This window comes from Oenanthe melanoleuca, chromosome 2 (assembly GCF_029582105.1).
Source record: "Oenanthe melanoleuca isolate GR-GAL-2019-014 chromosome 2, OMel1.0, whole genome shotgun sequence".
Lineage (NCBI taxonomy): Eukaryota > Metazoa > Chordata > Aves > Passeriformes > Muscicapidae > Oenanthe > Oenanthe melanoleuca.
The window spans coordinates 22,700,595-22,844,146 of record NC_079335.1 but is presented as its reverse complement, the minus strand read 5'-3'; the positions used below and the strand labels follow the sequence as shown (position 1 = coordinate 22,844,146).

Sequence of the window (143,552 nt, the reverse complement as noted above, 5' to 3'; positions counted from 1 at the left end):
GTTTTGCCTGTGGAAATAACCCTGGGACACACCATCAAGGTCTTTAGGAAAGAGATGTTTTGGATATTCAGCTGATGAACTTTGCTCTAATGATACCCACTGAAGTCAGTGGGACAGTATCTGAATTACTGCAACAAGGAGATGGCATCTTGCCCCAAGGGTTGCAGACTAATGGAGGAGATGGGATTGGTGTCCAAGCTATGTAATATAAAAAAGAGGATGGAGAGAAGAGGGGTCATTATGCTTCCCAGGTATAACAAGCAAACTCATCCTCTGGCAGCAGTGGGGTGAGAGCAGGGTGGCAGGAAAACAGCAGGGACTGGTCATCTCAGTGACCATCCAGCTCAGTGACCATCCAGCTCAGGGACCAGCCATCTCAGTGACCATCCAGCTCAGGGACCATCCATCTCAGGGACCATCCATCTCAGGGACCATCCATCTCAGGGACCATCCAGCTCAGGGACCAGCCATCTCAGGGACCATCCATCTCAGGGACCATCCAGCTCAGGGACCAGCCATCTCAGGGACCATCCAGCTCAGGGACCAGCCATCTCAGGGACCATCCATCTCAGGGACCATCCATCTCAGGGACCAGCCATCTCAGGGACCATCCAGCTCAGGGACCATCCAGCTCAGGGACCATCCATCTCAGGGACCATCCAGCTCAGGGACTATCCATCTCAGGGACCAGCCATCTCAGGGACCATCCAGCTCAGGGACCAGCCATCTCAGGGACCAGCCATCTCAGTGACCATCCAGCTCAGGGACCATCCATTTCAAGGACCAGCCATCTCAGTGACCATCCAGCTCAGGGACCAGCCATCTCAGGGACCATCCAGCTCAGGGACCATCCAGCTCAGGGACCAGCCATCTCAGGGACCATCAAGCTCAGGGACCATCAAGCTCAGGGACCAGCCATCTCAGGGACCATCCAGCTCAGGGACCATCCAGCTCAGGGACCAGCCATCTCAGGGACCATCCATCTCACAGGAATCACCTTGGTGGAGATCCCCACCTGAACAGTGCAACTGAAAAGGACAAGAACAGTGCAACTGAAAAGGACAAGAAGGGTGAATCAGCAGCAACAGCTGAAAAGTGCAGGATTTAACTACTGGTCTCTGCAGGAAGGGTGAAGAGGGTGGCTGTGGTTATGGCCTGATGGTCCTGTAACAGCCTGCTGCTGTTTTTTCACATAACAGGGAGTGTGCTCCGTCAGGCAGGAGCCACCGAGCACCTGCTCCCCTGTGCCTGCATCGGGAGCCTTGGCCCAACATAAACACGCAGGTGAAGAGGTTGAGATGATGAAAGACAATAGACCATTACCAGGGACTTAATGGTGTTGTAAAGGAGATAAATGTCTTTGAAGTAACACCCTTAAAACATGTGACCTTTGGGCTGACCTTTCCTTTCAGATTATGGTATGCAGATTGTTTTATACTGGCTAGTGCAAACAAAGCAAGCAGAGCTAGCATCTCAGCCCCTGGGATGAGAAAGTACTTGGACACCATATCCATTTAGACAGCCTGTTGTTTACTTTTGCTTGCCAAAAGTAAAACTCTGCCACAATTACTGCCTTTCAAGACACGTATCTCAAACTCCGAATAAAGCAAGTGTATTACTTTCAACAGAATTTCATTAATAAGAATGAATCCTGAAGACAGAGATCATAGGCTTTCTCTATTCTAGAAAAGCACTGTTATGATTGTCTGTCACAGGAGCAGTACAGTCTGGAGGACTGAGGTGGACCTGAAGGGGTCACCACTGGAAAGAACAGAGATACTGGAAAGACAGTTTGTGAGGCTCTGATTGAGACTGAGAAAATAAGCAGAACTTACCCATTCCTCTTTTGCCAGCATGAATTAGCAGGTTTCCTTCTATGTATAATCACAGCACTGATTTATGTGATTAAGAATGCAAGCTCTTCCAGTCACCAGCAGCTTTCCTGCTCTGTGTTTGCAGGGTGCTTGGTATAACAATGCTGCAAGCCACAGCTGGTGCCAAACACATCATAAATAAGGGTAAGAAGAAAGCTGCAAATGTTATTTGAAAGATTGCATGCACTCAGTCTTTGCTCCTCTATAAATTCCGAGAAAAAACAGAAAACTGGAGTTTTTTCTGAATCCAGATGCAGGGACCTATTTCAGATCTGCAGAGGTGAAGATGGGCACTGCTGAGTGAGGGAAAGAGAACAAATACAGGCAAGAGAGGTTCCTCACCCCTTTCAGCACCCTTGTAAAACAACTGAGTCAACTTCAAAGACCAGGTCTGAAGATCCAAGCCAGCCTAGAGCTATGTGCTAGGACAGATGGGACACTGAATGTGCAAGAAATTGCTGGAGCTTAGAGAAACTGGGCTGATCTGTGCTTCCCCATGCACAGCTGGAGGGGCAGCAGAGGGAATGGTGCCAGGGCAGGGATGGAAATGGGGCAATGGTGGGCTGGGCACATGGTGGTGCACATTCAGCAGCCACAAAACAGACACCCATGGGACTTGTTGTAAGCCTCAGAATTGTGGGGGAGCAGAATGGGTCTCGCAGACCTGGGCACAAAGCCTGACCTGTTGCTTTGCCTCTTGCCCTAGCTGTTGTCAGGTGTCCTACATGCAGCTCCTGGCCACCCAGAGCCCTCTCCTGGAGCTGTGTGAGGAGGCACGAGCTGCTGCACCTATTTGCAGCCACATGAATGCACAGCTCGAGAACGTGCCCTGTGAGCGCTGCCCGAGCCTGGGAGCAGGATTGTTCCTGAAATAATCCTCTGCATTGCTGTCCCACCTTCCTCTCTGGGGCTGGGGACATGTCACAGCCCGCCGTGTCCAGCTGCCCTGGGTCATGCCCAGGGGCAGGGCAGCCCAGCAGGGCACACTGGGTGTCCCTGTGCTTTTGCCTGGTTTCATTTGCCCTGATTTCTTGGTGACCCAATAGGATACAGAAGAGGCTCAGCACCAGGGCAGTTCTGGTTACCCCTTTCAGAAAAGTGCCCGTGTGGATTGTGATGGGTAGGACCAACACATGGATCCAGCCTTAAAATCTTTTGAAGGGAGTAGAAAAGCAACTCTAATTACAAATGGTGCTAAATTGGGCCCTGGTCTAAGTAGAGAAAATCTACCAGCTTTCTAAGAAACAAATAAAGCTGCTATATGGATTTGTATGTCCCAAGGACTCGATCCATAATTATTATATGCCTGGCATGGTTTTTTCTAACCTAGATTTTGTTTTCTCAAGCCTTGTAATTTAAATGTCTGTCAGCTGCAAATGGTCAGAGGTTAGGAGAGGACTTGGAAGATGGCACTGTGTCTGCTTACTCATATTTGTGCTGTCCCCTAAACTGCTCCTTTGGGATATTGAGTTAGATGGATCTTTGCCTAATGAACTTGGCTGCTCTTGAGTGCTTATAAAATGCATCCTATGTTTGCATGTCATGGATTTCAAAGGGTTTGGGTGGGATTTTGGTTTTGTTTGTGCTTTAATTAGCTGCAAACTTCAGTTAGCAGCAAAGCCAGTGGTATTTGCACATAATGCAAAATCCACCCTCAGACAGAGCTTGCTGCTGCTTTAACCTTCCCTGCTGCCAGAAAAGCTGCTGTGTTTGTGCCATAGCTGGAATCAGAGGCATGGTGAGGGTGGGAGTGGGTGGGGGGCAGACAGGCATCCCTCGAGGAGGGCACCTGGGCTGGGGGATTTTCTCCTCTAGAACCAAAACAGAACTTGACACTGGCATGTTTTTGACTCCGTGCCACAAACATTTGCACTCCACAGAGCTTTCTTAATTTGGCTAGATGGTATTTATCCACTCCTTGGGAGAGATGGCTGAGACTCCAGGCAGTTTGATTTATGCCAGTTGTTCAATTTGTGACAAATGCTGTCAACAGTTGTTCATTTTAATTACTGTTCTTGGGCCCAGATGTCTCAAAGATGAGCTCAGCACCACATAAATATAATAAATACAGATAATATTAGCAACTCAGCTTCCTTCCTAGGGAAGCAGTGTGGAGCAAACTACTGCCCCTTTTCCCAACATGTCTCTGCCCTGCCTGCCTGTGTTCAGTGTGGCACTGGAAGCAGCAGTAGGAAGGGGAGGTGGATTACCTTTCCTTCCTGTTTGCTGGTGGGCTGCTCATGCTCCCACACTAAAATCACACCTTGCTTTGTTCATCATGTGGGTACACACCACTTTTTCCAGACCACAGCAGAGCAAGCTCTCTGGCCTCCACAGCAGAGCTCTTCCTGCTCCTCTGGGCTTTTGGCACAAATGAGAGAAATGGTGGAAACAGTGGAGCTCTCTGCCCATCTCTGTTCTCTCCAGTATTACTAGAGACCGTTGTACCAAAAGGGAAACTGTAATCCTAAAAAACATCTTAGCAAGACTACTTTCTCAAGGCCTTTGATCCCCCACTAAATATACAACTCACTCTATGGAGAGCTTTTTTCCTGAGAGGTTGAGTGCCTTCCTCATCCCAGCTGGAGCTGGGCTCAGAGAACTGGCCTTAAGGTGATTATTAGTCCCAGGTCATGCATCCCCCTCTCACCTGTGCTGGATACCCCATCACTCCCACAGGCTGTTCAACACTTTTTGGGAAAGGTCACGGGGATAGGGACTTTGGTAAAACTCAGGAGGGATGAATATAACCCTATATCCTACCCCAGCTGTGGAAAGGCTTGTTCTCCTCTGCTTCCTCCAGGGTAGTGGATGTTGTTCACTAAAACTTGTTTTAAAATGTATCCAAAGCCACAACTGAGATTCCAGTGCCTGTACATAATTAATAAGCAATATGGGCAATTTAATGTCTTTATTCTAACTATCAGCTCAGAGTAGGAATCCTTTCAAGAGCATTAAGCCATGTAGGCAACATTAGAACCTAAGCAAATTATCAGCCAAGTTGTTTACCTTGTGAAACCTCTCATATGTTAATTGTGTTCCTTGGCACTTTCTTAATTTTTTACCCCTGACTCACGCTAAAGAATTTTCCAGTGTAATTGCAGAAGGCACTTCAGACAGCTCTTGCCTCCTGTCTCCACTTGCACAAGGAGGCAAATACTGTCCTCTGCCTGGCAGGGGTGGGGTTTTACATGCTTGGCCTCCAGTGGGGTCAGGGTCAGTGCCAGGGAAGTGAAGTCCGTGATCACCTGGAGGAATACGGATGCACTGGGAGCCCGAGCCCGTTTGACTCCGGGTGCTTTTCAGCAGGGCTGGTGATGTTTCCCATCACGGGTGTCTGTGGCTGGGCTCATGCCTCTGCCCGTGGGTGACAGCCACCCAGAGCCCTCCAGTGTCCCGTGCCAGCAGCACACACGCTCAGAGGATAAGCTGGAATGTGACACCCTGGGGTGTGGGGCCAGCTGGAGAGCAGGGCAGAGCCGGCAGCGCGGTCCCGCCGGACACATACGGATATATTTAAGGGCTGGATGTCTGCTGGCTGGGGAGGCCGAGGCAAGACTGGACTTGATTAGACATAATGACAAAAATGGACCAACTGTTGCTGAGAAAGCCTCTGCAGCAAAGCATCAGCTCTTTGTTATTGAGATATTACTGTCTGAGGCTTCCCTGCTTTCAACTCCCCATCGTTATCTTTACAGACTTCCACTGACTTTAAATAGGTTCCCAAGTTCAGCTCTTTGCCCTCGGCCATAAATTTAACGCACTAAATATTTTCATCTGCTGTAGAACACACCACACCGTGGAACTTGTTACTTCATGGCAAATAAATACAGCTTGAAAACAGGACATGCTTTTGAAAATAGTTTTTTTTAAAGTATAACCCTTCTCACCCTGAAAATGTTAGAAATCAACATTTTTGTTTCCCAGTGAGTTAATGTATATATTTTCTTTTATTATACAAGCAGTACTGAGTGTACTTCTCTGTATCTAAATATAATGGATTAAAAAATAACAAGTTTAAATCAATATTTAAATCTTTATTTGTTTATTTGCCTCTAAAAGATACAATAAATGTATTTATTTTTCAAGCTTCATTTAATATAATGACTTTGTGTATGATTACATTTATCTGCCTGTGTTCATACCCAACAAATACATCAATGTATCTTTTGTTGTGATTAAATGCTCTTTTATATCATCTCTAATATGCTGGGGTTATTTCTACTTGTTCAAGACTACCAGCAGAAAAGTGGGTTTCTATGCAAAATTTTATGCAGAACTAAATAACCCTCAGTTATACAAATCATTGAAATAAATAATTTAGTTCTTTGATCAAATTAGTGGAGATTTTACTTAAGTAAGAATGACCCTGAGAGTCTTGCCTGTACTGACAACTGCAGTAGCTATTAATTTTTTGCATTATACAAAAACCTGCTGAAGACTCTGTACCTCCACAGCTGAGCTTCCTTAGATTTATGGAGGCAGAGGTAGAAGAGGCAAGAAGCAACATGCCTGTACCTAATGGCTAGGGGACTTCACTGAGGGATTTTACATGAAACAGTAGCTGGATAAAAAACAGTGGTAGACATAGAATCACAGGATAATTTAGCTTTGAAGATACCTCTGAAGGTCATCTAGTCCATCCCCCACTCAGAGCAGGGTAAACTTCAAAGTGAAATACAGCCTCAAGTTAGATCAGGTAGCACAGGGTCATAACCAGCTGAGGTATGAGCATCTCCATGGACAAGCTCTTGGGTGTAGACACCAGGGCAGCCCTGCCCAGATAACCACCCTACAAAAGTCATGCTCGCTGCTCAGCTTCCTCCCAGCCCTGTGATTCCTGGCAGTGCTGCAGTTTCCACACAGACCTACAGGCCAGAGAGAGATGAGGGTACTCGCCTGAAATGTGGGAATGTGGTTTAAAATCCCCTCAGGCAGAGGAAGCCTCAAACCCTCCCTTGAATGGTGGTCCATCTGCTGTGGCCAGAAAAGCCGCCGACCACAGGCTTCCTTGTGTGATTGATTCAATCCTGTGTCTGCTCTAAAAGCATTTGGATGCTGCTCCATCCCCTCCCAGCAGCTGCACTCACCCAGGGAGTGCCCCAAGCCCAGCCCCAGCCCTGTGCCTGCCTGGGGCTCCTGCAGCCAGGGCTGCTTCCCCCGTGGGCAGCTTTGTGCTGCATCTCTGCAGCCGAGGGGCTTGGGCTGGGGCAGCAAGGCTAAAGGCTCCCACTCAGAGGGGGCTGCTCCCCTCCCTCTGTTTCTGAGTCAGAAAGATGTGCCCCTGGTTTTAATCACTGAGGAATACAACTCAGCCAGCAGTGGGGTGCTTTGGGACAAATGGGTTTTATCTTCCGTGTTTGGGGATGGGCTCCCTTGGTCATGATACCCACTGGAGAGAGTGCTACAGCTCAACAGCAGAGACACAGGCTCCTGTTGGGGCCCTGGGGCAGTTCTGGGGGGACACCAGTGGTGTGGGCATCTCACAAACCCCCTATTGCCACCTGCTAGAGCTGGTCCTGCTCTGGGGGTAGAGAACAGGCAGCAGCTTTCCTCCCTGCTCCAGACATTGATCACAGACAGATCCTCAGCCCAGCAGACACTGCAGCAGCAGGACTTCAATCAGAGAGGATGATGCCAAAGTGAGTTTAGTCCTCTCAGCCACACTCCTGATATATCCTCCAATGGCTGTCTTAAAATACCCATTTATACCTTTCCCATGTTGCTCGGGATCTCAGAGTCACACTTTTTGTGTAAATACTGTGTAGAAACTGATTATGCATTTTAATTAATAATTAGATAACAGTCACTAGAAAAAAAAATGGGCTCACAAGCAACTTATAGAATGGGCATCAAGCAAAATAATTATAATGCATAACTTTGAACTGAGAATCACAGAATCATAGAATCATAGTAGGGAAAGTCCTTTAAAGGTCATCTATTCCCACTGTTAACCACCACCATGTTCATCATTAAACCATGTCTCAAGTGTTATATTCACTTGGTTTTTGAACACTTCTGGGGATGGAGAGTACATCACTTCCATGGGCAGTCTGTTCCAATTCTTTACATCCCTTTCCTAATATCCAGTCTAAACCTGCTCTGGTGCAGCTGGCAGCATTTCCTCTAATCCTGTCACTTTTTACCTGGGAGAAGAGGCTGACCCCCACCTCTCTACAACCTTATTTCAGGTACTTGTAGAGAGTGATAAGGCCTTCCTGGAGTCTCCTTTTTTCACAGGCTAAACCACCTCATCTCTCAGCCACTCCTCATAGGATTTGTGCTCCAGACCCTTCACCAGCTCTGTTGCCTTTCTCTGGATCTGCTCCAGCACCTCAATGTCCTTCCTGAATTGAGGAGCCCAGAACTGGACACAGCACTCCAGGCGAGGTTTCAGCAGGGCCATCACATAATCTTGTGCCTTACCCAGATCCCTGATGCTAGCAGTGGTGTTTTCTGGACTTACCTTCCCTTTAGAGACCCTCACAGAAGCCAAGGCTGGAGCACCAACACAAATATTTCTTCCCCCTACATTTTTCCCACATTTTTGGTAAGGAGTAGTGGGACCACAGCTGTCCCCATAATGACTTGTACATGCCCAGTTAAATATGAATATTCCAACCTTCTGTAGCTACAGCCTACATCCCTTACCTCAGTCTGCACCCCTACCACTGCATGAAGCTGAAATCAGGTCTTAGCTTGGCCAGCTCGACACCATTCCCTGCCTTTGATTTGTCCTGTGCATGTAAAAGTACTCAAGCACAGAACTCTGCAAAGGATCTCCTGGGGCTAGGTCCATGTCCTCCTCCTGTGCAGGTACCTGCTCTGGATATCAGCACCAGTGGTAGTGCAGACCAAGACTCCAGGCAGGGAGAGACAAAGTGGGTGACTCCCACATCTGCCCCCAGATTCAGCAAGCATGACTGAACAGGCAGGGTGCTCCCTCTGGAGAAAGGGTCCCACAGAGAAAATGTTATGGAGGTGTTTTGCAGGGATTAGGTCCTATTATACAGGTATACAGCATACTATATAATAGAATTATAATTTGATATCTTATTTATATGTAAATACATATTTTACTAATATATGCCTGTGTGCATATAAACTATTACTGTTAAATAGCTAATATTATGTAGATATTATTATTGCATATATTATTCTGGTGGTGACAGGAACTGAGGTGTTTCTGAACCTGGGACATACTCTGCTCATCATGTTTCAGTGCCACAGAGCTGCTTTGGCCATGATTCTTCTGCTGGGAGTTGATCTACAGGGTTCACTCAGAAGAGAAAGCAGAGCCTTTCCAGAAAGAAGCATTCTCCTGGAGGATTGTGAGATTGTAGCATAAAGGATGGGGATTTTGTGCCTGGATGCAGGGTGATTTTGCTGTGGGATATTTCAGAAGGCACTTTTGTTCATCAGCTAGTAAGATATGCTCCTTGCCTCCTTGGGCATGAGGAAATCCCAACCTTTTTCTTCCATCTTCTTGAGCAGAGATTGGATTTCCCACAGGGAAGAAATCAGTGATTCAGAAGGAGGGGTTCTCTGTGTATAGTGTGTTTCATTTATTCTTTATCTTCAAAAGGTGAAGGGTGAAATGGCATGGGACAGTCCCCATTTGGGAGTTAGGGCCAACAAAGCAATGATCAGCCTAGGAGAGCTCAGCCCCAAGGTCTGCACTGGACCAGGAGGGAGGAAGGCAGAGAGCAAACCACCCCAAACCACCCCAGAGCCCTCATGCTACAGAGAAACCCCTCAAGGTCCCTCCAAAGCACAGGCCATGGTCACACACACACAAATAGTGTGCACAATAGCACCATCTGGTGCCTTTGGCCCCAGATTGTATTTCCATGGCACCATATTACCCCGGGACAATTCCCTCTCCAGTGCCTGGGCTGCTGCTCTCCATGCTCTTTTCATAGAATCAGTGGTTTCAGTCCTCCTGCAGAATGAAAAATGGGAGACATGGCAGAGTCTTTGAAAACCACTCCTGCCAATCTCCATATTGTTGCCAGTGTGACCTGGAATTTTAACATTCTTATGGTTTTTTATGCTTTATTTTATGCTTTGGTTTATTTCTTCTTTTTTTTTTTTTTTTTTTTTTTTTTTTTTTTTTTTTTGTGTGTGTGTTTGTTAGGTATTTGGCACATATAGCACTACCTACCAGATGCAAGGAGAACTGTCACAGGTCAGCTATGAAATGAAGCACTTTTCTGGCTTTCTTGATGGTTTGTTTGCTGTTCCTTGGAAGCAATGTGTCACTGCACTAACAACACACTTTTCTTCAGGTCAACAATCCCACCCTGATCATGCTCCACTGCTTCTTCCACTGCCACTAACACAATATTCCAAAGAAAATCCCCCACTCAAGAGTAAGCTTTGTGGGAAGCTAACCACGTTGTCACCCTTTTTGGCTGGCACATATAAAAATCTTGAAGTAAGCAGTAAGAAGAAACACAGCCCAGCATTCCCATGAAGGATAAGTGCACAAAGCATGTCCTGTTTCCTCTGCCTCACCTTTTTTTTTTTATTCCTTGTTGCAATATAAAACAAGCAGTGACAGAAGTTTTTTCATACTCCAGAGTGGATTCTGAAGGTCTCGGTTGGTTTGAGGCAGCACTGAAGTAAAACATGAACATGTGAGCCAAGAAAACCTCCCTTACTCCATTCATCCAAAGCAGAAGGAATTCTATTTATGGATTTCTCTTCTCCAGCAGCTGAGAGTGGTGCTTGCTGGTGTCTCTCCATGACACTGCCTCTCCCTGGCTGCCTGCCAGTGCCTGCAATCACACTGCAGTCATGCTGGTGGCTAAGGTGTCCCACTAACCCTTCCCCTGTGTCTCCAAACACCTCCTGATTCCTGTCCTGACACATCCAGCACATGGAGTTCTGTCAAGATCCTTTCCCAGAGCAGCTCAAGGGAAGGTCAGCTCCAGACTTTACACAGCCTCATGAGCTTTGGCCAACTCTTTATGTGGTTGGTCTGTGCTGTACCAACAAATTAATGGACACCTGCCCTGTGATGTATTCACTCTGTACTACAAACTCACCTTACAAGGATTTCTAGCATTACAAAGTCATCATTACCACTAAATATATTACTGACTACTTGTTAGGTTATTTTGACACATTCTGTTTTAATAGGACAAGAGGTAATGATTTTAAACTAAAAGAAGGTTGATTTAGATTAGATCTAAGGAAGAAGTTTTTTCAGAGTGGGGATGGTTAAACACTGTTACAGGTTGTCTCAAGAGGCAGTAGATGACCCATCCCTGGAAACATTCAAGGTCAGACTGGACAGTGACTCTGATCTAGTTGAAGATGTCCTTGCTCACTGTAGGGGGGTTGGATAAGATCATCTACAGGTTCCTTCCACCCAAACTATTCTATGATTATCAGACACAGCTGAAATGGCACTCACCTTTCCTTTGCAGATGAACAAAACATATTTTGAGACCAGTCTTATCTGCTGTTTTGATCATGCACTTGCTTAGAGTTTGATACCCAGAGGAGAAATAGTTGCAAGGAATCATCCAGAAATTAATACCAAGAGGCAGAGTTTCCCATCTAATTACACATGATGGATGTGGTCAGGAGCTGGGACATTCTTCATGACCAGTTTATTGTCCCTGTGGTTTTGGAATGTCCTGATCCCCTGAAGGTCTAACTCTCTGCACATCTACTGCAGACCAGTGCCACCAATTCAAGGACACTCTGGCTTCTTGCAGAGAGAAATGCTCAGACAGAAATCTGTGGCTTCTTCCCCCAGCTGTCATTTTGTCCTGGGCTGAACCATCCCTGAGCACTCAGTTTGCATCCATTCAAAGCAAACACAGCCAAGGCAGAGCTACAGCACTGGCACACAGTGGTGCAGACATTGTCAGCACAGGGCTGGCTGGAGCCCTCACCCTGCCCCAGGCCTGGCAGCTTTTCCCTCCTCTGCCTGTACTGGGAACAAGGCACAATGTCTAAAGGGTGTTTTTAAATTACAGTGATTTGAATTTTGTGAACTTTAATTTTGAAGCACTAAGATCTCCACTAAGATTTCTTACGGGTGAGTCCCAAAATGCCTCCCAGTTGTGTATTTTATTCAATAATTTGTCATTGTTAGTGCTTCTGTAAGTTAAGATACAAGATCAAGTGTGCATCCTTTCTGGCTAGAGCAGGGGCAAATCTCTCCTGGAGAAACAATCAGTTGGGTGTCAGTTTTTCTCAACTTCTTTTTCTTGTATAATATTTTAAAATTAGATCATCAATTTTTTTTAATCCCCATTCTTCTCCTCACACAGGCATCATGTCCCATGCACCTTACCATCATCCTTTCCTGTGCTGAGGGGCTGCTGAAAGGGCCAATAAGGAAAACCTGCCTGTGAAATATTACCTTAGGCATAATTTGTTTCCCCATATTTCCTAAGTGTGTGCTTTGTTTCAAAACTTGAGGAAAAGCCAGCTTTTCACTCAGGGAAAAAAGCCTGAGAAGGTGCTCTTAGTGAAGGTGGTCAACAGGTAGATCAAAGATAATATCTCCCAAATTTTGCTGGCTCAGCTGCCTGCAAGGGCCCATACCACAGCATTTCCAGAGAGGAAAGAGAAGCAATATCAACCCCTCTTGCAGAAACAGCTTCACTTGGCAAGGAGCTGTGAAAGATCACCAGGACCACAGGGAGAGAGCAAGCAAGAGTGCTCTCAGCCTCAGTCATCTGCCCAGGGAGGGACTTTGAGAGTCTCATTATTGCTCTAACATCTCTTGTTACAGTTCCTGCAGTGACTATTTAACACACAACAATTAACAGGTTATCAGAGCACGACTGTCACCCTCCCCTGGCCAAACTCCCACAGAGCACAGCAGGTGCAGACAGCACTGGCTCAAGCCCCTGGACCACATGGCTGCAACAACATCCAGCCCAGGAAAAATGCCAAGCTCTGGTAGGCTGCCAGGTGGAGGTGAGGTGCTCTTCAACAGGCTGGTGCTGAGTTTTAGGTGGCTCAGGGCTTGGCAGGTGCCAGAAAGAAGAGCCATGGTTTTGGACTTAGGTCAAGAGGTCCTTACACAGCATTTACAACCCTCTGAGCTCCTCAGTACCAGGATCTTAAGTCCCAGCAGTGGCTTTGGGGGGCAGCAGGGCTCTCCTGGCATGTCCAGCACCACTGGTCTCAGGTGTGTGAGCAGGTCTGTGGAGCCACAGCAGTGACAAGGGACAACAAAGTGGTGACACCAGGACAGAGCCCATCCCTGTGCCCACAGAGAGCTCACTTTGCCCAGTTCCTGGTCCCCACACACCAGCCTGCCTCTCCAGCCTCCTTTATACCTGATGCCTTCCTTCCTTCACAGCCAGCCCTGACTCTGCTCTCAGGCACCAAACAGAGACTCAGCTGCTGAACATGAATCAATGAAACCTCTGTTCCAGCTCTTCTCACCATCTTGTCATCCCTTGTTATCTGCCTCACCTCCTGGTCCTTTCACACAGGGCTTGCAGAGCTTCTGTGCTCCTTACTCAAAAGAAATAGGGTTTTTTCACATTTTTTGCTAAAGCATAATTGGTAGCATGGCTGCTTGGGAGGAAAAGGTGCAGAGGATTCTGTATTTGGCTATGTGCTCTCCAATGTGTTTTGTGGGTCTGAGAGAAAGAATATCTAAAAAAGACAGCAGAAACCAAGCATAAGGAGTGAAAGAAGATTCCAGGATGCAAGCAGAACCTGTCTGAGACATGCTAGAAGAAAATGGTAGAGGTAGATACCAAGGGGAGGATTTTTGGTGCTAGAAATATGGTCCCTGTTGCAGAAACACTGATGAACATTACAACAGATTCAGTGTGAAACAACACCCTGGAAGCACATATTTCTTTGACCTCCTTCAAGGATTTTGAAAGATGATAATTTTCTCCCCATCTCCCTGTGGCTCAACTCTCAAACCCAATCTTGTCTTTACAATTTGTTCTTAAACAAATGGATAAACACAATGTTGTTTCACAACAGGAAGCAGTTTTCTTGTATCCAGGGCTGAAGCTCCAGTCTAATTGCAGCTTCTCCTCACCATGGAGGTCTCACATGGCTGCTGCTCCCAGCACAACCAGCCCAGACAGAGCCCAGGTGGAACCTAACAGAAAGAGCTGCTGTCAGGAGACTCTTGGTGCAGTTCTCAGCTTACTTGAATGTGGATGCCTGCCTCCTCAGGAGCCAAAGCAGGCAGACAGATAGTCCTTAAAGGTGAGCAACAAGGCCCACTCTTCCTGGGGACTTGGGCAGTGAGGACCTGCTGTGGGATGGTGACCCAGAGAAGTGTGACCTGTGTGTGACCTGGACCAGAGCAAGCAATTGCATCCTACTGTTCAGGGTTTATTCTGGGTGGGGGAGAGCCCATGGGTCTGCTACTGATGGTTCTTCATGGCTGCAATTTTTTTTTTTTTTTTTTTTTTTTTTTTTTTTTTTTTTTTTTTTTTTAATGTGCCAAGCATCCTTGCAAAGCTCTGCTCTCTTTTTTGTTATTTGGGTTTTTTCTAGTTTGGTTTGGTTTTATTTGATTTGGTTTGTGGAGGTGGGGTTTCAGGGGTTTTTTCCCCTTTCCCTTTTTCCCTTTCCCCTTTCCCATTTCCCCTTCTCCTTTCACCTTTACTCTTTCCCCTTCCCTTTTCCCCTTTTCCTCTTCGCCCTTTCCCCTTTCCCTTTTCCTTTTCCCCTTTCCCTTTCCTCCTCCCTTTCCCCTTCTCTCTCCCCCTTCTCTCTCCCCTTCTCTCTCCTGTTCCATTTTTTCTTCTTTGTGTCTTTCTAAGGATTTGTCTTTCAAAATAAGCTGAAAACTGAATCAAGGAAATTATGAAAAGGAAAAAGTCCAAAGAAAATATTGGGGCAATAATGAAGACCTGGTTGAGGGAGAAGCCATAAAAGAGTAAAGGATTTTATACCTGAGTTACAGGTGAGTTCCATGCCTGAGTTACTTAGTTGGTTTCCCCAGTGAGAAGGCAGCAGCAGGGTGGCTGGGGTGGTTCCCCACTGCTGGGCTTGCAGCAGGGCCAGGGTCACCTCTCCTGTCCCTGGTTGTCCTGAGCCTGTCCCCCAGCAGCACCTCAGGGAGGGCAGTGAGGGTGAGAGTTGCCTTTCTCAAAAGCAGAAATACCAGACATCCTCCCCCTCACAGGGGGACAAAGGGGCAGAGGAGAAAGGCTTGTCCATGAGAAGATAGAAACAGGTCAGCTTTCTTCATCTTTCTGCTCCTGCAGGATTATTTAGTGAAAAATACTGGGCTACACTAAACACCCAACTCTTCTGTAACTATAACAATAGAAAAAGCAAATTCTTGTGATTTGCTTGTAAACCAAAGTGAGTTCTTTTACAGGGCACCTTTTTGACAAGTCAGGAAAATGTAGCTTTTATCTAATGAGCAGCCTCTGCTCCCCTCACCCCGTGCACCATACATACTTTCTGAATCCCAGACAACTCACAGATATCAGTACAAAGATGAAGGTAAAACAGTCATTACTTGCATGGCTAGGGGGCATCTGATGTAAAGTGCATTCCCTGGGTTTTGGGTTATGGTCTGTAAAGAAGCGCAGAACACTTTCATCTCCCCTTTCAGCCCATCTGTGGCTTCAGTTGACAGGACAAAATGTGGCACAACAGAGCCAGACAATAAACTATTGTACAGTGGAGCAGGAAGCAACAGGTAGTGTTTAGAGGAATTAAATTATTTTTGGATCTGATACTGATAATCAGTTTAGACGAGGGGTATCCAGTGCAAATTTATACAACATTTTTAAAAGACTGGGAGCACTCAAGAAACAGATAAGTTAAAGTGCAGTATAAATGAACCATTCATGAACTTTGAGACTTCCTTGCCTGCATACAAAGCACATGAGAACAGACCTTGTTGCCTGTCATCCTGGACTTTTTTTAATTAACAGTTGTGAGACATTCTTGTGCAGTGTGTCTGATACTGGTGAGACAGCTTTGTGCCTTTTGCAGAGGAACAGAGAACATATTAATATGACATTCCTGGAAATAAAATTTTAAAAAATACTGGATATGATTCTATCTTCAAAAATCTGTATTTCATCCAAATGATAATGTGAAGCCTTCATATGACATCCATCTATTAAAAACAGAGGCACTGGAAGTCAGTCTAATGTGCAACTATTTAAAACAACTGCCAGAGCAATGCTTATTTAATTAATCTAAACTTTGTGACATCCTAGCTGTCTGTGGAATGGTTCCCATCCAAAGCCATGCCACTTTTGAAATTAGCCACCATTGATGGGCCAGAGGTCCCCTCACCTGTTCTAGCAAAAAAATGCTGGAATCACAGCAGCTGGAATAAAGTTCTCTGCTCTCATGGTGATTACTCATACACAGAAATTCCTGGGTCTGCAGCCCTGCTCCAGGTCTGCCTGGCAGGACCCCTGCCCTGCAGGGCTGTGCTGGGCACTGTCACTGGCCAGGCAGCTGAAGGGGAACCAGCACTGACACTTCCCCTACAGGAAGGCAGGGGATAAGAAAGAAAGCAGGCTCCTCCTGGTTATCTGGGAAAAGCAATAAAGGGCTTTCTACAGCTGTCAGGATGACCCAGGGAAATCTACCAGGCAGCATCGACTCAACCCTGTTTTCTGTCCCAAAGCCAAAGCCTTGACACGTCAAAACCTTGCTGTCAATTCCTGCCTCAGCCCAGATCTCTGTGGGGGCTGATGCTGCAAGGTGCTGTGCACCTCTGGGAACACTTTTGTCCTGACAGCAAAATACATGAGAAAGTATTATTTGCAGTCAGTGGGGCCCAAACTGGACTGTTGTTCCCATTGTGCCCGTTTTTGCTGTCAATCTGCAGTGTTTGCACTTCATACAGTTCATTTTCTATGGGGTGTGTCCATCTGAGGTGCCCTGTCACCTGCTCAAGGCAAAGCATTCACCTGGAACTACATAAACAGACTGAAGGCAAGTGAAGAGCAGCTCCAGCATCTATTCCACACAGCTCCTAACAGCTGTACCATGAGTACATGTCTGTGGAGGAAGTTTGTCAGAACTGAGCTCATGCTGTTGGGGATCCTCAGAAAAGAAGGGAAATCAAGGACAGATGTAAAAAAATAGTGGTTTTTTTTTTTAAGAACACACACAAAAAAACCAAATCTTTTCTGAGGATCTGTTGTACCATGTCTGGAGACCTCCAAGGGTAAATCAAGAAATTTAAATTCTACTCCAAGTGAAAATACTAACTCAAACTTTAACATGGAGCTGCTACCAACATCTTCATTTTATGTCATGTAAGCACATATGCCACCACAGAGCTATTAATTTCCATGCACAGAAACTTTTGAAGGCACAGCACCAGCTGCTTAAATATGTCTATAATTATTCACGCATTAACACCTACTGAATTAGCAGCATTAGCACCTACTGAATCATCTTGTATGCTTTTAAATAAATTCAGGCTGGGATTCAGTAGCCCTGGCCTGGGAGGCTGTAGCTGCTGGAGTTATGGATGCAGTGCTGCTTGACCTGCAGAGCAGGTGAAAGGTGCTGCAAATGCCTTTTTGAAGGAGCCTGTCCTCTAACTGGCAGCAGTGCAACCCATCAGGTGGCAGGCTGGCACAGAAATATATTTCCTCTGATTCTTTGTTTTTGTTTCAATTGAGGAAGATTCTTATAACCCCCTTCTCCTTTTTTTTCTTTTTCATTCCTGCACTCTTCTTACTAGGCCCCATTAGGAAACTCACATTTCTCCATCCGTCTCAGAGCTTATTTTATGTGGAAATATTTCAAAACTCACACAGCTCTTGTTCAGCCCCATACAATTGAAAGAAGTTCAAAGTTGGGCAGGGCACCAAGTCAGCAGACATTAATAACATTACTTGCAACCATTCAAAACCTGTCATTTGTTAAGTCTGTCCCTCTCATTCCAACAGGCATAAATCATGTGTATAAATGAGCTCCTACCCACAAAGGAGAGCTGATTTTAACATCTAAGCTTGCGCTGTCACCATCAGGATTTTTTTGTCTCCACTATTTTATTTTTGAGTCCAAGACCAGGAAAGAGGTGACTCAGTGCAAATATACATCAGGAACGTTTTGGGAAAGAAGTCAAACAACTTCTGCATGAAAACTTCATCTCTTCACACTGAGATCCCCCCCACACATCCAGCATAGCAGAAGCATCCTACCCATCCCACTGTCAGCATCAGTCAGGTGGGGAGAGGGGCTGCCCAAGGGGAGGGCAGTGGGTGTCCCTGCTGCCTGGGCAATGACTGGGCTCTGGAGGGTGTCTTGACTTGCAATGCAAGATGTGGCCAGGAATGTGTATTCTACCACCATCTGTTGAAGCTGGGTGGGGCAGTGATTCCTTATCTCCCTGGCACATATTATCTGCTAATGGGCCATCTTTAAAACCAGCTGGGGCAATCATCTTTATCTTTCCACAACCCATCCACCCTCCAGGAAGATATCCTCTGCTGCTGGGCCATTCAGTCCCACTGTGTGACTGATAAAATTACATCATCCCACTGGGAGATGCTCCAGCCAGGGGGAGGAGGCATTTCTTACCTAGATAAAAACTGAGATTTTGGACAGCAAGATACCTTCTTTCCACTGGATTCCAGAGGAAAACTGGACCTTTCCACATCATCCCTGGACCTTCAGAGGAAAACTGCACCTTCTACAGGAGCACTGCTTCAGCTGAACCACATCTGCCACTGCAGGAGGATGCAGCCACCATTTAATGGGACTGCTACCAACACCCTGACTGACTGACAGGGTGTCAGCTTGGATTCTGACTCTGTCAGTGTTTTGGGATTGTTCTTTGTAATACTGTATTTCTATTTTAATTTTCCTAGTAATGAACTGTTATTCCTATTTCCCATATCTTTGCCTGAGAGTCCCTTAATTTCAAAATTATAATAATTTGGAGGGAGGGGGTTTACACTCTTCATTTCAAAGGGAAGCTTCTGCCTTTATTGGCAAACACCTGTCCTTCAAACCAAGACAAAGGACCATCCTCTCACAACCCATCTCACTCTTGCCACCTGCTCTTCAAGCACTGAAAATTCTGTGTCCAGTGGTGTCCTTCTGCAAAACACTTGTCAAATCTGAAGAGAAAGTAAATCTTGACACCACCACACCAAATTGCTGTGGGGCTGAGGGTTATAGAATATCCCACTCATCAGGGTTGCCCTCATCCCTGCCTTCACCCTTCTCCTGCAGGCACCAGCTATGAGAGACCCTCCCAGGCACTGGGCACTGAGCTCACAAATTGAAACAAGAAATTTCATTTAAAACATAGAAAAAACACATTTATGTGGAGGGCAGTAAAGCACTGGTACAGGCTGACCAGGGAGATGGCAAAGTCTCCATCCTGGGAGATATTCAAAGTCTGACAGGGCACAGCCTTATCAACCCTCTGCAGCTGATGGTGTTGGAGCAGGGGTTGGACCAGACAACCTCCAGAGGTGCCTGTCAGCCTCAGATATTCTTCCATACTGTGACTCTGTGACTTTGCCTCCCTCAGACACCGTAGTTCTGCTGTGTGTCTCCCAGTTCTAACACATCTTTAGTCCAAACCACCTTGCTGTGGCCAGAAAATGTCCTCTGTTGTACTGTGAGGCAGCAGCCTTGAGAGCACATTGCCCTGGGCAGGAGTGCCTGCTACTCTGCAGGAAGAGAGGAGGCATCCTTCCCTTTCCACGCATTTCTGTGCATTCCTTGCTCATGTCTGGTGCCCACAGGCAGGGCTGGGAGGCCAGGCTGTGGAAGGACGTGGTGCCCAGGCTGTGCACAGCTGCAGCCCTGTCATCCTCCCACACACAGTGCCTGAGCAGCACATGTGGCTGCAGATGATCCTGGCAAGTGTGGCCCCAACCACAGCCTTCCTGCCATCAGAAACCATGGTGACTGGGAAATGCAGCTTTCTGGGACAAGCCATTACAAAGAAGCTCCTTAGAACCTACTCAAGTGTTTTGTGCTCAAGTAAATCCCAAATCACTCCAGCTGGCAGTTTTATTCATACTCCCACTCATGATGAACTCGGGGACTTGGATTTTATTTCATCTGCAAAATCATCTAAGGATGATTTTTGCTTCAGCAAGAGTTATGGAATATCACTCCCTAGAGATATTTTTTTATATCTCTGGAGCTAGGTGAGATGACTCCTCAGGCTTCTAGGTTAAGAGCAAACTAAGAAAGCACTAAACCAAATCCTATTTGTCACAATAAAATCCAGGGACTGTATGACCACTGTGACCTCCAGCATCCTTCTCAGAGTCGTAGTGCATCCTCTGGAATCCTCACAGCAGTCTGTTTCTGCTGACAGGTCTTAAACCAGTCAGAAGTTTCATTCAGTCACAAGTTGCTTGGGCTCCTTCCCTCTAGTGAATAATCTCATGTGGAATACAGCAATCAGGCTATCAAGAACCTCAGCAAAGCCTTTGCTGATTTAAAATGCTGAACCTGGGTGGTTTCCCAAGATGTGGAAATGCTTTGTAGATGTTGTCTTCAACAGTTTTCAATCTAAGGCTTGTTCCTTTGCCTTTTTGGGAAACTTCCAGACATTGCTCTCATTTTTTTGCAAAGCCTTCGGCTCATATTTTATACCCTCTTTTAATTCCTTCTCTGACATCTCCAGCTGCTTCAAGTCTTAATTCCAACTGCAAAGTCTGTGGATCTTGTTTTAGACCTTGTCTGTGATTTTTTTCTTTCCCTAATTCCAGACAAGTAATTTTGATATCTCCACCACTTGGTTCTTCTCAGTTCAATGACCATCATGAGCTCAAAACCCTTTTGCCATGATTGCTTTTCTGCCTGGCTCTTGGTTGTGCTGCCCAACCCAGGCATTACAAGGAATTCTCCTGCTCATTTCAGTTATGAAAAGTAGATTGCAGAATCAGGGATTTCACTGATGTGATCCCACTCAATTACAAAAATAAAAAAGAGAAAACATGTTCTGCAATCACGTTTGGACTCAAAATAGCCAGATACAATTTCTTTGTTATTTCTATTCCCCATTCCCAGGCAGTACTCTACTCCAGGATTACATTACAAACACTTCCCTCTGGCCATCTTTAGCTGAACACTGTCATTTTTGCCTACTTTTCTGCTGGCTTCATTTTTCATGTCATAGTTCTACAACAAGTAACAGTCAGTCAGTGGCTACCTGCCCCAGTGAAACCTCTCTGCCCACACAGCTTCCCTCCCACCAGCCCTCCCTGCTGCTGTTTCATTGATGGATATTTTGTTTTGCTTGTCATCTACTTGCAATAAGTGTCCCCACTTCCTTCATGAAAAGGATGATTCATGTTAGTTTGTTTTGTGATTAAGCCTGGGAAATGTTCCTGGATGAGCAGCACTCTCTTCCCCCAAGGTTCCTCCCACCAAGGTGTGACCCCAAATCCATGTCCTACACCTGTGCCCCTCACTACCTGCAAAATGCAGGAGCACATCTCATGCCATCCTCACCACTCACCTCCTGACTACTTACTGCACTTTTTGCTTTAGCTTCTGAACTCAACTTATCTTGCTCCTGATAGAGAGATAGATAGATAGATAGATAGATAGATAGATAGATAGATAGATAGATAGATAGATAGACAGGCAGACCTGCAAAAGCCAAGGCAGCAGCACCTGTCAGTGCACCAGCTTTCCCTGGAGATAAAGGACACCTGCCCAACAGCATCTGTAGGAGCCTGCATCAGAGCTAGCAGCATCCATTATCCCTAGCTTTAGATGCATTGCTTGGAAGTGCTTTGGGGTCTGTTAGGGACAAGTTTGGGACATTCTACTTTCAAGCAAGCCAAGCTTTAAGTTTTTCAATGATAAAGATACCCCCAGAGCCAGATGCAAGTAGCTTTTACAATATCTGCATTTTTGCTTTACTCTATAACCCGTTCCTACTATCTCAAAATATTCAAATTTGATTGCTACTTTGTTGGGAAACCAGAAACTGGCTGTAGACCAGTTGGTTTTTTTCAAAATAGCATTGAGCTTTGCATGGTTGCAAGGGTACCAGAAAGAGTATCAGATGTATACACAGCTCAAACACCCCCCTTCCACCCTCACAGGCACACACACACAGAGCAGAGACCAAGAGGAACACTAAAAAGCTCTGTAGAAGTATTTATTTTAAAAATAGAAGCTACAGCTCAGCTCCACCCTGACCTGTGTGACAGTTGCCTGTGCTGGCTCTTTGCAGGGTCTGTGAAGTGCTGCCTGCAGCAGCCAAACAGGCTGATAAACCCCTGACAGATCCTGCAGGGTTGGAAGGACTCAGCACAGTGATTCTCACAGCCAGCCAGCACCACCACTCTGTGTTGACATTGGCAGGGCTGCATGGGTCTGTCAGAGGGAAACTGGTGACATCATGCAGCCTTCATCCTTGCACAGTGACCCACATCAAAGGCAATTTAATGGCTGCCCAGAGGAATGGACGTTCTGTAATACACAATGAATCACGTTTTGAAGTCCTAGGAGGTCATGCACACCTCCTGGCAAGTCCAGTGGAGGAAGGTGATGTGGATGACAACCCTTCACAGCAGGTCCCAGAGAGGTTGTAAGTGATGATGAACCAGCCCCCTCAAAGGCTTAGCCCTGCATGCTGTAATGCCTGGACATGGACTGATCAGGAGTTCTCTAGGGACACTACACACCATGGTTATCCCAATACAGCTCGAGAAAGAAAACCCTATTATAAATGTTTTTGGTCAGAAGTTACTAGGATGGTTAAATCAGCTGAATATCCGTGTTGTCAGGCCTTGCTGCACACAGCCTGGTGCCCCAGTGATGCTCTAGGCTGCCTTTCCAGTCCTGTGACTCCAGGTCTGCTGGGCAAAAAGCACGGTCCTTTAGCCATGTCCTCCACCAGCAGCCAGCTCCCTTTGCTCTCTTGCTTCAGCAGCACTTCTGCACCAGCAAGGGCATAATGAAGGACCATTAATTACCTCCTTAGCCCTATCCCTGCTCTTGAAGAACTGTGTAATGTTTAATTGTATCTCAAAGCTAACTTGAAGCTATGCATTGAGATTTAAATAGTGCTCTTCCTTGACCACTGTTACACATATCAGTTCTTACTTACACTGTTACACACAGATGCACACTCATATACCCATAAAAATAATGTGTTCTTCATTACTGGATATAGAAAAAAAGTAAATAAAAATGTCTGTGAGACTCCCTTGCATGCCTAAGTCTGCAAAACATGGATTTAACAATTGCAAAGTCCAGAATATGCAAGGGGATGTAGTATCTCTAAAGTTCAGTCTTATTACTCACTGCTAGCCAGGCCTATGCAGAAAGCCAGGACTCTATTTCATGTGAAACATGAAGGTCAATATATTATTTTTCTCTGTAGAATGAAATCAAAACACAATATTCTCCATGGATGCTACCATGAGAAAACAGACTCAGAAGACATCTGGTGGCCCTACAAGTGACCTAGATTCTCTAGTTTAGCTGAGGGGGTTGAATCTCAGTCTCTGATTTTCCAGGTTCTCTCCAAGGAAAGGTAAAATTCTTTCTGGATGTGAGAAACTTACTCAGCAGCTTCATTTAGGTACTGCTGTGTTTTAGCAAAATGTTCTACAATTTTTGGATGAATCTGTGATTCTGTGAAGCATTTCCCACTTAAAGCCTTATTCAGCTGGATAACAAATATTTTATTCTGGTTATTCCTCCAGAGGAACTCACAGGAGTCACACCTTGTCTGTCCATGAGTACCAGCTCCTCCTCTGCTTTCATCTCAGGGAGGAAAGGTCATAAACACAGAAGAGACACAAAGGGAGTTTCTGGATATCTGAAATCAGTTGAACATGTGTGAGAGACTCTTGGGACACAAGTGGATCTGGCTGCTGGTGCAGCTTCCCCTCTGAAGCCCAGCCCATGCCAGGCTGGCCAGGCACAGCCTCCTCCTGCCAGCTGAAGGAACTCTGGGTCCAGCATCTGACAGCACATCAGTACTTCAACAGACTGAGAACAGCAGAGAGCAGGGCGTTTGTGAACAGCTGCCTGGGAGACAGAGGTGAGTGGAGACCTTTGCCTCTTTTTATGAGCATACTGCAGCTGCTGGCAGGTCTCTGCTCACAGTTGACAAAACAGAGGAAAACAGAGGAGGAGAGGAGGTCTGTGTCTGCATCTGCAAGGGATTGGGAATCCAGAGATTATTCACTGCAGCTGCAGGCTTCATCATGGACAACTTCAGCAGGAAGAGTATTCCTACTTGCCAAAAAGATCACCTCAAAGTGTTTAGCTGTCCCGAGCTGTGCTGAGCAAAGTAGAAATGTCATTATTTCTTTGATCAGTAGTTCAAAGTGGGACTTGAAATGCTGAAGCTGTTTGCAAACTTATTTTCAGCTGAACCTAAAAAAGCTAAGGGCAGAGCCTGTTCAGAACTGATAGTTACCATGTGGTGATTCACTCTCCCAACCAGGTTCCAAACAGAAAAGTGGGGATTTTCTCTAAAAACCTGGCAAGTCACAGATTTCCTGAGTCAAGTGAGAGACCTGCTATTTGCACAAACCTTTCTCAAAGTCCTTGTATGAGAGAAGAGTTTTTTCTGCTCTGAATACGATCAAATCAGAGCATGGAAGTGCTCAGCAGACCCACTCAGATCCTCTGGCAATCTCAAAGGCAAAGCTGATGGTTTGAGAGGAGCTAGGGACAGATTTCCCACTGACATCACTTTCCCAGCCATGACAGGAAACCACGACATCTTTATTGTTCACGTGTTTAATGCAGTCAGAGCAGTCAGTAATAAAAAATAATGGCTCTGTGTGTGTAACAGGGACCAAAATCCAGTGATTTGCAATTCTGTGCACTCCTTAGGCTCCCTCCATATGTTGCTGTCAGTTGTGTTCCTCTGCTGTGCAATTCCGTAATTTTTCCTGTGAAATGTAATTGCCTGTGTCTTTTCCTGAGAATGGCAAGATCTCTCCTATGTACTGCAGGGTTCTCTCTGTAAGGACCTGCACAGAAAGTGAACACTGGAAACCAAGCATCCAGGATTATGCTGCTCCAGGCACTCCAAATCACACCTACCAGCTGCCACTGAAACACCTTCTCAGAGCCCATGCTTTCTACTACTGCTGCTAGTGGAAATCCTCCTACCCTTTCTTCTTTCCTGTGTGATTTAGTCAACTCTTTTAGAAAAGCAGGTTTGCAGGAAGATCTGCTTCTGAGACCATGCTTGCATTCCTGCTTAGACCTTAGATCCAGTCCTAAGGTTTACAGACAGTACTACCCATACTGCAAGTTTGGGTCTAGCACACAGCACTAAATCCTGGGGGGATTAGTGTTTAATCTGTCACTAAACCCTGGGGTCATGCCCTAGACAACGACCAACACTGTGCCAGGAACCCTTCTGCAGTCCTGGAAAACAACCTCATCTCCCTTTTGGAGATACGCTGGATAGGATGTATGTTCATGTTTGACACAGTAAGTAGGATTTAATTGCCTCAACACTGGACTTTTGGACTATTTGAGATGTCCCAGCTGGTGTCACCTGGCCCCAAGCAGCTGGAGAGTGGAGTTTCCCATAAACCCTCTCCCCTCCAGCCACCAGAGGATGTCTTGGTGAGGCAGGTCCTCTCAAATGTCACTGTCCCCTACAGCTGGGAAACTGCACTGGGCTGGTTGGTGCCTCCACTAGGAAACTCCCAAGGAGAGGTTAGAACACAAGTAGAAATACTTAAATAGAGACTCATGGTTTACAGCTGAGCTACTTATTTTCTAAAATGGTTTGGAAGTGATTTTGTTGTCTGACTTAATTTGTAAGCATCAGTGCATCAGCTCACATATGTGAATGTGTATTTTGTTCTCTGCCAGTGAGTGTGTGTGTACCAGCTCCAGGACACAGATAACACTCAAAGAGCACCTAAAAGAGGTGGATGTAATGTAAGTCTGGCTTGGCTCTAGATGTACATCTTAATTCCTTCAAAGTCAGGAGGTATTGGGATCTAAGGTTTTGCAGCAGACAGAGCCCTGCAAACCTCAGCTTCACTTGCTCCCTCCTTCTGTCTCCCACCGTGGAATGACAGAGAAAAGCAGGCAAAGCTGATTTCCAAGTGGGCACAACCTGAGGGGGAAATTCCTCCCAGTCTCTGCAGGGGAGTTCATGTCTATGCTGGTGCAAAAGGCTGACTTACCTCAATCTCTGCTTGTCCAGCTCCAAGTGTAATTAATTGACATAAAATTATCCAGCCATTTTTCAAATCCTAACCCATTGTTTGAATCAGTGACCTCCTGCAGTACCAAATTCCACAGGTTGACTACATAGTGTGTGAAGTAATATGTCTATCCATTTACTAGCCATTAATTTCTGACCTTAGGGAAATCTGAAATATGTATGATCATGTGAAGGATCTTGAGCCATTCATAGTTGTGTGTTGTGCAAAACACATTTGTTCATTTAACCAAGTCCTGAGCTCATTTGGCCCCAACTTGAGCACCAGGCAAGACAAATTAGCCCAGAAAGCAAGAGAAATAGCAAGAAGCAAGCTGCCAGCTGTTAGATGAGCAAACAGGGAGCTGCAGAGATTCCCAGAGCCAAATTGTTATCTTATTTATGCTAGCATAAATCTAAAGTAACTGCACTGAATTACCCTGGATTTATCCTTCTGTAAAAGAGATCAGAATCTGACACTCACTTTGGACATTTCCTTGCTCCAATTTCCATTCTTCCTAGAAAGAGAATGAGACACCGTTGTGCCACAGCTTTGTCAAATATTTCTTTATAGAAATGTATCAAATAACCAATGGTTCTGAGGAAAAACAAAATCCCTTGCAAAACTTTCAATAATCATAAGAAATCTCAGAGTTTTACAAATCCAGAGGTCACAATACCAAAAGAACTAGACAGAATTAACTTTTAAAGTGTCCTGTGTCTCTTTGGTCCCTACAACCATCTGCTTCTGTGAAGTCCAGTTTTGGGTCTCAGTCAATCCTAGCTGTGGAACTGAGTTTGATCAGTGAAAAACACAGAGAGAGAGCAGGAATGGAGGTGTTGTAGATGAAAGAGAAAGAGATGCAAGCAGGTTTGTATCTCTACAAATTCAAGTGTCCTCTTGTTCTTTGCTTTATTTCCTCTTCTCATTGTCCCTTACAATTTTATCACAAGACTGCTGAAAGAGAGAAGCAAAACAAAATATTGAAAAAGAAATACAGAACAGGCTAAGTGATACAATAACATGCTATTACAAACCAGCCTGTCCTGAAAAAAAAATTACTACTTCCCTCACTTCTAGTAAAGGCCTCAGCATATTTTTTCTCACACGTACAATTTTATTGCCAGGGTATTTTATGTGAGATGTGCTCAATTTGCAAAAGGAGTTCTGAAGAGTTTCTTAAATTATTACCTTGCAAAACATTCTAGGGTGTTCAATTGAAATGGCATCACTCTGTTTTAAAACATTGTAGTGTTAAATAAACTTGACCTGTAGCACCAAAGCACTCATTTTTCTCCTGCTGCGTCATACCCTTGAAGTGCTTGTGTATGTGTACAACACCCTGACTTGTCCAGCTGAAAACAACTGCAAGCCCCCATGGACAAATAATGACACTGCCACCTTCCCTCTTGTCACTGAGACTAGCAGAGCAAGAGGCTTTAAGAAAGAAGTGTCCTCATCTGAACTACCAATGGAAAATGAGATTGAACAAGACAGGTATTTTAAATATACAGTTGTGCTCTGTCTATCCTCAAGCACTGATTTTTTGGGGTCAGAATTAAAGAAGAGGAAGGCACAGCTTAGTGAAGTTACCCAAATTGCATAATTGTGCTGTATGTGTGAACACCAATAAAAGTATTAGCTGCTGGCATCAAGCCAAGAATCCATTAATGACAAACTTGCATCTCTCCAGGAATGTAAAATGTTTTACTGAATAAACATTAAAACCAGGAATTTCAACTTCTGTCACTCTGTAAAACTCCTTTGTGACTCTGTTGGAAAGAGGAATAGCCAAGAGGTGGGCAAGGAAAGTTTGTTATTGATAAAAAACTATTTAGTACCAAGAAGAGCTGGTGTGCTGTGTTTTTACAGAGGCTTGCAAAGCATGATGAATGAAGATCAATGCTTTCATGAGATCAACACACTGACTAGATGGAAAGGAAAGAAGGCAGTGGTATGTGCAGCCAGAAGGTTCCATCATGCAGGATGACATTCAGAAATCAGCTCACTGAATTTTGTACCTTTTTCTGTGTGGCAGCACAGTGCTGTTATTTACAGTTTTCCATTGAAAGAGACCTGCAAATACAGATATTTAAGTTCCACAAATCACAGGAGGCCAGGGAAGTGGTCACAGCAGCAGCCTGACAGAGTTCAAGAAATATTTGACAATGTCCTCAGGCACATGGAGTGACTCTTGGGGTGCTGTGTGCAGGAGCTGGACTTGGTGATCCTGATGGATCCCTTCCATCTCTGCATATTCTATAATTCTATGATAGCTGAGATACAGAAGGGATTCATCTCTTGGAATTCACAAAGAAAAAAGAAAGCATTGTTATACAGCTATTTCCAGGTCATGCCATTGAAAGGATTATGGTGTATCAAAGGTGGGATGCAGGATAGATATTAATAAGGCTAAGGGGCAACTTAAATAATGGGCAGCTAAAGACAAAAACACATGACAGGAAATTTTGAAGGCTTTCAGGGGCAAGATTCCTGTAAGAAATCCTGTGACTTTTCTAAACTCATGCACAGTCAAAGTCATTGCAGAGAAGCAGTGAAAATGTATATGCTGCCAGGTAGAGCATTGTATAGAGATAAGATAAATGAAAATGTATTGTGAGGGTCAGTGTAAGCTGGTGTCACCCTTCTGGGAAAGATCCCCAAGAATCTGAAATCTGACTGTACTGGGTGCAGCCTCACTGGTGCACCCAGCCCCAGGCATCCCACCAGGTGTCTCAGACTCTGCTCATTTTTGTCTGCAGAGAGCCCATGGAGCTTCTCTTGCCCTGCAGCCCAGAAGTCAGCATGCTTGGCAATGGTGCCCAAATACTCACAAATTCTCCCACTCAGGTCTTCCCCAAAGAAGAGACCTCTATGGTGAGTTCAGAGCACTCAAAATTTTAGATTGTCAGTCCAGATCTGAAACTGTTCCTGCAGCCTTCAAAAATCTTCTCACGTCTGTTGCTCCTATCCTTTGTAGAAGAAAATCAGTCTGAGACTGAAACAGGTGGATGTGGTCTCAGCTGCAGGCTGTGCATGAAAGGCACCCATGGCACACTTCCATCCGGCTTCCAAGGCCAGCACAAGAGTCTGAGAATGGTATTCAAGATACAGGAAGGCAGAAGGAGCAAGTCTGCCAGAGAGAATGCAGCTTGCCATCCCCTAAGGCAATGTGCTTCTGCCAGGGAAAGGGCAGGAGCTTCTGCTGGAACAGAAGTTGAGGCAGAGGCTTGTAGGGCTTGGGGGTATCTGCAAGGGGTAGCAGGGAGAAGACTCAGAGAGTAGAGCACAGCCTAGACCAAGCCCTGTGGTGACTGAAACCCTGAACCACAGGATGCAGATCATTTGGGAGCACTTTGGGCTAGAGGCAGGGGTCAGCTGAACACTTCCATGCTGTCCTTGAAATTTTACTCCTCCATTTGGTCTCTGTTGATTTTTACACAGGATGCTCATCTGCACAGACATGTACCAACTGGCTTGACTGCAGCTACATCTATGAGGAAGAAAATGGTTCAGAGCCAGATCCTCAGCTGGAGTAAATCAAGCAGATGTGGACTCAGGCCAATTGAGACCATGCATGAGATCTCCCAGTTTCTCCTCTCAAATTGTTATTAAACTAAACATAAGATACAGTAGCTCCCTATCTTTGCCTTGTTTTTGCACACTGATGTTTTGTCCAACGTCACATGCCAGGGTAAATACAAGGAAGGTGATCACATGAAAATTGTATCCAAATTGCCAATGACACACCCTCTCAGACACTTGGAAGGAAATGTGGAGATAGTTGTCACCACTCACTGTTTTAGGAAAGGAGAAGCATAATCCATGAGATCCTGCATAGATATCAGATCTAAAAGGTTTTTATAACTACACCCAGTGTACAGGATCCAAGAGCCAGCCCTGCAGGTACAAGAGGGTCTGGGCAGCCCTGCCACCTCTTGAAGCTCCGTGGAGAAGAGATGCTGCTACCCCACCTGATGCTGAAATGAGAAAGAAAAGACCCAGCAGTTCCCCCTTTCTGGGGCTTCTGCAGGATGCCACCATGTCACTCTCCATGTCATGCTGAGCCATCTGTCACTGGTTTGGTAATATTTGCAGAGCTTGGTGGGCTCTGTGAGGTGTTGGTAGGACGTGCCCTGCCACTGCCTTTTCCATTAGCACACTAATGTGAAAGGGACCATTACACAGCTCATTTCAGAAATACAAAATAATCCCTCAGCACCTTGGGCCCTCCACTGGTCAGGCAAACCAACCAGAAAGGTGCTTTCACAAGCAGACAAAAGCTTAAAGTAGCCTTTGCATCACTGTGGGTCTCATACCTGGAAATCCAAGAGGAGCCATGAGTGCTCCAGCACACCATGCCCTGGGACAGATCATCTGCAGCACCCAGGAGGGCAGCCCACACCCAGCCCCTTCCTCTGGCACTGGTTAAATTGGCTTTTATGCCATTTTGACAACTCAGGTGTGATGCATGCAAAACAGCAGCTCTATATAAGGCATAAAGCCAGCATCAGGCCCTTGGCTCAGATTCCTTTGGAACAGCATTTCAGTGAGGAAAAGGTTGTAGATAAAAAAGATGCTGGGTTTTTTCCCCTCCAACAGCTTGCAAATAGTACAGAAGTATTCACTGGCCTGGACTTCCTAACTCCATAGAGATTGTTCCTGTGTACAGCCCATCTAATAAACTGATGAACAATGATTGTGGCATCCAAAGGTGGCCAGTGACTTGCTGGTCTGCAGCACTCAGGGGAGGCTCTTTGGTTTTCACATCTGGCCAAACTCTAACATTTGTGTGACCTTTCAAAATCAGGGGAACTTTCCATGAGATACACAAGCAGCCAAATATTTAGGTCTGCAGAGTTAGTGTGGGACATTACTTACTTATCACAAACACAAAACTCAGGAGAGACAGAGCTGTCCAAAATTTGGATAGCATATCAACTCTTCACATTAATGCACTTTCTCTACTATTAAACAGAAACATTCTATTTCTTCAAGAGCTTAGTCAGAACCTGAGTTTGATAGGAATAGATATCCAGCTCCATCATCCCAAGGTATTGATCAGGACTTTCCTACAGTATCTATGTGCCCTAATTACAGATGGTCCTCTCCCTATAAAAGCAGCTCTTCAGTCACAACAATGCTGAGCACTATTCTTCCATAGAGGTCATGGAAATCAAAGTTTGTGTTTCCTTCCTGAGTCAATAACAACGTGCACCACACTTACTGTCCCACCAGCACAGGGGGTGTGACCCTCCACCACCACCCACAGTGGGCACAGCAAGACCTGCCACCATCTGCTGTGGGGTAGCCTTTGGACAGCCTCCAGCAGCCACTTTATTCCCAGGGTCACTGGGACATGAGGCATACACCACATGTTCCAGCTGGGATTGCTTTCCTCACTTCTGAACTGTGCTGTTTGCAGAGCTCTGACCTGCTTTGTAGCTCTGGCACACAAATCATCATCTTCTCATGCATGGAGCATCTGCTGCCTCAGAGAAGGGACATGCTTACCTCCTTCAGCTTCTCCCCATCCTAAATGGGCAGCAGAGATATCCTTTGCAAGATCCAGGAACTGAGAAGGGCAGGAAATGGAGCTGGCAATGGGCTCTTTGAACTCCCTCTTCTGAAGTAAGAGCCTCTCACAGTGACTAGACACACTGGAAAGCCATGACCACCTCCATCAGCTACCCCAGGGTCCCCATGAATGCCTCAGGGGTGCATATGAGCCAAAACCCAGAGCAGAGTGTTCACTACACTTAATAGCAGCTGCTGTGGCTTTTTTTCTCACTTGACATTTATGAGCAGCTCCAACCCTCACACACCACTGGGCATCATCACTGTTGATTTTGGTTTGATTACAAATATCCAGAACTGGGGCTGTGCTATTGAGCTGTTGCTGCTCATGTAAGTAACATGACCTCCTGTTCCTTTCCAGCACAAATAAGAATAATAAGAACCCTGCAACTTATTTTCTACCTCCTCTTTTATTTTTTTTTTATTTTATATTGTTAATGAAACTAACATTTTAAAATACAATTATTTTCTTTTTGCCCATGGAACCCATACTTTGCCATGTTTGTGCACAAAGGGGACAATATGCACGAAATATGTTGAAAATTGCAATGTATAAAGGCAGAAAATGTCTTGCAATTTCCACACCCTTCATGCAGGAAAACATAACAATGTCTGTCTTTTTTTTTTTTTTTTTGGTGGTTTCCAGTCCTTAATCTAACATGAAAAATCTTCTATAAACAGTCAGTATAATCACAGAATTTTCTTCATCAAGATACATTGCAGGCTATCTGCAAAAAGGAAATGTTGAGCTGCTCCAGAGCCTCCACCATGGGAGCTACCTATACCTGCCCTAGGTCACATACATGTTTCTCTGCTTCCCACTGCCTTCTAGGAAGAATCTCTTTGAATTTCTGGAAACAAAGGGATGGGTTGCACCATGCCAGTCATGTCACTTTAGGTGAATTAGGAGCCATCAGCAGTCTGGGGAAAAGCCAGTGCAGCTGAGCATGGTGTCTGGGTTTATGGCTCAGCCATGCCAGGGAGGTGTGCTTGGCAGAGGAAGGCACAGTCCCAGCTCCAGGTGTCAGTGTCACATCCCAGGGATCCCCATGGCACACCAGGAACCAACACATCCACCTGGACCTGGTTCCTGCAGCTGAACCTGCCAGATCTCAAAGCATCCCAGCTGCTCCAGCCACTCCTGCTGTGCAGAAATGCAGGAACAGCTGCTGATTTTTTAAAAAAACCCAAAAAACAGAATACTGGGGTGAGAAGGGACATTGAAGAACTAAGCCTGTAATGAAATGAAAATGTTCATCTTTTTTATGAAAAAATTAAGTCTTTAGGATTTTGTATTTTCCTATTTTGCACATGGTATTGAAAAAATGGAGAAGGCAGAGATGAAAACAAAAAGTGATATTTTACCTGAATCCTTGTAGAACCTTCTTTAGTATCAACAGTGAAATTTCTTTCAGTGATATTTTTCCCACATAAAAATCTTTTTTATTCATCTTAGGAATATGAATGTTCCAGTGAGGGGGCAGAGCTTTGCATCATAAAAATTGTAGCCATTTTTAATGTAAAAATAAGAAAGCAAAAGAAAAGTGTCTGTGGAAAGCTTTTTTTTTTTTTTTTTTTTTTTTTTTGCATACCAGTCAGCCTCCCCTTTTGCTATCAGGATTTTGCCAGACTAGTCTTTGGGGGGCTGGCATGGTGTGAATTGAACAAGCAGAATAGCAAGGGTACAGTGCACCTGAAGATAATGAAATTTGTGTAGCTATGGCAGTGATGCTAGGCTTTAAATCTGGGAGTAGGAAGGGGTGACTAACATAGAAAAAAACACAAGTGGAAGAGGGAGAGGAAGGAGGAAGTAGCAGATGCCATCATCTCCAAGAGGACAGAGAAACAACATTCAGAGTCGTTATTAGCTGCACAAGGTTTTGAAAATAAAACTAAGTGCAAGAGGAGTAGAAACTGCAAAAGAAAAAGCAGAGTCTGATCACAGGAGAGAAATGGTGATTTACTCACCATGCTTGGCTGGGATGGAGCAGAGCAGTGCCGGAGCCTGGATGGGTGCAAGGGAGCAGAGAGGGTGATCAGCAGGCAGGGAACAGCAGCACTGAAAAGGATAGATCACTCCAGGGCAATGGTTTGTACTTGCTTCATTATTTTAAGTAGGTTGAGGCAGGTAATTACTCATGAGCCTGACCATGAGGTATTTAACAGTTGAACCACAGAAGAAGCTGCATGCACAGCCTACCTCTGCCTGGCAGAAGGCAGAAGTTGATGATTAATACAGCTTAAGTCACATCTCACTTCTCCCAATGGCCATTGGCCAAAATTAGCCCATTTTCCTTGAGGAATAGGTCTGTCATGTACAACTCAGCTCCTGCCTGCTTGGGGATGCTGTGAAATTTTGCCAGACCATGCAGGACCCAGGCAGAGCTGCAGCTTCTCTGTCCAAAGACACCAGTGCTCCCATCCAGATGCTCACTGCAGCACAGCAAGACTGAGCAACACATGGGCTGTAGGCTGGTGCTGCACCCAGGGGGATCTCCAGGTTCAGGGGATGCCTGGAGACATGGGAAGCAGCCCCAGAGTCAGGGGCTGGTGTCTGGAAGAAATGCCATGCCCTGAGGCAGCTCGGGCTCTGCTTTCCCTGGGGACAGGAAAGGGCAGAGGCATGGTCACCCAGCCCAAAAGCAGCCCAGCCCTTTTGCATGTGTTCACTTGTCCACATTACCTGTGGGTGCAGAGCTCAGCAATAGCTTTTTTTTTCCAGTTGCACTATGCTCATTGTGATAACAGGAGGCTTAATTGTGAACAGCACTATGAAACCAGTGAAATAGATGTAAGTATTAGCTGATACTCAATACCAGGAATGACCTGTCTTTTATGTCCTCTCACTGTTCTGGTGGAAGCCTACCAGAATGCAGGACACATGTTTTCCAACACAATAGCAGGTATCCAGCTGGAGAAATGTGTTTCCCTGAATTATAGCCATATGCTATATATCCCACTTCAACATATCATATCATATCATGTTCCATCTGCACAGAATTTGACACTGCATAAAACAATCTGCTTTGAATTCAGATGCATATACTTCCTCATACAAAACAAAACCCTAGCTAGGCTATGAGTCTAAATGCCTCAGAGCTTCTGGCAAAGCTTGTGCCACAAACAAAAAAAAGACCAGAGCCAAAGCTGTAGGGAGGAGAAGGCATTATCTCTGTGCTGTTGCATCTGAAACAAATTCTACCTTCACATCAAGGAATTTGTCCTGGTGGTTGCTGATAGAGAACAGAGCAGAACCCAGAGCAAGAAATATTCATAAACCCACTAGGACTACCAAGCTGTACAAAACATAATGCCCAGGAGTACATCATCCTGGCTTTCTCTTAGCTGCTCTGAACCTCTCACATCTCTAACAGTGTGGTACTTAAGGGGCAGCTAGTAAGTTGATGCCTCAGCAATTTCTAATACCATAGCTCTCATAATTAGAGAAAAAAAATTGGGTTTTGTTGTTTTCCAAGCAAATGTGACTGCTTTCCAATTTTTTGCCACACTTCTAATGGCCCCAGGTCGATCCCATCTTCCTTGTCATTTTAGGCATTTATCTTAATGTAAAGAGTACACTTCTTCCTGAGATAAAATGTGGAGTCAGAAATACTTGAGAAGTCCTTAAATGATGAACACTTCTTAATTTCCTCTTTCTCTCTCAAACTTTTCAGCCATACCTACAGTAGATGTCTAATGTTTCATGGCTCTGCTGCCTGTTTTGTCAGTCATTAATTTGTTTGCATTGTCTCCCTGCAAAACAGCCTTTGGCAGAGATACTTCCCAATTTAAATAGGTTTTTAGACTCTAAAAGAACAAAAAGAAAGAGCAACTGAATGATAGAGAAGAGTCAGTACTTCAACTTCAGCACTGTTAGTGAAAATATTCTGCTTGCATTGACAAAAAGGGATAAGATTATGGTTTTAGAATTCCAGCTCTAGATGATCATAGTCATTTACTTCCCTCTAAAACAATAAAGCAAAAAACATTTGGGAGCTTGTGTCATGCTGGATGTCCATCTTCACTAATCGAAGATGTATGTTGATTAGGAGGTGTGCTGTACTCAGCTCACAGCTCTGCCAAGGGCCTGCAGACACACATCCAAGAACTGATTCCCATGTCTGCAGGATTTCTGGTTCAAGATGGACCAGATATTTCATTGCTTTTATTTGCCTGGTCACAGCAATATCCAAAACTCCTCTCTAGAGTTCCACATTTGAACCAATATGAAATGACAAACAGAACAGCAATGTTAGATTAAAACTCCTGAGGACACAAAACCTAGTTTCTGAAAAGCATTTCAGAGTCAGCTGTAGGACACAGCTGGCTGCAAAACATCTGCTGGAAAGTGCAGATAACTGGTTTTAGGCTGATTGAGGTTTGGGAGTTTTTTGACCAGAATTGGCATCAACAGCAAATTGTGCCTGGTGAATTCACAGAAGCACATTTTTGTCATGCTATGACCCATTGTCTGGTTTATGATGGCAACAAGAAACTCTCATCAATTGCAGGACCCCATCTGAGTGGAAGTGAACAAAGGGACTCCCTCATAGTGAAGCATTCATCTGATTGCATTAAACAGAATGCCTTATATAAAGTTATGAGAGACATTTATTCCACTCTGCTCAGTACTAATGACATCCCAGAAGGAGTACAGTCCAGTTTAGGTGCCACAATAGGCATCACAATAAATCCCCTTTTTCCCATTTCAAGAGGAAAATTCAGATCTATGTCTCAAGGGAGATAATTGCAGACGAATGCTTAACAGTTTTTAGTTCTCCTCAGTGTCAGGCAGTTTATGATGAAAAGATCTCAGGCACTGTGGCACTGCAGAGTTCTCCATGCAAAAGCACCTTGGGAGCTCTACTCCCTCCTCCTCCTCTGGCAAGGTACTGAGCAAGGCCCACCCTGGTAAACATATCTGAAAATATTTTTCAGAACACAGAGAGAAAGAGCTGGCCCTGAGGGAGTCCCAGGTCATGTTAGTCTGTGGTCAGCAGACTACCAGTGATCCAGCAGATGCCAGAAAATGATCTGTTATATCATGATCCCTAAAACTGGGCACAGCATTTTACCTGGGCCCTCATTAGTCTAGATGTCAGAATATTTCTGACACCTAATATTCCTGTTGTTATTCTCTGGGCAACTACATTAATCATTAATTCCCTTGTATTTAGAACTCAGTTCACCATACAGTCCAGATTCTCTCTTGTATAAGCATCATTAGCTAGCTTTTTTTATGTTTTGCTTTATGTTATCCTTTCTTAAGGATAATTGTAATTAATGATAATGTAAATAATTACATGTTATTTATGTGATATTTTGCATAAAGTGCTTACATGTATTTTGTTGGTATTACATTTCACTGTACTTATAGCAAACTGTCCTTTTAATGTAGCAAAATCATTTTGCAAACTTTTGTGGTTGAGTAGCATGTCACTCTTACCAAGAAGAACATAAGACTAATTAGATATGATTTGTTCTGGATAAATTCACACTGGATATTTTTATCACATTATCATTCTGCAGTTGCCATTTTATGAAACACTTGAATCTTTGGCAGTAATTCTCACAGTATTGGAGGTATCTGAGACAGGTTGTCTGGTCTGTAATTCTTGGTACATTTTAAATCTTCTCTGTGTTCCTAAATACACTTGTTAATATTTCAAAAATTCCTGTGGTTAGTTCTTTAATTATACCACAGTAAACTTTCCCAGGACTTCCTGCTCTGAGTATATGCCTTTTATTCAAAGGTTCCTTCACTTCTCTTCTGTGAGCTGCATTTCAATTCCCTTGCTAGTTCTAAGTGTGTTCAGCCTCTCATATCAAGTGTCTCCTTGCAAAGGTGGTGTTTCACACTTCAGCCCACTCTCTCATTTGTCCCTTAGTTTAACATCCCCGTGAAGTGAAAATCATTTTCCCTTTTTCTATCTCTGATCCCCTTTGCACTCTTTATACTTCAGTCCTTCTCTTTTACTTATCCTAGAAGTGTCTTTGCTCACTTTCTGTATGATGGGTTTTTGTCAAGATAACCACACACTTCTGACTCAGACCTCCTGATTTTCTCCAATGCTGTCCTCCTTGCCAGCAGGATAGGCTCCTATCAGACCTTTAACTAAGGATTTCTTCCAAATTGTTTGTTTTCTTAAGATTTTTTTCCTTTTTCTTCCTCCCTTCAGAACTTTCCCTATCAATTGCCCAAAGTGAGGAAAGCTGCCATACAGGAGTCATTTGGTCTCTCTCTCTTCCTCAACAGGCACATGAGCTCAAATTGCTTTCTAGCAAGTTTCTCTTTATTAATCATATCTACCACATCTTATCTGGCCATGTCTTCCATAACTGCCTTAATACTTTGAAACAAAGAGTTGTCCAAACACATTCCAAAAACTTGGGGAACATTTTGTGCTGTGCTGTGCTGTGCTGTGCTGTTGGTTAAAATTTTCTGACAGCAGATAACCTGGTTAAGTCCTTGATTACCACTACCTCATATCCTCAGGACACTCCCAGAAGTTGCTGAAAAATGTGACAGCAACCTCCTCCCCATTCAGTAATCTTTAGAAGGGTTTTACTGTTCCTCTGTTTCATCTCCAACCACTCTGTCTTTCCCCTCTCTCTGGCCTTCTATACATTCCTAATATATCAGATAATACTCTTCCCTTTTTTACTGACTCTACTTCCTACACAGATTATACTCTCTCTGCTAATATAGAAGTGCCACAATTTATTTCACTGAGCCTGTGTGATGCTGATTAAACTGCAGCCTTTGTTGTGCCCCAAGACTTCTTGTTCTTCCTGTTTATTCTCCATACTCTTACTCTTAGAGTGAAAACATCTCAGATGTTTGGCAGGCTGCCCTTATATTATCCCTTTTGTTCTTCTATGGCCCTCCTGCAATTTCCCATTTCCACCAAAGCAATGAGTTGTCAACCAGACCTCCACTTTTCTTACTCACCTGAGGTCTCTCCTACCTACTCACTCGAACCCTGCTGTCCTAGGAGCATTTTCACTCATTTTTCTCTAGTAATAAAATTCTCACATTCTGGAAAGCAGTGGTTTTTTCACTGACTTAACAATGCTCTGTAGGACTGAGATTTTCCCTAAGGTCTTCCTAAAAAATGGTGCAGAAAGTTGTGAGTAGGAAAGCAGTCTTATTGCATAAAGGTCCACAGTCCAATTTCAGATTTCTCAGTTCCAGGGAGGGGGGTGACAGCACTCATAGTTTAAACAAATTCTACTTTTGTCAAAATGCTAGCACATGGGCAAATATAAAGTCCCATACTCTGCATCAGGCTGATGTTGTGCAAAATTAGGTCTGGATAAAACCTTGGGAGAACAGCATCTAATTCCCAACAGCATAATACACTAAATAGTAATGTATATTAACTAAGACAGTGGTACTTTTCAAGGCTGCAGTCATCAAGCAATAGGCATATGATGAGTGTAGCAGGAACAATATGTTGATTCTCCTCCCTCACGATTATGAACAGCTGGAACATCCTCAGTTTACAATGGGTCTGACACTGCAAAGAAACAAGAACAAATATTTGGAAATCTAATCACATAATATAGCTGAATGCTGACAAGAGGACCCTGCTCTGGGGGAATATACTCCTTTATAGCACATGGCTGCTCTATGAGAGAACAAATGACATGCTATTGATATGTGCTGTCCTGCTGTACTGCTGCCCAGCCTATGAATGATTGACAAGGGTGAAGTTCAGTCACTCAACTTCCTCAAAGCTTCAGATGTGCTTCTGAAGCAAAGAGTTTATGAAGGAAGAGGTTTCATACAGTGTGATCAGCTCAAATAATATTTGAGGTTAAACACTGAGCTGTTAAAAATCAACATGCTTATTTTATAAATGCAATAAACAGACCAACCTCTCATCTACATGGAGATAAAAAGGAGGAAGACTGGATCTGCTCTTCTTTCTCCACAAAAAAAAAAAAAACATTTTCAAAAATACATCCCTCTGACAAATAAATGTAAGAGGGAGTCTGTGGTCCAAAAAGGAGCTTGCTTATAAAAGTAAGGGCTTAAGTCCCAGGCTGTTTTTTTCATTCATGCACTCAGAATTCGTTCCAATGCCTATCTACACTTCAAAGATGAGTCAGTGATTTTCTTGTGCTTAAGCAGCATAGCCAGTGTGATGGATGAATTGTGTAACGTCTGCTGATAAGTATCACACCATCAGCCAGACCAACTTCAGCTGTCTTTTGTCCCTCTGTCTATTCCCACTACTTCATAGATTCTGCTCCCTCTTCTGGTCAGCAACATAATAAAAGAAATAATTTCCCCTTTTTAAATGTGATTTTGAGCATGGGGAGTTGAGAAATGGAAAAGAAACTTCATATTACTTTGGCAGGACAAAGAGATCTGAGCTGTGTATCCACTGCATTCCCATATTTGGATTTCTCTGTAACAAAGGCTTGCAGTATTTGTAGTAAAAAAGCTGAAAAAATAATTGCAGGTATTTTTTGTTACATTTTCAATTTACTGGGTACCTCTTGGGGGGAGGGGAGGGTAGGACAGAGGATGGGAAATGCAAGGGAAGAAAGACCATTGATCAGCTTTACTGTATCTATTCACTTCTCCCTCTCAGCACGGTATTGCTACTTTACAGATGTGTGCAAAAACAATTCTGCAGACCTAAAAAGGGAAGTGAACAGAGATCCCATCTTTAGGAATAGCAGACTTGCCAAAATGGATTCAGATAACGTTATATTAGCTATAGTGTGCAGAACACATGCTCAAAAAGGCCAGTGTTTTCTCTGCTTCAGTAAGCAAAATCCAAAAGGTGTGCCTCTAAAGCAGATACTGCAGTTTCTATTTTTGCCTTTTTTCTGGTTCTCCACTCTTCTTGGAGGTTACCAACCACAGACATTTGGGACAAAAGGCTTTCAAACATTTTTTGGCCATTAAAGACATCACCAAAATTCAGCTAATGTAGAAGAAGGTACAAACTGCACTACACTCTACACCCAGGACAGAAAAACGTTGCCTCTTTAACAATTTCCTTTGATGGAAGTTTTCCGAGGCCTCCCACAGTTGAACTTTGTCTGATGAAGCTCCCCAAAGCCATGTCTGAGGCAGAGCAGAAAGGACAACTCGGTGACAGCACAGCTTGCCACCACGCGTGTGATGAATGGGCTTGCAACAGAAGCGATATTGGTTTTTACATGGAAAGGAAATTGCATTGAAACTCTCAGTGCATGGTTTTAGCCAAAGCATTGTCTGTACACACAATAATTCATCTGCTCAATAGACAGCAAAATAAAGAGATGATTCATTCAGCCTCCTCTAGCTGACAATTTTGTAAAACTTCGGATTTTATATCATGTTCATTTCCAGTTGACAATGGGTTACATATATCGATTCCCTTTCCTCAGAGAGTATATTGCAGCTTGTTGGACATCAGTTGCCCACTCTTTCCCTCATAAAGAGAGCAGAGTCTTGATCCACAGAAGACTGAACTGGTATGGTCAGAACAGCAACCAAAGTACACCCCAGTCAGAACCGAACATGGTGAACCTGGCTTTAAAATCAAGGCCCTTTTAAAGCTATAATTTCTAAACCTACTATTAGTAACAAACTTGAAACACTATTAAGTACTAGAACTCAATATTCCTCTGGCAGGTGTACCAAGTCTAAGGCTGGAGTCTTCTACAGGTCTCTCAGCTGCTGCTATTCAAACACTCGGGCCCGATCCTGCACTCCTTTGTTTAAGCACCAGTCCAAGGGAGTGAAAGCTGGTCAGAGAAAAACGTGTGGGATCAGATCTTGTGATATGGCAAAAAAATTCCACTTTCCATGAAAGGAACCTTGTTTTCAAACACATTCCACAAGGTGAGCAGCTCTTTCAGCCCTCCTGCATATAAGATGAGGCTTTTATTTTTTCCCTGAGAGTGGGGCTCACAGCCCCCAAGCTGCCTGTACCACCTCTGCATGTAACACTGATAGAGGATCCTTCTCTTACTGAAACAGCTACTCATTGAATAGTTCTTCATTATCTAAGAGATAGCCAGGAAATATTTAATAAATATATTACCCATTGCATCAAAATAAATATCATTTATAAAACATTCATTGTCTTTTGCTCATCATCATCATACAGTGTATATTAATGTCCCCAGTACAGATGAGATTTACAAACGTTTGCCTGAATTTTTTCCCCTTAATGCATTCTCCCACTTACAATAATCATTGCATAAAATGCATAAAAATACAATGCAGCTTCATACTGCTGGCATATACCAAAGACGAATCTAAAGATCTTGTGAGAGTACAAAAAGTCTTCAGACAGGAGGAATGGCTTTAGGTGCGCCTTCAAGTGGCACTTGATCCAACTCAACTCTGCAGCATTTTAGAATTAGAGCCAATATTTACTTGAGAACTCAGAATTACTTAATCAAATAATAGAACATATAAAAAGCAAGCTGACTTTTTGGAAAAAAAAATGTTTAATAATACAATAATAGTTGTAGTATCGTCCAGTAAAGGTGTATTGTAAAAATGATCTGAATATTAATTTACCTCAGATAACTTTAGAGTTGTAAATACTTGCATTATATTGAGGTAGACAGTAAAAAAAATAGTTTCTCCATTATTAGCACAGAATTTAAATCTTGTAATAATATCTTAAGGAAATGATAATGTTAAGTAAGGATGAAATATTTGATTAATGCTTAATTCTGTACAACTCAAATATAAACTTTTAAAAATATTAGAAATTATAACATTTCGAGTGCATATCATGTTTTGTACATTAAAAAAGAAATGCATGTTGTTCATCTCCATTTTGCACTTTTCAGTCTGTTTAAATAAACAAATATTTACAACTTATATATGAACAACATTGCATCCAAAGCAAAATGTGCATTTTAAGTTAATGCTCCTGGTCGAGTCTTTTTATTAGCATTTTATATTATTATTCTCTTCTCTTTTTAATTTTTTTTCCACAAGTTTGTAGCTCTGCAATACCAGAAAAGCCAACAATTCTAGAAATCGGTGGGGAAAAGTCTGAAACTATGAACATAATAATTACATTAAGAAAGGGCTAGGCATAGCTTCGAAGTGCACTTTCCTCAGGTGAAGCCACAGCTGAGACCAAAGGTGGGAAGGAAACAGAAATCTTACATGAAACGCCTTTTCCAGCACAACATTTGCGTGTAATACTGCTGCAAGTTGCGAGGGCTGCCGAGACACAGCTACCCAGAGAGCTGGCAAGGGCATCCTTGCACTCTTCGCGGGACCCGAAGGACTTTCCTTTCCAATCCACCCCGGCTGTGCTTTCTGTAACACTTCGCTCTTCACAGTTTTTCTTTGCTGTCTTAAAATAAAACCTAGCTGATAATTACAATCTTAAGCAACTCTTGGTTGGGGTTTTTTTTTTTTTTGTCTCCTTTTCTCTTTTTTTTTCCCCTTGGGGGTGAGAGAGGGGAAGGGGGGGCCGTAGGCTATTTCTGGCTGGTAAGTTTGCAGGAATGTGAAAGAGAGAGGGCAGAAATGAAACAGCCCTCTTCAGAGCAACTTCAGAGAGAGGGATCAGTCTGCTCCCTCTCCCTCCCCCGACTCTTTTTGTACTTGGTAAATTGCCTTCACCTCTGGAGGGAGGAGGATAGATCGCCAGATAAACCCCGGGGGAGGAGAGGGGAGCGGGGAAGGGACTGGGCGGGGGCCGCGCCGCCTGCCCGGCCCGCTCGCCCTTCCCCGCCGGCAGCCGCGGCCCGACGCTGCCGCAGCTCCCGCGAACCCCGGCGCCGCTCATTCCCCCGCTCATCCCGCGGGTCATCCCGCCGCTCGTTCCCCCGCTCATCCCGCGGGTCATCCCGCCGCTCGTTCCCCCGCTCATCCCGCGGGTCATCCCGCCGCTCGTCCCGCCGGTGCCCCCGCCCCAGCCGCGGCACTGGGCCCCGCTCGCCGCTGCCGCCGCACCTCCGCCAGACGCAGACCCGGCTCCGCCGAGGGCCGTCCCGCCCGCTACCTGCAGCCGCACGACTCCACCACCATGTCCTCGTACTGCTTGTACACAACGTTGTTGCCCGCGTCGATGTAGAGGATGCTGATGGGGGTCAGTTTGGTGGGCACGCAGCAGCTGGGCGGCGTGGAGCCGGGGTCCATGGAGTTCATGAGGGTCTGGATGATGGCGTGGTTCGTGGGCTCCAGGTGCGAGCGCAGCGGGAAGTCGCAGACCCCCTCGCAGTGGTGGGCCTCGTATTCCAGCGGGGCGATGATCCAGTCGTCCCAGCCCAGCTCCTTGAAGTTGACGTGCAGCGGCTTCTTGCTGCAGCGCAGCCGGGCCTTCTTGCCGTGCCGCTTGCCGTGCCGGCTGGCGAAGGCGGTGCGGCGCTGGCGCCGGGCCGGCGGGCGGCGGGCGGCGGGCGGCGGCGGCGGGGCCGCGCCCAGCTCGGCGCGCAGCTCCCCGAGGAGGCTCCGCCGCCGGGCCCGGGTGAAGACCACCAGCAGCGCCCGCTCCTGAGGCGGCCGCGGCCGCCGCGCGAAGCCCAGGCCGCGCAGGTCGAGCCAGCGCCGCGGGCCGCGGGCCGCCGAGGCGCGCAGCTCCAGGCACAGCCGCTGCCGGGGCCGCTGCTCCCGCAGGGCCTGCCGCACGTCGAACACCTCCCAGCCGGCGGACGGGGCCAGGGCGCGGGAGTCCAGCGGGCGCGGCGAGAGGCAGGCGGAGAGCTGGGCGTGCGGCGGCGCGGCGGGCGGCGGGCGGCCGCGGGGGGCCCGGCGGAACAGCCGCAGCTCGGCCCCCACCAGCTCCTCCGTCTCCGAGAGGGTCGACACATCAAACACATACTGCTGCCGCCTCAAGGGAGCGGGCGAGAGATCGTCTGCGAGATAAAAATAATTACAGTCAGTTGCGCTCGGGGGGATCTGCCGAGAGGTCTCTGAGGCGGGAAAGGGAGGGAGCACCGGGGCTTGTCCTGCCTCACCCCCACCCCCAGCCGGACCGGGACCGGAGGACCGCAGGGAGAGGAGAAAGAAGGAGAAGGGAAGAATATGAAAAGGAAAGGGGATATGGAAGAGCCCGCACCAGGCAGGAGACAGCTCTCCAGCACTGGAGGAAGACCCTGTTCCACGCACATCCTCTGCCTATCAGCCCCATATACACGTATCTGTTCTCCTCTGAGGAAAACCTGGACTTCTTTTTTGACACATCGGTGTACAAAGTGCAGCACAGCAAGCAAACCAGATTCCCCTGAGCTGCTTTCCAATAAAATGTTTACAACCCAGCAAATACAAAAATTCCCAAAGCCCCTGTGTTTCCCCAGAAGCTAGTAAAGCTTGTGTAGATTTCTATAGTAAAAGTGTCACTGGTGCCTCTGTTCGGCAGCCCCTCGCCGCTTTTCCAAAATCAGCCCGCCCCAGGGGTAGAAACAGAGACTAAGAGAAATATACGCTGGTATTTATCGATATCAAAGGTCATTGCGATTCCTAATCAGTATGTTTCACAAACTCGGCTCTACCTGACAGGTCTCCGGGAACGTCCTGAGGGGCAAGGAGAGACAAGAGGATGATTTATGCAAACCAAAACCTTCAGACGCGCCAGGGATATGTAAAAATCAATGCGGATTAACGTGCAGTTAATCAGTGCGGATTAGCACACTCGACAGTCGCCCCGCGTCGCTGCGTGTTCCCCTAGACGTCAGCAGGGAGATGGAGCGTGGAGTGCAGCAGGGACAGCGGGAACTGCTGGGAAAAAGACCTGCCCCGCAGCCGGGCCACGGGATCGCACGGCGGAGCCTGGCTGCCCGCCCAGCGCGTCCCCTCGGCCCGCAGGAGCCGCCCGCCCGGCATCCCCGGTTGGGATGGGCTCGCCGGGCCCCACACACCCGCCCTGCTCCGGAGCACGGCTCGGTCCCAGCACACCCGCCCTGCTCCGGAGCACGGCTCGGTACCCGCACACCCGCCCTGCTCCGGAGCACGGCTCGGTCCCCGCACACCCGCCCTGCTCCAGAGCACGGCTCGGTCCCCGCACACCCGCCCTGCTCCGGAGCAAGGCTCGGTCCCCGCACACCCGCCCTGCTCCGGAGCACGGCTCGGTCCCCGCACACCCGCCCTGCTCCGGAGCACGGCTCGGTCCCCGCACACCCGCCCTGCTCCAGAGCACGGCTCGGTCCCCGCACACCCGCCCTGCTCCCGGAGCACGGCTCGGTCCCCGCACACCCGCCCTGCTCCGGAGCACGGCTCGGTCCCCGCACACCCGCCCTGCTCCAGAGCACGGCTCGGTCCCCGCACACCCGCCCTGCTCCCGGAGCACGGCTCGGTCCCCGCACACCCGCCCTGCTCCGGAGCACGGCTCGGTCCCCGCACACCCGCCCTGCTCCGGAGCACGGCTCGGTCCCCGCACACCCGCCCTGCTCCCGGAGCACTCCCGCGGTCCCGCCCGCCCGGTGTGGCATGAGGAGTCAGCAAGGAGAGGGAGTTCCCGAAGCGGAGCTTTCCCGCCTCCCCAGGGCTGCGCCCCGGCGGGAGCGATGCGGAATCGGGCAGGCCCTTCAGGCAATCCCGGAGAAATTGAACCCATCCCTGCCTCTGCCTCTCACTTCAGGCTTGTCTGTGTCCTCGCGGTGGGGCTGCTCCTTCCCAGCGAGGGGCGAGAGGCAGCCTGGTCGTGCATCCCGCTCGGGGAGTGCGGGAAGAGACTGAAAAATAACACGAGCAGAGACCGAAAAATGTCGTCACAATCCAGGTGACGACAACAGGTGCTTTATCGAGCTGTGAAAATAAAAGTGAAACCCATCGGGAGCTGGCTAGAGGTGCTGGGCAGTTTCATCAGCACTGCAAGGACAGACTCATGCGGTCCATGAGTCTCCTGTGGGTTTTGGGGGCGCGTGGGGGTGTTCCTGCCCTTCACAGGGCCATGGAGACCCGGGGCTGAGGTGCACGTGGTTGCGGGAGGAGGGTCCAACAGTTCAGGAGATCTCTGGTATCATTGCCTCCTCCTTCAAGGGGATTCTGGGAACCTCAGACAAAAGGGGATGAGCATCCCTCGACTAAGAAAGCGCAGGTACTCCTTCTCCTCTTTCTCGTCGTCTTGGGTTTGTTTTTTTTCCTGCATCCAACATCTGTCAGATACTCGGACATCCGACAGGGCGCAGACGGATCTCCTGGCCCTGCCGAGATGCTCAGACCTTCGTTCAAGGGCTCCAGTGACCGTCGAGGAAACTAGATCAGCATCTTCCCCTGCCGCTATCCCCAGCTTCGGGATGTGGGCAGAGCCAGGCCTGGGCACGGATTCGCTTTCAATCGCTCTCGTTGTTTAGGGGACGGAGGGGCGGGTGTCACGCTTGGTTTCAGAGAGAGATGCTCGCTCTCTTTGATACTCGCAGTCGCTATGGGGTGGGGGTGAGGAGAGTGCTACCTCCAGGCCACTGTCCCTCCGGAGCAGACACCTCACACCCACACTCCTCCCTGTCCTATTCTTGGCCAGCGCCACGGTCCTGGGGTCCCCCATATCTCTGCCGGGGTGCAGGAGCAAGGCAGCAGTGCCTGGCAGTCTTAGCTTTCAGGGAAAGGGCAGCCCATTCCCGAGGGATGAGGGGACTCGAAGGTGACAGCGCCTCTCCCCTTCTCGAGAAACCGTCCCGCAGGTGGCCTGTCGCGGCGCAGGAAATAATCCCATTCGGGGGTAACATCCAGGCGTGAGGTTTAGACGGCAGTGAAGCAGCGAGAAGCTGAATTCCTCGCATATCCCCGCTGCTGCAAATGGGCTTTAAAGGGTCTGCAGACCCTTGTCACCCGGCGGTGCGGGAGGAAACCAGCTCCGGCACTGTGGATGCCGAAAGGGATGCTTCCCAAGCAGCATCTTTTGAGACTCCAGTTTGGCGAGGGTTTGGGGCGGCACGGCTGGTCCGGGTTGCTCGGTGGCATGGCACGCTGGGGACACGGCCGATTTGCAGAGAAATGTGCCCCCCGGTCAAGCGGATCTCTGAGACGGGTTTCAGCAGCACCGAAACTCTTGTGCTGGAAAAGTTCCACTGGCTCAGGCAGCTGCCGGCTCCCGTGCCTCTCTCGGGAGGGCAGGGAAAGGGGCAGGGCTGCCGGTTGTTTCAAATAAGCAGCTTTGAATCCGATCAGATAAACGCTATTTATTCACTCTTGTAACCTAATAATTCCAGATGAATACATAATCCTAAACCAGTACTGGCTCGCTCCCAGCGCAGTCGAGAGGGTGGGAAAAGCAGCGGAGGGCGGGGAGGGAAAGCAGGACCTCCGGAACCTCCACAAAACGGGGAGAGACGGGTCTAGGTTGGGGACCCTTTGTTCCAGCGAAGCTGCTGCCTTCCCAGCACACAAAGAGCGCCAGCAGAGACGGCGTGGAGACACCCTGACTGTCCCTCTCTCTCCCTGAGAGCAGTGCACAACGGATTGGGGCTTGTCCTCTTCAGTCTTCCTTTAAACCCAAGGAGCGACTGGGGTGAAACCCGGTGTTTCTAACAGCCAGCTCGAGATCTGCCTTTTTCTCAGGCCAGCGGAAGCTGTTCTTACAGATATTCCCGTTACCGAAATACTTGGTGCGAAGAGCAAAGTCATCCCAGCTGGGCTGGGGAAAGCCACATTGCACAAAATGCACCGAGGAGGTGTGTTTATATTTGTAGCGTTAATGTAGATTAATGTTAGTTCCGCAGTAAGTGTTAGTTCTATTTCTACTCTCCGCAGTTTATACTTTTTTCGGGCGAAAATAAAATATTAGGAGCGGGAAGGAGGAACAGAAGGAGGGAGTAGGTCTATCTGAAATTTAAGGATGTGTCAGTGGCGGATGGGAGAGAGCAGCCCTACTCCGCTCTGCCCCTCGCGAGGCGCTCGGGCAGCGGCGTGCCCGGTGCTCCCGCGGCCGGGCCGGGCCGGGCCCCCGCCCCTTTCCCCCGCGGTGCGGTGGCTGCGGTTTCAGCATCTCCGAAGCGAAATGAATGACTGGGTTGGGACGTTTCCCTCAATTCCCTGTGTGAAGCCTCTCCCGTTCCCCGGGTCTCTTTCTCGCCGCAGTCTGGGCTTTGAGGAGAGACGGGGGTTAACGAAGGCTACACAAAGTTTCCCTTTTCATGGCAGATCAGGTACTGGGCTCCCAGCCAATTCATCAGGCTCAGATCTTAACTTTACATCACTGCAAATTATACCCAAACCACATTCAAGAAGAATTTTCCCATTCCCAAATTCTCTCTCAAGCCATATTTAAACTCGCAAACCAAAAGCACATTTTCAGTTTAAAGACACTTCGCAGACACTCGCAGAACAATAATCTGGAAATTAAAACATATATTGTCCCTAATTGTGAAGGTCTACCCACTCCTTGTCTGCAGAGTCGCAAGGCTGACAGGTATTTCTTTCGGAGCGTTACCCAAGCTGTGGAAACAAGGGGCTGACTCTCCATGTGTGGTATTTCTCCGGGTTTCAATTCCACATCTCCCAGCGCCTGCCTCGCGCGGTTTTTTATTACAGAGAGTGATTAGATTTAAATGTATCGTTCGCTTCGCTATCGAGTAACCGAGAAAGACCACACCTTCCTCGGACGAATTCCCAATCCTGCCAAAAACACTAACTAGTTGTTGGAAGGCTGCTTCTTTTTTTTTTTTTTTTTTTTTTCCTCTCGGAGCGGGGAGGCACCTGGCTGTGATGTACCTTTGATCACCGCTGTGCCGTACCTGCTCCGGGAAGGCTGCCTGCCCTTGCCCCACTCCCCGCTTCCCACGAGCGACTCCCGGCCCTCGGGCGCAGAGGGATCGCTGCAACACCCGCGGGACGTCTCACAAGGCTCCGGGCCCTCCGCTGTCGGCATCGTCCCAGGAGACGCGCCGAGGCGGACAGGAGCTTCCTTGGAGGGTTTCTACCTGCTGTAACAGACCTTAATCTAGTATCTTTCCCTTTCCCCATTTGCGGAGGTTACGCTACCCGAAATACTTCGATAGAGGAGAAATAATAATTATTCGTGTTGAGAAAATCGGCCTGAAAATTCCCAGCGCTTGGAGCTAAGAAATGAAGCAAGGAGCTAAGAAATGAAGCAATTTCTGAGCGATAAATGTGGAACTGCTAGGATACAGAAACGAGTATATACAGATCTGGCCGTAAGTAGCAAAGACTGAAACATCCCCTTTCGCTCATAAATTAGACTTCAGGCACGAGAGGACTCCTGCCCTCAGTTTCAGTCTGCCCCGAAATACTAAGGAAAAGAGGGTTTTCTCCGATCGATCGTTTTAGGTTTTTTTTCTACTGTGAAGGGAAGAGGTAAATGAGGAGGGCGAGGCGCCCCGCTGCCGTGCCCAGCACCTGGCCTGCCCCGGATTTTTTCCCCGCGGGCAACTCGGCTGCCGGTCGGGCCCAGCCCAGCTGCGGCACAGCATCTCCCCGCAGGCGGCGGAAACTCCACAGCTCCGAGGCGGAGAGCTCGGACCTCCGTCCCGGCCTTGTCGCCCCCCACCTTCCCCCCCCCTCCAAAAAAAAAAAAAATCAAATGCAGCCTTTCAGCAGGGCTCGCAGAAGGGTTTCTAGATTAAAAATAATAATAATAATAGTAATAAAAACAACAAAAACGAAAAAACTCAGGACCAGGTCCGAAAGGAGCCACCGGAGTGGTTTGATAGGCGTTAATTACTGTCCTGTTAGCAGAGCGGCTCCGCGGCAGCGCACCGCCCCGCCGAGCTGCCTGATCTGCGGAGCTCCCGGCGCTGCTTCCCCGCACCGCCCTCCCGTCCCCGCTCCTTCTCCAGGGACAGCAAACAAACGAAAGATAGAGTAAAAAATACTCTCCCCGCCGACAGCCCCCATTTTCACCGGGAAGAGGCGAGAGGTGCAGCTGCAGCCGCCGAGGGGACGCTGCGCTCCGCTCCCCTCCGCGGCTCCCGCGGGGCGGGGGGTAAAACATCAACCCCGAAACAACAACCCCGAAAGAGCAACCCCCGAAACAGCAACCGCCGAAACGCGTCCCGGCACAGGCAGCGCGGAGCCGCCGCCCGCGCCCCGCCCGGCTCCGCGGGCGCGGAGGCCCCGCCGGTTCGGGCCGGTTCGGGCCGGGCCGGGCTATCCGGGCCGCTCGCTCCTTTCCCGGGTGCACGGCGGGGATGAGGAGCGGCAGCTCGCTGCTGCGCTCCGGCCGTCTGGTCTGCATTAATGTTTTTATAAGGGGCTCAAACAAATCGAATACAAGGTCACCAAATAATTAACAGTTGTGAATTCCCTCCTTTCCCATTAAAATACTTCCCTGTTTATATTTCATTTTCCTTCTGCCAACGACAACACTGCTTGGGCAAAGGCGCTGCACAGATTACGCTACATTGCAGCTTTCGGTCCACCCAGAAACCCGCTGCTTTGCATAAATATGTTGTAGTAGATGAACTTCAAGTGGGATTTACACTCTATTCTTCTACCACATGCACAGCAGGGCCATTTTCAGTTTCTGCACACGGGATCCCGCTTTCGTCCTAGCCCTCTATTCACCACCCTCACGACCCTCATGGCAAGAGCAAAATAACGATGTTCAGATCCCTATCCATCCGAATCAGCTGCCTCCCGACTGGAACGCGAAACCGCACAAAAAAAAGGGAAAAAGGAGGCGATCTCGACCTATTTCGATTTCTTCGTCCCTTAGGCACGGACCACAGCATTTCGTGTGCGGGAGCCCTGCCATGGTGCCGGTGCTGCGGGCAGCTCTGCAGATACAAAAGGGTGAGGCGAGGGGCACTGGCAGCGGCCGGCCCTCGTGGCAATCCCTTCCCACAGAGATCCTTTCGAAAATCGTGCTCCCTCGCACTCCGGCTATTTCTTTTTTGTTTTCGGTTTGTTCCCAGTCATACCGCGTTTCTTGCTAGCTGTGGGATTGCTTGTTTATAGCTCCCTTCTCCAGCTCCCTCCCGCTCTCTCTTTTTTTTTTTTTTTTTCACTTTTTTTTTTTTTTTTTTTTTTTTTTTTTTTTACCCTGCCTGGTGGAGTCCTTGTAGCTCCTAATTGTCCTTCCTTACTGTGGAGCTCCAATGCTGGGGGTCCTGAGGCCAGTGAGAGCACCATCTGCGTTTTAATGAGTTACTTCATGTGCCAACAGTAATTTTCCTACATTCAGCTAGGTCCTGTCTGATCTTGCGACCGTAACAAGGGGGAGCGAGTGGGGGGCGGGAGGGGGTGGAGAAGAGGGAATCGCAAACCCTTTCCCCCTTTCTCCTCTCTTTTTCTACCGACGGGAGAAAAAAAAAAGTATATGAATTAAGCAGTAGTGTGGCTTCACTCCCTCTCCAGCTACCCTGAAAACGATCTCATTAGCTTCAAGCGGGAAGGGAAGAAGCGAAGCGAGGGGAAGCGGCTGTCGGTGTCTGCACAGCCGCCCTCGGGACTGCTGCGGCCGGGAGCTGCTGCCGCTCAGAGCCGAGCAGCCCCCGGACCTCTCACGGACACGCAGGCACAGCAGCCCGCCTCGTACGGGAAGACTGTTTCTCTGACTAAAAGCTGCTTCGCGCTCCTCCGCGGGCTGCTGTCCTCCCGAAATGCTGCCATGCAGGATGGCGTGCGGCAGGTGGGACGGCCACCGCCATATTCCCCCCGGAGCTGCCGCTTAGGTAAAGAGCAGCCCATCTAATTGGGTCAATTTGGGCGGCTATATTGTCTGCAAATGAATTGACAGAAAATCTGGCCCCCCTTCCCTGCTTTCCCTGAGCAAAGACTGTTCATCATCAGCACAACTCCAGCTCGCCAATTAACTAGGAGCTAGGAGCCCACGGGGAGGTGGGCAGTAAAATAGCTACCACTTCAGAGGAACGGAAGCTCTCTTGAAGTTTTTTGGTGATGTGCCATCGGCTGGTCCACTTCATTATGGGAGACTAGACAATATTTGATATGTTATGACATGAACACTCAATTAGATCACTGAGTTGAAATACTCCAATCAGTGGCTTGATGCTAAGCAACCCTCAGAAGGTCCAGCAGAAGGTCACAGCCTGTGACACATCAAATCAAAATCAATGGGGAAAAGTGAGGCTTTTCCTTAATCAAACCAGGACTTCTGTTAGCAAATCGCTTCCCCCGGAGTAGAATCTCACATACAGCGAGATGAGCTAAATTTGTTAAATTAACTGTCTTTCTTCTGGTTATCAAGAATAAGATGATATCGAGCGCGGCTCCATTTCCTGCGGCTCGCAGAATTAGCACCCCGTTTCCTCTCCGTCAGGGGGAGCGGTCCACCTCCTTTCTGACGGCTGAATTTTAGAAACCGTGTTTCTAGAAAGAGAGTCCTCTTCCCCCCCACCCCCGCTTTTAAGAGCGATGAAGAAAACAACCCCATAAGGGGAAGGCGGAGAGCAAAACCCCTTGTCCCTTTTCCCCTCGAAAACCTCTGCGGGCTTCCGACAGCGAGGGGAAAAACTGTGGGCGCTTCCACGCATCCTCCCGAGCCCAGAGAGGCGCGGCGGGCACCGAGGTGGGAGGCGAAGAACCCCCCGAGCCAGGGGTAGCGATGGGGCAAGGGGCTGAGCCTTGGGTGCCGTGGGCGGGGAGAGGCTTCCGGCTCGGGGAGGCGGTGAAGGGGTCGGTTTGGTTCGGTTCGGTTTGCTGTGGGGCGATCGGCCTCCAGGGAGCCGTGTGATTTTCCCTGCGCCGTGTTTTTCCCTAAAACGGCCAGGACACGGCGGAAGGGCGGCGAGCTGCCCCGGCTCCCGGCGCTGCCAGCCTCCGGCAGGTACACCAGTGCCCGAGGAGGCGCGGAAGGAGAGGAGGGTCTTCAGAGGAGGCAGAGGGAGAGGAACGAACGCGCAACCTTCATTAAGAACCTGTTAATTAGTCTGTTCTTAATGGTTCACCACCAGGGTAACGAAAAAGTGAGGGGGAATAAAAGGGGCAGGGAGGCGTTTTTATGGAAGGGAAGTTTTGCTCTGGACCGACGATAAACGTGCACCCGCGGCCCCCGGGTGCGAGCGATACGACGATGAGAGAAAAGCACAGGAGGGCCCCGGCCGGGGCTGCAGGTCACGGGATGCTGCCCGGGGAGCTCTGCCCGGGCCCCGCTGCCAATCCCGGCCCGGGGGTGCTGATACAACCGCGCATACAGCTCTAAGGATGCGGCCCCGGAGCGGACGTCAAGTCCGGCCGCCCCTCGCTGAGTCCCGGTACCGGGCGGTGCGCCACGCAAGCGGAGCCGAGGGGTCCCGGCCCCAGCGCTCTCAGACGGGGCCGGACTCTTGCAGGTAACCCCGATAACGCTGAGGCGAGAGCAGCCTCAGGCAGATGCTTGCTCTCGGTCAGTTTAAACTTTCTTTTTGCCGTGCAGCCGCGTCGATAAGAGCCACCCTTTCTCCGGCCGGGTGGAAAGAAACCAGAAGAGCAATACTCAATTCTTTTTTTCAAGGTTGAATTTACACCCAAATTCCGCCTTCAAAGCTGGGGCGTGTTTTCCACCACCCCGTGACGATTCGGGGAGGAACACTCGTGTTTCTCGCACGCAGCACTTAGGGCTGCCTCGGCTCGGGTTTAGTGCCTCGGGGCCGTTTGCTTTAAAATAAAACAACGCGACTCCCAATTTACCGAGAGATCCGTACTTTCCTGCAATACCGGGGCGGGGAACAGCGCCGGTGACCACTGCAGCGCTCCCCACCTCCCAGCACCAGGCTCCCGGGACGGCAGCCTCGCACCGTGCAGCGCAGCGGGAAGGGGCACCCGCAGCCCCGGGGGGACCGTGAGAGGCGTGGGGGGCACAACTTACCTCGTCCCCTGTCTACAAAACTAGTGATGGTGTTGGCGGATTTGGACGACTGAAAAAAGCTGGCGTTGATGCCCAGTTTCTCCGCGATAGAGTAAGTCCTGAACAGAGACAGCATGTACTCGTGGGGTTCCGCCCGTGGGAGCGCCCGGTCCATGGCGTGTCCCCCTTGCCGCGGGCGGTTCTCCCGTGGGGACCGCGGCACTCTGCGGCTGCGACCACCTCTGGAGGAGGCGGCGAGCTCCGAGGAGGCAGGGAGAGAAGCCGGGAGGCAGCAAGGTAAATCCCAGAGGAGGCTGGCGAGCAAGGCGGCGGAGAGCAGGGCCCGGCGTGCATTCATAGCGAGAGGCGGCGGTGGGGAGGAGGAGGAGGGCGGCCCGACGTGCGGCTCCGGCGGCCCACGGAGCGGCGCGGGGACTGCGCGGCGGCGCGGCGCGGAGCGGCGACTGCACCCGGGCGGGCTCGGCCCGCAGCCCCCGCCCCGCCCCGCGGGTACCGCCCCGCCGGTACCGCCCCGTGGGGGCACCCAGCCCGCCCCGCGGGGCGGGACCCACGGGCGGGACACCCCTGCGAGGGCTCGGGGTCCCTGTGCTCCCGGCTCGCCGTGCGCTCCACGCGGGAATGGATCCGGGGGCCGGAGAGAGATGCCGCGCGTCCTGCTGCCACCTCCCGGGTATCGCTTCTCATCGCCCAGCGGTGCTGTCATCTGTTCGGGCGGCTCACGGGTTCTCCGGGCTTGATGTGGGCAGATTCGTGCGATGCTCATGTTTTTACTTGGGGCTCTCTGTATTCCCGTGGCTATGCGCCCGAAAACTTGGCACGAAGCAGGGATCTTAGAAGGAGAATTTGGTGCGAAGTGAAGGTCTCACCTTGGCATGTGCCAGGAGCCATCTAGCTAGCAGCCCTGACACCCATTAGAGAAGGAAAGGAAAGCACAGGAAGAGCCAGGGACCATTCTCCCTGACTCAAAATCTGCAAATTTGCCACCAAGAGGGGACCAGCCCAAGTGGAGCACAGTACCAGGCAAAAGGCAGTGCTAGGCACTACTGGGCAGGCAGCACTGTGAAGATAAACAGGGTAGCCTGGGGCAGGAAAGACTCCTCAAAGCAGGATACGCATTTGCCTTGTCCTGGTCATGCAAAAGACAGCAGTGGAGCAGAAGTACAAGGATTCAGAAATTCACCCTCCCCTTTTCATTTGGCTTTTCAGAGGTGCGTCCTTCAGCATAAAACTGGTGTCAGTTCTCCAATGGTTTCATCCAGCCACCTGTCTAGGGTTCACAGCCAGGGACAAAGCATAGTAACCTGCTTGCATTACTCTACCTGTCCTGATCACTACTTGCTTCTCCTTCACGTTCTCATCTCCTGTCTGAACCATGGCACTGCTGCTGCAGGCAGCTACAAACCACCGTCTTCCACTTCCCCATGTGGCTTTTCTCTGTCCTGTGCTGAGCGTTCCCCCTTTCCTGTCCTGATCTCCCGTTGCCCACTTCTTCCTACTTCTTCTGTCTGCACCAGCTCTGCCACTGCTGGATTTTCCTCTCATTCCAGTAAGAGGCCACGTGTGTTTAGCTGTGAAAGCCTGGTCCATGGTAAATAAAGGGAATCTGGCATTCATCCCATATTGAATCTGTGATCTCTGACCATTGCCTGCAGGGTGCTTAGTCCCACTGTGTTCCCCATCTCCTAAGGAGAGACACTAGGGACTATGAGGAAGACAAGGGGAGCATTCAAAGCAAGTGACAGCCTCAGGTTCCAAGTGAAGCAGGCTGCATCTCTACTAGAAAAAAAGGTAATTCCAAGACAGGAGCTCACACTATCCTGCAGCCCTCCATACATGACTTAGAGGGCTCCCTGGTGTGGTTTTGGTCCATGCCAACTAGCACTTTCCCAGCCAATACCCAGGCCTTTTACAAGTTATGGCTTGTGCCAGGGGCTGTCTTAGATGGCCATTTGGATGTGCCCATGTGGATGTGGGACACAGCTGGGATTAAAGAATGGGGCCCATCATTGCCTTGGCTTCTTTTTAGCAGGATAGATGTACTGCGAGGTGCCGGCAGATGAACTGTGAGGAGACAGGGCTACAAAAAAGTATCAGTGACAGTGCAGAAATGAAGCAAGTGTTCTGCAAAACCAATTCCCACTTCATTCTGTCCCATTTCTTCACCCTCTTTTATTTATTGTGCTTTCACTCCTCCTGTCTATCCTCTGGCTTCACAGACACCATCCTGACCACTGCCCTCCCTTTTTGTCAGCTGCTTTCTGCACTGCGAGGGTCCCCCCTCCTCCTGTCCCTTTGGCTTCTCTTTTCTGATGCCTCACTTTTGTTGCTTCTGCTCCTCTTTGCCACTTCCATTCTTTCTGCTCTGTACTTAGCATTTTGGCTATATTTTTTTTTTTTTTTTTTTTTTTTACCATGATCCAGTTCCTTCCAGAGCCTTATCATCACTTTTTTGTTTCCTTCTGCTCCTTTTGTGTCCTATTCACTTATTCCATGCTCCTGCCGGCTATCTCCAATCAGCTGCCCAGCTCCAGTTTCTCCTCTGTCAACTTCTGCCCAACCCTAGCCCCCCAGGCTCTTTCTTTTCTCTCCTGCTGTATTTCATTGTCCTGTTTTTCTTTTCTGATATTGTTCCCACTTCCCACATCCCCTCCTTGTGGTCCCAAATGCTGCTGCTGCATGGCTGCCCTTTCCCACTCTCACTCTGCTGGTTTCCAGGGTCCCCTCTGGTGCTCCCGGGGTGTCTGTTCCCTTCCTGTCTTTGTCTCTTGGTCTGTCTCTCTCTTCCCTCTTTGTTCTCAGCTTTTTCCTCCCTTGGCCTCGTCCTCTCCCAAGGGGAGGTGGTTTCATACTAATGCAAAGCTGCAAGGTCTCAAGAGCAACTTCCATCAGCCTGATTTAATTTCTACCTGCTGTCTTTGCATGTTTGAACGCATTCTCTAAAATTGACTTGGATGGCTGTTTTGCACTGTCACTTCTATATCAGGGGCCTGACTTGAAGCCCTCTGCAGCTCACAGGGCCTCTCCTCTGGCTGCTGTGACCTTTCAGGCAGTGTGTGGGCTGAGGCCCTGCTAAGGCAGACGCCCCCAGTAGCACCCCAAGGCTGTTGCTTAGCGGGTGAGGGTGCACACAGGTAGCAGGAACAGCCATAAGTAGGCAATGCTGCTTTCCAGCCTGCTTCTCAAAGCTTTAGGTTGCTCAGGGTTGTCCCTGTGCCATTTTGGAAGACAATGCCATTATTCAATACAGCTTATTGGCAAGACAGTCACTTAGGGGAATGATGGAGAATGGAACTGTGGGGATATAACAATTGTGGCGCCTCGTGCAGCAGCACAGTCAGGTCGCTGAGAGGGACTTGAATACATTGAGCCATCTTAAGAAGCTTTGGTTTTGGTTATCCCTGAGAAAAACTCTGTGGAACTCACCTGGGAACTGCAGGCAGGAATGGGCGCTTTGTGGGGCAGCATGAGAATGATTCAGTGCCTGTGAGACACTTGGGCTCCCCACTTCAGTGCGTGGCAAAGAGTGAAATAATGGCAGCAACAATAAAAAGAATAAAATAATAGCAGCCACCAGAAAAGAAGAATAGTATTTTAAAAACTTGTTTCCTTTCTGGTTTTCTCAACAATAAAAGTTGGCCAGATTTCAGTTCATAATTGCATTATACATATTTTGTAACGATTTTTAAAAATTTCAAATATGTTTCTCAGAACGAAAGCAATTTGGAGACTGCAAAAATGCGGTTTTAAAACTAGTTTCATTAATTTGCTTGCACTAGCACACATACTTTTCATATCATTCACATTTTTTCTTTCTGTGAATTTGCTATTCTGGGAAAATGTATAAATGAATGGAGGCAAATTTGAAAGTCAGGAAGCAGCCCAAATTAAATGCTATTTCTTTCATTTGGAAGTTTAATGGAAATTTCTCTTGCTAAAAACATAACACAAGCAGCCATGTCGAGGAAGAATGTTAAAATTCATCCCTGCAAAGTGGTCAAGCCAAGACATAAGCATCAGTCATTTCACCTCTGGTTTGTGGTCATTTGTAAGACTTACTGTGGTACCTAAGGGATATGAGTTTGATCAGTTTGTAGACATTTCTCCTTAGTATTTTTTTTCTTTTTTTACATCTAGATTGATGCTTGTTTTAACATGAACGATCTATTGTAGGATTTTTGTTTCTTTGAACCAAAATCGTCCTTTATTGAGATGATGAGAAAATGTACCCTCTCAAACTATGGGCTTTTTCCCACTTTAGCACAATAGACTCCAAAAAGGCTGTGGTTACACCACATAATCAGGGGGCAGGGATTCCTACCAGCACAGCAGTTAGCACATTTTCCAAAATGCCCATGTAGTCCATATGTCTGGTTTTCAGCAAACACCAGCCTCCACAAGCCTTGGCTTTGTAAATGCAAATTTTTTTTCAAAGGCCCTGGTTTTGAGGATTAAATTTTTACCCTTTTAGCCTCAGTATTTTTAGCACTTCTATTTTTTTTCTGCAGTGCTCCTGAAACGGTTGGTTTTCAGTGCTTCACACTGGAAGGAATATTTATTTTTCAGTAGCTATATTTTGGCCCAGGAGTTGTTTCCTCTTCCCCAGATGGGTCTTTCCTTATGGATGGTGGGCCAGCTCCTCTCCCTGCCTCCCTCCTGGCCGGGCTGCCCTGCTCTTGGCAGAGAGGCTCCATCTTCTGAGATGGAGCACCAAGCTCCTCTGCTGCCTGCATTCTGGACCATCACATTCATCAATTTTTTTTTCCTTAACACAGAAAACCATCCTTTTTTCCTAAACATATTTATTTCAGCATGCCTCGACGAAACCACCGACATAAACCTCAAAGGTCTAAACAGATCAAGATTTTTAATTGCCAAAACTATGGTGTGTGAACTAACAGAAGACAAAGGAGCATACCTGAGTAGATAGGGCTGCTTTAGGAGAGTCTGAAGTACCTCCTGCATTGTGGTTCTCCAAATAAAGTTCTGTTTCTTTCCAAGCATCCTGCAAGGGATCTGCACCTCTCCCAGAGCCTCACAGCCCACAGAGCTCTTCCAGATGAGTCCCCGTGTTCCAGCTCAGTGGAGGCTTGTGCAGACCCACAGGCTTTCCCATTTCTCTTCCTCTTGCTCCTGTTTTTGGCGGTTTGTCTTTTCACAAGAAAAGTCGGGACAAGGAGCAGGGCTAACCATGTGCATCACTGTTGCTTTTTGCAATGTTTTATTTTGCCACAAACCAGTGGCAACTTTGCTTCTCCGCAAGCTCTCTGCATTTTTGTCACTGCCTTAGATTAGAACCACATTGTCTCTCACTCACAGTTAAAAACTTAATATATGGGCATGAAGAGTGAAGCCACTCCTGCACTCTTGGTGCATCAAAACACAGCCTGACATCAGGAGGACAAATTGCAGCTATAGATCAGGAGAAAGGGAAGAAGTTTGCAACAGTGATTCTGCTTTCATTTGCTCTGGTGTAGAAAATTAAAACGATGTAGGATATTGTTTTTCCTGTTTAGGATAGATTTGATTTTGAAAAATTACTGCTAGCTTTGTAAACATTAAAATAGACGCAATAAAGATGTGAAATTTCACACAGGGGATCCACAATGTTTGTGTAATTATAAGCATATGGTTACTTTACACGAAGTCTCTGTTATACTTTTATTTACTAGTGCTTGGGGAAAACAGAGGTTCTCAAATTCAGTGTTTATTTACATGTATAGGGAATGTCACAGGCTCCATTAACCTGTCATAATCTGCATTTCTGTCTTGGAACTCCAGCTATATAAACCAAACCCCCACTCACACCATCATTTCTAATTTGTTCAGCTACTCCATTAGATCAGACAATTTCTGTCATTTCTAAGGAATGTGGATCCTGCTGCTGGTGGCAGGATGAGAACTGCTTACCACCTCAGTGCCTGCTTATTTCAGCTCTTGAGGGGGCAAAAGTGAAAGCTGTTGCTTCGATGCAGTTTTCTTTTTTTTTCTGAGGAATTTTGTGGGACTTTAATTTGTTGTTTTCTTTTCAGTCTGACTTTCTGCAAGGCAATGAACCAGCCCTGGAGGATATTCAGCATTTTTTCTTCGATAGCCACAATTTCTAATTTTATAGGACACAAAAGAAACTTGGATCCAGCAGGATTCAGCCCTCAATTTGTGGGCTGAATTACATTATTTTTTGTCTTTAATACTGAGTGGCTATATGTCTCTGGGGCTTTTCTTTTCCTCAGGAAGTGTGGGAGTTCATATATGCACAGTAACTTCACATTTTAGAAAAAAAGGTGAAATAATTTGCAGATTTTTTTTGCACCTTTTCCTTCTATGTAAGAATACTTACAGTGTTGATTAGCTAGATTTAACTGTGCATTTGGGTTTTTTGGGGGGTGAATACCTCAGCTCAGACTTCCATCTTTGGCTTCACGCAGGCTGGTGCTATTAAATGATGCTTGCTGTTATGAATGATCACAACCACACAAAATGACTGCAGAGGGACAGAGACATAGAGCAAATTCCTTTCAAAAGAAGATGAAGGAGTCTGTACAAAGTGTTGCATCACTGCAGTCTGGCCTAACAGCACAAAGAAATTCGTTTGCATCCTTTTATTTTACAATTCCTTTCTCATCCGTCTCCTTTTCCTTTGTTTCCCTCTTGTCACTTCAGCACTGCATGGCCACCTGGAGCATGGCAGCTGGATTTTCTGAGATGACCTCAAGATGTCTTGGTTACCAGTTCTAGAGAAAATGAGCACTTATCTGACACCTCAAAGATGTGGCTACCAAACTCATCCCTACTCACACTACCTCAAGAGTGTTCCCATGTCTCTCCTTGTTGTTTCTGCCTCAGTCCTTGTTTCAGCTACAAACTCTTCAGCACAGGATCTGCTTCCCACCCTATCACTGTTATTTAATTATTTTCTTGGTAGGGAAAATTTAATTTTTCCTTACACTATTTCAAAGTAATCTGCCAGTGCTAGCTCTGCCAAGCCCACTGGGTGTTGCTTGCTGCCTTCCCAGACCAGGACCTGGAGCAATTTGCCCCAGAGAAACCCTCCAGGACCAATGAAGGACAGTCACTGCATACAGATCCAAACCAGGGAGGTGCCAATGGAATAGCCTCTGGCAAACTCAACAAACTCCTGGGAAGTATAAAATTCATTTTGACCCTTGGCAATGCTTTGCAATCAGAAGGACCTGGGCTGCAGCAGTCCTCAGGCTGGGAATATTCCCCTGTCTGGAGAAGTTTTGCCTGAGGATGGTGGCAGGGGAAGAATAGGCACAGGCTGAACTCTCTGATAGTGAGAGCTGTTAGTGGTAATTCCACTCTTTTCCCCTTTCTTTTTGTTTGGTTTACTAGGGAGGGAGTGAAGGGCATTGAAGGGAGAAGGAAGGAATCAAGGAAAGACAGGAAAAGGCAAACTGATAGTGGTTTTATATCAAAAGGTTAGCTGTCAGCTGGATCTTCCCCACTAAATAAAGGGACTTGATGTGAATTCTACTCCATCTCAGAAAACTTTCCCATGTGCTGCAAGTGTTCCTTTCCCTTTACATTTCTTTTTTCTGCATTTTAAAATCTCTGTAATTTTGAAAAGCCCTGTCACACGAGAGGCAGGCACAGCAAATGGAAGCTGATGACTTGCCCTGGAGAAACAGCTGAAATATTCTCCAAGGGGCAGTGCTTCAGCACAGTCCTGTGGCTGCCAGCAGCCACCAGGAGCCTCCAGGCTCCCACCCCAGCCAGCCATGGTGTCCCTCCTTCATGGCTCCTGAATTAACTCAGCTATTTTGTTCAGATGATTAAACAACCAGTAAGATGTTATCATTAGAGCCTTCCTACTAAATTATTACTATAAATACTGGCATAGGAAGGATAAAGCTTCCTCAAGATGAGCATGTCAGAAGATAATATTTCCTTTAACATTGTCCACAAAATGTAATGGTTGGCCAAAGTGTTAACCAGTGCTACCTCCTAGGATATCAACAAGTTCATTTTCAGTTCCTCTGACTGCTTTATATTTAATGCAGTAATGTGGTTACCTATTACACAAAACTGCATCATTAAATAGATTCCTCAAACCATTTTCAACACCACAAAGGCAAAAAACTTAGACAAAAGAATGCCAAGGCTCAAAAAGAAGCATTCACCAGCTAGAGCACAGCAAAACCCTCTTGCCTGTAGCATATTTTGTTTCCTTTGTAGCTTAATCATAATTCTGAATTCCCTTATTTAAAACACTTGTTCTGGGATTAATTAAATCAGCTGGTCTGATCCTTGAGCTGCTGATGTGTACATTTATTCTTTCTTAAAGTATGGTGGGTTTTTTTCTATATACAGGAGCAGTGGCAGCAAGCCAGAGCAATGCCAGTGTGCTGTACCAAACACAGAGCTCCAAAGCAGAAGTGTTTGTTGGAGTATTCTTCTTCTCCACTGATGCCAATGCTGCCCTGGCATGGGGAATCACTTCCACACCTCCTATATGTGCATGGCTGCTGGTGAGAGCAGACACCAGTGAGTCAGGAGGGAACTGGGAGCGATGGCAGGATAAGAATATTAGTGCATCTACAAGTAAAATTATGGGCATAGCCTTTATCCTGGGTATTTTATCTGTGCCAATCAAGCAGCAAAAGAGTCCTTTATAAAAGCCAAGCTGAAACTGTGCAAACAGTGTAGATAACAACCCCCATGCTCCCTGTGGATCAAACAGAATAAAGTGAGAAGGTTTGGGAGGTGCTGGTGGCCTCTGAATGTCTGAAGTTTGAGAGATTTGCTCCCTTTGGGCCCAGAGCCATGTGCAGGCAAGGGGAGTCAGCTGGGGCAGAGAGCTGACCTTCTTATTGCAGGGCTGGTCCACGGTCACCAGGAGAAACTGCTGCTGATCAGCCACAGCACCTTTGCACCAGTGCTGCTCTCACTGACAGCAATGGGAATTATGGCTGCAGTTTAACTTTCTCATGTGCCAAGGCACAGCCGCACACAGTTCTCCTCTTTATAAAAGAGGACCAGGCACTCTATAACTGCTAAGAACAGGCTGTCTGAGAGGTGTTTTATTAACTAAAGTTGGGGAAGAAAATGAAACTGAAAAGAATACGACTGCATATTAAACTACATGAAGTGGTCATGACAACTGGGGATCTCAGTATCATAAAATTTTAACAGCTGGATGCAATCAGTGGGGATTTTCTATTTTCCTTTTTTGTTAAGCTTAAGAAAGAGAAAGAGGAAGAAGAAAAAAATAAAAAGAAAAGCTTCGTTTTACTCAAGCAAGCTTTTTATCCAGCTCTGCTTTCTTTGCTTAACATCAGAAGTTGTCTTTACGTCTCTATAAATCTCAGCACTGCCTGTGCTCAGTTGACATCGTCCTTTTCCCGGGGCAGGGATTCCACAACTGGAGGTGTTCAATATCCCCAACAGCAGCACAACAAGGAATGGAAACCAGAGAAATGCATGTTATAGGGAGACTTCCCCTGTGTGTATGCAATTTTCAGAACTTACCAAATAATTAATCAAAATCAAATTTTGCTTCACAATTCATCAAGACTCAACTGTGCCTCAAATCCCACAGTAGTTCTTCAGCAAAAGGACAAAGTCCCACGGTAAGTCAGCAGAAACACTTCAATGTTTGTCTGGGCATCTCCCATTTCATCTCATGTAGTCTCAGCCCAGGTTTTCACTATGTACATTTCTTTCTTTAGCACTCCCTGCTTCCTGGTAATGTCAGCACTTGCCTTGAGGTAGCTGAAGAAACATTTCCAGACTGAGCTTTATCAGAACCTATAGAAACAGAGGGCATTACTGAAAATAATGTAATGGATTTCCTATCCCCACAAAAAGCATGTTTAAAAAACAAGTTCAGAATTGTATATAACTTATGGAATGGCATTCCTTGATAGCTCCAACGGGGACTGGCTTATTTGTCCAGGGAGTAATAGGATATTATTCAGCATAACTGAGTTTGATGGCTCTCTGTCTGACTTGTATGGCTTTGCTTAGGCAGCCTTGTAAACAAGCATGTTTCCTCAGTTCATTGTTATTTCTGTGTCTGTTAAAATGCAAACTGACTCCAAACTTCTGACTTCACCTTTCAGTGCTTACATGTGCATTTTCATTTACTAAAATAACTTCATTTTTCATTTACTGATGGCTCATGAAGCCTACAACAGCATCTACACATCTGAAGAAAATCTCCTTCTCTTGTTGCATTTTCAGCCTCCCCAAATCCCACTTGTCTCCACAGTCACAGGTTTTCCAGAGCAGAGGTTGCATTCTGTAAAAACCCCTAAGCCCTTGTTTTGAGGACTGTGGATGGGCTTTGTCTCTGCTGAGGGACTCAGCACTGCACATTCACACTGAGGGTCAGAGCAAGGCAGGATGGAGCAAAAAGAGCAGATGTCACCCGGGGAGTTTTCACCTTCGGTCTCCCAGTTCCTTTAATGGGTTGCCCTAAATCATGTTTTCCATGTTCTTCCACAAAATTATTTGGAAACACCTGTAGAAGGGCCAAAATAAACACTAGCAGATGGTGTTTGGAAAATGTCAGGGGCTGCCCTTTGATGAGGTGCCTGGGAAGGGAGCCGAGCACATCACCTGGCAGTGCCTGTATCAGTGAGCTGTGGAGAAAACTGGTGGGCAATGAGATGGTGCCTGGGCTTGGTGACTGCAGACACCTGAGACAGGGACTGTGTCTGGACTGTGAAGGACTTCTGAGTGCTTGGTGGGCTTGCTTCAATCCCAAATGTCTCTAAATGAAGCAAGCCCTCACCAAACAAAGATGCTGCATGTGCTTTGAGCAGAGATGTAAACTCAGAGCCACCAGCACAGGTTAAATGACCAGAGTGAAGAGACAAAAAATATGCTTCTCTATGGAGAGCTGGTTAAAAGTGCAACCAAACCACCGTGCTTGGACTACCTGATGTATTTCAGAGGCTTGTACAAGGCACTGCAAGGGGATAAGACTTTTTTTTCCCAAGAGAAATTGCTGCTCGGGGATTCCTCGGGAGGATCACCAAGTCATTCCATGCTTCAATCCAAATGAACTAGCAGTATCCAAGTGAAAAGCCGGGCAGTCTGTGAATGAACTTCCTCGGAGGGAGATGTTCGAGTGAAAACAGGCATCGTACTGGCACCTGGTGGGTGTCACCACTGGTGACACGGGATGCGCTCCGTGGGACTGGCGCTCAGGCTCCGAGCAGGCTTTTCCCCCTTAAGGGAGGAATGCACGGGCTTGGCGGGGACACACGCTGTAGGGACTCTGCTCCCGTTTGCGACCTGCTCCCTGCACCTCCGGCTGACGGAGAGCCCGGCCGGGAAAGCGGCCAGAGGAGAGACAGCGGGGCGGCCCCTTCCCTGCAGCTACCGGGACGGCGTGCCCGCTCCGGTACCGCTCCCGCCCCGCTCCGGTACCGCTCCGGTACAGCCCCCGGTGCCGCTCCCTCCCCGCTCCGGTACCGCTCCCTCCCCGCTCCGGTGCCGCTCCCTCCCCGCTCCGGTACCATTCCAGTACCACCCCGGTACCGCCCCGGTACACTCCGCTCCTTCCCCGCTCCGGTTCCCCCCGGCACCACTCCGGTAGGTACCGCCCGGTACCCCTCGGTACACCCGGTGCCCCCCAGCACAGCTCCGGTACCCCCGGTATCACCCCGGTACCCCCCGGTACGGCCCCGGTACCCCCTGGTACCCCCTGGTATCCCCCGCTCCTCCCAGTCTCCCCCGGTACCCCCCTGGTGCCGCCCCAGTACCCCCGGTACCCCCGGTATCTCTGGTACCCCCGGTATCACCCCGGTACCCCCGGTATCCCCGGTACCCCCGCTCCCTCCCCACTCTGACATCCCCGATCCCCCCGGTACCCCGTTACCCCGATCCCCCGGGTACCCCCGGTACCCCTGTACCCCGGTCCCCCCGGTACCCCGGTACCCCGGTACCCCCGGTACCCCCGGTACCCCGGTCCCCCCGGTACCCCGGTATCCCGCTCCCCCCGGTACCCCGTACCCCGCTCCCCCCGCTCCCTCTGCACTCTGACATCCCTGATCCCCCCGGTACCCGTTACCCCGATCCCCCCGGTACCCCGTACCCCGGTATCCCGGTACCCCGTACCCCGCTCCCCCCGCTCCCTCCTCTCTCCCGGGGTGCCCGGGCCGTGCCCGGGGCGACAGCGCCACCTGGCGGCCGGAGCGAGCGGCGCGGCCGGCCCGGGGAGCCCCTCCCCCCTCCGGTGGCTCTCCCGGTTGGGACCCACCGGGACACCGGCCGGGACTGCAGCCGGGACACCGGCCGGGAATGCAGCCCGGATACCCGCCGGGACTGCAGCCGGGACAGACAGGCGCACACCCTCTCTGAGTGTCCCTGAGCGCCGCTGTGACAGCCGCACCTCTTACCAGGGCAGTTCCCGTAATTTTGTCTCCATTCCCTGGGGCAGCGCTGCCCATGGGGTTGTTCTGTTGGAATGCCACCACTTCCCAAAATTTCTGACCTCCTTTTTGCGGTCCTTAGTGCCACATGCTGACTCCAGCCCCCAAAGCAGGAGACCAGAGACTGATTTTCCCATATGACACTTGCATGCTGTGAGGATCCAGCAGGAATGGCAGCACAGACACGGAGCAGCTACAGAGAGCATCCGAGGTGAGGAAACAAGAAGGCAGAAGCTGAAACAGTCGACATCAAACCCAAATCACACAGCAGAGCAGGATTAGGAAATAAGGGTTTTTCTCACAATAGTGAGGAGGAGAAATGCAGAGATATGAAAAAATGCAAGTTATTTTCTGACACTTAGCATAAGTCTGAAAAGAGTGTAAAGTTTGGAGAGAAGCAGCTCAGTATGTGCTGATCCGTGGGTGTTGGCGACCTGATGGGTGCAGCAGCTACCCAGGGGACTCCTGTGGCCTTTGCTGCAGGTGTTCCCACAGAAAATACAATTTTTCCAATGAGTCATGCTTTTTTCCCATGTCTTCATAGGACAGCTTTGTAAATAAACCCTGTGTGATCTCTGCCTGAGACCCTGCAAAATGATAAAGCCAGCAGGAGCTTCAGGAGTGGTTCTGTAACTCATACAGTCCTGGGCACAAATGTGAGGCTGTCCTGGAGCCAAGCCCTGCCCCATGTGCCACTCACCACTGTCAGAAACACCAGTTTTGTTTCCAGATTACTCTTTGCTGCAGGTGTAAAGTGCTAGACCACAACTGTGGCAGATAGAGTCATGTTGTGTTCAGTTTAGTCACCTCTGCTAGATAGCAATGACTTTTGTCAAACCACCAAGAGGCCGGCAGCTCAAACAGGCACAATAATATCTAACAGAGCCTGTGTGTCTGCAGGAACCACATACAGGCTCAGCATCCAAATGTGAGATACACATGTGGTTCTGCAGCTCTGCTTGCACAGCCAGGACTCAGGTGCAGAAGTAAGGTTCTTCTGTGGCACCCAAGCCCTGCAGGTCCTTGTTTTCTGCTCCTTGGAAACTTTTCTTCTTGATGTAGAATGAACTTTTAATGATTTTTCTTTTCTAACATTCACATACCTTCCATTTGTTCAACTTACTGATGAGTGTAGCAGCCTGCTTTCCATTTTCACAATGTGTTTTACCCATGAACTTAATTTTCTCATCAGATTTTGAGAGCTGCAGAGGCACTTGGAAAGTTCTTGGCTCACATGCACTGCCCCAGACCACACCTTCTCCTTGAGGAATTCCCAGGCTTTCAACTCAAGACTGTGATCTCTGCAAACCCTTGTCTGTGATGTCTGAATATTTGTAATACTTCTCATTGTTCAGGATTTAGCTCCATCCAAGTGCATGGGGTGACTTGCCATTCACCCAGCAGATATGTTCCAGGCTTCCTCCAGCAATTCTTTCCCACCTCTCCAAGCTCTCCTGTGTGCACCAGCAGGCTGTCAAAGAGGGTGAGGAGGAGAAATCATGGTCCCTCAGAAGTCAGCAGAAAACTTTTCACCTGCTTTTGCAGAGTCCATGCTGTGCCTTCCCTGCTGACCATGCCAGTGCTTGGGCAGCGTCCTGGCTCAGCTTTGGGCTGTCCCTGTTGTGAGCTGCAGCCCTGTGAGGTGATGCTGCCCTGTGAGGTGATGCTGCCCTGGCCAGGCAGGGTGTGAACCTCACTCAGTGCCCATGTCCTGCTGGGTCAGCCCCTGGATCAGCCCCTGGATCCACAGAACTGCATGGCTGCAGGTCCAGAAAGGGTTTGTGTGGGGGACCACTCCTAAACACAGTATCTCTGAGTGTGAGAAAAATGGAGTCTTCAGTTGTGCCTGGACTACTCAGTGCTTTGTAAGCATTGGGAGAGCCTGGGATTCGCAGTGAAAGAAAAATGTCCACGGCAATAAATAAGATTTAAGACTAATGGAGCTGTAAGAACAATAATTGCAGAACTACATGCTGGTGAATTTTTATCACACAATAATACATATGGCACCAGCAAAGAGAGTCTCTGTTTTCTTTGCTTAAGCATATGAACTACCACACATTTATAAAAGCAGCCATTCCTATTCTCTTATGCTGCTTGGAATATGTTTGAAACACACAGTCAAGTGTGGGGAAGTGTCCAAAAAAGTTGCATCTGTCTGGTTTATGACTGACAGGAAAGGCCAAGCAATTATTTGAACTCCTGATGGGACAATTTTGTTCAGATGTATTTTGGGGTCAGGAGGCAAGGATTTCATCAGAGAGAGTTCTTCAGCTTATGAAACGTACAATGTGTCCAAAACAAGGTCTGAAGTTGATTAGACGTAAGTATTCAAAAGGAAATGATTTACATGACAGCCCTGGATGTATTGTCCTCTCAGCAAGATCTGACCCAGCAAGGCTGAGATAACTCACTTATGAAATAGGGCTTGTGGACCCAGTTAGGCAATTTTTTTTATTTTTCCATTGTAATGCTTTGCAGGGACTTAATATTTAAATTTTCAGGAACCAGGTGGAAACGTAGGAACAGTTCCTCAGCTGGTGTAAATGAGGGTAACTCCACCATGGTTTGTAGATGGGCTGACAGGTTTTTGCAGGGGCTTTGAAAGAGGAACACAGGTTGCTCAGGCAGATCCAAGGCTGTGAATGTGTGTGGCATGCGCTGCATCTTTTGCCCCAGTGCAGCAGATGCCACACACATGCACAGCTCTGTCGTGGCCACCTGGTCCAGAGGTCTGCTCAGGAGGAAAAAATTGTTCCCTTGTTGCACAGGGATTTGGCACCATGAGTATTTTGGGGACACCTGCTGTTGGCATCAAGACCAGCAAGAGCATGAGGATTTTGACTGGTGTAGCATTTTCCTTTTATGTTTCACCCATAAACCATAGAGTCCCTTCAAAAGAAAAGATCACACAGAAAGTATTACAAATAATAGTTGTCCTTCATGTCCCCTCTTCCTTTTTCCTGTGACCTCTTTTTTTTTTTTTCGAGGTGGGGGCGGGGGGAGTGGCAGCAGGCAAAGCATTCTGTTAGCAAATATTTCATCCTTGGAGTGTTTAAACATTGTTTATTTCTATGCATTCTGCATTTTTGTGTTCCAGTTTTGGCATGCACATAGGTTTTGTTGTGAAAGATTGAGAATTAATATTTTTTAATTCCAACAGGTTCACTTTTTAAAGCTTTCTTCTCACAGATGAGACCTCTTTCTCACAGCTTCTTAGAGGGCTTTGCAAAGGTCCCTCATGCTTTTAGCAAGACAGGCTTGATGTCTCTGGAAGATTTATTATGAGTCACAACTTAATCAAGGAACCAAGAAAGATTCATTTTTCATGCAACTTGTACAGCATCATCACCTGAGAGGCTCAGCACTAGTAAATCTTGCTGGCATACTGTGGAGGGTGATCCCAAATTTTCAGACTCCCCAAACGCAAACTGAAGGGATACACTGCTTTATGTCTCCTTCCAAGCTGAAAAGAAATATGTTTGAGAAGTAAGCCCTTTGGTAATTTAATTTGGGGCAGATGTGCCCAACAGCTATGACATCATCCTAAAGCAGGTCTTTTCTCCTTCTCCACTCCCCCCTTCCCAGCTTTACAGGAAAGATATGGAACATAAAGGGATTTATCAGGTGTCTTATCATAAATGTGCTTTATATCCTGAAGTGCATCTGTGAGCTGATTCTCATAGGTGAAACCAGCTGTTAGCTTTGAATAAGGGCAAATAAACAGAAAAATAAAAGATTGTGCACAGGAAAAAATTTCAGCCATCATGTATATTGTGGGGAAGAAGAATAAAACCAAATATACATGTTTGGTCTCTAAGCATGTGACTTTTTCGGTGTCAGGACTGTAGGTGAGTTTGCCTTAATCTGAAAGTGAATTCAGCTGTGCATTCAGCAGTGCTGTTCACTGGGCACCTGGAAAGCCAAGGCTCTGTCCATTTAATCTCTGGCACCCCTGCCAAGGCAGCCAGTGCAGGTGGACAGAATCCTGCCTGTCGAGGGCTTTTGGCTCTCTGAAATCCCCTCCTCAAAACCTCCAGCCACCACCTAATTAATTTAACACTGATTAACAATTATGCCTGAGGGACACATGCATGTCAGAAGTTAGGTGCCAGTGGCCTGGGAAGTACCCAATTAATCCAAGTACCTCTTTGGAGAATACAGCTCTGGATACTAAATCACAGCCAAGGATCAGGTGGATATTTTAGTCTAAAGTCCCAATTTAGTTGTATTTAGGTTACTGAGATCTTACTCCTATTTCATACCAGAAGAATTATACAGGACAAAACATGGAGCTTCAAGCTGTGGCTGGCATAAAGGAATCTTGTAGCATGCTTTTGTAGGTGTAGCATGGAAAGATTTTGTCTCCATTTTGCATAGGTGTACTGGAAAGCATAGAAATCCCTTAGTCTTTTTTCAGAGATTTTTTTTTTGTTGTGGTTTTGGGTTTTTTATGTGGGTGTCTTCAGGTTTTCAAAGAACAGTAATGTCCAGCCTTCTGACAAAAATACAAAGACGTTTTGGCATAGTGCAGCTTGTAAAGGGAAGCATATAGGATACCTCATTTCTTTAGCCAGTGCCTGTGCTTCACCATGCTGAACATGCACCCACTGTATGACAGAGAAATCCCTGTGCTTTCCCCACACAAACCCTGCATGTTTCCTTGGGCAAGGGGGGAAAGTGCCTGTAGTGAGGAGAAAGGCTGCTGGGATGAGGAGCATTGCTCATCACTGCACTGCACTTGCTGGGAGAACAGGATGTTCTGTGCTGGTGCTAATAAACCAGGAGAAGATTTTCATGTCCATAAAAGCATAAATATCTGCCTAAATGAAAAAAGAGGAAGGAAAAATGCTAAATGAAAAAAAAAAAAATCTTACTTCAGTACTCGCTCTTTTTGGCTCTTGAAATATCTGCAGCCAGCAATGCTCGCAGGGAGTGCCAGGAATACAAAAAGGTTGAGGAAGGGTGAGCACCAGCAGTCTCAGCCTTTTCACACTTGTTGCTGCTGAATCACACAAAACTCCAATAACTCACATAGCCCTGTTTGGGGCTGTGTGAGCCATTGCCAAGATAATGACATCTTTGGGTCAGCATAGCTTTCCAATGTGGAGAGCTGCATTGACCACTCTGAGGGAACCAGGGGGGCAATATTTACCCAAACATAACAGAGATTTTGTATCTTGAGAGAGAAAAAGAAGAGAGATCAGGATAAAATTAATTTTTGCTGCAACCATTTATGTCTTGGCTTTGTGAAAACTGTTTCAAGCCATTGCCTTTCTTTAGGGGGGTCAGGAGGCCAAGTCCAATGATAAATAAAAAACTCTGAGATCATTATTCCTTTCTTGGACTTTAACTGATGGAAAGCTCCATTCTGTTTGGCTGGGCTGCAGTCCAAAGCCCATGACCACCCTGCTGCAGCAAAATGCTGAGTTAGGGTATTCTTGAAAACCTAAAACATCACTTATGCTTTTCCTGATAGGAAACAGATAAAAGTCCACTGTGTCTCTAATTGCCCATACCCTTGCAGTCCTCTTCCTCTAGGCTTGATAGACCCCTATTGCAGTTGAAGGGTGGAGCAGTTGTGGTCCTTGGTGCCAGCAGAGGTTTTAGTGCCAGGATTTCACTCCTTGAAGGCAGGGGAAGACTGGCTGCTGGCCAAACAGCATGTGGGCAAGGCTGCCTTAAGCCAGACTCAGGCTGAGCTTAGGCTGCTGGCTAGCAGTGACTAGGACACCCATCCCAGTGCTTTCTAAAAGTGTCCACCAAAATCTGGGTTGAGAGTATCTTCTTCTTCACTGGTATTAGCAGCATCCACAGGATCTTGGCTAAAGTAACATTACCCTTGTTTTAATCAGGGGGTGAGTTCAGTGCATTTTCTGAACACTCTTCAATACTGATTTCCAGATGTCCTATATGTTCAAGCTGGAATGTTTTAATGTTAAACTCCACCTTAGTACTAAGTGAGGATGAGCATTTCAGGACGAAAAGAAACCCAAACCCCTTAAACCTATCCCCTTCCACTGCAGTAGGTGAAACTTACTTTCCACAAGAATTCCCAAGCAAATTATGGCAAACTTCCCCTGCTTCTCTGCAGCTGCACTGGCAGGAGGCCAGCAGGCTGAATGCAGTATCATATTGAATGTAAAGGTGTAATATACATAGCCCAGAGCTACCAGCAGAAAAGGCTCTGCCCTGAATCCTGTGGCTGCAGAAGCCACCGTGGCACCCAGTATACACTCAGCAACCAAAATGTGTGCTGAAAACTAGCTGTCTCTTCCCTAGCAGTACAGTTCTGTCACTGCTGCAGCATCCTCTACAAGCTTGAGCCTGAAAAGCACAGCTTTCTCCTCTGCTCTCCCAGGAGGATATTTCTTTTCCCTCTGACAGATCCCCCACTGAAGGAGGGCTCCCCATACATGTGAGGGCGTCACAGAAATGCTAATCCTATCTTGAGTGAAGGAGAGTGCTTCTCACCTTGATTTGGCAACCATCTCTTGGCCTTTCTAGGGCTGTGGGTGCTGCTGCTCTCACTGCTGGCTACCAGAGATGCTGGGTTTGGTTTGGAGCACCGTTGGGCAGGATGAGAGGGAAGGAGCCTCAGCACAGGCTGCTCCCTGCAGAGGATGATGCCTTGCTCTCCTCCTTCCCTTCTTACTGTTTCCTCAGTGCATTGCAGATTCATGATCGCTGCAGACCCAGCACTGATCAGCAGAAAAAGACAATGTATTTAATATTTTTTTTTAGTTTTAAAATAGCAATTGCCCAGCTGAGTGGGGCATATGAACGTGCCCCATGACTTTGTCATACAGACAGCTAAGGTGAGATGAAACCATTAGTCAGTGGGTGCACAAGTGGTTGGAAAACATGCTGAACTTATCATGGTTTGTCATCAAGCTGAAAATTCATTTTTAATAGGGTCACCTGGGGTCTGTTTGGGGCCTGTTTCAGTTTGATATTTTCTTTAGTAACTAGGATAATGGAATAAAGTATGCTTATAAAATCAGCCCATCACACTAAGCCAGGAGGATTGTGAGCATAGTGGGGCCCAGGATTAAAATTCAAAATAGCTATGAAAAATTGGAGAGGTTTTCCAGAATCAACAAATGGAACCAAGGAGAGATACATGCAAAGTGCTAGGAGGTCAAAAGGCCTTATATTGAAACAAGGAGTGACCAACCAGGCAGCAGAAGAGACCTGGAGGCAAACACACCCCAGCTGACCACAGTGACACCCACAAGCTAAGGTCTGGGTGGCTTTACAGCACTGGGAAATTCTCTCTTCGAGTTTTGTATCCAGTAACTGGACATCACCTTTTAGAAAATACATAAATGAAATAAGAAAGCCCTGAGAGACCATCAAGGGTATTACAAGGTTTGTAAAATCTGACCTGTGAGGAGAGATTGAAAGATCTTGGAGTTGTTTAGTCTAGTGAAGAGAAGATAGATAGGTCCAAAGGGAGTGGGATAACAGCCTTCAAATTTTTTTCTGAAAAGAGGATGAAAATCTGTTATCTTTATATCCACTGAGAGTGGACATAAGGAGCAATAGATTTAACAGGATGCAAGGGAGATTTAGCTTAGATAGTAGGACAAACTACCCAGCTATAATCAAATATAAGCTCAGGAGCAGGCTGCCTTTATGCACTGGAGGAGTGCAGTCACTAGAGGTTTTTAAGAGCAGATTAGATGAATGGCTGCTCCAGACAGCCTATTACAATTCTTCTCACCTCAGCACCAGAGAATAAGCCCCAGGGCCCTACCTTGCTGGTACTGCTGTATCTTTCCCTGCAGCAATTTGCTGGAGTCCTGCAGGAGCTGAAGGAGCTGTGCCAGCAGCTCTTGCTCTGCTGCTCTGTCAGGAGGAAACTCAGCCACCTACCTGGGACATGTGTAAGCACCATGGCTGGTGCTCACACAGGCAGCAGCCACAGCTGTGTGCTTTGGCTTATACAGCAAGTCACTGCAGAGCTCAAATTCAATTCCAGCAGTCCTTGGGCCTCCTTGCTCAGCTGGATCTTCCCTTAACACATCTCCTAAGGCACCCAAAGGCAGCAATGAAGTGCTTCTCTCAAGCCTCATTCCTGATGTTTTGGCAGATTTGATCCTTGGAGGCAGCTCTCACAGACACCATTCTAACAAGACTGAGTTATAAACTGAGCCAACCTCCATGACAGTTCCTCATTAAAGTGAAAAAAGTAAAACATTCAAGCTGCAAATGGCAAAGGCAACCATACTGCTTTGTACATTAAAACAACTGTACACCAATAACTCATTGTCTTCTGACTTCCTTTCATTTTTTTTTCATAGTGATACAGACTGTGATAAAATAAGCTTTAAGAATCAGATCGTTAAACAAGATGTGCAATCTGCTTATTATTACAGTTTCTACCCCAAGCTGTGAATCACTGCCTCTTCACTCTGGCAGCCTGAGATTATTTAAGCATATAGGTTTGTGTTCTAGGAAACAGTAAAAATTGTCTAATCAATGATAAATAATTGCTTCTTCTTTAGAAGCACTTGTTATCACCTCCTCATACTGAATATTTTTAGTACTAGCAAAGTATCTTCTTTTCAGCTCCCTTGAGACATCTGCTCTCCATATGGTGGACTTGCCTCTGCTTACACAGCCGGTTTCTGGGAAGGAGTCTCCTGGTATGACAAATTGGAATTATTTCCAGGTCTTCAAACACTCCACTAGTTCCTGACTTGTGTAATTGAGCCTAACAAGTTCTGCAATATTATACATGTTTTAATCCCTCTTGCCTACCTAATTTTTGTCATATTACTTCCACTGACAGCAAGCTGCCCTTAAAACATCAACACCAGGCTGTCAGCAGCAAAGAGCCACTTAGGAGCCAGTGCTGGTGCTGAGCCCTGGTAGGGTACATCATCCCACCATGCTTGCTGCCCCTCTGCTCCTTGAAGTAAATCTGCTGCAAGCAGCATGGTTACCCCATCCTGGCCATGACCTTGGGGCTGCCAGCACAGGAGCACAGCCTCTTTGAGCATCTGTGCCAGATCCTTAGCACTGTGACTGTGCAAGAAAAATGGGGCCACCCCATCACTAGGGGCCACACTATTTGCTTCCTGTGGTTTCCAAACTGTATCCTGTGAAGAGAAGACTCCTACAGTCACACAGAAATTAGATAGCACTTTTTTCTCCTTTGGTTTGACAGCAAATGCCAGAGGATGAGAGCTAAAAAGTAATCCCTCATGTTTTTGTGTTACACATATATCTATAGTTATCCTCTTATTCCCCAGTGCAGCCCATGATGTATGGGTACTCTCTGACCTTGCACTATAAAACACATGCACTATTCAAATATATTTCCTCATGCCTTATTACAGAGACTGCTTGTTGGAATTTTTCTAGAAGCTCTTGCAGTACAAAGAGACACAAAGCTCTGTCAAGTGATTCATTGCACACAACAACGTGATGTTGCAAGTAACAGTGCAGGGAAACCACACAGATGATACTTGAGGAGCAAGACTTTCATAGAGGAGCAGTGGAAGGCACTGATAGTGCTACTTCTGACTCACAGTGTTTGTGTATTTTAATAACACTCAAAGCATCCATGCTTAGAGAATCAGGGGAGTGCCACACCAGCAGAGGAGAAGAAAGCTGTGTGCCTGGGGATGAGGCAGGTTGTGCTGAATGAGCTGTGATTTCATCTTGAAAATCTAATGCTTTCACTAATTCACATTATATTTTCCCCAAGATCCATAGCTAAAACTCCAAGGATACAATATGTGGTCATGAGAAATGTGTCTAGCCATACTATTTTTTCTATGGTAAATATTAAATCCTTTTTAATTAGAAAGAAGTCAATTGTTTTGGCAGCAGAGTGCCACATACAAGGTACCTGGAGAACAGGGAAGTACCCCAGGTCCTTCTGAGAATAATGGGGACAAAGTAAAAGCAGAGTAACACAGATGAAAACTATAACCTGAGGAAAAATAAATGTTTTTCTTAAGTTCTTGGTTAGTGAGAAACTAACCTACCTGTCTCTTTAGACCTTAAATAAGATATATGGAACAACAATTTTGTTTCTTACAAACTAGTATGTGGACTTGTTGTTTTGAGATAGCACAGAAATCTGTTTTATGGAGTTGCAAATAAACTTTGCTTATGAAGCAGCAGATAGGGCACATTCAGCAAGCATGTTATTGCTTAGCTTCCATGTATGAGACAATTTCTGCAGCTAAACAATATTAAATGTTTCAGTAAATCACTGCATCATTAAGGACCTAAAGGGCAAAGATGTGTCAAACTGAGTATGCTGCTTTGTCTCAACTTCTCCTACGTCCAAGGTTACAGCAGGACAGTTCAGTGGCATATTCCCAAACACTGAGCCACTGCCAACATTTTCTTAATGGGATTAAATTGTGCCTTGTTACTGTACAAAGACACATTTTAAGTACACTCGGCCATTTATTTGATGTATGATTCTCTTTGGCTGAATTATTAGCCTGGAACTGTGAATAGTAAAGTCTTTATTTCATTTCTTGCTCTAGTTCTAAAATTTATGCAATTAGCAATAGAGATATTAATAGAATGGAGAAGTAAGATGGATCATTTAGAAGTTTTTCCCTTCTGTTAGGATCTCTATCAATAATTGAATAAATACTTGGAAAATTAAAGCATATTGATGTACATACAACTAAAAAACATTGAATTTATAAACAGCTGTCCAGAGGGACTCTTCTGAGATGACATCCTGCCTTGCAGAATTGGAAGGAAGGGAATATATATGGCAGCAACACTACCCACAGCTAAAAGAAGGCACAGGCTGCTCACAGACAGGACTCAGAGGCTGGGATGGAGATGGGCATGGAACTTCTGTCAAGTTGGGCCTCTGGTACCTCTCTGCTGCAGGCAATAGAACAGCAGGGGTCATCCCTACAGAGACATCCTTGAGCCATGACACACATGGCAGCCACAGCCACAGCAGATTAAACATGGTGAAAGTATTTAATAATAAATTAAGATGTAACTAAAGGGCAGTTTTCTCTCCCTTGGAGCTGGCCAAGAAAACCTGAAGAGTGGCCCAGGTTTGCCAGGCTCTTTCCTCCCAGCTCAGCAGCAGCACAGCACTGCCCAGCTTCCCCTGGGCACTTGCACCAGGTTCAGCAAACCATGCAGCTGCCTGCTGCAGAGCTGGGGAGGAAATGAGAGCGTTGTAATTCGATCTGTTATGTGTAGGTGCCATCTCCAGGCAGGTGACACCGTGCAGGACCCCAGCAGCACTGCAGATCTCTGCATTCCCAGAGTGGGTGGCTCACCAGGCAGCAGCCATGTGCTACAGCCTTACAACAACTGGTGTCCACTCAGACACACACTCTTACTGTGGAGTTGTTAACATCATAAAATACGTTCTACAGTAATTTCTGAGAGCTCCACACTCACTATGAACATGTCACAACTGAGACTCTACTCCTGCAATTGTCCTTTGCTTGCTAAAACATTGATTTATTAAAGACTTGATCCTGATCTTATTTCACAGCTATATAATTCCACTGCTATGACGTTATCCCAAAAGACTTTAGAATACAATGCATAAATGTGGGAAAATTAGGAGGATTGCCAAATGGTACATGGGCAGAACATCCCTGGATTTGATCTCGATGCTGAAGACCATAAGCTTGATTCTCCCTTCTTGAACACTGGTAGAAACCCAGGGCATGTGTATGTTGTAATTGCAAGGGTAAATATGAGAGTTTAATTAAGATAATGATTTCTATCACATATCAGTGTTGTCTTTCATTTGTTTATATTCTAGAAACCTTTCAATTTCTGTGTATAATCACCAAGGGTGAGTGTTGGTGACTAACTGTGCTTTGTAATGAAGCACAGTTGTCCAGCTGCATCCTACAAAGGAACAAGTCACCACTACCAGGGTCTGCACTGCTAACATGGACTGCACCACGTCCAGTGCAAAAGCCACCATTGGTAGAATTGAAACAAATTTACGGCAAAAATTAAAACATTTATATTTTAACATCTCCAGACTTTATTAGGTGTTCTTTATACAGTCATCTGGTATGTTTAAAGGGTGAGCAATCATATAAAAGGAAATATGGTCATAACTGATTGAAGTAATAAAACCCTGAAACTAAATAACATCTCATAACTCATTACACAGCATATATTAGATTTCATTACATCAGTATATGACTTAGTAGTAAATTCTCCTGTTGGTCATAAACCTCTAAAGTGTTGTCATCCTGAAAAATGAAATTAAAAAAGGGAAGAAGACAATGCCAGGACGTTCTGGTGGTGCTCATACTGTTACAGCACAGCCCCACCTTGTGTCAGGGCGAGCTGGCCCTGATGGGTGATGCTGGAGACGGGTGATGTGTTTTTTCTCAGTGTTATCATTGTGTCCAGGACAAAGCCACCCCTCCACCTGGGGCAGTGGCATTGCCAGAGGTTCATTTTTGTCTAGCTGACCCACTGCAGAGCTTGTCACCTCTGTGTGCTGATGAAGCCACCTGCATCTCTGGCACGGGGCAGCTCTTGCAAGGGGGTGGCTGAGCACACTCTCCCTGGTGCACCCCTGTCCGCCCTGGGGGTCAGGAGCCCACTGAGCAGGTGGTGAAGCAGCAATGTGCTGGTAACAGAGGCCAGAGCTGTGTGCTGGGAGCTCTGTTCCCTCTGCTGTGGCACTGGGCAGCGTTAGCTGCTGGTGCTGTTTGCTGCTCACCGCCCTGGGCAGACCTCGTGGGGCTGGCTGCTGCCCACCCAGCTTCCTCACCCTCACCATGCTTTCACCTGACCTGTTCACAGCCTGATGTGCTGCTGCAAGCTGGAAAACGTGGCTCTGTCACATGCCCTGGGCTGCAGGGAGCTGGATGGACACCCCAGCCACTCGGACAGATGGCATGGCTGGAGTCCATGGGACTGTGACCTGGAGAAGCAGTTCAGCAATTCATGTCACCCCATGGAAACACCAGCATGGGGGATTTCCAAAATCCCCTCTCTTTTTAAGGAAGCATCTCCCAGCTGATTCCCAAAGGCTATTCAGGATGCTGGTGCCTTCCCAAATCCTTCAAAGGGCTGAGCAGAGAGTCACTGATGACCTGAACATGCTTCATGAGCCAGTGGCCTGCTGATGTGTTTAAGGGAGGTAACAGTGGCATGCAATGAGGAGAAGAGCCAGAGCTTATTTCTGGCCTAAGCTCACAATGCCCACAGCTTCTTTGTGCTACAAACAACAAATGCTTCAGAGCAACTGCACAAAAATGAGCCTTTGAGCTGGGGACAGGCTCTGGTGAGTGTTTGAGCCACCCAGCTAAAGCGTCAGGGACCTGTTCCCCATCCTCTTGCAGCTCCCAGAGTCTTGAACTCTTGTTATGCTGCAGCACAGCACCAACACCTCATCTGAGGCTCCATCCTCCAGCTGCTCAAGCCAAGTCTGAGCAGGGGACCAGCCCTGGGGCTGGGAAAGTTGTTTTCCCCCAGGGCCAGCAAGGTGGCAGTTTTTACCCAGGTTGCCTCTTTCCATTCGAGTGTCAGGGCTGGTATCTGCTGCCTCAGGATCAGATGGGCTTCTGCTAGTGAGGTGGGCAGCAGGTCCCTCATTCCAGGCTAGGAGATTCTGCTAAAATTATTTCTGAGCAGATTTGCTAGATCAGTCCACAGCAACCCCCTGCTGCAGGACTCATCTCTATGCAGCGTGCCACAGCTCAGCTCTAAGATAGGCTCTGAGACACATCCACGATACTGGTCTGGCAAAGTCAGGAATAGGCAGAGACTGTTGTGGTTCTCAGTGTCAGCTGTGAACAGTGGATCTTCCTCTCTACAATTCCCCAAAAACCTTTTATGCTGTTTCATTTGAGAACCGACCTCCCCTCCTCCAACTTACAGTTTATAATTAGCCAGAGCAACTGATCGGCAACCACACCATTTGCAACATCTGGGAGATCTTAAGGCAGATCCCAGCCCAAGCTGCACTGATGTAATTGTTTTGCTGGGTGAAGGATGATAACTCTCTCCACTTATGATTATACTCCTTCAAAATAATCCAATGGCTTTTTGAGCCTCACTTATGTCAACACGTGCTTTATTGTGTCTTATGTGTTTTTAAAGTGCTGGGTGGAGAGAAGTCTGGAAGGAGAAGTCCCTTTTCAAAGCATACCTCCTCTTGTTCTTTTTGAAGCAGCTTGTTGAATAAGGCTTCAATGGCTGTTTTGGACACATTCAGACACACCACTGGGTTTGATATACTTATGAAAAGCTAAGGATGGAAATTCATGAAAGAGATCCCTCAGAGCTCCAGAGGTGAAGGTGACTACACCCCTCCTTTCCACGAGAAAGAGCAAGAGTCTGTGACCAGATAAAAACAAATTTGTGCTTCTGAAAGGAAATATGGTCTATTACTTTTGCTATTTTTCTGGAGATTTTTTTTGTGTTGTTGCTATATAAAATATATAAATAAAGCATGTCTAGCTGCTGTCAGTGCAGCCCCACGTCCTGACTTTGCCCTGCCCTAGGAGCCTGAGCGCTCCGAGGAAGGGATAACTGCCTCTAGAGCTCTGAAATGGTGACCTCACCCCTCCTCTGGTACCTTGGCTTTTGCAGTGCACAGAGCAGAGCTGAGCCAAGCCTCACCTGGCAGCAGGATGCATCTTGCTTTTTATCAGAGCCACCTCTAGGCTGCCACGACAGTGTGGTGAGCTCCAGCAGGACGGCTGAGTGCCCAGCAGTGCTGGGGGACTGCCTGCACACTGCTGGAGTTTTCATCCACCTTCCTCAGGGTGAGAGACTGAGGCCAAGAAACATGGAGAACTTGGAGAATTTCTAGTTAATTGAAGTAAACCAAACATATCAAGCTGCTTTTATGATTATTTCATAATAGTATCTTTTTAAACTAATACTCCACTGGGGAACACAACTTGCAGACAGAAAAGCCTCTGAAGTGCCTTGAAGAGATCTGAGCTTTGGACTCTGAACTTTGCTGCTTATAAACAATCATTTCAATCTGCTAGGCCGCAGTGGGAGTATGAGGCTTCATAAAAGGGCTTAGGTGTTGGAATACTGAGTGCAGCAGTGCTTAACTCCACGTCTCACTATGCAGCCTCCCCTTGCAATCCAGAAGATTTAGACACAAAGAACCAGATCCATGCAGGCCAGTGGGGAACCACTTTAGGAAGGGCTGAGTAGAGCACAGCCCAGCTGTGCTGAGTTACCTCCTTCTCATCGGGTTTCAGGCTCCAGATCCTTTCCCAGCACAGGAACCAAAGCAGCACACTCATAAAACAGCAACAGCACTTCCAGCACTTGCTTAGGCTTTGGAGGAGAAAGATCCAGGGCTCCTCTTTTGCAGCAGAGATATGAGCACCCAAAACTCAGACCTACCCTGCAACTGTGGAGGCATCTTCATGAAGATGTTTGGGTTTTCATGAGAGAAACAGATGGGGTTGGGCCACAGGAGATGGACACTTAGGCCATGTCCAGGCACTCTGTAGGCAGGGCAAGGACAGCTTGGATTCCACTCAAGTAAGGTTCAGTGGATGATCTTTACATATTCTTTAGGGAAAACTTAAGCTTCAATGAGTGTCATGAACCTGGCATTCTGAAAGTAAGGACACACAGGTGTCACTCTCTGCAGTGGCCTGAAAAGTACCCTGGCTTGTCAAAGCACCTCATACCTCTCTCCACATACTTATACTCAGTGGTCCCATTCCCCAAAATGCATTAAAACACATTTGCACATAAATACATCAACTCTACCTCATCCTCGCTGTGCACCTCCAAAGCAGGCAAAGGGGATTAAGGCCAACTTATTTTCCTTATACTTCCTTAGACCCCTGCACATGATTTCCTAGTCCTGGGTCTACCTCAACCCCTCACCCACCCTGCATTCCCCACTCAAACCCTTGGCCTATCTCCCTGATCCAGTGCCAGGGCTCAGGTACTACAGGAGAGAGCAGGGCAGAAGCTCGTGGGCAGTAACTGCCCAAGCAGGCAAGTGCCCAGGCAGGTGGAGCCAGGCATTGTCCTTATTTTGAAACACATCAGAAACTAGCACAGAAAAAAAGCTCTAATCAACTGTTACTAGTCCTCGTGTCTCCTGGTACAGTTTATCAGATTTTTCACAGCAGAAGATAGCCAAAAGGACTAATAATCCCACTTGCACTCCAGAAAATATGTAAATATTATGTAAAAACATGTAAGCATTCACAGAGAAGGGAACAATGAATCCACACCTTTTGTGAAGAAAAAGGATTTGAGCTGTCAGATTGCCAGCATAAGCTAGCACTGAAAGACCAGTGAGCAGAAGGCATTGAGGGCTCCTTCTCCAGACATGTCTTAACACGCACCTTGCCAGGAAGAAAGAGCTGCAGATGCTTTCTGGCACTTTGGGACAGCACACTTGCCTGTCACCTCATCCCAGCAACACCAGCAGAGCTTCTGGGTGAGTCAGGAACTTCTTGACACTAAAGAAAGCTTACAGCTCCACTTGACCTGAGGGGAGTTTGAGAAAACAGTTTTGGGATCAGGCCTCATTCAGCAGTATTCAGTTGCTAATACAAACTGTTTACAAGAAAATTCGTGGCCTACAATTTTTCAAGATGTTAGCCCTTTGGGCCAGAGACCAGCTAAGAGAGTCTATGAGAAGTGAAGTCACCCTGGTGTCAACCTGGAAGTGTTGCCCAGGAACAGCCCTTGCCCCAGCCACAGTTTCAGCCCATGAAAACCAACTGCAAACACTGTGGAGATATCCTGAAGGTCATCTTTGACCTTTGCTGTCTAGAGACAAAATGCCTCAAGTCAGAATGTGTTTACCATACTAATGCTAAAACACTTCCATTAAAATGACAAGCACGATGTTTCATCAAAGTTCTTATGGGATTTTTATCTGCTGTAGCTCTCCTTCAGATGGAAGTTGGATGTAAAACAAGCATATGTTTCTTGTTAAAATGCTGAAAAAAATCCATTGTTTTGGGATTGACCAACTCAAAATTTAAAGAAATCAGTCTGACATAACAAACATGATCTTCAGCAATCAAAATGTACTCTTGTATTTCATTATGTATTCAATAAAGAGAACTTCAAGTGAAGCACAGGTTTGCTCAAAAGTGATGAAGAATAATTTAAGCTAAAACTATCATCAAACTGCAGGACCAGCAATGTCAGCTGAGACCCTTAATTTTGCACACAATTCTGATGTAGTGAACTAAAACTACAAAAATATCTCAGTAATTTATGGAATCTCTATAAAAATTATATGCAAAAAGCTACATTAACCAAGATGAAGGTTTGAAAATCAGGAATAAGGAGATGCAAGATTAACTGTTGCATTATACATGATGACATGACCTTAAATTGCAGGTTCATGTTTTACCCAGTAGGCACTCTTCTCATTCAGAAATTCTTTTCAATCCTCTTCAGAGTATGACTCATCCTTGCTTTCTGAAAGTACCAGGTACAGGCCACAAATACATCATCCTCTATGTAAGTATTTTTGCACTTACCACCAGAGGAATAAGGACTGTGAGAATCCCTGTGAAATTTGCTCCTGTGGATAAATACCAAAACGTGCATCTAATATTTTCAGAACCAATGAACTCAACCTAGACACATATGTGATTACTCTGCACTTCTTCAGATGTACCTCCAAGCACAGAGATATTAAGCACTTAGCAAAATTCTTATGGAGCTTCTGTAAACCAAGTGTCTTACTTAGCACTACAGAAGAATTTTGTGACAGCAGAATAAAGAAATCCCAGTTCTCCAAAGCAGAATGTTCTTCCCTTCCTCATCAGACTTTTCACCTCTAGCTATTTGACCCCCTTTACTGTTACCAAGCTTTTCCTTAAAATGAGGCAACTTTGCAGATAGCAAGCTAATGGCTACACAGGCCAGGATGACTCAGAGGGCAGGTTCCCACAGTGAGACAGACAGATGGGATGGAATCATTACAGTGAAACTGCTGGTCTGAAACCCCATTTTTGCAACTGCATTCCTTCTCATTCCAGATATTTTAAGCATACATGCACGCATTCAAAATTGGGAATCATGCTGACCCTTCAACCTGTCACCAGCAGGATTAAAATCTTACATACAAGAAAACTTCCACTTCTTCTGGCTAAGATTAATGCTTGTCAAATCCGTGTGCACAGAGAGGAACACCAGAGGGTGAAATATGAAATGTCTCCCAAGCTACTCATTCATTAGCCAGTAGCATACAAATCTCACATCACGTATCCTAACGAGGTTTTGGTCTCTAACACAAAGCTGCTATAGTCCTGGCTCCCAGGCAACAGATGCCACTCTCACATCAGCCTCCTTCCTCCCTATTCCTCGCCATTTTTAAACATTTCAAACTCCTAAACATTTCAAATACACATCCAATACACACCTCTGCCAAAAAATGGCAAATAGCATTTTCCTTAGTAATAGCCTTCCAAGATACAAATAGACAATAGTAATTTTTCAAAATACTTCAACAGAAGACTACTGCACATCATGGAAATTTAAAGTAAAAAATCATTAATCCAAGTCAGAACCATCTGAAAACTCATATAAATGAAGCCTCAGTGAACAGGCAAGCTCTTAACATGGCTTCATTTCTCCTCTTTCTCTTGAGCTGCCCAAAAGACTACTTGGACTACTTGGACTACTTGGAAAGACTCTAACTAAATTCTACTACTCACCTCTGACTCTAAGATGATTTGAGAGTAAAGGGGTCAGGGATTTCAGATGCTTTAGGCCAAGTGGGGTATGGCTGCTTTGCCATACTCAAAGGTCAGCCTATTTTTAAGCACCTTATGCCAACAAAGCCCTTTTATCCAAACCAAGTAATTTTTGAGAGACTTTTTTCTTAATCCAAACCTATGGTAAAATTAGCAGGCAGTCTTTCCACAGAATTCTAGCTTTTGTAGAAATTTGACCAGGTATGCTTTTAAAGTGCTGCTTTCACTATGTAATTACATCTTCTAATATAATTCTAGGAGATAATGAAATAGTCCTAATTTCATTAGAAAACTGTAATAATTCCATAAAGAGAAGTGTGAAACTTCATGCCCTGTCTCCTGGAAAAAAAATCATGAAGTTCCCAATACATCAAATTATGTATATTCAATCATTAGATTTTACTATAGGAGAACAACAAAACCTCAAATTCCCAATATAATCTCCACACAGACTTTAAAGGAATATTGGCAATGCAGATATTTTTGCAGGATTTTGTTTTGCCACATCAGGCTGTCAAGTTTTGAGGGATCACTGTATCCATCCTACAGATGTAGGGGACTTAAGCAAGCAGGTGAAGGTTAGTAACAAAGTGATGAGGAAAGCTAAAAGCTTCTAATCCAGTTTTTATTTATTTTGTCATACCAATTCAAAACTGCAGATGCGGTTTGCTCTTTTTTCTTTTGGTAAACCGAGTGTTGCACTTGGCAGACAAGCATGCACGACAAAAGGAAAAAAGCAAACCTTGAGGCCATCATGAAAGATTCTGTACTTCATCCAGAAGGTTATACAACAGCCTCTGAATTTCATGCCTTATACCAGTATCTGTCCCTAATTCGCACTACCATTAAACTATGGAAGGCTAAACTCCAGGTTTTCAGCCAGCAAGGGCCAGTATTTTCTGGATACCAATCACTAAAAACCAGAGCATGCTTCAGGTGGTGAAAAAAAACCATGAGAAGTTAACTATGTTAGGTGCTATGCTGTTTAAAGAACATCAGAATACCACTTTTTCTTTACCCTTTAAAATAATAAAAAGTCTCAAAAAGCTGAAGTGAAAGAGTCATTACAGTTTACATGAAAACAGTTTTTTAAGGCTTAACAATGTACATGGTATAAAAAGCTAGTGAAACATTTTCCATTTTATGATTAAGGAATCATTTATATTTTCCATTTTTACAGTATGTATCTGCTTGGGTACACAGACTATTACATTCTGCTGCCTCATAATACCATTTTAACATCAAACACTGGTTCAGTATTGTTGTCTGCAGTGACAAGTGATGAGTGAATACCAAATCCTTTTTAATTTACAGAGCAACTAGCACCAACAGCCTTGAACATTTCTTACCCAATTCTACTACTGCAGAAAACAGCTGTATGATGAAAGGAATAAGAATCAAAAGCTGGAATGAAGACTGCATACCACTAAGCTAATGTGTAATGTATATGCTCACAGGAAAGATCTGAACATTAGCTTGTTAACATGTAGAAAGAACTCTTCCAAGATTTTTATAGTTTGACATGTTTATTTTAGTTGGATGATCAGACTCAATGAACAAGCTGAAACAGTATTCCTCAGCCTCACAATTGCCTCCCTGTGGATTTCTACAAGCAAATGCTTAAAAATATCAGAAATATCTGGATATTTGCATGAAGTAGTTCAATAGTTACTTCTTGTTCCATGCTTCCCTTTCATGTCTTTCACGGATTACTTCTTTCAGGTATGGTTCGAGATAACGGTGATCCTGAAAAAGAAGAGAATATATTTAAACTTACAGCAAGGTCCAGAAACATCTCAAGTCATTCCTACAGACTATTTGTTTCTCATTCCTCCCAGGTTTGGGAGGACTAAACTGAACACCAACATATCTAGAAAAAAAATCAGAAAAATAAATCCAGCCCTTACAAACCCTGAAAAGATAAACTGTATCTGCCAAGTCTGCAATGACAAGTTCTCTACTGCAGCAATCACCAATTCCTAATGCCTCATCAACATTAACAGGCAAAGTGATGCTTCCAGCTATGCCTTCAAAAACAGTGGGGGTTCTTCTGGCAGATACCCAGATGTACCAGATCTGCTTTAATTAGTTCCAAGTCCAACAATAATACTCCAGATAATCTCTTTTTGAGCTTAATTTCTAACCAGCACTGTAAACTTGTATTTGACAGGAAACCAAACCATATTTAACACTTACAAACCAAACTGCTGCTTGAGGAAATACGTGACCAATTACTGAATGCAGCAGTTACCTAAATATGACCTATGAGGCCACAAGAAACAGCCTCTGCTTATTCAGAGATGTGTTAATACCTTCATACTCTCCAACAGTCAAAAGTTTAACAATAAAATTCCTCTCTGCCAGGTAATCTGGAGAAAGCTGAGGTGGACAGTGATGCAAAGTCAGTGAATCAATTCACCACCAAAAATACAATTTAGTTATATCTGATAAGGAAAGTGCAGTTTGTTTTTTAAATTACAAGATGACACTTATTTTAATGCACGATTTCCCTTCAAATTATTCTTCCTTGGCACCTTCATGAATAAAAGCTTAAACTCAAGATTTTCTGCAAGATTAAGAAATTAATCAAAAAAGCAGGAGACCTTTTTTAAGAATTCCAAAGCTATTTAGACTGCATTTCTTTATCTGGCAGCTTAGAAGAAATATTTTGTCTGAACACTAACAACGTGCTGTGATTCTGAGCTGCAGCTTAAGCTTTTGTCATCTTGAGAAAAATTTAGCAATTCTTACTGAAAAACAGATTTTTAAACTGCAATCAAAAGTGTTTTCCAGAGGTATTCCATGAGATACTGACTCACTTACTCACTATAAAGAACATGTAAACATGTGTCTCCTCAGAGAATGAAAACCCCAACCACCAGTCCTAGCAGTGCCATTTGAGACCTGCACCTTGGAAACATTCCATGCACGTACCTCTTCATACTTCACCCACTGATCTTTTGGAAGGATCTGATGTTTCAAGCTTAAGTCCAGTGCTCGCTTTATGCGAAATACTCTTTCATTGTACAGATGTTCTGGAAGTCTCTTCAACGCTTCTTTTACATCATCATCTTCATGCAATGTATCATCTCGCATTAATCCTGTACCGAGAAGAATTTACAGTATCACTGAATAAATGCTCTGCAGTAAAATTTAGAACTGACACATGTACCATGGGCAAAACACTTCCAGCACAAAATTATGAAGAAAAGCCAAACCAATCCAGGAGAGCCACTAATTGCTCACAGGGAACATGCAATCCTAAATACTGACTTTCACAGACTATTTACCTTTTTCACTTCTTTTCTTAAAGAAGAATAAGGAAAATGGGTATTTAATTCAATGTGTTTCATAAGAATATACATATACAGAACAAAAACTTCTCTGGATCTAAGGGGTGAACTTATGTGCATCTAATTTTACATCTCTGTTTAAGAAGATTGTCCAGGTAAAGGGTTTTTGAGAGCTCTGAATCCATTAGAGTCAGTCAGCCACAGATGAGACTCCTGCAGTACTGAAGAATTTTTCTCTAAGCTGCCCTGTTCAGAATGACCAGATCTCTGCTGACTATATGAAGCTACAGAAACCTGAAGCTCTACGTTGATGTGTGAGTTCCAAGCTAGAAGTTAAATCGGGGGGAAACACCCAGTCTTCTCAAAACTAAGAACACTCCCTTCTGTGGAACAAAGGATTCTTGAAACTCAACCAACTTTTCTCTAAGGTTCAGTATTAACAAAACAGGACAGAATATTACTTCTGTAGCCAATTTCAAGATGATTACTACAACATACCTACTGACTTGTGGTTAAAGGATTTCATCTCATGTGACTGATTTGGTAGTAGCATCTCAATAAAACAAACATTTATTTTGAGTTATGTATTCTTAAATTCAGTTTTGTAATTTGTTTGCAAAGGCACAGGGAGCACTGCTGCTAGTTTAATCACTATACTAAATTTGGTGCTTCTCTAATTTTTTACTTGCATTTCCAGAGAAGCAGCAGAAGTAAGAATTTCAGCAGACAGGCATTATCAAAGAGGAATTAATCACTGCATCGTTGGAGGAGTGATCTAAGCTTACTTGATTACAGTATTCTTGTAATTTTTTTCTAACTTCCCCAGGGCAGGTATGTTAACTTCCTTTAAGAGATTTGCTTGTATTGTGCTGAGCAATAAATTGCAGCATCTGAATATTCAGATTCTTGTCATCCATGAACTGCTCTGCCATCTTAATGGCTGAAACAAACTTGGTAGCAACTCTGAATAAAATGAAGACAATACCATTAAGGGACCCTCTTCTCCTTAAGGAAGCCCTGTTTTGACACCTATTCCCCCACTGTGCAGGCCAGTGTGATGCCAGCTGAAGTTATGGTGACAAAAGGGCAGAATAACCATAATCTTCTCTGCACTTTGGATACTTTGCATGAGTACTACAGATAGGCTGACTACTATCAGTGGGAACCTCTCCAGCTTCAAGGGCAGTCTTTGGGTTAGAAGACACTGGCCAAGACACTCTGAAAGGGGGTAAATGTAAATAATTGAGTTTTCAGGACTGCTTTGTCAAAGTTTTTTCAACTGCCTCAGCCTGGCCGTAGCTGCTGTCAGTTAATTCACTGGAACACGAGCAAACACAGAAATAACGGAAATAACAGAAATAACTGAAGTTACTGCCAACCTTTTTCACCACAGAAGTAGTGGCTAATTTTGATCAAAAAGACTTATGCAGCTATGAAACATAACTAGTTTGAGAACTGTTACATATTCAGTTTTTAAAATTCAATGAAACACTTACCAAGTTTGTTGAACCCAGCTGCATTGTAATACCACTTGCGGATCCTGTCTAACAGGCGACCACCTCCTGAAACTGAATGTGACCATTGTCAGTTGCACAGCAAGGTAAAATTCAACATTCATATGTTACTGTGGCAGTACACAAGTATTTACTGGCCTCCAACACATGCAGTAATGTAACATTGCATCGAGTCTGAATTTGACCGTAGATGACTTGGCCTCTACTTCTCAGTATCCCATAACTGACAATGAACAGGTAGAAGGACTTCTCATTATGTACAAAAGTTTAACTCATTTCACTAAATTTTAATATTGGGCTACTATAAGACTTGGAAAAATACTACCAATTCCTCATCAAAGACAGCAACAAAACTCGTAGGCTCTGTAACACTTACATGAGCCAAACACATAGTGTCTACATAAAGCAAAACCACCAGGCTTTTCCAGTAATATATCTAAGTCCCTTGGCTTTCACTATGTGACTTCAAGCCCAGCATATTATTATGCTGTTAACTTCTGTTCTCCTCTCCAGATACTCGAATACTATTCCTTTTTCGAGGAGCTGCCTAAGTCAACCACAAAATCCACATTAAAACCTCAAAAAAAAAAAAAAAAAAATCAACCAAACAAATCCATCAGATAAAAAAAACCAAACCTCCACACCACATACAGCATGTTCACCTTCCTTTAAATGTGGTTTGGATGGCAGAGAGGCTTTTAGACGTAATCAAGTACCTCAATAAGGGGTCAGAAGGCCACGAACGTCACAACACGGGCAATGCAGTGCACGGGCAATGCAGTGCGGGCGAGCTGTTATATGTGACTTCTAACTAAGCTATCTGTCTTACCACGTCGCCCCCAAAACACTCCTAAGGAGGTCATTAGCGCACTATCTCAGCAGGTTATTTAGTTACTCTTTCGTCCTTTAGGGCCAGACAAGGAATAACCTTAGACCAACTGTGCGCAGGACAGCAATCCCCGAGGCCCCTCAGGAGCAGCGCAAGGCTTCCTCCAGCGCTCCCGAGCACTCTCCACGCCCAGAAAGCTCGGGTATGGCAGCCAGGCTCCCTCCGCTGCCGCGGGAGGGCCGGCGAGGAGACTCGCCCGGCGACTGTTGAACCGGCACTCGCTGTCCCCGTCAAGGGCACACGGTACACAGCGGCTCCCCGGCTCCCCCTCTCCCTGTCACGGCCCGCCTCGCTGCCCGGCGCAGGGTGAGAGCCCAGCGCCGCAGACAGGCGGGAGACAAGGACGGGACAGAGTCAGAGCCGGACCCGCCGCCCCCAGCGCCCCCGCCGCCTCACCAGTCGCCTTCGCCGCCATCTTGACCTCGGCGCGGCGCGCGGGCTCCTGGGTAGCGCGCGGGGCGGGGCCGGGCGGGGCGTGTCCGCCGCTGCCGCGCATGCGCACTGCGGGAGGGCTGGCAGCGGGAAACATTAATAAAATAAAAATTAACTTTTTAAAGCACGATAAGCAAACACCAAACCGTCACGGCAAAAAGCACAAACCTATCTGTGCTCAGGTATCGCAGCCCCAGCTGAGCGGCTCTGCGTTCAGAGGCACAGATCGCAGATATGCCCAGCCATCCCTTCAGGAAGGGACCACTGCGGAGGTCGGGCAGCCCAGAAAGACTAAGCAGGCAACGCAGATTGTGTTTGGTTTGATGTTTTGTTGTTTGCTTTTTTTTTAATCGTAAAGCGACGAATTTTTTTCATGATCCTCAAAAAGTTGTTCGGTCCTCTCTCCCTTTCGATTTTAGCACTCCCATTAAATAGACGTTTTGCTTTCACTCTTCCTCGCGGTTCAGAGAAGCTATTTCGGCAGAAGCTTGTGCAATTAACATTGCAAAGAAATTGGCTGAGCTCTCGCAGCAATCATTTCTACATTTAAAAAATATTAAAGGAATTTAAAGCTGAACGTTTGAGACATTCAAAAGATACACTCTCTTTTTATACTCTGTAATATAGTTTCTGTTACAATGGCTTGTCATATGGTAATACATAGTAATAAGGATAGTGGAGCAAATCTGCAAAAGTTAACTCTCAAAAAATATAGTAACACTTTTACTATAAATATTTTTTTACAAGATTGTTTGAAGATTACAATTTGTTATTAGCATTTAATACGGTCAAAAATCCAAGTAAGCATATTGGACTTGAATACTTTTATTTAACAGGGGGGAAAGTGCTTAATCATCACATTTCAGCCACCATGAAATTTGTTATGCATTTCGACCAAGAAAAGTCTATTTAATAGAGTATATTTCAAGCAATTGTTCCAGGCCAATGGAACAGGAAATATGAGAAAAAAGACAAAAGATATGATCTCAGATATATATTGCAGACAATGAATGTGGTTTTTCAATGTGTTTCAAGCACTTTTTCAAATTCTTCATTTGGATGAATAAGAATTTATCCAAAGTAATAATCCAGAGATCACTACTATTCTCATTCTTTAAATCTTTTTAACCTTACTTTATTTCCCACTTATTCACAGAATTTAATCTTTCGAATTTTATTCTGCCATGTGCATAAAAATTGTTATTTTTAGGTTCAACTATGTGGTTTTAAAACATTGAGGACTTTTCATTAAATAAGCTTAAATGCAAATTAAAATATCTGGATTTCAGATTTCCTGAACTGCTTTTAATGAAGTAATGGAAACTTCTAAACTATATCAGACAGTTTGCATGTGGATTTAGGCAGCTTTTTAGTTTTTTCCAATACACTGTGAAGCATTTGATAATTCCATGTTAATGTGCTTTGTTTAAAGATAAGATTAAGAATTTTCAATACTCCCATGATGTCCAATGTCAGCATTTACTTCACTTTTTACAACTGATCCAACTCTTATCACCTTAATACATACTAGAGCCTCTTTTCATATGGTTACTTGTATATTAAAGCTACACAAATCTCATTGGTCTTGTGGGGCGGGGTGGGGGGAGGAACTGAAAAAGAGAAAGAGAAAAGTAACTAAAATAAAGTTCCAGATTTCAGGAACAATAATAGCTTTATTTTCTTTTTATAATTTGCTCAAATTAAGTTTGCTGGGTTTTGGTTTTTTTTTACATTTCTAACCAGCTTTTAGGGTACTAATTTCAGCAGCTAGCTGCACAAGGAAACACCTTTGTAACCTATTGAAAGAATGCCTTTCTATATGAGGAGCTTCACATATTAATGGTGTGATTATTTCTACTGTATAAGGAAAATAATAACATTATTAGCAGAAGCAGGTAAACACAACACTACTTTATTACCACAGTATCTTGCTATTCTAACTTTTGGGGAAGAGGTTGAAAGGAAAAGACAACAGAGGGCAAGACAGGGAATAAGTCACTAGCCAGTTTTCCAATCTCCCAAAATTCTGCCACTATCAAAAGAAAAAATGAAGAATTTGAATTTACCTTTCTGTTAATGTGCTGCATCATCCACTCTGAATTAAGTTAGTGATTAATTACAAGGCTTGCATTAGTAGCAATCGACATCCTGGCACCATCCTTCTGAAATACATTTTTAAGTTACTCTAAGTATTACTGTGAGCCTTTAAATTCTACACACTTCATAAACAATGACTTCTTAAACCAGTAAATAAAAAGTTAAGAGACCTTAAAGGGAAGTAGTTTTATAAAGTATGTTTATTTTGTAACTTAATTCTATAATTTTTTACATGTGCTACTAATTAAAGTGTTTTTAAGAAATTTTCAAAGTCCTGCATAGATGCTTTGGCAATCTCTGTACAAAACACCTCGTTGGGCAAGGATACCAGCTGATCCAGAGAGATGTAGCTGGGTTGTGCTGGGTCATACTGGGCTCTTCCCAAGAATGCAAGAAACATATGCCTCTCTCTGATTCGTAATAGCTTTGAGTTGAAAACCTAAGAAAGAAAAAAGGGAAGAATTTTTTAGGTTGTCTAAATTTTAGATCTTGTGGCATTGAAAATAAGAGCCTTTTTTAGACAAACTGAAGATCTAGGAAGCAAATAAATAATATGCTTATTTTCCTTTAATTTATGTCAAACACCAGGTAGATTACATTTATAAATAAACTATCTAAACTCTAAATAAATACTTCAATACAATACACACATATCAGAAAACAGGGAGGAATACAAAAAACCTAATGAGCTTGAGAGTTGTTTCTATATAACAACTATTTTACTTTTGTGTAATCACAGCCAAGGAAGTGGAGATATTCAGTAACAGGAAGCACTTTCCCTGTAGCATCAGACAGATTCAAGTGACCATTGTTACAAGGAAGAAATGAAGAGGTGACCACATGGCATAATGCAGCCAACAAGCTGGCACAGTGGCAAGGGCAAAGGTGAGCAGATAACATAACATAACATGGCCACAAGGCACAGTGTGGTGGTTCCAAACCACCATTTGTCTTCTGCACAGCAATGCATACCTTTGAAGATACCTGCCACAAAAAAAAAAAAAAAAAAAAAAAATCTAGACAGTCAAAGATGAGGACAATGGTAGGGGAAACACAAAAGAAATCGTCAGAAGATTTAAAAAGAGAGTTTAGTGGGGGAGATGCACAGTTAAGTCATAAAAGCAAAGTTCTAGGTTAATTCCTGAGCAGTACAACTGAATAGAGAGAGATGCTATAGAGGAGATGATGAAAATGTGAATGCTACAGGAAGCAGATATTTTACTAAAAAAGAGACCCCACTGATGGAAGAAGAATTCCCTGAGGATGCAAACTAATTTGAACAAGGAGGGAAAAACAAAACTACTGTTCCTCCTCTGCCTTCCTTGAATTTTAAGTGAGAGACAGAATACAGGAGAAAAAAACCAAAACACTTAAACACCATTTATAGGGACAGCTGACAGAAAGATTGGTGACAAGAGCAGCTGCAACATCAGAGAGAATTTGACAGAAAAAAAAAAAAAATCCTGTATACTTTCTGTTTTCAACATTACTGTCATTCAGGATAGAAGTGAGTACAGATGGAGATAAATATGCATTTGTAAATGCAGAAGTTAAAGGCCCAACCATATATAGACTGATGTGCACCACCTGTATCCTGGAACTCACAGTTTTGGAGGGTGAAAGGGAAGAACAGGAAAGAGAAGGAAAGACTGTGCCAAGAACAAGGAATAGAGGAAGCTCTCCACTTACCCTACTAAACAAAGGGAAGAAAAATAATGAAATAAACTTACCACCATAAAACCAACAATAAGAGTACTGAGAAGAAGTGAGCAAAACTTGTGGTCACTTACAGATCAAGGAGGGCAAAGTGACACAGATGAGGATTAGAACAAGCATCTTTGTTAAGATAAGATATATTAAATAGCAAGAAAATCAAAATCCTGAGGAGTAGTTTTATTCCCCCATGCAATTTTGGCTTCCTAGCCACTTAGATTCTCTACTAGACTTGCTTTAGAAAGAAAATTACTGCCATTCAGAAGCTGTAATTTGTGCTTTCATTTTTGCCATGTAAAAAGATACTGCAACTGCATGTCAGCATTGAATGAAGTGACTAACACTTTCAGCTTTTAATTTGTGAGGAAATAGCAGTAATGAGAAGGTAGAACAAAACCCCAAAATAGTAATCAGGAAACTAATCTATTTTCAATCCCGTGGTATTTTAGCAATTGCTGCAGCAATAAGAAGACCAGTGAGAACCTGATTGCCAAATGGACAAAATTTCTCTTATCTTTACACTGTATTTTCAGATCCTAAAATTTCTAAAGCTTATTTTTTAAGTAGACAAACCTGAGAGAAATGTTTATATATAAAATGTTATCTAATTAACAGATCTTCTGCATAATCTCTCTCTTGTGTCTCTTAGGTAAGATTTCAGGACAAGCAAATCCCTAAACAGGCAGTAATCTCTTGCATGAATACAGGAGAGATGAGCATGACTGTCTCTGTGGAAAACGTTAAAATTCACAAGACTGTGGGTAGTGATGTCACATGTGCTAAGGGAAAAAAGCAGCAGTTCCACACTGAAATCCTCAATAGTTTCTGATTGCTCATAAAAGTTATCCCAATTAGAGTAAACACCAGAGGCTAGCTGAAGAATTCACTTATGTTCTGCATAGAGCAAGGCTCCACCTTCAGCACGTTTGTGAAGTGGCTGTGACAAGAGTATCTACAATTTATTCCCAGATTAACAGCTCACCTGAGGAAAGCGAGTAAGCATGTGGTGGGGAATGCCCATTATGTTGTGTAAGTAGTCAAATGTCTGTTTGAGTCTCTTTTTACTTGCAGTTAAAATCTTGGGAGTTTTATACACTATTTGTTGAATTTCATTACGTTGAAAACCAAGTTCAATTTGACAAACCTGAAAAAGAGCACAGTTTTATTTCTACAAGTCAGATACAGGAAACTTAGCTTAATGTGCCACTGAAATAAACTAATGCAAAATTCTTCTATCCTTTTGCACACAGCAACAAGAATGAAAACCACAAAAATATCTGCCACTTCAGTTCTTCTCAAGTCAGACAATGCAAATTATTTATCATTCTAGATTAAAGTGTAATTTGTTTATAGAATCTCTAAAATAAAGATAACCTCTGTGACTGTTATGTATCTTTCAGCTTGTCTGAGATATTAAAAAAAAAACAACATGTCTCCATATGCATGGCAGTTACAAGCATAAAAATTCTCCCCTAAGAGTCCTTTATTATTTTCAATACCAAGCTGTCAAGAGACTTTCTTACTGTGGAGCTGTTGAGCTCTGTAAAACACAGAATAGCTAACACCTACTTTTGTAATGTATCCAAGTGACATAGGGAGTATACTTTCTATAGTCTTCAACATAAGACTGCTGAACCTAAAAAAGAGATGTGTAGAATATGTGATGTATTCAATTTATTCTACAATTCAATGAAGTCTAAAGTAAGATGTCTTTTTCAGAGACTGCCTTGACTTCAATTATGATTTCCCAAAAGGAAAACACAACACATTTTTTCAATAAAATCATGAGCACTCCTCCCAAAGTGCAGAATGGCAAGTAATTCATTGAGTTGTTGAGAAAGAATTCAGCACACAAGAGTGTCTGTTAACTCAGTCATTTCTTCTATCCTCCAGTGACACTTACAAGCAGCTTGTTTTCAGTCACGAAGTGGGTGTGCTTGCCAGTTAACATAACCAGACTTTCATATCAAACTAAGGTACTTCAATTGGCAAGAAGGTGGTGTTTTTGTTTGCCCAGTTAGATGTGTCAAGACTGCAGCTCTTTTCCAGAAGTGCTTGTCAAATATAAAGGGAAGGGCTTAGAATCTGGGTTTTGAATTTACTTTAGGATTTCCAAATCCTTACAGGGAACTGTTTCTGGAGGCAACCTTTAATCAGGTCTCCAAAATCCTCATTTTAACTTTCCTGCTTTATAAATATTTGTGCACCACACAAAATGCCAATCAGCTAAGACAGCATTCAAGTATGAAAATAAGTGTTTGCACATCTTCCATGAACCTGAGTTGGCAGGAGTAACTTCCTGCATCAAGATACACAACTGGAGTTAAGACCCCATGTTAAATCACTGCAGATAAAAAGCTGTAGAGGTAATTGTGGCAAGAGTCTTGAGCTTTTCTCTTCTACTCTGTGACATGGAACAGCTCCCTCAACACGACTGGTGAGCTCAAATCTAAGTTGCTTTGACTGCACTCAGTCTGGCAGCAAACATGTTTAATATTCAATAACTCTCTAGGCCACACATGCTAATAATCCTTACTAGGTAAGCCTCAGCAATACTCAACAAAGTATGTATTATTCCCACAATAGGCAGTGTTAATGCAAGCTTTCAGGTTTTACCCTGAAAATGAATCTCTTATTGTGCTTGATGAAACCCTCAGAGGATGGACTAAGCAATCCTTCAGCACATTTAGTCCATGACTGGTATCTTATGACAACCAATATCAGCTACTGTATTTGTTTCTAAATAACAGTCTATTCACAACGAGGGATACAACCCCATCACTTTTGAACTCCTGGTACACGATTTCACTTTCCAAGTACTGTCCTCCCACCACCAGTTTAGGACATAGAGATTCTGAATCCAACCTCCTGAAAATCTTGGAATTGACTAATTCTTAAAAGCTCAACAGTGAGGTCCTAAAAATCCTTCCTTTCTTTCCCTCTCTCACTCATTTTAAAAATAGAGGTGCTATGCTGCATTTCTTGGTAGATAAACAAGACAGTCACACAGAACTGAAGATCTTAAAAGCACATTCATTATAATAATGGCTCCCTAGCCTGTGGAAACAATGTGTTTTAAAAAGAAAGCAGTATTAATTAGAACAGTCTGCTACTTTCCAGTCTCCTCCCTTGCCACACACATTTCAGATTGCAAGATTTCTAGCGTTTAATAGTTTTTAGAGCAGTGAGTCTGTCTGAAAATTATACATTTTGATTCATAGTTATTTGTTATAGGATAATGGAATTTCACAAATTGTTACACTACATCATGCTGTTTGGCCTCGATGGCTTTGCAGCACAGTAATTAAACCAATACACAGTTACATTTTCAAAGGGAAAGGAATCCCCAGGGTTTGAAGTTATTTACCCAACAGTTGTTAATAACGACCATCTGCTATCACACAATAGGTGTCAAATGCACATTTTGGCAGGCTAGTTACCTGCCAGGAGAAAAATAATCAACTGCACATTTCTTGCTCCTAAATACTTACAGACAATCCAAGTTAGCAAAAAAGCATAATAATTAAGGGGGGGGGGAAAAAGACTGAGTATTTTTCTATTCATTAAAAAACGGGCAACCATTTATGTCATCATATAGCAACTTTTGGCAGGAAGGCACTACATCAGAGTAGAAGACAGAATAAGAATAATGCTCCATGTATTGGGTAAGCTTGCATGCTATAGAGGAAAATACATTCTTTAGCATTTATTTTATATACTAAAATGATTACTACTGAAATTTTACCACGAAAATTATTTCATTAAATTATTTCTGTACACAATCCCCTACAGGAATTTTATCTTCTGATAACCCTTAAACTATATGGATACACAATACAATTTTATTATCTATTCATAAGCTTACCTGAAGATTTTCTTTTACAGGCTCTAATTTGCCAGTCAGTAACCTTGGAAGACGAATTACCAGATCCTTTGTCTACAATCAGAACAGACACATAAATTGAAGAGTTTTACTGAAAGCTTCTTTGCAAATTTATCTGTGAAAGAATGATCTTATATAAACATTTTTTTTGCATTTTGTTTTGTATTTCAGTATTTCATTTTATCTCTACACCAAAGATGAATTTGCATGAAGCAGCAGTATATTAAGATGCAAAACATGACTCAAATATGTTCTTTTGGAAAACAAAAAACAATACAATTGTAAAGCAGACTGGAAGAGGGAGTAAAAGCATACATCAAAATGTGAAAGTATGCTTAAGTGCCCAATTTTTCTCAGCCCTTAAATTGTTTCTTCCTATCTTTTTAAAAAAGTAAACAACACGATAGAGGTTATAAAAGGATTTTTCAGTGGAAGCAGAGCTAACTTCAGAATCTGGTTAGACCACAGTGTAACAGCACTACAACAAATTACTCCACATCCCCTGAAGAATCTGATTACTTGTAATCCACTCTGGATTTCAAGGTAGTGACTAAACCCTTTCCCAAGGAAACCTCTCACCTCAAACATGGAAAGGTCAGCAACAGGGCACTGTAGCAGCTATGATTGTTCAGCTAATAGAAGATTCCACTTGAAATTTGGCATTCATGGCAATCCCCACCTGCAGTACACAACTAACACTGTCCACTCACTCCAGGCAACTCCAGCTACACCCTACCCTGAAGGTCCCAAACCATGGTGCTGAATATCCACTATGCACTCATGGGAAAACCCAGAGGTTACTGCTGGTGAGCTGAGCCTATGATTTGGCATTCATCTTGATACAATGTTCACAGATTAGACTATTTTTTAAATTATGATTTAAGTTTGTCCCAGTATCTTAAAGAGATGAAGAGCAGCAAATAATTTTCTAGAAGTTAAAAGCACTGCTTGCTGTTTCAGTAATTAATTCAGTTCTCTGACCCACCTGAAATAATAAACTGGTCATACACGTGCTTATTTGATAGTAACCTGTAGCAGCAGGTCATCTTCAGAAACTGTTTTTTAGATCCTTTTAATGTTAGGTGTCTATATCAATCCATAGACAATTAAAACCATGTTACCCTCCTATAATCCTCTAGTGACATTACTGATGACAACACAGTTTGTTAATAACCTCCAAACACTTGGAGTATTCACATTGCAAGATCTTATATGTATCACTAACAAAATACCTGAAGACTTCAGTCTTTACCTTTTTTACACTGAGACCAAGTTCATTTTTGAAGAAACCCAGTCTGTTATCCAATCTTTCCACTGAAAACAACAGTAAATATGGAGCTCTTGAGACCATCTGAGCAATTTCTGACTTACCAAATTTTTTTGATTTTAGGTAAGCCACTCTAGAAAGAGAACAAAAACAAAATAAAATCCAGTGATGAAAATTTTATTGCCTGCATTTATTCAGTGATCACTTAAATTCCTCAGTGATATCTTGTAAATGGACAGATGTTCTAGCATTAACATGCAACCCTGCCAAAAATAATTAGGGTGAAATCTGCAGTTATCGTAAAAGCAAAATACCCTCCCTTCCAATTAATTAGAAGTAAAATAAACCTCAGAGCGGAATGTCAATACTGAAGACAGATTTTAATTCCTTCCAGCTGTACTTAAGCAGATAACTATGTTAAACTACATTTAACTACCAGTCTGTCTCCTAGATTGCAAACACATTAATAGATCATCATAGGGTATGGACAAGAAGATATATACAACCTTTTGCTATTTTAATGAATTCCATTTCTACTGCTGAAAGAACTGAGTACTGCACCTCATACATTCCTGTTTTGCCAATAGCATTGGAATAGAAATATCATACAATGATGCTGTGTGTAAAGATATTGTCAAAAAAGACATCTCTACATCAGCTGAAGTTATGTTGGCTGCAAATAGGTCCCTACTTTCAGTCAGTGGTCTAACAAATGAGTAACACATATCTGGTCAACAGAAAGCAAGAGGAGTTGACTAAAGTTTTGATATTTAACAGAGCCTGCTTGCTTTCTTTCCAAGTCAAACTTTTTCCAAACTTTGTTGATTTCAGTGAAAGTGAAATCCTATTTCAAGTACCCCTTGCAGTAGATGATTACCATAGCTCCCAGCAAAAAAGGCATGAAGAGGGGAAATACAGCACACAAAGTAAAGAGACACAATTGATCCATATACTACCATGTACTAAACAACTAAACTACAATTTGGAGAGGCTTCCTCTGGTTATAGATGAGAATAATTGCAATATGAGAAGTATTTGCAGTCAAATCAACTTAGAGCATACAAGAATTGGTTTATTTGGTAGTAATTAAGATACTAAATGGGTTGCAAAATATTCTGCAGAAGGAGATATTCAGCAAAAAATGGGCTCTTTGTTAAATCATGTCTTGTGGAGAGGAAAAAAATAAAATTACCTTCCAGTCGCTACAACTTCCCTCTTTCCAAAAATCCTCAGAAATTAAGTTATCACGAGCCAAAAACTCCCAGATAGAAGATATAAGAACAAACTGTAGAGGATCAACTCATAACTGAGCAGACATCCCAACACAGATACCCTAGGCTCCAGACAATAACAATGGAACTGGCACAGCTTCCAAGAATCCCAGAAACAGCTAAATGAGCAGATTAAAAATCAAATCTTCTGGCTGTCCTGACTCTACTCGTTTGCTGTTAACAAGTCATTAAGATTCACACCTGAAGCATTTCTTCCTGGAAAGGCAAGAAACTTAAAAGAAGGAAGGATGGCGAGAGTGTAGAAACCTCACTCTAGAAAGTAGTATATTAAAAGAAACATAGCTATCCAACCTGGCCAAAGTTTGAGATACATCTGTGAGTGCTGGCACCAAGGTTAGCCCTTGTTCTGCTACAGGGCTCAGCAGTTCTCTGCAGCATGTTAACAGTTTTAAGTCATCATTAACACCAGCATAAAACAAAGCATCTGGTGCAGCTGCAGTACAGACACTGATTTGCAACTGTCAAAATTGTTAGGAATTAAGGAATGTTTTGACTTTTACAGTGTTTATCTGAAGTCAAATGCCAAACCTATTGAAATTTGTGTTTTGTTTCCTGGCAACATGGAATCCATAGCAATAAAACATTCCAGAGTGATGTAACCAATACCACGTCCATCTGCACCGAACTGTTTATGCAAAGGTGATACTCAGCTTTCAGAAGACAGCTGAGACACACTCACTTCACAGCCTTTATAGTACACTTACTTTAAAGCCTGCAGGAAATTATTCACTGATGTAAAACTTACAGAATAATCATACTGCAGAAAATTAAAAATAAATCAGATTGCTCTGTTTAGCCCCTATTTCACTAACCAGCCAGTACCACAGCAGTGTCACTGAAAAGAAAGTCTGACTTCATGGAAGAGTTAGGATATTTATCACAAAAAACCCCCCAAACCTCTCTTCAGAAAAATGTAAGCAATATGCTTTGATATCTAGACTCAAAACTTCTGCTGGAAAATGACATAGTATTTTTTTAGATATTGTTTATGAAAGGCCACTTATTGAACATGAGATTAGAAGAACAGAGGGGAAAGAAGTTAGATCTATGTTAGACAAGAGTCTACTTATGTGCGTGTTTCTAAATGTCTGTATTTTCAGATTTCTGTTTCAGAAGAAATGCTACTACATGCAAGAGCTAAGACGACAGACTTTCTTCTCTGGAGAACTGGGAAGTTTTGAGTTCATTAAACACACACATACATACACACGAGTTGTTCTGAAGTAAAAACTATTGAACTAGGAATAATATTATAAAAAAAGTTCATTTTAAGGACTGAAGAACAATTTAGGGCCATACAAGTGTGAACAAACACACAAAAATTAGCTCATTGTAGTGTCAAATTTCAGCTGGACAACAGGAAGAAATGTCTCCAAAACCTCCTGCTGCTATTAGATGTCAAGAAGAGAACTGGTCTGCTTCTTTGATTGCAGAATTCATGAGGTTTCAAGTTGTGACTGAAGGATTTAATATTGTTCTACAAATTTATATCAAGCCTCAGGGATGTCATTTTGGAAAGAAAGCCGATACGAGTAAAGCAAGTGGCCTAAGATGGCAAACTGCTTCCTCTGTGGCAGAGAGACAGGGATGGGCAGTAAAATTTGTTAATAGACAGTTTTCAGGTGTATGAAGGTGCTGACTTATGATACCATCACATGTTAGTGTCAACAGATGGGGAGGCACAAGAACATAAGAGACAGAGACTGAGTAAGAAAGGAAGTAGCAGAGGTTCCTTCAGACAAGGTTAAACCAACTGAGAAACCAGATCTTCAAGCCAAGGGGCTTAACACCCTGCTACTATTTGAAAGGCTTACCTGGTTTCTAAAGCTTCCAGATCTTCACCAAGGATGTATGGATTTTTGGTCAGGAATGGTCCTAGTTGATTGTCTTCGAGACCCACATCCTTAAGAAACAGAAGTATTTTTTTTACATCTTTTTCAAAGTCCAAGGTCAGTAAGAGCTGACCTGCCTTTTGACGTTTCTCCACTTGGGATAAGTCAACTCCTAAAACAAACAAAATTAGAAATTGTTTTAATTAAACACAGCCCCTGATATCTGTAAATGTTTCACAAATGTTGGAATTTATAGGACTACTCCATTTTTGCACTGATTTTGCATACTTTAATTACTCAACACAGCAAGGATACAACACCTTGTATATTGTGGAAAGACTCCAGATAAAATAAGCAGTCATTTTGAAGCTTTTGCTGAGTTTATTTTTTGAAGGAAGACATTTGCAGTGAATCCTGCACGTGCCACATTTAGAGACTTGCTCTTGTTGCACAGAAGTATGTGTGCATGAAATTTCCACATCTGTTATAAAAGGGAAGAGGATAATTTTGTAGTGAACTGATTTTGTATACTGACTCATGCACAGCAATTTCTTACTACATGGGGACAGATTCCCCTTCTCAAATATTTATTTCTCCAACCTCCTTCTAGTCTTCCTTGTACGTTTGGGCAAGAAGGAAGCTTGAACTCAGGTATCTCTGCAGTCCAAGTGTGTTTTGATACGAAGGAAGGTTCTTGTCAATCCTTCCCTCTTGCCTCTCCAGTGTGCAGTGCCTCACTCCTAAGATCATGCATAGCAACCATTGTCTTTCCTTCCTTCCAAGGACAGAGAGCTACAAATTTTTCAGAAAATGAAAGCTTAACCAGCCCAAAAGAAGAAAGACCAGTTAAGTTACACAGAGATCCCCACCTCCTGAAGCTGTGGGAGATGCCTCCTTCTAAAACCCACAGCAGTAAGGGAGTAACACCAGCCAGCTTCGTTTCAGTAGTATGGCATTGCTAGTGACAGAGTCCCCTCTTTTTGTCCATTTACCCCAGATAACATTCTTCGGCTTTTTACCATTGGTCACTGTTTCCATTTTCGAGTTTACAAGGTAACCAGTAAGACCAAAGCACAAATTACAGGATCTCCAAAGTTCCTGCCATAGGCAGACCACACAAACAAAATCACACATATACCTAGGTGGACAAGTTTCTCAAGGGTTTCTGAGTGATCAACATAATCTCGGAGTGTGGAAGACTGAAGGGGAACAAGTGGTTCTGCAATGATCTGTACAGCTTCTTCCTCAGAGATCACTTCCAAAGCAGATGAAGGTGGGATGTCATCCCAGTCTAAGAAACAAATTTAGAAAACTCAAATGTAATTTGTGAAAAACAAAGCTGCTCCCACCAAATGCTATACAGATCTCTTAAAATCCTTTTCAAAATGCAAGAACACTGTGCCGTGTGATTAACAGCCAATCTATTTTTGAAAATATAAAAACATAGACCCTGCTCCCAGTTTTTGCCTCTGTTCCATTTCCTGGTCACTGCCCATCAACTTTTACTCATATGGCCAAATCTGAGAGTAGTACCCAGCAAGCCTGCCTCCAGCCTGCTGCCTAGACCACTGCAGACAACAGATCACATCAACCTCTGGAAAAGGATCATCTTTGACGTTCTCACAAGTGCATTCTTGCCTGATCACAGCCAGATAAAAGGCTACTGCAAAGATTATTTTTTATAAACTGGCAAGCCCACTGTTTTGTGGCTCTCCTGAATGTGATGCTGGAAATGCAGCTGTTTTAACTTTCAATGTATTTCATAGCCAGCTCCAGCCAAGCTATTGTGTCTTATCCATTACAGAAAGGCAGGTGACTGCCACTACCTCTAATACCAAAAGGAATAATTTCCTACTCACTAAGGTTTCAAAGGGAACATAATTTTGCTTGTTTTCCCTTAAGTGTTCCAAGTCACAGAACTCTGTGTTTCTTAAAAATAAATTATCTAAACAGGACTATTATTCCACTGGCATGAGCTAAGAGTAGCAAGATTAAGATTACTGTTTGCAGGCTAGCTGCTAGCATCCATGTCAATCATCAGTTTGATTACTGATCAGATGCCCTGACTATAAACTCTTCAGGAAGGGGTTTTCTGTGCTCTATACCTGTGTATACTACTTCCTAGAGACCAGGGTAACCCTCTTCCATGTCAAGAAACAAAGGCACACCAGAACTCTACTACAACAGATTCCAAAGAATTAGTATGTGCCTAATGTTCCAGGAAGAGTTGCACAGACCAGCTTGATAGTTGTTGAAGGTCTTGTCTTTTTCTCACACCCTCAGAAACAAAAGCACAGCAAAATGCTTTCAGCAATATTTACACATTGAACAGGAACTCTCTAGGAATCTATAGGAATATCAAGTGGTTTTTTTAACTTGTTGAGGACCAAACTAGTATACAATAAAGTCCATTCCAGATGTATGCATGTCTTTTATTGCCAGTTTAAGGTCTTTATACCTCCTATTGGGAATCATACTTGAAGCTACCAAAACCCCCCAAAATTATCAATTATGTTTATTCCATTATATAGACTATCACCTGGGCAAAATGCTACATACACACACATTCTCCAGACAGTTTGCTGGCAGATAAAAATCTGTCCTGTGGATAAACTGCATCACAGGTGCAGCCACATACCAGCTGGCTGACCCATCATTTTGGTGCAGCACTGCTTCAGAACCAGCTACACACACAGACCTCCACTGCAGCTCTGAGATACTTCAAATAATAAACTCTGTACAATCCAGGTTGGCTAGGCTCAAAGCAGAATCTGAACATACAAGACTGCTTAGTAATTCAGAGCAAGTTTCCTCAGCATACTCAAAGTAATTGGAAAGGATGGAAGCATCACAATCCGCGTTTCGATATAAAAGTAGGGGAGGAAAAAAGCGAGTACATTTCCTCAGGGCAACAACACCAAGGCGCCGTTGTATTCATCTCCTTTCCTCAGAAGACATTTGGGCAAGCATTTCTCATTAGGGCAGTGCTTAAGGATGCTTCACACTACTGCCTCCTGTTGCTCATCCCTGATGCCTCAAACGGCCGGGTAGTGCAAATTGCTTCAGGCGTGGAATCGCTCAGTCTCGCTCAAATAAAAAAATAACAATCCCCCAACAAAAAAAAAAAAAAAAAAAAAAAAAAAAAAAAAAAAAAAAAATCTATATCTATAAACCCTTTAGTTTGTACCACCACATCTGTGAGGCAAAGGCAAATGCTCAGCAGATGCAGGTAGGGTTATGAAAATTCCTTCAAATGGCAGCTCCGTTAGACTTACATTCCTACCCAAAACATTATACTTTTATCTGACTTTAAAGGTATTCTTTGCATGCTACATTGACCATAAATATCTGAATTAAGTACGGAGCTAATAAGACGTGGAAGTCAGGAAATCCAGATACATATTTTAGGCAAACAGGGCAAAAAAGGAGAATCCAGCTGCGGTCAAACCTCAGCATACTGAAAACATAATTTGAAGATTCAGGAGAAATGCTATCCCTTAAAGCCTCTTACCTTCGTCCGGTATTTTTGCATTCAGGTCGGGTAATGTTTCTACTTTTGCTCGTTCCTGTTGTACCGAAGGCAAGTTACTTTCGGGAGAACAGGAGGATGCACGCTTGGCGCTGTCGGGCGGGGAGCAGCTTCCCGCAGCCAGCCGCCCGCACGCCTGCAGCGCGCACAGAGCGAGCTCCTTCCCGGCGGGCGGCACGGCCGCAGCGGCGAGCCCAGGCCAGGCCCGGGGGCTGCCGCGGCCCCTCAGCCTCCGGGGAACAGCAGCACGGGCCGCGGTCAGCAGGCAGCGCCAGCGGGAGACGTGCCGGGCCCACAGCGCCATCGCCCACCTCAGCACGGCATCCTGCGGGGAGAAGGCGCGCAGTGACACGGGCGCGGCCTGCCTCGCCTAGGGCCCGGAGGTGAATGCCCGGGCGTTACTGCAGCGCCTCGCTACAAAGCACCACGCAGCTGCCTTAAGGCTTTAAACGCGCGACAGACGGAGGAGATGAGGAGATCGGAACGGGTCTGAAGGCCACAGCCCGCCCTGTACGACAGCCGCTCCCTTGGGAGCACGGGGGAAGCCCAGCCAGGACCTGAGCCCTCCTGCGGGGACGGGGCCCTCCGCGTAAAGCCGCAGGGCGGGGAGGTTGGACTGGGCTGCGCTCGCCCCCTCCCCTCGCAGGGCTCCCCACGCCGGCAGCCGCTGCCTGCCAGAGAAGGGGCAGCGCCGCCCGGCCCGGGAGCAGCGGGACCCACCGGCGCCTCACCTGCGCCGCACGGCGCGGCCCGGCCCACGTGTGCGCCCCGCTCCGCGGCCCGGCCCGGGCCGGACTACTCGAGACCAAACGGGGGGGGGGAAGCAGGCAGCGGCGTCCTTCCGTCCGCGTGTTCTAAAGCGGCGCTGTGGCCCCGCCGCCCCCCTTCCCGCGCTGCGTTGCTCCCTCCCTCGCCTGGTGGGCGCGGCGGGCCGAGCTCCGCCCCTCGGCGCGGCGGGCGCGGCGCTGCCCCGCTCGGCTGCGCTCGGCGGGACGCGGCGCGGGCGGCCGGGCTGGTGCGGGCCGCGCCGCCCCGCGCAACCACAGCTGCGCTGAGACCGGGGGAGACAGGGGCCGAGATGGCGGCGTGCGTGGGGAGCCGGACCCTGAGCAAGGACGACGTAAACTACCGCCTGCACTTCCGCATGATCAACGAGCAGCAGGTGGAGGACATCACGCTGGAGTTCTTCTACCGCCCTCACACCATCACGCTCCTCAGCTTCACCATCCTCAGCCTCATGGCCTTCGCCTTCACCAGGTGCGCGGCCGCTGTGGGGAGCCGCAGCCCCGCCCCTGGGTGCCGGCAGCCCCGGGGGCTCCGGGGCGGGGAGTGGGGAGGGGAGGGTCTGTGCTCGCCTCTGGGGCGAGCAGGGGCAGCGCGGCCGTGCCGTGCCGGGCCATGCCGTGCTGGGCCGGGCCGTGCCCTGCCGGGCTGTGCCGTGTTCTGCCGTGCCGTGCCGGGCCATGCCGTGCTGTGCCGTGCTCTGCCGGGCTGGGCCGAGCCAGGCGGTGCTCTGCTGAGCCGTGCTGTGCCCTGCCGGGCCGTGCCTGCGCCCCCTGCTCGGCAGGCCCGTGCTCGAGAGCGGGCATCCTCCTTTCCAGAGCGGTTACCATCCTCACTGCGTTTTCTGGGGACTTGTTAATGAGGTTCTTGTTTTGAGGATCTCTGGTAAAGACTCTACTAAAATGTGTGTTTCAAGGAGCTGCCAAAAATGGGCTTTATTAGGCTGTCGAGCAGCCCCGCAGTGACATCACTGATGTCGATGGTTTCCCAAGCGTGCAGTGACTGTTCGTGGCATCGCTGCTGTCCCCACGCTGTCTGCGGCCAGGCTCAGCTTGGCTCAGGCCCGGGAGTAGCTGGGTTTAGCCACATCCTTTGCACAGCACAGGAAGGGCTCTGTGGGCATCAATCCTGCTAGGAATGTGGCAGGTTGTTCGGGAGCCTTACTTGAACACAAAGGGTATAGCTGTGCAATGTGATGGGTATCCTGCATTTTTTTTGAAGTTGTGCATAGTTTTTATTGCTTCCTACTGGATGTGAAGATGATTGCATAATCCTCCTGTAGAGTAAATGGTGTAGTCTGTAGGCAGTGATTCCTGAGAGGTTTTGGCTAGGTAGTGCAGTGTGTTTTAGGCTCATTTAAACTTTTGTGGCATTGGACTTCAGTGGTCTTGTGGCTTAAACTCTGATGGTGGTGAATCCCCTCCTTGGAATTGACTTTAAAACATTAATTCATGACTACTCTCTATGTGATGTAAGAAAATTATTATTTGTCGCTAAGCCTGATACACAGTTCAGTGTATAACCTTGTTTTATTCTATAGTTTTCATCAGCTGTGAAATAATGGCCAACCCTGGCTTGAGTTGAGACAGGAGCATAAAGAAAAGTAAAATAATATAACTGCAGATTGTCTGAGGTGAGCCTTTTCTTGTTTCAACATGTGCATGGCCCCAAGGGAGATACTTTTAGTGAGCACATCCCTTGTTCTACTTGGATCCCTTCTTAACTCCAAAATCCTCGAGACATATTTCTGTGCTCTGCTACAATGTTTAATTACAGACCTTGCTACAAGTACTCCTCATCCCCTTGCCTGATCGCTTTTCTCCCTGAAGGGCTAATTTAGGTCAAACTTCTGAGTCACTAAGATTCTCATTACAATGTCATTCTGAAGGATTAATAGAACTGATTGCTCACCTTTGGGGAAGGAATTTTGCCATGAAGTCTTTCAAGAGGATGAGCTAAGAAGCAATTTCAGCACTTTGGAGTCTTCTAGGCCCAAATAAAATTGCTTCACTTCTGGAGTGCTTGTTTGCATTTTTCCAAGAGGATTGCTGGTTTGTTTTTCCATTTGTTTTGCTGTCTTTCTAACTGACTTCTTCAGTTTCATCTTCTTCCCTCTGTCTATCTCTGCCTCGCTTCCTGTGTTTAAATGCCAGTTGACATCTCTTTAACTCTTCTCTATTTCTCCCCTTCTCTGGTTGTGGAAGGTACTCTGATTTTACTTTCTCCCCCTCTCCTCCTGCTATTTTCAGCTCTTGTAGGAGTTTCATAGATCTCCTGAGTGATATCAGAATGCTGCCTCTGGGCCTCATTTGGGACTATCCAAACCATATACACTCTTTGAGAAACTGGGGAACAGGAGATGCTTTCCCACACGCTTTTACAGTCTGTGCTCCTTTCTATCAGCTTATTGCATTGAGTCTACACTGACTCATGCAATAAAGTGATGTTTATGTTCATTTTCCCACTTCCTGGGCCCAAGGTACTGTAGACTTCCCTGTAAGGTGTCACAAGTGATTCTTTGCTTCCCCTGTGCTGTCAGTTGTTCCGTAGCTCTCCTGGTCAGTTTGTTGAGTGGGGGATTTTCTATGATAGATTCATGCTGATATTGTGAAGTAACATTTATTTTTTCAGGAACTTCACCATAGACACAGGAAATTCTGTGTTCCTTAAAGTCTTTCTTGTCTCTTCTAAAATTGTTTTGTGGCAGAACTATGTGGAGGGTCTTAGAAAATGCTTTTCCCTTGTGTGTAGCAAGCCATACATAACATGAAGTCCTCCTTAGGATCACTGAGAGCGGCTGTTACTGTCTGTGAGCTGACAGATAAGGGTGAAACTGAACTTCAGATAGCAGTAATCTTCAGGTATGACAATATTAATGATAATAATCCAGAAAAAGAAACATGTCTTTAATCTTTCTATGTTGAAGTGGGGAATAGAGGATATTCTGTTCTTTAATGCACATCCTTCTAGTGCTTCTGACAATGGCTGCAGCTTCCTTAGTTGTTTCCTGCTGAATGAGCCAGACACAGGCTCCTCTGCTTCCATCCTGTGCCTTGGGGCAGAGGTGTGGAGTGGCTCTAGCTTTCCCTGTCCTCTTCCACCCTAGATAGAGGTGTGCAGCCCTCTCTGAGCCCAGAGGCAACTAGCAGGAGTCAGTCCTGGAGGGGATATTTTGTGGGACACAACAATAGGACTGGGGAGGGTGACGGACTAGTGGCTTCTGGTATGAAGCTGCAGGGGTTTGTGGAAGCAGGAGTAAGACCTGTGAGGGTGTAAGACGTTTGTCTCCATGTCCCTTGATTAATGGGCTTGATTAAACTGGATTATTATGTATTTAGGTTTGGTTGAGTTTCTGGAAGATTCTTTCCCTCCCTCTCCCACATTCCACGTTTAGTGTTCTAGCTATTTTCTATTTTTTCTTCAATTGAGCATCCCATTTATTTTTAATTTTTTTTTTTTTTTTTTTTTTTTAGTGTAACAACTCAGTAGTTGACATTTTTGTAATCTAGTGCTCTGGAGAAGAGCAGAAGAGGGATAAAGATTATGCAGTTATTATGCACTTTTGTTTTGTTTTTTTTTTTATTTCTTCTCTGAAAAGCCACAGAATTGAAAAATACCCTTGTAAAGTGGGTTAAAATTGAGAGAATTTTCATCTGTCCTCCCACGTAAACATTAGAAACCTTGGTTTTGCTGCATGAATGCTTGTATTTCAAAATCAGAGTCAACATTTCTGGGGCTAAGTGAGGAGATGATTTAGCACATTTTCCCAATTGCAGCTTGTTATGGTTGCATCTTTCCCTTTGGCATTCCCCAAAATAGTTCTTCCAGGTAAGCACTATAATTCTTATATCAGCTAGTGTACAGCAACAAGTTTCTTGCTCCCACCAGCTCTTATGTGCTTCTGGCAAGAAGATTTGGTGTCTATCCTTTGTGAAAAGCATCTGCAAGCCAAAATAAGCATACATCTTGGTTTGGGGGAAGTGGTGGCAACATGACTAGGAGAGCTTTCCTGAAGCTGAGAAGTACTCAGAATCCTGATATGCAGAGATAAGGACCTTTCATCCCACCTGGCACAGCAATTGAGTGATGTGATCGCAATGTCTTCCACTTCTTTGTTGGCCATGATGAATTTATGTGATGTGACTACAGTGATTTGTTCTATCTTAAAAAAAATATATATTCATCCTCTATGTGGCAGCCATGACAGCATGTTCCTGTGTGTTATTTTCATGTGTTAAAAGAGGGATGTGGTTTTGCTCTCTGAGCCATCAGAGGCAGAGGCTCTGGCTAGGAAGTGCCCTCGATGGCATAAGGTCTTGGGATTGCCAAGGGAGCCAGAGTTAAGCTCTGGGACTTGGAGTTTATAGCTGGTATAACGTGTCAGTCTGTGCAGCAGGAAAATGGCTGGTAAAGCTGAACTCAGCTGGTTTTAAAAAAATACTGTGGGGAGTCCCTAAGGCCTGCAGAGAAACCATTCATGTTAAATGCATTTTTTCCTTCTGTACTTTTAAACTAACACAGTGCTTAAATGCCTCACAGTGATGAAAGCCTGCTGTGTTAAGGTTCAGTTTTGGGGAAAAGGAAAATAATTTGGCTAAGTAAGAAATATTTTATAACTGTAACAAGTATCTAATGTGAAGAGCATTTTTGCTGTCATGGATTCTTTACTGAACCATACCGGAATGTGACAGATGATGTGCCAGGAAGAGCTTTTTACCTTTAAATTTTGCTGGGAGTTCTTTTGCTATTGTGTTGTAAATAAATAAAGAAATATACTGATAACTGATAATAAACTGATCCTAAATACATGAAGAATACCCAGATAGTAAAACTTGGACTTTAGTTGTAGTGGGTTATTATTATGAAATATTCACTGTTTGTACTATGGTAGTCTGAAATTTGTTTGTTTGTATTACTGAAGTATCCCAGAAGCTGCCTGCTGTTAGAAAAGTTAGGTGAGGGTTATTTTGTTAATCCTGCTATGATATTCTACCTGCCTGAAAAAAAGGGCTATGACAAATTTGCCTTGGCATTACAAACTGAATTTTTAAGTCTCTCTTCTGGTTATAATGTAACAGTAGCACAAATAATGCATGCTACTATATTCAGAGCTTTGGCTTAATAGATCTAAAAGCAAATTGATATTTTTTCTTAGGTCATTAAAGTTGTGCTATGCCTCTGTTACAGACTCTAAGCTGTACATTAATTATTTCTAAAGACTGATTGTAATAGTTATTTCTGCCCTCATCTCAGGCATTTGGGGATAGGCAAAGGGAAGTGAAGGGTATTGCAAGTAGCACCAACACAACAGAGGGAAACCTAGGAATTGCATCCAGGCTTCCAGAGGTTTAAGTTTAGGTATGAAAGTAAAAGTTGCTGTGTAAAAGTAATCTGATGATGTTTCTACAAACATTAAAGCAGGAAGATTTTTTTCACCTTATGTTAAATTTGATCATTGCTTCTGTAATCCTAACAATGCTAATGGCTTGCATGTGTTTACGAAGTATTTAACCCTCTTGTGAGAAAGGGACACCCAGAAGTGTAGTGTGAAAATCATTCAGTGCAATTACTATCTTGTTACATAATGAGCATGCATATTTCTTATATTTAATTTCTGTGTATTCTTTATTTAAATAATATATCTTGAGAGCCTTTTGACTTCATCCTTATCAGGTACTTTAAAACTGTGTTGTCTGTCTCTTTAGGGATGATTCTGTACCAGAGGATAATATTTGGAGGGGTATCCTCTCTGTGATTTTCTTCTTTCTAATCATCAGTGTTCTAGCTTTTCCTAATGGTGAGTAAGGTTTATACCTTAATGTTAACTTAATGTTTCTTAAATGTGAATTTCTCTTTATTGCCACTATATTTACTTTGACTTTTACTTAAATACCAATTTTCACTGTATTTTTTCTTTACTCTTTGAATTCTTTTATATTAAGGAATGGTCTAAAAATGGGTTGTAGTCATACTGAGCAGAGATAAGTGTTATTTATAGCTTGTTATTTATAGTCTGTATTTAACAAGGAATTCAAGTTCTCAAAATCAGTGTCCTATTTGCAGATGTGCAGTTGCAGCTCAGATTAAGTAATGATGCTAACAGACCCTTAAATCATGTTTAGGAGGACTTTGCCTCAATATGTTTCAAAAGAAGTGTAATTCTAAAAATTCTCAGACACAACACCTTACCAGAAGTTAGTGATAGAAGTGGTTCAAGTTGCATTTACAATGTAAAACCACAGTTGCTCAGTAGAAATAAAAGTTGGACAAAAGTTTTGGTGGTTGTGTGAGGAGCAGAAAATGTAAAAATGTAAGAACATTTATGTGTCAATTAATTCTGTGGAAGAAATGCTTCTACCTGGTTTGTCTGTTTTGGATTTTTAACTTTTACTTATTGCTGACAGTGAAATCATGGTTCTTGGCTCAAGTCTAAACCGTCTCATGATTTGCAGTGTTCAGGAGAAAACAGTGATCATGTTCAGGGCAGCTTTGTACTGCAGAGTTGGGATGTGTTTTTCCCATATGTTAAAAGTCCTATATGCACACTTTTCACAAAGTGCTGCCTCAAGAACTGAATGCCAGAGAAAAAGGAGCTTTATGCAGACAGTGGTGAAAGTGTGAAAGAGTATGCAATGTGTGCTGAATATATTTGTTTTCCACTTCTTGCTACCTAAATGTGTGATTCATCTTTAGGTGTTTTCCAGTTTTACCAGATTTACCTTCTCTGTTGTTCACATTAGGTGAGAGTTTTTTAGTGAAATAAATCAATTTCATCACTGGCTCTAAAGTAAATAATTTGATAAAGTGCATAGTGCTCTTTCTTCTTGTCAGCTATATATGATGCTCAGTTTGGAAATTTCAGGAGGCCTGTTCAGTAACATTTCTTGTTGCTCTGAAAGCTAAGCATCATGTTTCTTTGTTAACACAGCCAAATTTGTATGGGATGCCTTAACTGGGAGCAAGCTGCAGTCTGGAAACCAGGTCAAGACATCCTCAGGTGACACCTGAGATATGGTGTCTGATGCACAAACAGCATGCTACTGTTCTGGATATGACTCCATTAAAACAGTGAAAAATTGTCTTCATGTTACCAGCTGACAGTTTCCTTTTCCCACTCTGAAATCTGCTGTTACTTCTTTGTTTTTTTAACAACATAGAGCTCCAGCTTTCAGGTGTATTACACATTTTGATGAAAAACTGATCCTTGCTCATGCCAAGTAGTCATATGTGACATACTAAAAAATAAATGTTGTGGTTCTTACTGTCTCCTAATAAGCTTTTTGTTTGCCTTCTATAGGACCCTTTACACGTCCTCACCCTGCTCTATGGAGGATGGTTTTTGGTAAGTTTGTATTTCTGACTTTTGCATTGATTTTGCAGGACCTGCCTTCTAAGCTTTCTGATGAATGGAATTGTCATGAAAACATAATTGTGCATCAGACTTGTGTGAATGTTACTTTCCTCCACTCCTGAGCCGTTGTTCATAATCTATTCTTTGCTATGTTTGGGAATATCGTTGTAGTTACTCTGTGTCAGGATGGTGTAAATGAAATCACCAAAAAGGGATCATTCATTCTGATACTCTGTTTTAATCCTGTTTTGTGCTTCCAAATCTCCTTCCCTCACACCTTTCTTACTGTCAACTCTTCCAACCCCAGCTGCTGCATATACTGTCTGACTTCCAAGTAGGCGATTTCTTTTCATTATTGGCAAAATATGCTATTACTTTATATGTTTATTAAATTGTATAATTAATAGATTAACATGTATTAATATTCTTGACATGTATATACTCATATTCTTATTTCATTAAAATTACCTGTAAATATCAGTTGCATTCATAATTTGAAAAATAATTCTGTCAGCTACAAAACGAACAAGTTAAATCCCACTCCTTAAACATCTGAATTACACAGCAAAATCATGAGGAATTTTATTTTCAAGTAATTCAAGGTTCACAGAGTATATGCTAGACTGCACATTTGATTATTTTTAGGCATACTGAACATTCCTCTCTCCTACCATCTAATATCTAAAAATAAGTAGCTTCTCAAAGTAGCTGATTACTCATCTATTGACATTGAGAGGATACTGCTGATTAGACAGTACTTGTTAAACAAAACTGCTTCTTGGGAAGTTTGGGAAACACAGGTCCTACTGATCCCTTCAAATTTCACTACATGTAGAGTAAAGATCATTCTCAAAGTTGATACTGTCAGAGCTTGACCCCAGTACTTTTGGTGAAAGGCTGTGTGCAAAATCAGAAGCAACATTTTTCCCTGTGTAATTCTCTTTCTTCTGCCGTGGTTCATTTAGCTGTGCTTCAGTTCTCAGACCCCTTTGGTAGATGAAGGACTGGTGTGTCCTCAACAGGACACATTTCCAAATGCACCCTGGCCTGCAGGCTGTGCTTCCTTTAGCTGGGTGACATCTGTTCCCCTCATGTTTCTGGGAGGGAATGCAAAGGACCATATAGATACTTCTGTGCATGTGTGTGTCTCTGAACTAAAGTTGCTTTCTGGTGTACACTGTGGGCTATCAACTTGTGAGTCCTGTTATAGTTTAAAAGGCCTGTTTAGAATTGCTGTAGTTTATTTTGAATGGCAGATCCTAAGTTTATTCACATTAATCTTTCAGCTTTCCATGACACTGCTGTAGGACACAAGTAAGTTTGAGGCTGTGGAAGTAATGTTTATCTGCCTCCTCCAAATGTGGTCTTGGATATCTGTGAGCTTGTGAATAATATAAAGATATGGTCCCAACAAAAGCTTTTGCTACCCACAGAGCTACACCTAGGACTCAATTTGTAATAAGTTCTTTAAAAAAAAAAATCCTTATTCAGACTGGAAGAGAGAAATGGCATTCCCAAATGCAATTGTGTTTCATAATTTATAGTGGTGTGAAAATAAATAATAATCATATTTATCTTTGAAAGGTTCAGCAAATTTTCCAGCTCAGAAAAGTAACTCAGACATGCATGAGTTCATATTTATAATTACTCTTTACTGCCAGCACAGCTCAGAATTGCCAGGTGGCATTATTAGATTGATCTTTATGTTGAAATCCGTGTAAAGGCTTGGGGGCTTGCATTAATGAGACCAAGAATACTTAAAGCAAAGGGACAGAGCTAATGCAGTCCTGCATCCTAATGTATCTCTTACTAAGGAGCTTCCTGATCACAGCCTTGTACACATGTCTAAATTGATTAGACTGATTTTGTTTTGATTGGCTTCATGCAGTTGAGCATGTATTGTATCACTTGCCTCAGGAGGGGATATGAAGGGCTGAGGGCTCAGACATTGCCATCTGACTTCTTGTATAGAAGAAAGAGCCCACACTGACTGGTGTCTCTTCAGCTTTTCTGCATGTAGCTGCTGCATATAGAAATTCATTTGTAGAGCAACTGTTTCAAAGTAGCTTTTTGGATTCTGTGTTCCAAGCAGTTTTGTGAGTGAACATGGTTTTTAAACTGAGTCTTTTTGCAGGTCTCAGTGTGCTCTATTTTCTGTTCCTGGTGTTCCTGCTCTTCCTTAACTTTGAGCAGGTAAAAGCAGTGATGTACTGGCTGGACCCTAATCTTCGATATGCCACAAGGGAAGCAGATATTATGGTATGTATCCATGGCACTTTATTGTACATACTTTAAGCATGTTTTATATGAGAGGGAATGGATAAATCTGAATTTGCTGGCATGAGCAGTGCAAGTTTGTACCTATACTTGACAGAGTCAAGTCCTTTGTGTCAACAATTTATTTACATTGAAATCAGCTGATGGGAAAAATAATCTTCTCAGTATTTTTTTTTTTTCCTAATGTAGGTGTTTGGATGAGTGTGCAATTTGGAATATGATATATGTTTGCAGTGGGATGGCTTTGGATTCTTTTTGGTAATAGATATGAGCATGGATACTGAAAATAGATTTAGCAAGGTAGTATCTAAAGGAAGCCTGTATGGTATGTGTCCCATCAGATCAGGGTTTTTGATCCCACAGTGCTGCACTCAAAGAACTTTGGTCTCATCTTGTCTCTCTGAGCTTAATACATTACTGTTGTGCTATGGAGCTTGTGGAGTACATGTTCATATGGCAACTGCAGGACTCTGCAACTGAGCACTGATGCTGTTACCCTTGGGAAATTATTTCCATAGACCATAGTCTGGAGTGGCATAGAAAGCCAGGCTTGTTCTTGTACCTACTGAGCAGCTTGCAAAGAGTTTTCCATCCCAAGAACATTCTCCTTCAGATAGGGACCCAAACACAGAGAACTGAGGTTGTAAAAGGAGGCCTGGGAAAAGGGTGTGAGTTATGCAGGGTGGCAAGCAGAACACAGTGTGGGCAGTTGGACATCGAGCAGAAGAGGAGGCTGCATGGGGAGGCAAGAGTTGCCAATCTTGCCCTTCTCACTATCACATCAAATTACTCCTCACCACCTGACCAACGTGCTCCCTTGACTCTGGGTTTGTGCATCTGTCCACCTTGGTCGCCTTTGTACACTAGGTGCTTTTATAGGGCTCATGCCTCACTAGTAGGGAAATTGACTGGTTGTCTTTCACACATTGCAGTTTACTGCTTATGCAAACCAATGCACAGCCCCTCATCAGCAGTGGCTGCAAACTGCTGCCCTGTAGCACATGAAGGAATGGAAATCTTTACAGTGCAGGAAGCTCATGTTCATTGATTGATAGTGAGGGCTGCATGCAGGCTCCTTGCCTGGAAAATTCAGTCCTTAAGGTATTGCACCTCAGCCTGTCAGCAGTATGTGTTGTGCAAGTCTAGGGCTGTGACTTTGGGTTCTGCAGGAATCAGCTGTGCTGGTGGAGAGGTGAGGGCAGCCTGCCCTTAGGATGGGGAGAGGATACATTGCTAAATGGAGCCCCAGCACGGGCGTCAGTGGTGTTGCTGAGCAACAAAATGGTGCTGAGACAAGGAGTCTGTTGGTTTGTCAGATTCACCTGACTCTCCTGTCATTTCAATTAGGAATAGATTCTAACTAGGGGAGGACTAGTATTACTACTGGCACAGAACCACAGTACAGCACATTCCCTGACTGTAGCAGTCAGTGGAAACTTGCCTTGGTCTGCTTTGCAATCCAGATATTGTCATTTAAAGTTGGAGTAATTGTTTTAAAGTGCAGCCATAATGAAGGCTGCAACTTGGTCCAGCAGAGGCTTGCACAGGACTAGCAAAGTTGCTTGGAGATAAACAAAGAGTTCAACACATTTCACTGTATGGCTGGCAGAACTGCAGCTGGAAAAATGAGATAGAGAGAGAAAAAAGCTCCAGTAAAAGTAAAAGCAAAAAAAAGCAAGAGCTCTGGAAAAAAAAACTTACTTTTGGAGTAGCTTCATTGTGTTCACTCAAAGATATTGTGGTGTAGCAAGGAGCCTGCACCTCCTGTGGTGTATTCTGTGTTTCTCATGCTAGCAAAGGAGCCAGTTTAGTTCTCTTGATGCACTAAAGCTGCAGGTTTACCCTCCTTAGAACAAGGGGCACCTTTCTCTGACCAGCAGCACAGGCATGCACAAGAAAGCAGCAGCAGTAAGGGTTACTTATAGTGACCTACACAACTCCTGTCATCCTCTATTGGGATTTAGCTGCCTGCTCATAGAAAGATTTGTATGAAATTTTGCGTTCTTCTTGTGGTGGCCAGGATTTAAATCTCTCTCTGCTGTCTCCTTTTCAACTTGATCAGTGTTCATTTGTGCAGGATTAGCAATAGTTCTGACCTGCAAGAGATTTATTGATTAAACATCCCTGAGCAGTGCTGTGTTGTCACCTGCAGGTGGCAATGTGTATTTTAGGAGGATTGAAGAGCAGAGATTTTTTTCAATGTGTTTCCTCTTAGGAATGATTCAGTTGTGCCCACTGATGAGACACAACCCCACAGTTGCAGCCTCCTGATGGCATACAATTTTTTTTTCTTTTCAGGCAGTGATTTCTAGCACTTGCTGTACAATATGTTATGAGAACCCAGTTCCTTTGTCATTGGTGGCTAGAATATTAATTGGTATTCTTAAGGAATCTGCTGCTCATCTGTGAAAAAATGTTTGCAAGTTCCCTTTGATATTCTCCTAAATTTATTTTCAATTAAAGCCTGTAACTGAATATCTTCACTATGAATGGATTCTGGAATATTGCTTTCATGAGGAAAATAAGACACAAAAGAGACTCAAACATTGACAGCAGTAACATTACATCAAAAACTGGGGAAGATTAGCCACTGATGAGCCACATCTGAATACTAGACTAGTGTGAATGTCAGGAAAGGTGGTTATTTCAAATCAAGTCTCCAAAGAAAGGCAAGTAAGTATTTTCTGGAGTATTGTTTGCTGGTTTTATCATTACTGATTTTATTGTTTTTGTTGCTTCTCTGTCACTTAGGAAATACATGCTTCTTCAGGCAACAAGGTCTGTTCTATTTCCCTTTAAATTAGAGCTGTTCTGTGATGGCACAGAGTCTTAATACTGGAAGTTTTCTGCCACAGTTTAGAATTGTAAGAAAATTAAATAATGCTAATTTTAATACCCTTATGATTTCAGACTTATTGCACTAGATGGGAAGATGTTTCTTCTTTCTGAAGTTGTGTGTTGATGGAGTAATTTTGTTCTGGGTTTTATCCTTTTCATGACAGGAGTATGCAGTGAACTGTCATGTTATCACCTGGGAGAGAATCCTCAGCCACTTTGATATATTTGCTTTTGGGCATTTCTGGGGCTGGGCTATGAAGGCTTTGCTGATCCGCAGCTATGGGCTGTGCTGGACTATTAGCATCACCTGGGAGCTCACTGAGGTAGGCCACTCTTTATCTTCATTATCAGCAAAGGGATGAGGTGTGAATGTTACTAGAAGGATGGCTCTCTAGTTGTCAGTATAGATTTACATTTTAAGTCTTATAAACCAGATGCTGAGTAATTGATACAACTGAATGAGCAGACAACAGCAAGCTGGGTTTTAGGTAAGTGGAAGTCTAGGTTGGCCTATTTGTGCCAGTCATAATTTATTTTCTGCTGTTATGGGGATCATGCTACTTTTTCTATCTCACATATTTCCTGATTCAGATCAACTGTTCTTCTTTTTCACCTTGCAATATCTGTGATCTACTGTCATGGTCTCTTTACCTTATATACAACAATATCACACATTGTATATAGTGATGCACAGTGTACAAGTGAAATGGAGTTGAGGCATCTTGATGTAAACACCTGAAAATAGTCTTTAGAATCAGATTTTTCTAAAGCTTGCTGTCTTGAGAATGCTTGGCTTATCTGACAAAGCGTTTATAATTTAGAAGCATAGATAGGGATTTATTTCTCTAAAATTAAAAAAAAATTGAAAATCCTGATGCTGTGAGTTCCTCTTTAAAACATGTTTATCCTCTGTGGCATTGATGGATACTGTGTTTTTTAAGTGATTCTGAAATTGCTTAAGATTGGGATTTCACCAGTACCCATTCATAGAAAACACCCTAGCTAGTTATTGTACTAACTTTTTCCCCTCTGGAAAAAAATGTCTGGATTTGTTTCATTCATACTCTTAATTGTTCATCACACAACCCTCGTCTTCAATTTGACACAGCATCAGGTGTCTGGTATTCCCCTTGTTGGAAGGCAGATTATTGGAACAGACAGTGTTGGACAAGGTTCAAAATACAGATATGTTATCACTATTCAAATGGATTTTGGATGAATTAGATAATTCAGGAGAGTAATTAGAAACCTCCCGAAGTTATCAGGGCAGTTACATGGGGATTTAGCTGAGCATCTCTTATTAGCATTAATGGATTTCAGCCAACTCCTTGTTCTGAAATGGGAAACTTGGCCCATGCTCCACCCTGTTGGATTAAAGTTGGGAAGCAGGCAGACCTTTGTTTCTGACAAAGCAGCAAGAGAATGTCGGGCAAACACCTGTGCTCTGGGTTTTGCTGCCTCATTATCTGTAACTTCTGGTGTCTTTGCCTGGATCTGACTGACATTTGCAGGCTATCACCCCTCTCAGGTTAAAGTAATTAAAAATATTAAAGGGAAACTTTAGCAGGATAATGAACAACATTGTATCGCTTGGGTCCTGAAGAGAAACTCAAATTTTCGAAAAGGTTGGAATTCACATAGCTTTGTCAAAGAAAAACAAGTGGTTTTGGTACACTTTTGCAAGAGTTTTCACAGGAATTGTCATTCCTGTATTAATCACTGTAATGATATCCTCATATACAGCATAGCCTCAGCAGGAAACAGTGAGAAGAAAACTACTGATGTTTTGTGTGGTTCTGTTCAAAGCCTTATGAATTTAATGGAAGGATGTCCATCAAATTTCAGTGGCAGTAGCTCATGCCCTTGAAGTATGCTGTGTACTGAAAAGCTGATTTTTGAATGTGTACATTAAAAGTGAATTTGTAGGAATTCTGTGCTGTGCCTCACCCAGAATCTTTTTGCTGTGTTCTATAGCTCTTCTTCATGCACCTTCTGCCTAATTTTGCTGAATGCTGGTGGGATCAAGTCATTTTGGACATCCTGCTTTGTAACGGGGGTGGCATCTGGTTGGGCATGGTAGTTTGTCGTTTCTTGGAGATGAGGACCTATCACTGGGCAAGCTTCAAGTAGGTCTAAATTAAAACATTGTTTTGCATGTATAAAAATAGCATGGAATCTGCCTGTGCCAATAGTGCTGTAATTCTATTTTAAATGTTAAATATCAATGTCATAGTAATGTTCCTGCACAGCATGTTTTTGTAAATGTGACTGATATATGATTTTCCTTTGCCATTTTAAGTTACTAGCATTGATGCTAATGGACAATATGAAATAGTAATGCTATTTGCATTTTCAGTTTATTTTGTACACATAAAACTTTGAGGAAGTCAGGGAGCAAAACAAATTGTAATGGTTTTCTCATTGTACATTTTTAAACTAGATTTAGGCTCACCCTTGATGAAGAATTATTGTGGCAGTCTGTCAGCACTAGTTGTAATTGCAGTAGGGGCATGGGGCTGATGGTACCTGTGCTGTGAATTGCCTTACCTCACTATTGACCTTCTAAAATAAATGGAGTAATTGTGAAATAAAGAGGCATTTGTTGTGTAAAAGGGCAACAGCTTATGGCCTAGTAAGTGTCAGTTCCTAGCTGTCCAGGTGTGGTTTCTTCCCCCCTCTCTTGCCTCCTTCCTCCTAGCTGGTACCAAGCATGGTTATGTGCACATTACCAATGGTGTAGATGAAACAGGCCAACTGTAGTGAATTGTCTTGAGAGATGGAAAAGGAACTTAGATCTTGACTTGTAAATTTGTACCTTGTGTGAATTTCTGTATTGCTTTTTTTATTCACAGTTCTGTTAATTAAGAACCATCCAGCCTTTAGTCTGAATTCAGTTTTCCTGTATTTCTATCAGAGTTGATGGTCCTTCTGGTTTTAGAGAGTTCACTGAAAGTTTGAACAGCAGACTATCTATGGCAGAATTAGTCTTTACTGTCTTTGTGTAATAATTTTTCTCATATTCTTTTACATGTGTGAATAGATTTTTCTGAGCTTTAACATGAAGATGCTGCAGAAATAAGAAGCTTTTGCTTGTACCCTTTTAATTTATTTTTCTTTTTTTAAATTTAATAAATACAGATGTTAAAGTTTAGAAGATTTTCCCTAAGCTAAGTTCTCTCCAGCCTAGAAGACCACAAATATTGAAAATATAAAATCTGAGGGTTTTTTAGATTTTTTTTTTTTTTTTTTTTTTTTTTTTTTTTTTTTTTTTTGTTTGTCCAGAAGGGCCAGAGAAATAACAAGGTGAAAACTGGCTTGTAGTCCTGCTAGTCTTCCTTGAGAAGAGGAAGCTCTGAGTTTTTCTTAGATTCTGTGTCCTTTAGATGCTGTTGCTCATCTGAATTAATATTATCAAAAGCAAGAATCAGTAATACATGTCAGATGAGTCTGCATTAAAATCCCATTTCAAAATGGAATGTAAATGCTTTCTAGCTTTTAACAGTGCTATCACACCTCCCCAGGAGGTCCACATGCAAGTGATATCAGAACAGCAGGGCTTATGTGTGCTGGAGGTGTAGTTTTATTAAACCTGTGGAGCCAGCCCCTTATACAAATAATGAATCTGACAGGAACTTGAAGGACTGATACCAGTGAGCTCTAGAACAAGGAGTGTTTGGGGTAAGAGCAGTGGACTAGGAAGAAATAATCTCTAGATTTTCCAAGGAAGTTGCAAATTCCTGTCCTCGTTTCTTTGTGAAGAGAATGATAAATGTGTTTTGTAGATAGTTACTGAGTTATTGACTGAGGATAGAGAAGCAGAATATGCACCTTGACTGAAGTGCTTAGTGGATTATTCTTCTGAATTCCCTGTTACCTGGTACATAGTTGTGTCTGAGAAGATCTCTGCTGTTGATTGTTTCTTAGAAACATCAGTAACAGGGCTGTTGCTTTTTTGTTTTTCCCTACTGGCATAATACTTGTATTTACTCCAGCCATTATTTTTTCCCAGGGACATTCACACAACCACAGGGAAAATCAAAAGAGCTGTATTACAGTTCACCCCAGCCAGCTGGACCTATGTCCGCTGGTTTGACCCAAAGTCTTCGTTTCAGAGAGTGGCTGGAGTCTACCTTTTCATGATTATTTGGCAGGTAAGAAATAAATTCTGTGCAATCAAAGCTGCCATCAGATCAGTTACTTGTTGGCTAAAAAATATTCTGATGGAATGTATGTCTGTTATTGAAATACACAGTTAAATGGATTGGTAATGCACTTTCACGGGAGTTATGTGGTAGTTAAGGAGTGTAACTACAGAATCTGTGGAAAAAGCTAAATAACAAAGATTGCTATATTGGCTTTTTGCACTTGACAGAGATTTAAAAACTGCTAGATAGTGGGGTTTGGGTGGTGGAATTTTAATTTATTTTGGTTTTGTTGTGTTGATGTGCAGGTTGTTTGGTTTGTATGCGGAGTGTTTTTTTGGTTTGCTTTGCCTTTTTTGGATTTTTTTCCTTTCTGATTGACTGTTGAATGGATCAATCATACTCAGAATACTGTCATTGATCTAGCAAGACCATAATGTGTCATGAATGCTTTAAAAACTTAAAACTAAAACTTCTGTTAATTTTTAAAAATTTCTTAATTTAGTGACTTAAAAGAAAACCATAAAGATTTGATATAGTTGTTTGAGGTTTGATGTTTCTTTTTTTTGATATATGATCCCTTCTGCTTCTCTCCCAAAATTGCATTGGTCGTTTGTACCTGATTTAGGGTATGCAAGTTATTAGAAGACCTTTACAGTGTGAATTAGTGTCTTGTCCCTTAATAAGTTCTGCGAAAGAGAGCAAATACTTTCATAGGGGTTTCTAGGGGTTTCTTTGTATTACTACTATATTACTTGCTTGTCCTAGCAAAAGACAGAGCAAAAATTCCTCTTTCAATGGTCAATCTCACCAGCAGGGCTATAATAGAGCACAGATTTCTTTTTATGTATTAGTTTCTGTATAAAACTTTGCACATTTTCTGTACTAACTCATTAGGAGTTATATAAGTTGAACACTATTAACTAGTTTTTTTTTTAATCTAGCTAACTGAGTTGAACACATTCTTTTTGAAACATATCTTTGTGTTCCAAGCAAGCCATCCTTTAAGCTGGGGAAGAATTCTCTTCATAGGAATCATTACAGCACCCACTGTAAGGTAATTTTTTGCTTTGGTGGTTTTTTTTTCAGTTTAAGGTAGCTTAACTTCTAGGCATTCAAGAACTGCATATAGTTTGTGAATAAGTACATTTCATGAAATGTATGCTCTTGCCACCATGAAATGCAAAGCAATCATCTCTTGTCAATAAAATGTATTTCCTGACAAATAAGCTAATGAGGTAAAATGTGCATTAACAACTGTGTTGCCATAGGGATGCAGAGCCAGTCTGTTTCTTCTCCTGTTTGTGTAGGATCTCCCTGTTTTGTGAGTTGGCTTCATATATTATCCTTGAGGACAGCATGTGAAAATATTGAAGTTAATGAGTCAGGTGCTCCCAAAAGTGTAGATGAGGAAAAATAGAGCTGTTGGTTTTCCTAACAGTAGCTTATTGTGAGAACAGAACCATATATATGCAGGGACAGAAATCTGCTTTTGGTCATGTATGCAATTTTACCTTGTTAGCAAAGTCCCTTAATTTTTTTTTTTTTTGCACCATTACATAGTTAAAGGTAGGCAGAATGCACACAGATCTGAATGTAGAAGCAGAGAATTCCCTGTTCATGTCCAAAGTGATGTTACCTTGGACAGTTAAATGCAACCATGAACCTCAAACACTGTTGTAAGTTTCACACTATTAAATCACATTAAGCACCCTGGGAACTCTTGTATAGGTAAATTTGTAAGGGCTTTTTTTTTTTTTCTTTGTAGCACTTGCACACCTGTAGAAGTCTTCAGCAGTCCTTGTATTGTTGGAGGAATAACACTTGTCTTCCCCATCTGTCAGTAGAAAGCTGAATCTGAGAACTGGAACTTTGATTCCACTTCTTTGGAATTCCTTTCTCTAAACTCTTAAATTTCTGGAGCATAGAGAGCAGAGCAGAATGGTCTCCATACTGTTTTCAAAATAGTGAAAAATTCTACTTTTCTTCAGAGGAAAATATGCCAGTGGCTAGACCTTTCAAACAGGATATAGAATAGCCATATTCCTTCAAGATTCAACCCATACTTCTCAAGAAAATGCAGTTATTAAGAAATAAAAGATAAACCGTGGAAAAAATGAAGGAGTCTCTAATTCTTTTGTTGCAGTTTGCCTATAAGAATTGGAGACTCAGTGGAGAGGCAGGAGACAAATATTGCTAGCCTACTAGTTTGGGTACTTTCCTGGTGCTTGCTCTCAGGATTGTTTTCTGTGTTGTCTCAAGCTATTTGATATATGTGATAATCTGTCCTGCTAGAATTGAAGCCATCTGGTAGACATCCAGAATGATTGTATGTAAATTTACCATTAGCACTTCATTTTCACTACAGATGCCTCTGTAACAAAACGTTTTTTTCTAAATGTAAATACTCTGGAGACTTTCAACTTCACTGAAGAATTTTCTTGCTTCCCTTCTCAGGCAATACTATGCTTACCTCACAGACACACAGTGCAAGAGGGTGGGAACTCAGTGCTGGGTGTTCGGGTAAGTGTTCTTGTGGCATTCCTGAAGCACTTGGACAAGTGTTAAGGATGGGTCCAGCACAGCAACAGGTGCTCCCATAAAGCCAGTCCTTGTCTTGTTTTGGTTTGGCAAGTTCAGAGAAAAGGGAAATACTGAATTTGGAGGTAGAACATGGGAAGCAATGGGATAAGTAAGGACAACAGAAGGCAGAACTAGTAACTGCTGGATAAAGCTAGGCTCCTTCAAAGTACCATTGGCCTTTCTGCCCATATTCTCAATCAGATGAGGACAAAGCTTTTGGCTCTACAGCTTGCCTTTGCTTGATGGTTGTGAGAGTAATGTTTCCCTGGCTGCCAAAGTGGGCATTGCTGCTGTTATCAGCATTGCAGCAGAGAACAGTGAAACAAGCCATGGTTATCCACTATTTCTATGGGTGTACAATGAGCCATAGTGACCTTGGCTGCAATCTCTTTTTCTCTTAGAGGGTACCTTTAAAGGAAGAATTTGCATGGCTGCTTCTGAAAAATTGTTAAGGGTTACAGAACCATCATTCTTGGTCCAAAACTCTCACTGAACACGTTAATGTCACCTGTGTCAATAAACAGATACACAATAAATAAATACACAGATATGTTTGTAGGATTGCTTAACAAGAACTGCAATAGAACATTCACTCACAGTCTGATCTAACAGTGGGAATTAAGAATGTATGGAATAAGTATTCTCCTTTCTACTCCTTATTTCTGTAATGTGCTAGAGAAAACAGAGCATCACTGGAGTTCCTGTTGATTGCAGAAAAAGAGGAAGTCTTCCAGTAATTTAACTATCTAGAATATAATTTCTGAAGCAATTAAAATAAGTATATAGAACATTCATATCTGTGGTAACCAAGACACTTCCAAAGGCACAAATGGACTTTTAAGCAGCCTAAGTATGGATATAATTAAAATTTGTGCCTTTCATTAGTAGGAAACTCTTTCTTTTCAACTTGACATTAACTATTGCATCACTCTTGATAGATATACAGTAAGTGATGTAAAGCATGAGCAAGGCCAATGCAACAGCCCTACTGAAATTGCACTATTTTCATTAAGATGAAGCCTTTCAAAAAGGAATATCTGTTAGGATGTTACAAGACCATTTTGCTTGAAAGAAAACTTACAATATTTAGTTCTATGGAGCACTCCTATCACCCTTCAGTAGGATTGGTCTGTTGGATGTTACTGCCACAGTTTTAAGTATTGGCCCCACTCATCATGCTGGAAGTCACATTAAATAGTACAGGGAAAATTGTGATTTGTTACTTGACCAGGAGCATCTCTGCAATATCAGTGTCAAGCACACATTTTCCTTCCTCTTTCATGGGGGAAACTGGGCCTTCTCTGAAAGGCAATAGTGCCACTTTTGTGAACTGGTTATGGAGAGTGCTGGTGGGGAATGTGTCCTGCACCGTTGAGTGTGTGAGACTGGAACACTTGACCTGATATTGACTCTGCACATAGGTGAGGAGGAGTTTTCATGCTTTGCTCGCATATACAACCTTAAAGTCTCTATTGAACAAGCTAAGTATTGCACTTTAAATTTAATAATGTTTTTCATTATTTGCTTCAGATTGAGATGAGTCAGTTTTCTATGCTTTTAATGCAGGTTTTTAGTGTCACTTTTCTACACTTATATTGTTAAACATATGTAATTTTCTCTTCAGGACCTATACAAACTTGATTTATTTCCATGGCAGACAATAGAAACATTGGATTCATAAACAACTAGTGGACAAGCCTTCATAGCTTTGAACCTGAAAAGATGTAAACACCTGGTAGCAGGGATTATGATTCTTTTAATGTCAGAAAGTAAAAACTGCATTTTTTTTCCTCTCACATTTCTCCCCAAATCTTCTGAGGTTTTTGTGTGGACCTGAGTTTACAGATAAACCAGAGCAAATGCATGGATTCTCAGAGAATTTGAAATGTTTCATATGAATTTTCCCATATGTGGAAATATGTGAAATAAATGTGAAGTAAACAAACTAGGCAATTTAGAATTGTAGTAAATTTAAATCTAGTGGAGAAATAAACAAAGCACAGTTCTAGTTCGTCCATCAAGGGAGTCTGTTGGATGTTCAGCATGGAAATGAATTTTATGTGTGTTGAGAGCTGAAGCACAATGGTATGCACAGTTGAAGATTCTCTTCTATTGGCACACACTCCTTGTTCCCTGGAGCCCCATGGAACAGTGAACTGCCAGTCAATCACTTTGTGTTTGTTGTTTATGCTGAGAAAAGTACAGAAAGAAAAAGACATTTGTCAAAGAATTTCAGTTAATAGTGGTGTCAGGGAGGTGTGTGCTCACTAGAGGGTAGTGCTTGTTTAGAGTTGGCAGTCTGGGGTCTGGGTTGTGAACATGAGTTACACCCTTAGTGTTTTTAATCATTCTCCCCCCCTGCTTTCATTTACCCACAGGGTAATTGCCTTCCTTGAAGCTATTGTGTGTATAAAGTTTGGACAAGATCTTTTTTCCAAAACACAAATATTGTATGTTGTGTTTTGGCTTCTCTGTGTGGTAAGTGAGATTTCTCATGTGAAACATAAAGCATGACAAAAGCATTGAAAGCATCTAAATAGCTTCCTCTCTGGAACATTGGCAGCAGGGGATCATTGTGGGGCAATGCTGGTGAACAGCTTTATGCATGTCCTTGTAAAAACAAATGCTAGATTGCTTTATAACTCAGTTTGAAAGGACTAGAATAACTTCTTTTTTCATTTCTTGACATAGCAGATTACTGATGCTTAAAAATGAAACCAACAGTAGTTATAGGATGCTTTATGAGAGATGATGTCAGTTCAATTGAGCCTTGCTTTGGTGGAGCTTGCTGTAGTGGCTGCTGGAAATGAACAGGAGTTAATGGATAGTGCTAATAAGCAATGCGTGTTGTCCCACACTAAAGTCTTACAAGTACATAAACGACTCATTTATCAAGCAAATCATTCTCACTAAGCCTGTAACTTTCTGTACTTCAGTGTGATTGCTGCAAATGCAGCATGAAATGCCCATTTTGTAACAGTAAATGGACATTTGTCTTGCCAGACTTGTAACTCTGATGCCAAGCACATTTTTCATGGTCAGTGAAAAATAAGGCATTTATAATGGGCTGACACATAAATGCTTCTCCCTTCTAATTGGGAACACAGTTTGAACAGGTGACGAGGAGTAGAATTTATTGTTCTCTTATTTGGCATGGTGATTTTCTTCCTGATACTTCACAGGAGAAAAGTATTGAATTGCTTCTCAGAGCAGATTATGAAACCCAGCCTGAAGCATGGGGCAGGGAAAAGGAGATTTTGGTTTTCTCCCATATTGGTGGTTCCTACAAGTGCCTACCAACTGCCTTTGTGTGATGACTGTACATAGTGTGGACAGAAATCCTGCTGGCAGTGTTTCCTGTGGGTGATCTGGATTAATTTGCCTGCTCCCATTGAGAATATTTTTGCATACCCCACCATGGTGGGCTCTGTGTGTAGCTTGAAGTTGATGCACAAGTCTTGCTCATCCTGCAAAAGACACAGGGAGAAACAGAGCATGAAAGTCTAAATGCAGCATCTCCAGGGACTGTGAGACGTTGAATCAGCAAGGAATTTGGAAAAAGTTTTACAATTTTTTTTTTGTTGTTGTTGTTGTTGTTCCTTTTCTTCTCCTCATTTAGGCCTTTACAACTTTCCTGTGTTTATATGGTATGGTTTGGTATGCAGAGTACTACGGCCACCGAGAAAAGGTACTTATAGAAAAGAAGCTTGTTTATTTATTTGTTTATTCTAGAGTTAAGACTCCAAAGCTCCTAGATATTGGAATTCTTTACCAGAGTTAGCAGAAATGGGGATAAGGGGGGATGGTGTAGAGTGTAACTGAAGTCAATAGAAGGAACTCTGAATTCAGCAGGCCTTGGACAGATCCCAAATTACACTGTGGTTTCTAAAGAATGCTGTCCTCTTAGTTACTCAAAATGAGGCCGTAATTTTAGCAAAGCGTTCAAGGATGAATGGTTAGCTAATGTTCCCATTGTACAGGTGGAATGCTAGGGGAATATTAAGAATACTTGGTTACACAACAGATCACATGGCAAATGGTGAGTTCTTACTGTGTCATCTATGTGGTGCCTTCTAACTAGGAAAGGAAAAGCCCAAAGTACTGTCTGAATGTTTTATGAGGACTTCTGCCAGTTTATAAGTCCAGTTGCAAGTGGGAGGAGTACAGGTAACAAGAAGCACCAACATCCCAATGACCTGTGTCCTTGTTTTTGCAGACCTTATCAGAAAGTGAAGACAGTCCATACAGTCCAGATGCTTCCTGGCTTCATTCTAAATTCAGCAGAGGTATTGGTACTTCTGTAGCTGTATTCCTGAAATGGTATCATTAAGGCTCAGCACTAGAAAATGAGGCTTGAGAAACTTACCTTGTTTTAACATCCTGCAGGACCAATGCAGATAAATCATCTGCCAAGCTTTTTTTCTTTACTCCCTTTTAAATTCTGATTCTTGGAAAGTATTTATTTTTTAATATGTCAACTGATTTTTTCTGCTGTTACTCCAGGCCATTATGGTAGGTGTAGGGCATTATGCATTTCATAACTGTTGTGGACAGGGTTCTCTCTGAACATTGCATGTTTGGTTTGCTGTACTTTAATTTTTGCTTGTTAAGAAATAATCAGCAATGTGCCCTGGAGCTGGTGTTCTTTCTGACACTTGCCTCGTCAGTGCAGTGCTGATGGTCATAAGCAGCTTCTCTGCACTAGGCAAAGGCAGCTTCTTTCTGGCTTCTTTTCCCTACACTAGAGGTCTGCCTCTTCCATTGGCTTTTTTTGTGTGGTCTTGTTTATTGAACAAATATCAAAAATTCACACCTGGAAGTTATCTGTCAGAGTTTATGTTCCAGGTATTTTTAAAATAAAATATATTTCTTGTGTATTAGGCTTAAAAAGTACCTACAGCAGATCTTCTTTATATTTCACAAATGATTTTTTCTGGATTTTTATTCTCATTTTAGTAAATTTGTGGACTTTTATAATTTGGAAAAAAATTATTTTCGCTCAGAATGTTTTTTCCCACTTATGCATGCTGGAGAAATCTGACCAAAAAAAACCTTTCTCTTTAACTTCCTGTTATTTCATTAATTACATGCTTCAGCTTCTTTCACATTTTGTCCTTGATTTCTTGTTTTGGTGCCCACTGCCTCCCATTTTTTCTCAGAATAAAACATGTTCTGTCATTTGAAAGACTGAAATCTTGCAGTGTACTCTAAAAAGATCCTTAAAAGACTTTGCTTATATAATTCTTAATTTCTGGTATTAGTATCTGCCACGAGGAAAAATGGGGAGGTTTAATAATTGATATTATTTAAAATGGAAGTTGTTTTACCACTGTACCCTGCTGTAGCAAACTCTGGGTTTTTTCAGCTTGTTTTGAGGAAGGGGGGTGCTGGGAAGAATTTTACAGGAGTCTTAATAATTGCTTAAAAAATAGGCCACTAGATGGAGTTCAAGTATCAAACAGTTTGTATTAGCCTGAAATACTGTAAACACTGCAGCTCTAAAAATCTTACTGCCTTTCAGAAAGGACCTGATAAGTCAACTATATAAATATGTATATGTATTAAATAAATATTTATTTCTCAGCAGGTGCTGACAATAGTCCACCAAAACATTCAGTCAATAATGAAAGCCATTCATCTAGAAGAAGGAATCGACACTCCAAATCAAAAGTATCAAATGGAATTGGCAAGAAATAAGAATGGTATCTAAAGACATCCTACAGTGTGACCAGAAGTAACAAAGAAGATCAGACCTGACTCTGAATTACCAAATGGAAGATCAATTTTTAAATTAAAGTTTAAAAAAGGAAGTGTTGAAGAGAAGGATGATGAAGATGGAACCATCAGTGTAGTGCACATGATGCCTGATGACACTTGCCATTCACTGATGTAAATCTAGTTTCTTTAGCATGTGGCACCAAAAGTTCATGAAGGGCATACTGGAAAAAAATGTTGTTTTATCATAGCAGGTACTCCCTGTTTTGTGTTCAGGTGTTGCAAGTTCATTTTTAATCTCTTAGTTGAGGACTTAAACCCAAAGGTTAGTAAACTGATAGTCAGTTGGCATAACTGATTGGAATTTTTTTTTGTTTGGTTTATTGTGTTGTTTTCTAGAAGATTATGCAACCCTTTGACTAAAAGCAATTCTGCCCTTCTTTCTCAGTCTCATAACAAAACTTTCCCATGCAACTGTTAGTAAGTATTTAAAAATTTCATATTGCTTGCTTTTATTTAAAGGCTCTTAAGGCCTTATGTCAGGGTTTTACCAGGAAGGAAATCGGTCCAGATATCTTGTAAAGGATGTGAAATTGATCTTCAAACACACAGGTTGTTTTTTGTTCTACATTGTCCTCCTGCTTGAGTCATACATATTCTTTTTTTTTTTTTAATTTTTAAAATGCATATATAAAAATCTTCTTCCTAGTAGCCTCTTGTCCTCAGTGACAAAGTTCATGTTATTTCATTGTTTTTCCTCCTCTCTTGTAGTATGGTTTGCATTTTCAAGTGTAAATTTGTCTTTTTTTCATCTGTGCTGTGCCACATTGTGTATAATGTTTCATCCTACTTCCTTCTATTTGCTTCCATCTTAGCTGGACCCAGAAATCCTCTTGTCTTCAGCCTGATACCAGAAACTGCTTTGAAGGCTCAGATGCCCTACTGAGCTTGGTGATAAGTTTTTTGCTGAAGCCGAGTTGCTTACTAACTCCATACACATAATTTTTTGTGAAGACTTGCTGTAGTCTTTGGTGTCTGAGAGGGAGCATGATGTCACTGTGATAGACCCCATTGCTGTGGTGTTTCCTATCATACATCAGATACCCAACAGCAAAGCTGCTCTTTCTTGCAGGTCTGGTTTTGGGTTTTTTTGAGAGGGATGATTTACTTTTTGTCTGTGTGTTCTTTTGGGTTTTTTTAATGTATTAATTGTGGCATCTAGCAAAGTGGATAATTCTCCAGCAGTGAATGTAATGATTAAGTCAAGAGGTAAGCAATCATGAGCAATCAGTTTCTGTATTAAGTTATCAAAATGTTTAAGTGCCAATTAAATTTTGGGATTCAAGGCATTCAGAGGGGTAGGTAGCTTAAGCAAGGATGAGTAATATCCATTAGTTACTTAGTCTTTATGAGAAAATGGGATTTCCTTTTTCTTTGACTAATGTTACTGTTATTTGCCACAGGCTAGGTACTGAAGAAAAAAATGCAGCAGAGAATTTCTACAAGTGTATGATACTGTAAATAGAAAAAACTGTGTAATCCATCAGTTCCAATGTGCCACAGATTATCAATGTTTTCAATGCACTTAAGTGTTGCTGCTGAGCTCCTCAGAGGCCTTTAATTTCCTACCCTGCTTTTCAATCAAACATGGAGTGTACAGCTTGGAAAGTAATGTAGTAGAAGCTGCTATATCATCATTGCTGAAGTGGCATTTAATGTTACATGAAAAAATATGTTAGGAAGACTTTTGGGCTCTCCTACAACTATTTGGTTTTCATTCATATTATAGCAATTCCATATATTGCCTTTGTATTTGTAATGTACTACATACTGATGAATGTATTTGTAGATTTCTTTGGATACTGATACTTGTTACTTCTTTTATTTCCTTGGTTAAAAATTCAGTCTGTTTAAGACTGAAGAATGGCATTGTAAATTTTCTATTGATTCAATACCAAAGCAAGAGGTTTGAAATCTAATGGTTTAGGTATTTTAAGTATTGTGGTTTTCCAATGTGAGAGCTTATTTTGTACTTGCAAGGGATATACACACCAACTATGTATAAAAAGCTTACATGTGTAAACAGATGCTGAAGTACAACATCTACCTGCCTGTGGGGACAAGCACTCGTTTTGTAAATGCAGACCTGGTGCTCACATTGCTGAAGTGCACCCTAAAATATTGGAAAGAGAAATACTGAAATGTCATCTGTTGGAAGCTGATTTCTGTATACAATTACAACAGCTTTGCCTTGAAGAAATGTTGTTTGACAACACATTTAAATTATTTCCAATTAAGTCTTTTTACTTAAAATTTTCGTGTTTGCTTGGGTTTTTTTGGTTGTTTTGTGGTGTTTAGTTTGGGGGGGTTGGGAGGGTGTTGGTTTGGATTTTGGTTTTTTGGGTTGTTGGGGTTTTTTTGTTGCTGTTTTTGGGTTGGTTTTTTTTTTTTTGTTTTTTTTTTTTTTACTTGGGTTTGTTGGGGTTTTTTTCTTTCTTTACTGTAAAAGAGAGATGGCTAGGGAGAAGGGAAACTTAAGTAAAGTATTCAAGTGCTGCTTGGTAAATGGCACTTTGTCTCCTCTGTCAACAGTTCTGGCTGGAATTCACATGTGTTCTCACAAGTCCTCCCCTGACAACTGTATTTTCAACCCATCACTTAAGATGTGAGCTTTGCATTGGAAGGCATTGGAAAGGTGCTTTTGATCACTGCTGTAAAATTAGTGATCTCAGTTTTATCAACTGCTGTGCTGTTGCTGAATGTGTGTAACACCTGTAATGACAAATCACTGAGCTGTTTAGCAACAAGCATCCACGTGTGAGTTCTGCTGCTTGAACAGTGTTTTGTAACAGTCATGGATGCACTGTCCTGTTTGTTTTTTTTTTTTTTTACTTGTTCTGTCACAACCTCTCATTCCTGCTTTCCTGTTTCTGATGTTCTTTCCTTTCCGTGTCCTCCAGTGATCTCCCGTGCTGCCAGGGAGAGATTGGAATTGCCCTCCAGAGGCTGTCCATCACTGTCAGTCATTGAAGGGAGGCTAATTCGAGGCAGTGTGGTGTAAGCAGAGGGTGGTGGCAAGAACTTGAAGCAGCAGATTAAATAAAAATTGAGAGTTTATTATTTTAATAGAGGTATGCAATGAACCAGAGCTCATGTTGAGTACTAAATTCCAGTATTAAGGTTGCTGCATAGATCATACACCACATCTGATTAAATATTTTGAGTGTGGTTTCAACCAATTCTTTTGTTACTCTTCTGTGAAGATCATCACTTGATGTTCCAGCTGTTAAAACTTTATTTTTTTTTACTTTGTTATCACAAGAGGACACAGATATTACCGTATATTTAATAATTTTTGAATAGAATTGCTCTGTATTGATTGCAAAGTATTGTATTTTGCAATAATTGAGTAAATCAACCATGACACCAGTATGTGTGTTTGTCTGTATCTGTAAGGCATAGGAAATTATGATATACTATCTTTAGAAGCTATTATATTTTATTCTAAGTAAATGAATTTTGACAAATGCAGTGGTTCCTGAGCAGCCTACAGTGCACTCTAAGGTTTTGCTGTAATTTATTATTTTGGAGCAGCAGATCTGATAACAAGAACAGTTACATTATCCCTTCTGAAGTTTTTCTAGTGTACAGGATAAGGTCTTGTCTTACTTGTTCTTTTTGAGTTTTATTTATTATTGGATGGGAGAGCTGAGTTGCAAGATGGTCTCATGATAGACCTTCAAAGAAGAAACAAGGCTTCCTGTACAAGGACTGTAGGATAGGCTGTCACAAGTAAAGAGCTGGTATAAAGGTGCCACTGAGTGTCTAAAACACTTTGCTTTGTGTTCCACTGCTGACAATTCCCACAACAGCAGTTTCAGTTCTGTTATACCTAAAACCCATTGCTCTTCCATAACTTTCTTTTTCTTCTTCAGTTCCTTTTCTATACAGACATTGAATAGTGGGATTTTCTGATTTGCTGGGAAGGGCTTTCTTTCAACATGGCTTATCTCTTTGAATTCTGGTTTACAGACAGGCCATACATTCTGAGGTTGTAGTAAAGTTAGGGATAGCCTAACTTAAGTCATTAAGCTTGTTCATAGTCTGGGAAGAACACCTAAAAGTCAAGTGTTCAGTTTGTAAACCTCTTCTGAAGGGTGGGAAAATACCTGATTGAAAAATTTGTAGGAGCCACCTCTCAGAACACTCCTTACTACATTAGAGAAGGGGAGGGTGTTTATCTTTTCATTCTTCATTAAAGCATTAGAAATACTGGGAAAAAGTTGGAACAGTGGAAAAAACTTTGTTTAAAAAGCAACACTTCAAAAATGTGTTCCTTTATAAGCATGGAGCTCTACTACATTTCAACAATCAATCTTTGTTTTATGTCTTGATGTTGCTGTTGAGGGTGGAGCTTCATCAGCAGTGTCAGATGGATCTAGTGGCTTCATTTGTGCTCAGTCACCCTGTGGCACAACTTGCACACTATTAAGATTGTACAATTTGGCCCAGACTAGAAGCTGGAGCCAAAAGCTGGCATCGTGATTGAAGGAGGTGTTGGTTTGCCTACTGTAGTGTGGGTGCCTAAGCACTACTCTCCTGAGCCTCCTGTTCCCTCTGGTAGATGCTGGAGCACTCTAAGGAACACACAATTAGGTTTAGCCAGAGGTTTCCAAGCTGACTTTACTTCTTGTGTGCTCAAAATACCTCCTGCAGCCCTCCAGCTCCCTTTGTCTGCCTTCTTGTCCACACCACAGTTTTGTTCTCTGGAGCCATGGCAGGCCCTGGTCCTAATTCAGCAAATTAAAGTAGTTCCCTAAAGGTGCAGCCACAAGCTCTTCATACAGTGTGCTGCAAAGCACAAGGACAAGCAGACTCCTGTGCCCAGCAGGGTGCAGGGTCTGTTATCTTTGTGCCTGCTCACTCATCTGTCAGTGCTGTGGCTGCAGGTGCACTCAGGTGCCTTCCCCTGTGCTGCTCTCATTTGTATGAGCCCCCCTGAAGCCGGCTGATAGTCAGGCTCTGCTGCTTCCTGCTTTTTTTGGACTAAGTGATACACCTTCCAGACATGTCAGCACAGCTGGGGCCAGAGGGCTTCCCATTGGCAGTGTACAGATAATAGGCTTTCAGGCTTGCTCACATTTTATATTGTACCAATGAAGCCAGTAACCTGCCTGTGCCTGAGAGCTGTGTGAATAAACCACAAGGGTGGCTCTAGGAACCCAGTTTGGGTCTGGAGAAAGTACTTTTGTTTGTTTGTTTGTTTGTTAGTGGATGATTCTAGATCTGTTGCTTTTTGCAATTATGCTATCCATCTGCAGAACATCACAAAGAGTAGATCCTACACAAGTCTTCTGTTGTATGTTTGTGACTTCTCTGTTCCCTTTGGACAGCTACTCATCAAAATTTATCAAATTCCTTTATACTCTGAGTCCAAGACTTGATTATCTCAAAGGACTTTGGAAACTTGGACTCTTAATTTTTATTTCCAGCTCCTTCCTGTGTCTTTAATTTGGACTGTATCTTCTTCTGTTTCCATTATTTCTCAGTGAAAGACAAGAATTGGTCTCATGCTTGGATTTTGTTTTTCTCACAAAGGAGCGGTCTTACCCTCAACAGTCTAAATTATATTATGGTAAGATCAAGTGAGTTTTTACTTCAATGCAGAAAAAAAAAGCAAGTGTGGGAAAGAATGTAAATTATAAACATTGAATTCCTATAATCAGCAACATTTTGAGTGCCAGACTATACTAAGGATACACATGGGTTCAATTTTCATCGTTTTTGAGGATCTCAGTTTTCAGATGATCATGAAATAACTGGATAGCTTATTTAATGTTTTTAGAGTAGGGGAATTTACAGCAGTAGCATTCCTGTGGCTGTGATCCAAAGTATGTTCTACAATTGCTTTGCCCTCTAGTTCAGTATTTTAGTGGTTCTTTCTCAAAAAACAATGCACAAAATAGTTGTGTGTATTTGTATATGTACGTATAAGTCTACCAGATGAACTTCTTTATCAAAATGCTCAGAGCCTGATTCAGTGCAGTCTCTATGACAATGACTACAGCACACCTGAACATTTGGAAGCATCCACATCCAATCTGTCTGTACCCCTGGAAGGTCCAAGAGGAGTAGGCATTAATCTCAGTTGCAGCCCCTAGGTGATGCTGTAACACAAACACACAAAGAATGTGATCTGGATTTTCAAATGTTGCTTCTAATTTTGGGCTACTGTCTTTAGCCCCCTGGGCTTGGTTTTTAAGGATTCATAACTCCCGTTGGCTTTAATTACAAGTGCCATGCACACAGTCCTGCTAAGTGCCCGTGTTTTCAAACTTGCTACAGAACAACCAAAGCAAAATAAAATCAAATTAGTAGCTTTGAGAAGACTTTTATTTAAAGCATTAAATGACAGCTCTAGTCTTTGGAGAGCAAGAGCAATCGACTTCTGTTCTGGTTTCCACCATACACAGACTACCAATTTCTTGTCTGGGTACCTTCCTGATTTGAAGGGAGCACTACTCCCTAGGATCTTTGGGATGAAGCTCTGGCAGGGTTCTTATGGCTTTCCTCTTCTTCCCACTGGCCTTTGTGTAGGGCACTGGGAGGGATGGGATGACTGGTGTTTGAAAAGGTGGTTTGGTTTTTGCTCCCAGAAGCTCAGCTAAACCAGGGCATGATCTCCAGTGCTGCCCATTTCCTTGAGTTTGTGGCTGTAGCCATGAAGCCATGAAGTTGTGAGTTTATCTCCTTGCTCAGATGAGGCTGTCCCTCATCCCTGCCAATCCCTTTGGGACAGGGAAGCCACTGGGTGCAGATTGTTATTGCTTCACGTGTTTATGTGGCTCAGAGTTTTGGATGACTCAGGAGTATTTATCAGCAAGCATTCAGAACTTCATACCATCTGCAGAGAATTCCCATTTCTCCTTGAAGTGTCATTTTTTCTAAAGATTTGGAAATTCCTTCTGGTGACAAATCTCAACAAGGCACCCAACTCGTACCAATTGCTATGACTTTTATCTATTATTGCCAGAATAGCTGTTGGGGGAAAAAATAATTTAACTTTTATATGGTCAGCTGGAAGAAGAAACTGTAGCTGTCATTCCTTGCAGGAGGAAACAGTGTCCTTGCTCTTCTCAATCTGGTTCTGCATGGGGTAGCCACTACTATAGCTAAGCCTGTACTGGTTTTTGTTGTTGCCTGACTTCAGTACTTAATGGAGAGGAAAAAGAATACAGTGAAAAATATCGCTAAGATCATATTTTTCCATTAATCAAATAAATAACCTGGAAGAAAACCAAGACCTTTTATTGCATTATCTGAGACATTTAGGGTTGTATTTTTTCTTATTTATGTGCTGTAAGGGTTGTAGGTGATGCAAAATTATGCTTATAACTTTTTAAATATTATTATTTCTGCCCTTTTGCTGACTTTGCCATATTTGGCTCCCAAAGCCACATCTATGCATTCCATTTGCCCACATTTAAAATGCATCTGGAATAGCAGGACAGAGGTTGGGGTGGAGAAACCAGATAGAGCTGAATTGCAATTTCCTGGTTCTCTAAACATCCCAAAATATCTCTCAGGGTGAAATGTTCCACTTGGTGACTTTGGGTTTCAGCAGCACACGCTGTTCATTCAGTCCCAGTGCTTCTCACAGGGATGGTAACATGATTACCAGTAATGATATTTCATGCTGTAGAGTTTTTTTTTGGTACCACTTCCACCATTTTGAAGAAATTTCTTTGGAACAATGCACAGGTCATTGCAAACTTGATGGGGGGAGTGGCCAGTAAGTTCACATTAAAGAACAGAAATGGGGACAAAGGGTAAGTCACTTGTCTGCATTTCCTCAGGAAGCTGAAGACAAAGAGAAGAGTAAAATCCCAGACCTTTGGGTTCCATGCTGTTACCTGAAAATTACCATGGGAATTCCTAAAAAAGAGCTTGCATAGTAAATCCAAGAATATTATCTACATCTCTTAGTCCTTAAAACTGAAAATATAATGTAAGATGGAACAGGAGCAAGGTGATATCACCTCTACTCTTACATTCTGATCTTCACTTCATTTTGTTTCATTGGCTTACTCTAACTTATCTGCCTTTTACAGTGAGCTTTCATGACCAATACCTTGGCTGTTGATGTAAAATTAGGGTTTGCTAAAAGTGGATCAACACACATAGGGCAAAGTAGAAGATCCTGCATGCAAACTGGGAGAATTCATTTGACAGCAGCTCTGTGGAGGAGGACTTGGGGGTTCTGGTGGATGAAAAACTGGACATGACCCAGCAATGTGTGTTTGCAGCCCAGAGAGCCAAACGTGTCCTGGGCTGCATCCAAAGCAGGGTGGGCAGCAGGGAAAGGGAGGAGATTGTGCCAAACCTGCAGTGCTGAGTACATTCTTGGATGGACAACTCCAGAGAAACCTGTTTGCTGTGGGTTTTTTGCCCAGGTGTGCAATGCCTTCCTACATGAAGGAACTGTAGTTTGTAAAAGCGGATGATTTGGTAAAGGCCTGCCACTAACACCAGGAGCTTAAGGCCCCCTTGATTTTGGTTTTACATTTATTGTAACTGCTGAGTGAGCTGATCTTTGCATCAGGGTATATTCCCTGTTTTGTTATAGCAAGAATTAAAGAGATTATGGCCCAAGTGTCTTTGTACTGGGTTAAAAAATTTTAATTCCTGCTTTTTAAATACTATTCTTGAACCTGCCAGACTCTGGTGTTTGTTTCCATCAGCCATGCTCTTGTGCCTTGAATCATCAGAGATCTTTCATTAAGGACTAATTACTTTTAGAACTTGGTAAGAGGATAACAGCCATTTAAAGGGAAAAGAAAAAGGAACTTAAATAAACCCTTTGTTTCTGAGCTGGGTTCCTGGCTCATCTCTATCCTTCCATCTAATGTGGTCCCACAAGGCTTCAGCTTTGAGCAGGTGACAGACGTGTCCTGGTGACAGTCTGGATCAGCCTCTGTTCTGCTCCCCTAATGATGGCTTTTCACTCTTCTCCCTCAGCTGCTGTGTCATTTTCCATCATGCAGCAGTCAGCCTCTCCCTGGAGCAGAATGGGATGCTTGGATTCCTCTCCACTTACGACAATTGACAGAAGAGCCCTAATTAGGTGCAGAGTCCCCATAGTCTTCCTTGCCAGTCAAGAATGTTCTACAGGCTCTTCAAAGAGCCTATAGGGAGGCTGTAGATGGTTTTATCATTCTCTGGAGTTGCAGGTGACCTCCAAAGGAGCCTCCACTGCTGACAGCAGGCGTGTAGCCACACCAGCCTTCACATTGCATCACCTCCTGCAAGCACCCAAATTACAAGGGATGAGCCCAGGCACATGTTCTGGTGCTCCATTGATTTGAGGCATCCATCTCTTTCCCCCATTGGTCTTCACAGCATGATGCTGTTTTCTAGATGCAGGAATACTATACTCCAGCAATGGATAATTCCACCCAATGAGACGGGAATTACATGTCACCCCTCTTCCCAATGGTGTGCTTTTAGGATGCTGCTGATACTCTGAGTCCATTACAGCATAAAAAAGGAAACTAAGTGTTCCATGCCGGAATGACATTCACCTTCTTTCTCACAAGACCTGCTAAATTTGAGGCTGTATTCCTACTAGTATGATAAGCAATATTCAGAATGGCAAAAGATAAGGAACAAACATTTCTTTCTGCTTTCATCTTCCCCAGCCTCCTTCAGCTGTTAGAAGAGGGTTAAACAACCTCACTAGGAAGAAGAGAACTTTATCATAGCTAAAGAGGATTAACAAATGCATAATCCCCTTACAAAGCCACTTGCCTTCCAACACCAGTGTGTAAAAATAAAAAAAGGATTGGATCAGTGTTATTTTTCTTATATCTAATTCAAGAACAATAGAGCACATTAAGTAATTAAAATGTTCACCTGTAAGGTGCTTAAAAGCAAGGCTGCTGGCAGATATATAATTAGCTCCAGTTAGCTGCTTGCTTGTTTACTTCCGTTAATTTACCCAGAGTGGGGTCTTTGGGCTTGGAGCTTTATTTAGAAAACATTTTATTATTGTATAAAGTAGTGCTGTGGATAGGCAGGGACTAAGGATAGGAAAACAGAAATTCGATAATTTACTGAGCCAACATCCATGCAGGATGTATACAATATGGGATATTTAAAGTTCTTGTTATGCCATCCTCAGTTACTGACAATTTATCTTTTGTCAGAACTACAGCTCTTAAAAGGTTGAGTAAAATCACCCCAAATGTTACTAATTTTCTTGTGTTGTCTGTCTTCTGCAGAGGACCCAGTCTGTTCTGCCTGTCTCTGCACATGGCATACAAAGCAGTGAGCTTTCAACTTTAAAGGAAGGATGACTTAGAAAGATGCAGAGCGGTGCATTCCCAGACCATGACAGCATTCTGAAAACAAGAAACATATCAGGACTACTATCTGCACCATTTTTGTGCATGCATGTGAAGGGGTGAAGAGCAGGATTTTTGCCTGGTTTTCCATGCCACCTCTACCAGACTCCCTCCTGCCCAAAAGCCAGGGGCTGTTTTGACAGACTATGGCAGGACAGACAGACAGAGACCTGAGTGGATGGTACGGGAGAGGAAAGGAGAGAATGGCAGGCTGCAGTTAACAGCTCCCTTGCCATGAGCTACAGGCATTGCTGCCCATGGGTCAGGACAAGTCATTGTGCATGGTTTCTATAAAATGTCTTGAAAAAATCTGGCAGCACTGGGAAAACAAACCTTGGGAATGATTTGCAGTTATTTGTTGTTTG

At 43.9% G+C, this 143,552-nt stretch overlaps 4 protein-coding genes across 5 annotated transcripts; 1 reads left to right on the top strand and 3 right to left on the bottom strand.

The window, feature by feature from the left end:
* Positions 1 to 43,453: 43,453 nt before the first annotated feature.
* On the bottom strand, positions 43,454 to 54,677 carry GDF6 (growth differentiation factor 6). The gene is made up of 2 exons (XM_056485625.1): positions 54,256 to 54,677; positions 43,454 to 44,407 (listed from the first exon to the last, which is right to left on the bottom strand). Exons 1-2 carry the CDS (start codon positions 54,590 to 54,592, stop codon positions 43,551 to 43,553), a joined length of 1,194 nt encoding a protein of 397 aa, XP_056341600.1. The 5' UTR covers positions 54,593 to 54,677; the 3' UTR covers positions 43,454 to 43,550.
* Positions 54,678 to 86,861: 32,184 nt separating this feature from the next.
* Positions 86,862 to 91,549, bottom strand: LOC130250429 (cytochrome b-c1 complex subunit 7). Its single transcript, XM_056486115.1, has 4 exons — positions 91,447 to 91,549; positions 90,144 to 90,215; positions 88,289 to 88,455; positions 86,862 to 87,100 (listed from the first exon to the last, which is right to left on the bottom strand). Exons 1-4 carry the CDS (start codon positions 91,544 to 91,546, stop codon positions 87,023 to 87,025), a joined length of 417 nt encoding a protein of 138 aa, XP_056342090.1. The 5' UTR covers positions 91,547 to 91,549; the 3' UTR covers positions 86,862 to 87,022.
* Positions 91,550 to 93,761: 2,212 nt separating this feature from the next.
* Positions 93,762 to 107,946, bottom strand: MTERF3 (mitochondrial transcription termination factor 3). The gene is made up of 8 exons (XM_056486113.1): positions 107,827 to 107,946; positions 107,078 to 107,420; positions 104,705 to 104,857; positions 103,549 to 103,738; positions 100,428 to 100,575; positions 99,158 to 99,229; positions 96,275 to 96,436; positions 93,762 to 94,018 (listed from the first exon to the last, which is right to left on the bottom strand). Exons 2-8 carry the CDS (start codon positions 107,397 to 107,399, stop codon positions 93,824 to 93,826), a joined length of 1,242 nt encoding a protein of 413 aa, XP_056342088.1. The 5' UTR covers positions 107,400 to 107,420; positions 107,827 to 107,946; the 3' UTR covers positions 93,762 to 93,823.
* An 84-nt stretch (positions 107,947 to 108,030) lies between these two features.
* Positions 108,031 to 136,214, top strand: PTDSS1 (phosphatidylserine synthase 1). 2 transcript variants are annotated; one of them, XM_056486112.1, is made up of 13 exons: positions 108,031 to 108,352; positions 113,584 to 113,675; positions 115,176 to 115,220; positions 117,364 to 117,488; positions 120,509 to 120,667; positions 122,319 to 122,470; positions 124,354 to 124,495; positions 125,431 to 125,543; positions 126,944 to 127,009; positions 129,448 to 129,547; positions 130,689 to 130,757; positions 131,286 to 131,355; positions 132,657 to 136,214. In XM_056486112.1, exons 1-13 carry the CDS (start codon positions 108,174 to 108,176, stop codon positions 132,764 to 132,766), a joined length of 1,422 nt encoding a protein of 473 aa, XP_056342087.1. In that variant the 5' UTR covers positions 108,031 to 108,173; the 3' UTR covers positions 132,767 to 136,214. The 2 variants fall into 2 exon arrangements, with proteins under 2 accessions (XP_056342087.1, XP_056342086.1); XM_056486111.1 differs by having other exon boundaries at positions 132,654 to 136,214.
* The last annotated feature ends 7,338 nt before the right edge of the window (positions 136,215 to 143,552 follow it).

Coding starts and splice junctions, on each gene's coding strand:
- GDF6 (XM_056485625.1), bottom strand. CDS start 54,592: ATGAATGCACGCCGGGCCCTGCTCTCCGCCGCCTTGCTCGCCAGCCTC. Junction 44,408..54,255: donor TTTTGTAGACAGGGGACGAG/GTAAGTTGTGCC, acceptor TTTATCTCGCAG/ACGATCTCTCGCCCGCTCCC.
- MTERF3 (XM_056486113.1), bottom strand. CDS start 107,399: ATGGCGCTGTGGGCCCGGCACGTCTCCCGCTGGCGCTGCCTGCTGACC. Junction 99,230..100,427: donor TTGGTCTCAGTGTAAAAAAG/GTAAAGACTGAA, acceptor TTCTGATTGTAG/ACAAAGGATCTGGTAATTCG. Junction 96,437..99,157: donor CTGTAAAAGAAAATCTTCAG/GTAAGCTTATGA, acceptor GCTCTTTTTCAG/GTTTGTCAAATTGAACTTGG.
- LOC130250429 (XM_056486115.1), bottom strand. CDS start 91,546: ATGCGCGGCAGCGGCGGACACGCCCCGCCCGGCCCCGCCCCGCGCGCT. Junction 88,456..90,143: donor AGCTGGGTTCAACAAACTTG/GTAAGTGTTTCA, acceptor TTCTCGGTACAG/GATTAATGCGAGATGATACA. Junction 87,101..88,288: donor AGTGGGTGAAGTATGAAGAG/GTACGTGCATGG, acceptor CTTCTTTTTCAG/GATCACCGTTATCTCGAACC.
- PTDSS1 (XM_056486111.1), top strand. CDS start 108,174: ATGGCGGCGTGCGTGGGGAGCCGGACCCTGAGCAAGGACGACGTAAAC. Junction 113,676..115,175: donor TGTTCTAGCTTTTCCTAATG/GTGAGTAAGGTT, acceptor TGCCTTCTATAG/GACCCTTTACACGTCCTCAC. Junction 129,548..130,688: donor TGTTTTGGCTTCTCTGTGTG/GTAAGTGAGATT, acceptor CTCCTCATTTAG/GCCTTTACAACTTTCCTGTG.